This window comes from Haliotis cracherodii, unplaced genomic scaffold, assembly GCF_022045235.1.
Source record: "Haliotis cracherodii isolate W230 unplaced genomic scaffold, xgHalCrac1.p SCAF_12, whole genome shotgun sequence".
Taxonomy (NCBI): domain Eukaryota; kingdom Metazoa; phylum Mollusca; class Gastropoda; order Lepetellida; family Haliotidae; genus Haliotis; species Haliotis cracherodii.
Window position 1 is genome coordinate 37,714,221 of NW_027266267.1, and position 144,179 is coordinate 37,858,399.

Genomic DNA, 144,179 nt, shown 5'->3' on the forward strand with positions numbered 1-144,179 from the left:
CATACACCTTTTATTGTACATTAGAATGAGATGGAATGAGTAACAATGTGCCATATGAGGCAGTAGGTCGTTTGATGCTGGCTTCCTTAGACGCATGGGGCAAGCATGGATAGGATATATATAAAGACTATGGTCAGAATAGTGATCAGGCAGTAGGTCATTTGATGCTGGCTTCCTTAGACGCATGGGGCAAGCATGGATAGGATATATGTAAAGACTACGGTCAGATTAGTGATGAGGCAGTAGGTCGTTTGATGCTGGCTTCCTTAGATACATGGGGCAAGCATGGATAGGATATATGTAAAGACTACGGTCAGATTAGTGATCAGGCAGTAGGTCGTTTGATGCTGGCTTCCTTAGACACATGGGGCAAGCATGGATAGGATAAATGTGTAGACCAGGTCAGAATAGTGATGAGGCAGTAGGTCATTTGATGCTGGCTTCCTTAGACGCAGGGGGCAATCATGGATAGGATATATATGAAGACTACGGTCAGAATAGTGATGAGGCAGTAGGTCGTTTGATGCTGGCTTCCTTAGACGCATGGGGCAAGCATGGGTAGGATATATATGTAGACTACGGTCAGAATAGTGATGAGGCAGTAGGTCGTTTGATGCTGGCTTGCTTAGACGCATGGGACAATCATGGATAGGATATATATGAAGACTACGGTCAGAATAGTGATGAGGCAGTAGGTCGTTTGATGCTGGCTTCCTTAGACGCATGGGGCAAGCATGGGTAGGATATATATGTAGACTACGGTCAGAATAGTGATGAGGCAGTAGGTCGTTTGATGCTGGCTTGCTTAGACGCATGGGACAATCATGGATAGGATATATATGAAGACTACGGTCAGAATAGTGATGAGGCAGTAGGTCGTTTGATGCTGGCTTCCTTAGACACATGGGGCAAGCATGGGTAGGATATATATGTAGACTACGGTCAGAATAGTGATGAGGCAGTAGGTCGTTTGATGCTGGCTTCCTTAGGCGCATGGGACAATCATGGATAGGATATAAGTGAAGATTATTATCAGAATAGTGATGAGGCAGTAGGTCGTTTGATGCTGGCTTCCTTAGACACATGGGGCAAGCATGGGTAGGATATATATGTAGACTACGGTCAGAATAGTGATGAGGCAGTAGGTCGTTTGATGCTGGCTTCCTTAGACGCATGGGGCAGGCAAGCATGGGTAGGATATATATGTAGACTACGGTCAGAATAGTGATGAGGCAGTAGGTCGTTTGATGCTGGCTTCCTCAGACGCATGGGACAATCATGGATAGGATATAAGTGAAGATTATTATCAGAATAGTGATGAGGCAGTAGGTCGTTTGATGCTGGCTTCCTTAGATGCATGGGGCAATCATGTATGGGATATATGTGAAGACTATGGTCAGAATAGTGCTAAGCAAATAGGTCGTTTGATGCTGGCTTCCTTAGACACATGAGACAATCATGGATAGGATATAAATGAAGACTATTATCAGAATAGTGATGAGGCAGTAGGTCGTTTGATGCTGTCCTCAATAGACGCATGGGGCAAGCATGGATAGGATATATCCTAACATTACTTCAGTGATTCTTACAACTGAACGGATTGTATATTTGTGTTAAGTGTCGAGGTAAATAAAGAATCAACAATATGCTCAAAAGGCATTGTATGATGTCTCACCGAAGAGAAGTGTTATGGGATGTATGGTGCTTGAATTCATAGGAACAAACCAGCATGTGAATTGCAATGCTGGATCGTCAATACTTGACTATACTTGACTTATTTGCATCACAGTCATTATTCTCGAGCATAATAACGCCCAAACAGTAATAGCGGTCAACATTTTCAATTATAATAGGAGGGCGTGGTTTTATTAATGTGGAGTATCTTCGTGATAGAATTGTATGGTGCACTGTTGCACACATTTATTTGTCTGATCATCCTCTTGTGAAGCAAACAAAGTAGTTTTCTTAAACGGGCCAAGGGTGTGGGACACAATCTCAATGTCAGTGTTGATTGTAAAACATTTATCGCAACTGTTAATTCCATACAGACTTTCTTTTTCTATTCTCAAAGACGTGCCAGTTCTACTGTCAGTTACATCTAGCTACAATATAGCTTTGTTCTTTTCCTCTGTGTCAGTTGGTAAAACCAGTCAGACATGGTGTCACTCAGTACAAAGAAACAAACTAGTGAGTGAGTTGGGTTTAACGCCGCTTTTAACAGTATTACAGTTATATAACGGCGTGTCAGCTTAATGTAGAAGGAAAGTCCGAAATAATGCAGGTCTATGACGTTTACCACGTCGGTGAAACCCACGAGCACGGGTCTGGTGCTGGATAAACCTAGAAACATAAACGGTGTGAACCCACAATCATAGGTTTCTGGCGTGCCAGAGGGACGCAACTCTGCACAGCGAAGTCCGGCGCCACCCGTGCCCCCAGAAACAAACTAAGTAGCATATTTATCAAACAAGTCAGTTAAGAAGCACTGTTGTTATATACATATCTACATTTACTGATGGATAATAGGATGGTGACGTTGTTGCTTGGATCCAGAAGGGAAGCCCGAAGTGATGCAGGTCTCAGACGCATACCGCTTTGGTGAAACCCACAAGCATGGGTATTGTGCTGACGAATCTAGAAACCTAAGCAGGACGGGCTGGTATTCGAACCTACACCATAGGTTTCGGGAGTGTTCAAGGAACCCACTCTGTGTCTCCTTAGACGATTGGGCCACCCGTGCCAGCGATAGATATAAGTGCTCTGAGTAAAAGAAAACACTTAAAAAATTACCAGTGTCGGTGGTTAAAGTACATTATTGATTTTCGGAATTGATTAGCCAAAAAACCTACCGACTGAACCTTAAATGATGGTGTTTAAATGCTATTGATTATATTTACCATTAGTTATTCTGGGATTTGTTTGCATACTACCGATAAGAAGAAAATCTATTTTCTTCATGTGGAAGAACTCCGTGTAATCATTGTGTTATTGAAATCGTTGGTAAAAAGGTCTCACGAGTCCAGGAACCGATTATCATTCAATATTGAGTATGGTATTCCTGTCATGTCAATACAACACAATTTGTTGGTTCTCGGTGTTAGTCGAATATATACTCTTCAAATAAAGAAACGCATACATGTAGGTGGTGACGATTTCAATGGTAAATTTCTTTGCTGGAAAGTATCCGATTTTCTATTTTGCTGATAAAGTTACTATGGTTGACATTTGACAGTTACATAATTACTTTTATTGGACGTCTGTGAAACACATTTTACCTGCCAGATATGGAATTTGTGACGGGTTTGTAAAACATGTTATTTTCGCAAATGATTCATGCCCAAACGCAATAATAATAGCAAACATGAGTGGCCAGGTATTTTAATGTTGTGACACAATTTCCCGACTTCGGTCACAAGGCACCACCAGAGATTTCCAAGTTCAGAAAGACCCGTATCACCACATCCGCGAAGGGTTGCTACATCCGGGTCCTTTACCTTCGAAACAGAACGCTCACTGCAACGTGCTCTACACCAGAGACACCTCGTTTACACCCTATGTGTTCAGGAAGGCCCAGTTCGTCGGACACATAGCTTCCCTCGACGTAGGTGTGATAGAATGCACCCATGTCTGGGTGAACTGGAATGAATTTGTCAATGGACATCACTAGCTTAGAATGAACACAAAAGCTGTATTCGACTCCTGTGATCGGATGATCTGCCTATTTGCGAGGTGGTCCAGAAGTAAAGTCTTAGATAGATACTTACCCCTCTCTTGCGACCACAAACAGGTAAAAAATACATTACAATGGGTTATATTAGCGTTTACATTGTTATAAACATTAAAGCAATTTCTCTTTTCATGATGAACTGAATGTTGAAGTCTTTTGACTTGCTACGTTAAACTGATCTCCACAAATATGCCAGGAAATGAAAAAGGTAAATTATGTTCTTTGGTCAGCTGAACAGGTGCTCCTGCATGGAGGGAAAGGATTGTCTCCAACGATGCTCCCAGGACAATCTGTGTTACTACAATATGATGGTTCAGATTCATGTCTATTCGAATTGTCTCAACTTTTATTCATCCGAAACGGCAGCTCAGAAACAAAGTTCTTCATTAAAGAGACATCTCTTTTGATGGCTTGTACTGAACGTTGAAGTCCATCTTTTGATGTATTACGTTAAACTCATCGCCACAAATGTGTCAATAAAATATATACAAATATTGGTGAATGTTGTTCTTTATTCTGTATGGAAAAACAGGATCGTCTCCAAAGAGGACAACAACAAAGGTAAAAGTTAATGTGGAGGGTGAGTGAGTGAGTGACGTTTTACGCCGCTTTTAGCAATATTCCAGCAATATTACGGCGGGGGACACCAGAAATGGACTTCACACAGTGTACCCATGTCGGGAATCAAACCAGTGTCTTCGTCGAGACGAGCGAACGCTTTAACCACTAGGCTACCCGCCCGCCTCTAATGTGGAGTTACATACTACAGGAGGAAATATACGTGTGACCAAGATGCGTTATGTTTCCACATAACGTTTGACACCGCTACCGTGGTGGTACTATAAACATAGTTAACTTGACTGTCCCTTCCCTATAAATATAACGAATATAAACGTCGATTATATGCATGGTGGTTTAAAGGGCGGCCACTGGTAAACGCCAGGGTCAAAGCCTGCGTACATCGTCTTGCCCGCACTGTCTCTTCATGCAAACCAGTATTCAAATACATTCCATGAAATATCCCCATTTAGCATGGCAGTGTTAAGCGCGGTCGAAACTAAAGCTGTGGTAGATAGAAAATGTGAACTTTAGTGAGGCAGTTTAATTCACAAGCGTATTAAGGCTCTGGACGAGTACAAAACAAAGAATATATGGGTTTATCATATAATGGGTTGCTTTCTCGGCAGGATAAAGCCAACGGATAAAAACGATATCCGTTGAGGTCATATGCGGATAGAGATACAAATATCAAAGGTCAAGTAGGGACTACTTTCAGTGTTTATAAACAAACATGGCGTCGTCTTTGTCATTCGGCGATTGAGTCCATAGGGAATTTGGAGAAACTACTGGGATAATTGCTATCATTATCAAAAGAACAGTCTAATATACTGAAAATCAGTGTCTAATTGTGACATAGCTAAGGCAAATTGTGACATAGCTAAGTGGCAACTTTAGAGATTTAAATTGCGATACAATTTTGCGAGGACACTAGGCCCAGCCAAGCGCGATCAGTAGCCATATCTACGCTTGTTGACCTCTGTGGCTTGGACACTTTTCCACAAATAGAAATAGTTGGATTTGGTCAAAATATGTTCGAATTGTTGCCTTGTTTCTTTTTGTCGCTATGTGAAAATCTGACTGCACATCTTAACATTATGACAGGACAGACTGAAACGTCTGAAAGTGTCCATGACGTCTCATAGACTAGGGTTAGAGTAGCTTCACTTAGACAAAGGGCAGTTACTCTAGCGCATAGACCGGTTGATTGCCGCGAAAGGCAAGTAAAATTGTGAGCAATTTTTGTTTTGTGTATATGTTGTTTCGCACCGTATATGAAACAGATTTCAGTTGGAACTATATAGGCTACTGTCACTGTCCAACTGACACATCAATAACCGTGTGACGTAATATATATCAATGCGCACATTCCAGGAAAACTTGCAATGTTTCGGTAATGTTTGTGAGAGATGCAAAGGGATTTTCAGGCACAGAATTGAAGAATGGCATTATATGACAAAGAGGTTATCACGCTTGTGTGTTTGGGGATGGTAAATATCCTGCATTAGGAATAAACCTATGTATTTAGCTCGCCAAGGCTCGCTAAATACAATGTTTATTCCTAATACAGGATATTAAACATCCCCAAACACTATGTATTTATTCCTAATACAGGATATTTACCATCCCCAAACACACAAGCGTCATAACCTCTCTATATAGGGTGTATGATATTGTACTGAGTGATCCGATTGTAAGAATCAGCTCTTGTAATATGTGGAATACAATGTTATTCTGTGACGAGTCTAACACGTTTTCGTCCTGCACAGGGGGCACGGGTGGCCCAGTCGTCTAACGCGCCGCGATTCGCTGTGCAGAGTTGCGTTCCTTGGGCACGCCAGAAACCTAGGATTGTGGGTTCGAGTCCCGGTTCGCCCGGATTATGTTTCTAGGTTTGTCAGCACCATACCCGTGCTCGTGGGTTTCACCGGAGTGGTAAACGTCTGAGACCTGCATCACTTCGGGCTTTCCTCCCACATTAAGCTGACACGACCCGATATAACTGGAATATTGTTAAAAGTGGCGTAAAACCCAACTCACTCCATCACTCACTTGCCCGCACAAGAATTGCCATAGTCTACGGAAGATCACATTTCCATATACAAATCCATGATCAGGATAGACGTATTGACAGGATGAAACACATTGCAATGCAGCATTTTACTGTTTTATTCAACATAATATTATATTCCTGTGATCATGATAATCAACTTGTCATTCAACGTACATCTGTGTGAAACTAGTTTACCGTTACCATGCCATTGATACCGATTACATTTGATGAAAGTGGCATAAACAATAAAAAAATGACAATGACAATAGGACAATAAACAGAAACAGAAACGAAAAGAAACATTGTTCCCAAAGAGAGTCAAGTGCACTGAAATATTGACAGTCTGAGGGGTCCACCACACATCTGGCCAGTGTTGCCCATACACGGAGTGCTGCAGTCCGCTTCGCTCATGACAGTATACTTCACGTTGTCATAGGAGTTTCCACAGAAGCAATGCTTATAAAACTGGAAGAAAATGTGCATCTGTCACTGTGGTATGGTGTGGTGTGGTGTGGTGTGGTTGGGTGGGGTGTGTAAAACTATAGAATGATTTAGTCTTCGATAGGCATTGAGAAGTTGGAAGAACATAAATGCATGACACGTTTAATGCATGACACGTTTTTTATGATTTGTTTGTTTGTTGGTTAACGCCGCACTCAGCAAAACCAGCTATATGACGGCGGTCTGTAAAATAATCGAGTCTGGACCAGACAATCCAGTTATTAACATCATGAGCATCGATCCACGCAATTGGGATCGATGACATGTATCAACCAAGTCAGCGAGCCTGACCACCCGATCCCGTTAGTTGCCTTTTGCGGCAAGCATAGTCGCCTATTACGGCAAGTATGGGTTGCTGAAGACCTATTCTACCCCGGAATCTTCACGGGTCCTGAAAACTGAGTAAGTGTTAACATATATTCGTTGAAAATTAATATACAAGAGTTCTGTAAAATATCTTGCTCCGATGATTTTGTAATGAACTATTAACAATCCTGTAAATGTGCTAATTGTTACCCGTGGTTGCACACGTGTTAGAAACGACCATATTGTTGCCGCGCTAGCATTGCTGTTGACAAACAAAGAGGACCTACGTTACAATTTCCTTACCTCAAGGCCAGCAAGAAGGAAATTGCCCTGCCTACAGCGAGTCAAGCACCATTCATGCGTCATGGAGTCGTTCATCTCATGTAAGTCGTTGATCATTCTGTTCCAGTCATCCAGGTAGCATCCCCTATACACACAACCTGGAAGCAGTTCAGCTTCTTATGTCGTGTAGGACTTAATTCAAACAAACTATAATATGGATAATCTTTTTTCTGTTTTGAATACACAATGTCATTCAAATTGGTCAAGTGTAAAAGATGTTAAACTGGAATCTGTAACATTTGTTAAACCATTTGTTGTTGCTGTTGTTGTTGCTGTTGTTGTTGTTGTTGTTTAATGCCTCACATACTCAGTAATATTTCCGCTATATCGGATCTGCACCACGTAGCCCAATGACAAGGGCATTGAACCCATCTGTCGCCTCTAAAGACAAGTGGCTAAGCTCTAAAAGTCAGGAAGCGCGTCTTTGTGTTTTTGCAGTCTGTTTTCCAGTCAGTTTCAGAACTAGTGAGTCCTATCATTGTACACAGATGGAACAAGTAACCTTGTTTGGGATGTTCACATGGAATGCACGATCGTGTATGATTATAACCTTTGGCTAAATATTTGGTTCATTTGGCACAATTTGCATGAAACATATGTTGATATTTAAGTTTCAGTATTGAGATATTGGCATCCACCTACCAGATAAGTACGGCATGGCATCACATTAATAGAGGTTATCACGCGAGTGTGTTTGGGGATGGTTAATTACCGAGTAGAAAGATGATAGAGCGTGCAAAACGAACTATTATTATGTGCAGATTAAAATACAAAATGCAGCAAAGAAGGTTTGTGCGATCCCAAAAGAGTCAGTCTGGTCCAGGCTCATCATCAGCTCAGGGCCCTTGTCCCCTCCACGCGCACCCCATGAGACTTCTCCCAGGAAGCGCTGCCTAGTCGAACCCACCCAGAACTTTTCGGAGACTCGGGTACTCTCCGAGTCAACAGATTCGGAGATTACAAACCTAAGGCACCGAGAACAATGGGGAATCTGGTACTTGGGATGAAAGCACATTTCAAAACCGAATCCGCGCATTCGCCATGTTTTTCCTGTCAATCACATCAGTGTGAAAAGGGACAGAAAAATTGCATAATCTTCAGTTCATATTAACATTTAGACGCAAAATCACAGTTTGATGGTTTCAAGTGGGAAAAGCTTCCTGTTTCACTTTTCAGGCCAGCAGACTACATCCAAGCGAAGGACTTTGCAGGGTGGCTGATTTATGGTGTCGGCCATACATTTTACCATTTCTTCGCAGTACTTTTCTGCCCAAATCTCATTCTATCTGAACAAACCGTGGTGTTGCATCTGAACGCATCATCTAATAGGTGTACATTTACAATACCGTGGTGTTCCATCTGAACGCATCATCTATAATAGGTGTACGTTTACAATACCGTGGTGTTCCATCTGAACGCATCATCTATAATAGGTGTACATTTACAATACCGTGGTGTTCCATCTGAACGCATCATCTAATCACACTGAAACTTTACAGCACACATGGACAGCACGAACGTAGCCGAAGCGGCAAAACATAGGATGGGCCAGCAACACCAGGGACGGGCTATTCGCCAATGGCGTTACACCATGTTTAAAGAGGAGGTTTTGCCTCCGATTAACAGATGGCAGAGAACGTTTGTGGCAAGGCAGCGACGGGCGGTATGCCAGGGCACCGATTCGTGATCATTGTCGGTATGTAGCCGGCAGTATCATGGTGTGGTATGTATCAGGTGAACTGCTTTGGTAATCGTGAGAGGACATTTGACTGGCCAGCAATATGCTATCGACATTTTGCGTCCTATCGTTGTTTCATTCGCTAGAATTATCAGCAGAATTTTGAACTGCGACATGAAAATGCCAGACCACATAGTGCCCAGGTCGTCACCGACGGGAAGGCATATGGACATTGGACGGGCCTGCTAAGTCCTTTGTCCCCCTCACTTCGTGAAGACTTCATTTTTAATGCAATACCAGATGATCTAAGTCTACTTTGAATAAATAAGATACAATTCGATGTTTTTGCTTAGCACACTCCCATATCATATATAATGTGGTTATATATAGTTGAAATAGAAGTAAAGGACAGTTGTGATTGTTACCTGTTAGAGGGAGGCAGACATGGCTGGAAGCTGCTTCAGCTGGAGCACAGACATGGGTGTCAGGACAAGGACGTCCTGAACACGGGTGACTCGGGCCCTAAGAGAGAAGTATATAGAAACGCATTAGAATCATATTCTATGCCCAAATGATGTATTGTCGTCGTGTGAATTGATAAATCGACACATGCTATACACCTTACCAGGGTTGTGTTATAAAATAGTTTGAAGTCTAGTATATTTTGAAGGAAGCTACAAAGAATACTCCAAAGTTCACCTTACAATCTCCAGGTACCCTACAATGTCTATTTCTCCCTATCCTATCTACCTTCTTGTCTACCCTATCACCTTACAATCTCCAGGTAACCTACAATGTCTATCTCTATCATCCTATCTACCTTCTTGTCTACCATATCACCTTACAATCTCCAGGTAACCTACAATATCTATCTCTCCCATCCGATCTACCTTCTTGTCTACCATATCACCTTACAATCTCCAGGTAACCTACAATGTCTATCTCTCCCATCCTATCTACCTTCTTGTCTAGCATATCACCTTACAATCTCCAGGTACCCTACAATGTCAATCTTTCCCACCCTATCTACCTTCTTGTCTACCATATCACCTTACAATCTCCAGGTACCCTACAATGTCTATCTCTTCCATCCTATCTACCTTCTTGTCCACCATATCACCTTACAATCTCCAGGTACCCTACAATGTCTATCTCTCCCATCCTATCTACCTTCTTGTCTAGCATATCACCGAACAATCTCCAGGTAACCTACAATGTCTATCTCTCCCATCCTATCTACCTTCTTGTCTACCCTATCACCTTACAATCTTCAGGTACCCTACAATGTCAATCTTTCCCACCCTATCTACCTTCTTGTCTACCATATCACCTTACAATCTTCAGGTAACCTACAATGTCTATCTCTTCCATCCTATCTACCCCTTGTCTACCATATCACCTTACAATCTCCAGGTAACCTACAATGTCTATCTCTTCCATCCTATCTACCCCTTGTCTACCATATCACCTTACAATCTCCAGGTAACCTACAATGTCTATCTCTTCCATCCTATCTACCCCTTGTCTACCATATCACCTTACAATCTCCAGGTAACCTACAATGTCTATCTCTCCCATCCTATCTACCTTCTTGTCTACCCTATCACCTTACAATCTTCAGGTAACCTACAATGTCTATCTCTACCATCCTATCTACCTTCTTGTCTACCATATCACCTTACAATCTCCAGGTAACCTACAATGTCTGTCTCTCCCATCCTATCTACCCTCTTATCTACCATATCACCTTACAATCTTCAGGTACCCTACAATGTCTGTCTCTCCCATCCTACCTACCTTCTTGTCTACAACATCACCTTACAATCTTCAGGTACCCTACAATGTCTATCTCTCCCATCCTATCTACCTTCTTGTCTAGCATATCACCTTACAATCTCCAGGTAACCTACAATGTCTATCTCTCCCATCCTATCTACCCCTTGTCTACCATATCACCTTACAATCTCCAGGTAACCTACAATGTCTATCTCTCCCATCCTATCTACCTTCTTGTCTACCCTATCACCTTACAATCTTCAGGTAACCTACAATGTCTATCTCTACCATCCTATCTACCTTCTTGTCTACCATATCACCTTACAATCTCCAGGTAACCTACAATGTCTGTCTCTCCCATCCTATCTACCCTCTTATCTACCATATCACCTTACAATCTTCAGGTACCCTACAATGTCTGTCTCTCCCATCCTACCTACCTTCTTGTCTACAACATCACCTTACAATCTTCAGGTACCCTACAATGTCTATCTCTCCCATCCTATCTACCTTCTTGTCTAGCATATCACCTTACAATCTCCAGGTACCCTACAATGTCAATCTTTCCCACCCTATCTACCTTCTTGTCTACCATATCACCTTACAATCTCCAGGTACCCTACAATGTCTATCTCTTCCATCCTATCTACCTTCTTGTCTACCATATCACCGAACAATCTCCAGGTACCCTACAATGTCGGCCTCTCTGCCTTCCTCTACAAGTTATACATATCATTCTACCTTCATGTACCTTTCCATAATAACACCAAACTACCTACCATATGAGATGTGTGTACCTCTGTACTGATACATCGGGGGTCTGTCGTGGTCTGAGATGAGTCGGTGAGTGCTGAGTCATGGAGGCGACATTCTCCGGATTTACTGACCCAGTTAACAGTCTTACATCGTCTAGAGAACCAGCAGAAATTCACACAACTGATGAATGTATGTGTATATTTAACTGTGTAGAAGCCTCCATAGCACAAATATGCGGTGAGGTCGACAGGTGCTTGCAACGACAACACTACGGTAAGTAATGTGTATACAGAAGTCATCTTCTCAAGTGACAAGAAACTTCACTGATATTTCCTTGAAGTTGGTACTTGCCCACGGTGTTTTGCATTGATCTTTAACTTTGAATAGCTACACTATTGCATTGTTTTCATAGATTAGTATATATATGGATGGAGTCCCATTGATTTCTTATGCGTGAATAATTTATGTCTGCAACTGTAGCTGGTTCTCTTATGTAGACATAAACCGTCTGCTTCACAATTCTCATTTACAACTGAAAACAACCACAACTATTCAAACATATTTGCTTTTATGACCGTTCAACGGCGGTTGGTGGATGTGTTAAAAGAGTTAAAACTATAACACAAATTCTGACACTCGAAATTTCTGAAGTCGAAATTTAAGTCGCGAATAATGACAATAACATTTTTAACGAGTTCTATTCACAAGCTACAGTTCAATACATGTGCACTTGTTTGGGCATTAGCTTTGCGTTTTTTGTGTCTGTTTTTTATGTCTGTGTGTGAATTTAATATTTTGGATAGTTTGAAATGTGTATAGCATTTATTTCCAGAATGTTTGTGCAATTACATCTTTACGTGTAAGCGCAGATATTATTCAAAAATAACATATCATTTTTGGTTTCAATAAAATCAGGCTTGTTGGGTCAACTGTCATTTGATTGTCTGGTCCAGATTCGTTTGTTTACATGCCGCCGTCGTGTGGCAGGAACGGTGTTGCATATGCTGTTGTATGCTGGATGAGTGACGGGTCCTATTGTTGGAGCATGACAAGCTTACACTTTTCGCAAACACCAGTCCTAGTGTCATTGATTTTCAGCTATCCATTGAAATGATTTTCACCACTATTTTGCCTTTTTACGCTGAATGGAACCTGTTTTGGCAGATGATCGAGACTGATTATTATATTGACACCACCAATCATATCATTCATGACAATGGTGCCTGTGCATACAGCAATACACCATGGTCATATTTGTCAGATGAAATCAATGCCCAATTTCATTGAATATTGAAACATACGCAAATCCGGTCATAGCATACATTTCCCTCTGTGTTTGCTTTTGTTTCAATGTTGTAAAATACGGCTTTTTGTCCGATGATGTCGATATTTGAATTTGAGAGGATTAACAGCGCGGCTGTGGAAGGCCATCTACACGTTGACGGGCATTTCCGCAAACACAAGGGAGCACAAGGGTGTGTAGGCGAAGTAAAGTGATGTTATAATAATGGTTAATTATTTGATTTTATTAAGTGCAGTCGTGTGAACGTGAACAACCTGATGATTGTCTTCATACCGAACATATAGTTTGGGAACCAAGTATAAGTAACAATTATACATCTACTAAAAGTGAATCAGACCTTTTTATTCTTGTTAACTCATCACAATTAGAAGTCTGCACCAATTTTGTGTTCGCCACCAGATAACCACACATTGCCAGACGAGTCTGGTGTCACCAGAGCAACACAGAATATTCCAAATGTTTCTATAAAATCCATCCATGCTTTTCCGAAAATTTATAGATAATTCGGGCATCTCAATATAATAACTTTCTCAAAACTGCTCACATTAAATAGCATTACATTCCTGACGGCTAATCATTGTCCAAATTCAATGCAATGAACTTTTACTGAATCTCAAAAGGAAAATATGATACAGTTACGATCATTGTTTAACAATAAATTACAGTGCCATATACATAACAACATAAATGAACAATTATAGACATAGTGTAGTGTGGCATCGACGACAATAATATCCTAAGATTATATGGATTTATTGATATCAGACATTGGAAGACAGTTCAGTATTCTTACTCGACCAAAACTAAATTCTTCAGGGATAGGGATAGTGTCGCGCCTGTATTGGAAACCAGTTATTGACCAGTTACAAGTTATTCTACCATGGCGTTGAAGAATGCTCGATTCCAGTTGGTTAATTCTTTTTGGCTATGGAAACCTCTTTTAAATATATTAGGCTTTTTCACACAAAAACACGTGTTAAGGAAAACATCGACAGTCTACATATTGATCATGATCTATAAAAATATGGCCACTATGACTCCATAAGAACTGTATACCGTATCCGAAATTTTCTCTAATAGACGCTGGGTCTCTAATACACTCCGGGTCAACGACTTTCGCAAAATTAATAGACAACCGAGCCTCTTATCGAGGAAATATGGTACATTTTATATAAATTTGATAATACAATTTTGTAGTTTCAGGCCGTAACTCTGACTGCACCGATGGTGCGATTACAAGACTTAACGAAGTCAATGTCGTTTGCATACAAATGAAGGTTTATGAAACTGACAGGGACATGTTTTTAATGGGACTCCATTAAAATGTCAAAACACAGTAGTTTGTGTTTTGAATTATCAACCAATAATCAGGATACAATGTGAAGATATGCTATACATAGAATATGTATGCCCTTCTGAAATACTGTTTGTTACAGGAATTCGAATTATTATTTCATAAAATGTATCTTAAAATTAGGAAAAATATTGTTTTTCAAATTTCCATTTTTATCACAGCGTATCAGCTTGATGTGGGTGGAAAGCTCAAAGTGGTGCAGGTCTTGGAGGTTTACAAACGAGCACGTTGTTGGTAATGACAAAGCCATCAGACCTCGAAAACTAATCAGGGTAAATGTTGGATTCGTATCAGCGGTCACAGGTTTCTGGCAAATATCAGGGACGCAACTCTGGGTAGCGAATTGCAGCACCTTAGACGACGACACCATCCCCAAACGCTACCACCCATACCAAAACCTCTTCCCCAACCCCTAATACTGCCCACCGCCCACAACAATCCAACCTCTACCTGACTCCTACCTCTAGTCAATAAAAATAGAATTAACAGTGTGACTGTGTGTTCAGAGCTTATTTGAACGTTAAATATGGTACATTACAGATTTGAAAGACAATTGGACCACAACTGAGATTCAAAGACCTGTCTAAATTCTGTCGTTGACTTGGAGTCCCTTATTTACTAATTATTTCTACAGTCTGAGTGAAAAGCTATGTCGGGGTGTGTCAGCTCCATGTGAAAGGAAAGCCCAAAGTGACGCAGGCCCCTGACGTTTACCACTTTGGCTAGCACTATAAATCGCCACCAGTCCGGGTAGTACGAGCAGCCACACACAATCACACCTGCTGTATAAGCGCAATAACATTGGACGCGACGTTGAGCCCAATTTCATCTCACCTCATGCAAGCGCGCAGACCGACTTACTGATACTTCTGCATTGAAGTGAATTCTGAGATGCAAACACGAGTTACCTCCCTTATTCCACGAGAACGATAATAACTTGTATACATGTTTGCATATATACAGGAACTTGGTATGTTTCCCTAGTGATTGCAAACAAAGTATACAATGCATGCTACATATTTATGCAACAAGTCATCAGTAAGAAACTTAAATGCACGTTGTACATATATACTCTGATACAAATAGGCGTTGACGTGTCTGGTGATTTCAAAATGAACGTCAAGCCAATGTGAAAGCCGAGGAGCCAGGAGCTATTTTTACGTCATTCAAACAGTTTTTAAGTGGTGCGACTCAGTAGAAAAACACATTTGACTAGATTTAGAAATAGTGATTAATTACAATGCATATACATCCTGGCAACACGTCGCTGTGACAGGTGTTCAGTGTACACTGTACTGCACCCACTGTTTGAGTTCATGAATACAAACTGTAATGTGTGCGTCATCCCGCAGAAGTGTAGAAGTCTGTAGTTAATTGTAACACATTGTCCCTGGCCTAACAGGGGCTACAGAAACTGCAGATACAAATCGATTTAGAAATTAGCAATGAATATATAAACGAGTCTCCCCGATAGCTAGCGTTTTTTTATTACAAAGAGTGTATTTCTAAACGAGCAACAGCGACTTGTTAACGTCGGCTTCTCGACGTTGAATCTGGATGATGTGCAAAGTTTAAGTGGGTAAAAAATACACTATTACATTCTTCTCTGTTAGGTAGCGTTTTATTACAACGAGCGTATATTAACGAGCAAAAGCGAATTAGCACAATTCATGTATTACACATATACACTATCGAGATCTAACGTTAAAAAAGACGTTATAAACTGTTAAGGGTGGCGTATGAATATAACATTTGAAGATTCGACCAGACTATTCTCTCAAGCTGCAGTCTGGCAATAATGAGCCCAGATTTCTTCGAGATTATTATAAGAAACGATAGATCATCTAAAACCCATGGGGCGCTACTCTAATTTGAAACGGGGCGGTCCGGTAGCCTAGCAGTTTAAGCGTTAGCTCGTCACGCCGAAGACCCGGGTTCGATTCCCGACATTGGTACAATGTGTGAAGCCTATTTCTGGTGTCCCCCGCCGTGATATTGCTGGAATATTGCTAAAAGCGGCGTAAAACCATTCTCACTCACTAATTTGAAACACTTAGTTGATGGTCGTAAGTAGACGCAGAGATGAATGCATTCGACATAATACTTTTATGATGCCACGACCCTTGCACGAATACAATACATAAGTGAGAGTATGTATACTCTATTTCAACGTATTTGTTCCAAGTTATGTTATAAACCACAAACAACTGCACAAAACAGTTTCCTGCTGTGAATAAAGCAGCAAAACCATTTCCATATCCAATAGAAAGCGATAGGTCGATAAGAATGGCAAGGGTTTGTGTTACAATACTGTGCACGTGCTGAACGATGTCATTGATTTCGTCTTGTTATCTACATTTTTTCGTGAGTTAAATAAAGCAGCCTGTGATGTTATTTTTTTCGACGTATTTGATTATAAGAATTGATTTATTTGCGTTTATGGAGTCGATGTGCTCAATACCCTCAAACATACATCAAGGTCTTACTCCAAGAAAGAAAAGAGGTATAGCTAGATTGTCTATTCGCAGATAGTTCGATAGGCCTACAGTACACTTCACAGTGACGATTGATTAATAAACTATCTAAAAACAAAATGAAATGTATTCATCTTCTATCTATTTAAGTACGAGTAGCATCCATGATGTAAATATTGTAAAAATAGGTGTTGTCTCTGTCAACAATTACATTGCCTTATTGTCCCTTGGGCACGCCAGAAACCTATGATTGTGGGTTCGAATCCCGGTTCGCCCCGATTATGTTTCTAGGTTTGTCAGCACCATACCCGTGCTCGTGGGTTTCACCGAAGTGGTAAACGTCTAAAACCTGAAACACTTCGGGCTTTCCTCCCACATTAAGCTGACACGCCGTGATATAACTGTAATAGTGTTAACAGCGGCGTTAAACCCAACTCACTCACTCACTACATTGCTTTATTAATCAGTACTTAGAATGAGACCTTGTAATGTCAAGGCCTATCCGCCATTTGGATAGAAAACAGACTGTTGGGTACGAACCATGACCAGTGTTTTTAAAATTTAGTTCTCACTTTTTATAACCTCCAATCAGTGGCTTGAGGGAAATTCGAATATGTAATGAAAGAACATGTAATATCAATGACACTTATTTTGAGGTCAGATATGGATCTATGACACCATGTTATTGCAGAGTGTTTTGTTATATAAGGTACAATCCTTTTTCTATGGTAAACCATATGATTTGGTTGCTGTATTGATATAAAAAATAACTGAGCCAGATAATCAGAATATTGGCTTATTTTATCACATATCTCTTGGTGCTCTTCACAAATATCACAAGATAACTAACATAAGAAACTTAATTTGTCATCTTTACTATAAAGAATGTCACCAAATGGAAAAGCATAACAGGCCAGTTGTTACAGCTGATGTGGAAGAAACGCACGTACACGAGGATCGGGAGCCAGTCAAGTAGGATTCTACAGAAATCACAGTGACGGATTCCTCGAATTTCGGAACAACCTCGTATCAACTGGTGATTTCGTCAGTGCAATTTCTCGGGTATTTGAGACAAGTGGAATTAACGCCATTTGGATTCCTAATAGCTCAAATGATTTGCCTGACCTTTTACTATCTTAGAAACGAACCATGTTCGATTCGGTCAAAGCATTTGATTTGTCACAACTTTGTAACTGTCCCATATGACACACATGTGAAAAAAACTTCCCTGACCCCTTGGGATTTTCGTTACAAAACGTGGTGACCATAGATACAGTTTCATGTCTATCTTCAGAGGTTCAGGGCAATTTGACAAAGATGAAAGCAAATATCATTACAAGTACATGAAATGCTGGACTTGGGGGAAAGAAATTTTGGCAAGATGTAGGGTTCTCGAAAGGCACAAATTGTGCACTCCTTCAACAACAAGTTTCAAATCGTTTTTCAAATCCGTGTGCAGAATGGAAGGTGTGTTTCCCTCACCTGCCGTGGAACGGTACGTTTGCAAAATAAATGGTGCATATGTCCATATCTTACTTCCTGCATACCGTCGTGTCTTCGTCACTTTGTGCAATTTAGTTGTGTAAATATAACAAAAGATGAAGATGTTATGAAGATGTTACAACATGCCAGAAATCATCCACCTGTCTTAACATCATTTCGAGATAAATGTGACCTCAAGTGAAATTTTGCCTTGCCACAATGGTGAAATGATATCATCTACACTTTGTTCAATGAATTTATTCCCTTTGTCTAGTTTCGCAGCTGTGATGCAAGGAAACAAAGTGTCTGCCGCGTGTCATATAGTGGATGAAACACATGTGTGGTACCGAGCATATGTGTCTGATCCAGTAACATTAGAGACGTAAAATACATGAACTTTCTGTAGCTCCAGCATGAAGCTCAAAACAAGGAAAATGGTTAAATGTCTTGGAGTTGTATTGCTCGTATCCTGCATTGGGATCATTGTCTACCTTTACGAACCGGTGGAACCCCGTGTGCCACACCGACAACACATGTTAGAGTTATTCAAACACATGCAGAACCGATCTCGGAACTCCTCCCATCTCTGGGGATACCGCCGTGAAGAAGTAGAATTCCAGAGAACGGTATGGTATCTGGCACATGCTCGCCACAATATGACCTTGTGGCGCGACCTTGACCTCATGAAACTGGTAAGTAAATAGTATATTTCCTTCCAACCATGTGATACTTAAAAAACCGATAAGAGGAAACTGGACATTGAGATGGGGTATTTGGCATTGAGCTAAATCATTAAACACAACTCAAGATGGCAACAGGTTCCTGTACTTCAGTCCGTCTGACGAACCATTAATTGTGTCACACCCCCGCCTTACTGTGTTCTGTTTTGTCATATAAGATAAAAGCTACGTTATAAATCGCAAAGAACAATAAAGAACGAAGCGTGGTTTATTTCCCAATAAAACATCATGACGTCATTTCTGGAGATTTGCGCTCACCACTTGATGACGTGGGAAATTAGAGGATGATGAACGCAATGGCCTAACGATCGCACCCAAAGGTGGGAGCGATATGACAATCGGTTTTGGGAGAAAAGGCACAGTTAATTGACGTGACTATACGGGAAAGACAAAATTTAACCTACCTGTTCATAAATTAGGCTTGTCCGACATTGCCTCGGTCGGATTCTACTCAGGGAGTAATCATTATTTGAATACGGGTAAATATATTTTACAGCGTGTACCTAATGCTTTCATCGCATTTAAGAAATAAACGATTCGTGGTCGTTGTTTATCGTACAATAATACGATAAACAAAGACCACGAGTCGTTTATTTCTTAAATAACAGTCACTGACAGCTGCTATACCGTGCTACCTGTGGTCCGTGTTCGAGGTCTTCAATCATTGGCAAAGTAATGTAATGTAGGACCAACATATATGACCTTTCATGACATGTAATTTAAGAATCGACCATATGTTTCTGGAGCTATAAAAGCATATACCGGTGGACAAACTGTGGATTTACGCAAGATGCGCATTGCGATATGTACGTTCATAGCTCCATAGACGCAAACAAAAGTTGAAGTCAATTCTCATAAATAATTACGTCGACATAATTAACTTGAGTGCCTTCTTATTCAATCATTAACACACACAAATCTGCAGACATCCGTAAAAAATAAGTGACACCTTACAACACCATTATGCAACACAATCCCCGCCCATTCTGTTAACAGTCAATCAGGAAACAGTAGAGTGGTAGTGAGAAAGGCCTATTGGAAACATGAACGCAGAAAAATAAATGCCTGCTTAGCCAATCAAATTATACGGAATCGCTCGCAATTTGTTTATTGTCATGTAAGAAACCGTCCGAATTTCAACCCCTTTAACTTGCTATGTAATACAAATTAACTTACTGACAAACTAAGAGATAGGGGGAGTCCGTAACTTACTGACAAACTAAGAGATAGGGTGAGTCCGTAACTTACTGACACACTAAGAGATAGGGGGAGTCCGTAACTTACTGACACACTAAGAGATAGGGGGAGTCCGTAACTTACTGACAAACTAAGAGATAGGGGGAGTCCGTAACTTACTGACAAACTAAGAGATAGGGGGAGTCCGTAACTTACTGACAAACTAAGAGATAGGGGGAGTCCGTAACTTACTGACACACTAAGAGATAGGGGGAGTCCGTAACTTACTGACAAACTAAGAGATAGGGGGGAGTCCGTAACTTACTGACAAACTAAGAGATAGGGGGAGTCCGTAACTTACTGACAAACTAAGAGATAGGGGGAGTCCGTAACTTACTGACAAACTAAGAGATAGGGGGAGTCCGTAACTTACTGACAAATGGTGAATGTGTCGTCTACTTTCCGGTACCAGCAGAGGGGTTGGAATGGTCCTGTGGAGAGGGCTGATTCTTCGAAGGATGTCATTGATTTCAGTGATGAGTGATGAGCCCATAGGTAGTCTCACAAGCCAACATACAGCCCACCGTGATTTCATATATATGCCATTAAAAGAATAAGGTATGTTTGAGATGCAATTTCATTCAATGAAGCATCTCAGTAAACGAATGAATACGATGTTGAGTGAACTGCCCAATTTATCATACAGACTTATGTTTCTACGCCACATTGGGGGAGCCATGTCTAAGCATATAAGGGGCGTGATGCAACAACTTATTGAGAAAGAAGGCATCGCATTGACACATGGAGCTTAAAAGTAGCTCCTGTCAGACGATCTCATTTGCATATTTAGCAGATCGTGATACCAAATTTATCGGATTGGTTTATTGGATCGATAATACTAACTATTATATGAAACAATGTATTATCACTTGGTCTGAATACACAAAACGCCAACGCCTGCGAACAAACAGTCTCAACCATCTGCTGCAACAGATTCCACCGAGCGCAAAAGAAAAACTAGTGATGAATAGGGCATGAATCGTTCACTGAAAAGTAATGATGGCACCAGCTTTTCGCGGAAAGGGCAAGCATGTCATACTGCACAGGTAGCACCCGTGCACAATTAGCATTGAAGTAAGTGTGTGCTGCCCAAAGCCGCACAGCACCACCCCCTCTGCACGACTGGTCCAGCAAACAATCAAACCCCGACCACATAATCCAGCAAAAGCAGTCCAGACAATCCAGAGACAGCAGACAAGGCATTCAAATGATAACAGACAAGACAATCCAGTAGCAACAAACCAGGCAATACAGCGACAGCAGACAAGACAACCCAGTGGTAACAGGCTTGAGAATCCAGCGACAAAATACTAGAGAATCCAGTGATAATGGGGAAGACAATCTACCGGCAGCAGACAAGACATTCCAGTGATAACGGACAAGACAATCCAGCAACAACAGCCAGATAATCAAGCGACAGCTGACGAGACAATCCAGTGATAACAGGCTAGATAATCTAGCGACAGAAGACCAGACAATCCAACGACAGAAGACAAGACAATCTAGCGACAGAAGACCAGACAATCCAGCGACAGAAGACCAGACAATCCAGCGACAGAAGACCAGACAATCCAGCGACAGAAGACCAGACATTCCAGCGACTGAAGACCAGACAATCCAGCGACAGAAGACCAGACAATCCAGCGACAGAAGACCAGACAATCTAGCGACAGAAGACCAGACAATCTAGCGACAGCAGACCAGACAATCCAGCGACAGAAGACCAGACAATCCAGCGACAGCAGACCAGACAATCCAGCGACAGAAGACCAGACAATCCAGCGACAGAAGACCAGACATTCCAGCGACAGAAGACCAGACAATCCAGTGACAGAAGACCAGACAATCTAGCGACAGAAGACCAGACAATCTAGCGACTGAAGACCAGACAATCCAGCGACAGCAGACCAGACAATCCAGCGACTGAAGACCAGACAATCCAGCGACAGTAGACGGGACACTCATGGACAGCAGACGAGACAATTCAGTGACAGCAGGCCACAAAAGTCAACGACAGAACGCCAGACATCCGGCGACAAAACACCAGCGACAGCAGGCCAGACAATCCAACGACATCAGACCACACTTTTCAACGACGACAAAACACCAGACATTCCAGCGTCAGCAGACGAGACAATCTAGCGACAGCAGACCAGATAATCCAGCGACAGCAAACGAGACAATCTAGCGACAGAAGACCAGACAATCTAGCGACGGCAAACCAGATAATCCAGCGACAGCAGACGAGACAATCTAGCGACAGCAGACGAGACAATCAAGCGACAGCAGACGAGACAATCTAGCGACAGCAGACGAGATAATCCAGCGACAGCAGACGAGACAATCTAGCGACAGCAGACCACAATTGTCAACGACAGCAGACCAGGCAATCCAGCGATAGAAGACCAGATAATCCAAAGACAGCACACTTGACAATGTAGCTATGGCAGACCAGACAATCCAGCGACAGAAACCCAGACAATCTAGCGACAGAAGACCAGACAATCCAGCGACAGAAGACCAGACAATCCAGCGACAGAAGACGAGAAAATCTAGCGACAGCAGACCACAAAATTCAACGACAGCAGACTAGACAATCCAGCGACAGCAAGCCAGACAATCCAACGACAGCACACTTGGCAATGTAGCTATGGCAGACCAGACAATCCAGCGACGGCAGACCAGACAATCCAACGACAGCAAACACGACAATACAGCAACGCCAGGCCAGACAATCCAGCAACAGTTCTATCGGTCTCACCACGTGTCTCATCTTAACAGAAGACAACAACATAAGTTTGAAACACCTCGGTTATTTAACACACATATCCTTCAAAGTAAACAATGGTCATCTCTGGTTAGGGGGCACGGGTGGCCCAGTCGTCTAAGGCGCCGCGATTCGCTGTGCAGAGTTGCGTTCCTTGGGCACGCCAGAAACCTATAATTGTTGGTTCGAATCCTGGTTCACCCCGCTTATGTTTCTAGGTTTGTCAGCACCATACCCGTGCTCGTGGGTTTCACCGAAGTGGTAAAGGTCTGAGGCCTACATCACTTCGGACTTTCCTCCGACATGAAGCTGACACGCCGTGATATAACTGGAACACTGTTAAAAGCGGCGTTAAACCCAACTCACTCACTCATCTCTGGTTATATAAGCAACTTCGAGCATATATGGTTTAACGACACATTTGGAGCGAATGTCTCCATTAGTCAAAACTGTATAAAGACTGCGATTGTTGCCCAACCCCTCGGACGCGGACGTATATCTGATAGCGAGTGAGTTGGTGAGTAAGGTCAACACTGCAATATTCCGTGATATCACGATGACGTTATTTTCCACAGCAAGTACCACAGCCTCTGTTGGAGTTTACCAGCCACTGTTGGTGGGTGCACAACGTCACACCGAACCACTGCCCTTGGGCCATGGACCCAAGCAGGGGACCCATGGCGGAGATGGGGGAGACTGGGGTGCTGCGTTGCCTCCCCTCCTTTTACATCATAGGGCAGGGCGAGAGTGGGACCACCGACCTGTTCTACAAACTGACAAGACACCCCAACGTTGCCCCCCACACTATGACGGAGACAGAATGGTTGTCCCGAACACGACTAAGTACGTCTAAATATGTGTTGTCCAGAGCGAGTCGTCCCGTGTCCCCTTCATGTCGCGTCTGTTTATGCCTATGTGTGTATTGATTAGAGTGACAACCGACTGAAGATATTCCAGTCATATCGTATGTGGGAATATCCATATGTATTGACTTGCGCGAGTTTGGCGATGTTCCAGTTATATCACAGCTAGGTATGTCCGTGTGTGTATTAACTAGAGCGAGTATTGGTAAGGGAGTGAGTGAGTAAGTATGGTTCTACGCCGCTTTTAGCAATATTCCAGCAATATCACGGTGGGGGACACCAGAACTGGGCTTCACACATTGTACCCATGTCGGGATATTGATAAGGCGATCTTCCTACCATAATGGGGTATGTGTACAATATATTGACATCAGTGGTATGTATGTTGTGCCACCTTAAGCCATAATCCAACACTCCAATTCGTTTTAGAAATCCATTACTAGCGGACTCTGGCCAATAGCCTTCTGTTCTGCTAGTCTATACAACATGAGTGCCCACACACGCCAATCGCAATCAGATGTAGTGAAGATGTTACCTCTTCTGCTGCTACAATTGTAGGCCAAGGAATTGCGTCTTATTCTGAAACACCCTATATAAGAAAACTTTCCATATTTTATACAAGGGGTGCCGGAGACCTCTGGTCATGGGTTCAAGATTCAGATTCGCCCTGATTTTGTTTCAAGTTTTTTCATCAGTATACCCAAGTCTCAGAAATACCTCACTTCGAGCTTCCTACCACACTTATCCGTCTCTGATATGACTGGAATATCATTCAAAGCGGAGTCAAGCCAAACTAACTCACTAATTGTTTGGATGAAAATATCGTCTAAAAGACTGTACCCTTTGTATATTTATTTTAAAAATCTTACCCCGAAATATTCAAATATTTTGGTTTGGAAAAAAATATATGGTTGTACATAGTTTTAATGGTTGTTATATAAATGTTGCAGAGAATAATTTCAATATTAACTGTAACTCCAATAAAGGACTTATGGATCAGATTTCAATTCCTGTCGATTTTTATCTCAGTCGAATCCTGTTCCTCCTTCGAGACGCATCTGAATCTGCTGCAGATCAGCGCCAACTTCATACAGAGAAACTATAAACATAGTGTGGACCCTCACATCACCGGTAAGAGAAACGTGTGTCGCGATACACAAGCTTGTTTACAACAACCCACGTTTCGACAGGTGAGCTCTTGTATATGATGGTTTAAACAGCTCTCGTGTTGCTAGATGCAGTGTAAATCATAGGCAAGCTCGAAGGACAAACCGTTTACAACAAATCTGGTGCTGCTAGATGCATTGGACATCATGGGTAGGGCTCGTAGAAAAAACCGCTTAAAACAAATCTGTTGATTCAAATGCATTTTACATCATAGGCAAGCTCGTAGCACAAACCGTTTACAACAAATCTGGTGTTGCTAGACACTGTTTACATCAAAGGCAAGCTCGTAGCACAAACCGTTTACAAACATTCTTGTGTTGCTAGATACATTGGACATCATAGGCAAGCTCGTAGCACAAACTGTTTACAAACACTCTAGTGGTGCTGATACGTTGGAAATCATAGGCAAGCTCGCAGGACAAACCGTGAACAAACACACTGGTGTTGCTAGATACATTGGACATCATAGGCAAACTCGTAGCCCAAACCGTTTACAAACACCCATGTGTTGCTAGATACATTGTACATCACAGGTAAGCTCGTAGCACAAACCGTTTACAAACATTCTGGTGCTGCTAGATGCATTGTATATCACAGGTACGTTCGTGCTGCTAGAAGCATTGTACATCACAGGTAAGCTCGTAGCACAAACCGTTTACAAACATTCTGGTGCTGCTAGATGCATTGTATATCACAGGTAAGCTCGTAGCACAAACCGTTTACAGCAACTCTCGTGTTGCGAGATACATTGCACATCAGAGTCAAGCTCGTAGCACAAACCGTTTACAAACTTAACATTCTGGTGTTGCTAGATACATTGTACATCACAGGTAAGCTCGTAGCACAAACCGTTTACAGCAACTCTCGTGTTGCTAGACACATTGCACATCACAGGTAAGCTCGTAGCACAAACCGTTTACAAACTTAACATTCTGGTGTTGCTAGATACATTGTACATCACAGGTAAGCTCGTAGCACAAACCGTTTACAGCAACTCTCGTGTTGCTAGATACATTGCACATCAGAGTCAAGCTCGTAGCACAAACCGTTTACAAACTTAACATTCTGGTGTTGCTAGATACATTGTACATCACAGGTAAGCTCGTAGCACAAACCGTTTACAGCAACTCTCGTGTTGCTAGATACATTGCACATCACAGGTAAGCTCGTAGCACAAACCGTTTATGTTTATATGTTATGCATAACAACACTCGTATGGAGAGATACATAGTGCATAACAACTCTCCTATTCATATATACAACATGTGTATAACAACTCTCCTATTGTGAATACATAGTGCATAGCAATTGTCCTGTTGTTAGTACATACATGTAGTGCATAACAACTGTCCTAGTGTGTGTACATAGTGCATTACAACTGTTGTGGTGATCTCAGATGAGCATCCCGGTTTACTTCTTTAAAAATTTACTTCTTTAAAAATCATGTTGATATATGATACGTTGTATCTTTCATCAGTTTTAGCAACACTACGTTTGATAGGAATATCTTTGAAAAAAGTAACTATAAGTTATACATATTATTGTCCAGGAGATGCCACACCAGGATATTTCTCCTTTAACGACTTTTGGGATATGTTGCCTGGCAACGAAGGGTGTACCGAACCATGTGTGACCAATGCTGACATCATCCACCATCTGAACCCTGGGGCCAAGATCATCCTGTCACTCAGGAACCCCACAGACAGGTAGAGTCCAATAACACGGTGCACACACACAAACACACGCAAACACATACTATATCTCACACCGGTGTAACAGGCCAAAACATCTGCCTGGCCAGTTTCTTCCCCGGGAGGGTTCGGCGAAGCCAGTTCTTCCCCACCCCATGCCAGACATTCCCCCACAAATGTAGATGGAGACGGTACAATAAAGGGCAGATCTTCTCTTCTCTTGGCTCCAACCTAGGCAAGTTCTATCTCATCCTAAGCCAGTTCTTATCTACTGTGGTCATATCTTCTCAGATCTTCAAACAGTTACTGACATGGGGAAAGAGTTTTCGATACCTAGTCTCTCCCTGCATGCATTTCTTCAGGAACATCATATGTTATATATTTCACATGTTTTTGAAACGTTATATTTAAAAATAATAGCGAAAACTGATGGAATAGTTACTGGCAACGGGATGTGTGACGTAAAGTTGGGATTGAACCAAGAACTATTTGTTCTTCAGATGATTTCTTTAGCCAGCATCTGACACAGCTGATGACGTATCTGAATCTGTACTATCACCCAAAGGTAGGATAACTGAGATACCAAGGCTGATATCTACGCCGTCACGTTAACGGTACTGACGTTGTATTTCAAGAAAGTGATCTTTAGCCTTTTGCCATGCCTATGGGGTGATTCAGGCTAAGGCCGTGTTGATCAACCATTTGACATTTGTGGTGTTGCATATTTTACAATGTCTTGCAATGAACCCTTTTCAGTTGGCCAAGGTAAGGTTAAATGTGTTGATTTCACAATGTCTGACTGGAGTACGTACGACAACGGGTCTGTGTTGTGGCGCTGGGCACATGTCTTGTACTTTTCTGGTTCCTTATTCAGGTAAATTTTCTCGACGAATGAAACTTTCGTTTCAGATGGTCTGCAGGCGACTTTGCAAGATTTAAGATATTCCTGCACGGTCACTTTCAGACTACTCAGACCGCCTCAGTGGTCTAGTGGTAGAGCGTCCGCCAGGAGAGCGGAAGGTCCGGGGTTCGAACCCCGACCGCGTCATACCAAAAGACGTTAAAAGATGGTACTTGTTGTTACCCTGTCTGGCGCTCGTCCTTAAGGGGCTAAAACAAGGACTGGTCGCCTCGGAGTCAGTATACTGTGTCTGAGTGGGATATTCATGTTAAACTGCGGCATGGTATCTCAGTGAGCTAGCACTATAAATCGGCATCAGTCCAGACTAGTACAAGCAGCCACACAATCACACACACACGTACATACCCGTCGCTATATAAGTGCAATAATCTTGGACGCGACGTTAAACCCCATTTCACCTCACCTCACTTCAGATTACTCATGACTCCATTATGAAAACTGGCTTTTTCCAGGACAGTGACACTGAGGTTGTTTCGATTGGGCAGTAGCTGATGTTCAATCAATCTGTGAACACATCACCATTCATGTCCTTATGATAATCACCAGTTTTCTTCTTCGTCTCGAAAACGAGCTCACATCCAACAATAAACCCCAGATAACGGATCCGGCTTGCAAAACAATCACAAGATTACCTTTACCTGATGGTACTACGGGTGTTTTTCGTTCATCTGTATAGTCGTGTGTCATGATTATGTCTGTGTGTAATACAACATGCATTATTGGAGAAGTATTGACAAAATGAATGCAACGTCATTTTGTTATGTTCATCTAAAGGTATCTCCAATGTATTAGTTTTTGTGGATTAGATAGGTGTTTTATAACTACGCTATTCTTCTTCTTCTTCTTCTAATTATAATGATAATGATGTACAGATTAAAATAAAAAATGCAGCAAAGAGGGTTTGGGTGATCCTGGCACATTCAGGCTTGCTAGGCTCATCATCAGCTCAGGGCATTGCCCCCACTACACGCATCCGAGACAGCGAATGGGACTTCTCCCAGGAAGCGCTGTCTTGTCGAACCCACCCAGAATGTTTCGGAGAATGTGAAGACTCCCCAACACTGCAGCCTCCTGCATTACCCAGACTGTCAGAAGGGCTTTATTTTTGGTAGCAAGCCTGGGTACTACCCCAATGTCAGTCAACTGATTAGTAGGTACCAAACCTAAGGCACCGAGAACATTTGGGAGTCGGACAACTTGGTACTTAGGATGCAAGCGTGCCTTTTCGAAAGCGAGGTTCGCTTTGTTGACAAAATAAATGCAGCGTCAATTGTCATTTTCTTAGATGTCCATCTAAAGGTATCTCCAATGGATTATTTTTGTGTGGATTAGATAGGTGTTTTATAACTACGCTATTATTGTTATCATTATTATGTACAGATTAAAACAAAAAATGCAGCAAAGAGGGTTTGGGTGATCCTGGCACAGTCAGGCTTGTTAGGCTCATCATCAGCTTAGGGCCCTTGCCCCCTCTACACGCAGCCCAGACAGGGAATGTGACTTCTCCCAGGAAGCGCTGCCTTGTCGAACCCTGCCACAACTTTTTGGTGAATGTGAAGACTCCCCAACACGTGACATGTCAAAAGCGAGGTTCGCATATTTGCCGTGAATCTTGTCAATCACATAAGTGTCGAAAAGGGACAGAAAAATTCAATGATTTCATTGGTTTTATCAAAAAGGACAAGATCAGGTTTGTGAGCCTGGATAGGTCTGAGGCTGTATACGGGCCTATTCCAAAGAATTTTGTATTTATCATTTTCCATGACGCCCTCGACACGTTCCGGATCGTACCATGGATGGATCTGTGTCTAAACCACAACCATGGCAAAGACGGTCATAAAGTGATCGAGCTACATCATCATGTCGCTTAAGATACTGTGTTTGTGCCAAAGCTGGGCATCCAACGACAATGTGTTGGACAGTCTCATTCAATTCATTGCATGATCTACATTTCCTATTAACATTTTGAAGCAAAATCACACATTGACGGTTTCCAGTGGGAAGTGACTGGTCCTGAGCAGCAAACACAAAGCCTTCTGTTAATTATTATTATTATTATTATTATTATTATTAGTGCTTCAATAACAACCGTCTGTGAAATATTCTGGTTTCTTTTAACGGTTAAAAAACATTTGTTCCAGCAGATCCTACGGTATTTTAATAACATTGTTATAAACAGGAATTGTTTTTTTTATGCGGTATAAGTAGACAAAGGAGACCATGAGGAACACTGAGAGACACTGGGAGGCACAAAGAGACTATGAGAGATAAAATGGGAGAACCTTTGTTTCAGACTCTACTCCTACTACATCTCCAAGTCGGCTAAATTAGGAAGGGTGGCGTCACAACAAGACTTCCACGACCTGGTCAACAGAGAGATCGTTTCCTTCGTCGACTGTCTGGCGTCGCAGTCCCTCCGGGGATGTTGTTACAACTACACCATCGCTGATTCCCTGACAGAAGAGGTACGTGTTCCTGGTGTTTCCACCCAATCATTATTTTCCCGTCGAACGCTTGGGTTCGACTCCCCTCAAGGGTACAATGTGTAAAGCCCATTCCTGGTGTATCTGGTGATGTTCCTGGAATATTGCTAAAAGCGTCTGAAAGACATTCTCGCTCGCTAGCACATGATATTGACATACCACCACACACACACATGTACGCACGTACACACACACGTACGTAAATACAGACACAGACACACACTCAGTCACACACGCCACACAAACAGACACACAATACATACGCACATACAGAGAGACACACACAGACACAGACACAAACATACAAACAAACACACAGACACACAGACAATCTCTCTCTCTCTCTCTCTCTCTCTCTCTCTCTCTCACACACACACACATACACACATCCGCCCATATGTTTTCTTTCATAATTAAAACTTATCTTGTTTCGCCAGATCGATCTTCGGCGAGGAATCTACCACGTGTTCCTTTGGGACTGGAGGAAAGTGTTCCCTAGTAAACAGATCCACGTCCTTACGTTCGAAGACTACACGAGTAATAAAGCAAACCATCTAGCAGAAATCTTCAAATTCCTGGATTTACGTGAGTAAATTGTTTATCTTATTTCTTCACCGCTATTTAATATAGCAGAGTCTAGACCTGAGAGCTTTCCCACCGAGTGGGTGATCAGATAACAATGGGTCCCGAGCACTCCATGCCTCGATACAAACCTACTAAAGACGGACCCTTGGCCTTCCTGGTTAGAACACGCCCCTGGGACTCCATGCCTCGATACAGACTTACCAACAGGCGACCCGTGGGTCCCTGGTTAGAACACGCCCCTAGCACTACACGCCTAGATACAGACCTACTAAAGTCCGCCCCGTGAGGTCTCTGGCTAGAACACGCCCCTAGCACTCCATGCCTCGATACAGACCTACTAAAGGCCGACCCGTGAGGTCCCTGGTTAGACCATATCCCTAGCACTCCATGCCTCGATACAGACTTACCAACAGGCGACCCGTGGGTCCCTGGTTAGAACACGTTCCTAGCACTCCATGCCTCGATACAGACTTACCAACAGGCGACCCGTGGGTCCCTGGTTAGAACACGCCCCTAGCACTCCATGCCTCGATACAGACTTACCAACAGGCGACCCGTGGGTCCCTGGTTAGAACACGCCCCTAGCACTCCATGCCTCGATACAGACTTACCAACAGGCGACCCGTGTGTCCCTGGTTAGAACTCGTTCCTAGCACTCCATGCCTCGATACAGACTTACCAACAGGCGACGCGTTGGTCACTGGCTACAACACGCCCCTAGCACTCCATGCCTCGATACAGACTTACCAACAGGCGACTCGTGTGTCCCTGGTTAGAACACGCCCTTAGCACTCCATGCCTCGATACAGATTTACCAACAGGCGACCCGGTGGTCACTGGCTACAACACGCCCCTAGCACTCCATGCCTCGATACAGACTTACCAACAGGCGACCCGTTGGGAAAGGGGTATTCATATCAAGGAAGACTTTAAAACCGGTATACACGTACAATCAGCAACACAGAAACAATGCACGTTTCTCTGTAAGTGCTTTCCCCATGTTTATAAACCTATTTATTTGGATCGCTATTAAGTAAGAGACTTCTTTCTATAGGTATTAAAACCTATTGTGGGGTTTTACTTTCCAGTCGGGCTAAATCTCATAAACAGGGACGTTGTAATGTCCCTGGGATTTTATATAATGCCCTGGGTATTTTACTAATACAACTTCCGTTCAGATTGTAACATGTAATGAAATGTAAACTCAAATGAGAAATGTTTTCTTTATATTCCCGAGGATCGAACTCGCAACCTTCTTATCTGTAGCCCAGTGAGTGTACCACGAGGCTACAGAGGCGATTATAAGCCTCACTGGTTTTTAGAATGTCCTTTTCAAGATCCGTACGCCAGCAACAGATATTTTCCGCGCGTTTCCTAAGGTTCATGGAAAGTATGTTCGAAACATAAAAATGTTGATAAATGTTGTTTTATGTTTCTTTTTCGGTGTATAAGCATAGAAAAACACTTTCCCTCGGGAGAAACCGCGGGGACTTCGCCCCATTGGTTTTTCCCTCTCCCCAGGGCATGCCCTGTCTACCAAAACCTCGTGAGCGTGTTTTCTCCAATACAAATCACCTCACCACATGGAAAGATAGTACGATAAATTATTTCGGATTGTATATTGAGATATGAACGAAGCTCTGAAGCAGAACCATCTGCATTAGTCTCCATTAATCATTTCCTTTCAGATGCTATGTCGTATTCCGATCTGCACAGACTCACCGCAGCCAATCAGGAGCCGACTGACCAGACAGTTGGGGACATGATGCCTTGGACACGTTTCATCCTGGACAGATTCTACAAACCACATAACCAGAAACTTGCAGCATTGATGGGGAAAGATTATTGGTGATTGGTAAAACCAGGATGTTTTATGGAGAGGGGAATGCCCGAGAAACTCTCCTTTGAGTAACTGTCCAATAGAGAGTTACGAAGGTATGCCCACACGTAGAAAACACCCCTGTTTTTACCCTTCAACAAAACATTGAAATGTGTAAAATGTATCGTGTAACTGATTTAATTTGAATGGTCCACGTGATCTTGATAAAATACTAAGTATCCCGCCTTGGTGGGACATACATGTCTCAGCGGGAGAATGTATCCCTTACATCCCGCCACGAACAAGACAGGCTTCACGTGGATTTATGAGAGGCAGAAAATATCCTTTATAGCCCGCTTCGAAGCAAAAACACGCACGCTTTTTCGGACTTAACCTCAGTTCAATCGAACAGCGGTTTTCTATCATTTTTTAATTTGTTTGAATTATTTTACAATGTGATGTTAACACACCGAAGATAAATTCGTTGTAGCAGCTTATAGTAGCCTGTCCGTCGCGAGCTGATCTCAAGAGTGCATGATACACGACTTTCCAAAGTTACATGGGGTCTTAACCGAGTCTGTTATCAATCGCCTGGAAGTTCAATAAACATGCATAGGAAATAAAGAGTCCTGAAAAAGGATATACAAATAAGTTTTTTTTATTGTTTTTATCATTAAAGGTCCATCTGATTGATTTTAATATGAACATCGCAAAAGGTAACATTACAACAACATTATTCACATTTCCTGAACTTTTTAAGGAAACTGTTCTAAAATATTTAATAGTTATTTTCACACCGCTCAGTTATGTATCTCCGAAGCTGTGGTCGACGATTAGACGCATCTTTCATCTCGGACTTACCACTTCATCGATTAACCACCAGGCACTAGTGCTGTAACTATACATAGTCTGTAGGTTCCATAGCATTGGGGGCAGTCGGATAGCCTAGTGGTTAAAGCGTTCGCTCGTCACGCCGAAGACCCGGGTTCGATTCCCGACATGGTAACAATGTGTGAAGCCCCATTTCCTGTGTCCCCCGCCGTGATGTTGCTGGAATATTGCTAAAAGCGGCGTACTCACTCACTCACTCACTCCATAGCATTGCCTACGACTTCTGAAGCATGAATCATTAACTCCGTTTCATTAAGTCCATATCATAGAAAAAGTGAGTGAGTGAGTTTGGTTTTACACCGCTTTTAGTAATATTCCAGCAATATCACGGCTGGGGACACCAGAAATGGGCTTCACACATTGTACCCATGTCGGGAATCGAACCCGGGTCTTCGGCGTGACAAGCGAAGGTTTTAATCACAAGGCTACCCGACCGCCCCTCATAGAAATATACATTCGTTCACGTCCTGAAGTTATAGTATGTGACCATATGTATATTTTACACACATCTCCAGACAATCCGGTGATTGATAACGTTAACAACGATCCATAGGTTGCTAGGGACAAATGCTAACCTGGAATCCCAACAGGTGAGAATGGTCACTGGCCATATATTGTAGGTGCCACTGTCAAAGGGAGACAACTCATTTCTTGTCACTGTTGGTCAGTGTCAAGCAGGATTTAGAGATAAATTCTAGCACCCAGGCTCAGAGAAGAACTACGTTTTCAACTTACCATCGAATGTGTCTGTCAAAAACTGCAATTACATGAAAAAAAACTTGCATTATTTTTCTAGTAAATTCCCCGTTGGGGATTATCAAGATCATTTTATTTTAAGATGCCAAATATGTCAATCATTTTGAGTGAGCTCCTGCCAATTGTACGCCAAATCCTTATGGGGTATGGGTTGTAAAGTTCGATGTGGAGACCTGTGTCCAATAATTGTTCCAAAAACCTTACATCGTGAATTTTAGTCCCGGATTCGCCCTGGTTATGTTTATTAGTTTGTCCACCCGTGAAGATCCGGGGTAGAGAAGGTCTTCACAAACCCATTCTTGCCGAAAAGGGCAACTATGCTTGCCGTAAGAGGCGACTAACGGGATCGGGTAGTCAGGGTGATGCATGCCATCGTATCCCAATTGCGTAGAACGATGCTCATGATTTAAATCACGGGATTGTCTTGTCCAGACACGATTACTTACAGACCGCCGTCATATTGCTGGAATATTACTGACTGAGGCGTTAAACAACAAACATACAACAAACTTGTTTCTCGGAACAAACAGTCCCACCTGGACGAGAGGGAGCTCATGCTCCAAGAAGCTGTCACAAAAGACGAGCAAGCCATTAATTAATCGTGATCAGGGAGTACCCCCTCCACTGGACAGGGCATTTAATTGCAAGCTGCGTGTCACCTCACTTCATCTATTGTATAAACACATTACCTTGTACCCACTCACAAAATATTCACATCCAAAAATTAAAACAAGCTTTCATATATTTGTTGTGTATATAATTGTGGGAGCAAATTTGTTAGTAATAAATATACACCACATTGTGGTTTGTCATATATTTGGAATGACCAAATACCTGATGAATCTTGGCTACTTCACAGACTGACTGACCAATTTATCTCAAAGTGGAATAGTGATATGACTTTATCGTCAAAGGGAAGACGTATCATTTAATTGACGTATATTCGGATCTGAAATGTCTTTTGGCTACCTACTAAGATATCATTTATATTCAATTCGGTTTATTTTCGTAAGTGTAGGCCATAGTTACATTTGTATTAGAATGGACGCGATGTCCACAGCTGTTATTGTTGTGACAATAATGTACTACGAAATGACATCGCTTGATAGACATAGATAGCTAGACGTTCAATTAATTTACAATCAGTTGTAGATATACTGATATTAAATATTTGTTTGGTCGGATATTCACAAAATATTTATGGTAAGTGGTCCACGCGTAGCTTGATATAACCGGAGCAAACTAACAAGACATGATACTCGTCCTCCATGATATGATATCATATATATTTTATATCATATTAACGTTTTTCGTGCTAGTAATACCACACTCCCCGCAGAGGTAGGTCACTGGTATAACATCCCTTTTCATGGTGAGATTTTGTCAAATCTGCAACTCTGGAGCCGAGAATGACAAACTGCCTTGTATCTTTGTGTGTGCTCGTTTATCGCGTGAAAGATTGTTTCCACCTAGTTGTCATAGTCATTTCAACTTTTGTAATCTTCTTTATCTGTTGCAACCAGTACGAGTAAAACAAAGGTATTACGTCGCCTGACGAAATTCATCAAATGCTTTTTTGATAAGTTATAATGCTACTGCGCAATGTCGAATGATGATGTTGGTCCATAATGTGTCCACGTGCGTGCGGGCGTGCGTGCGTGCGTGTCATTCCTATGATGAGGGTGGATGTATATAATACCGGCGCTGTTATCTATAATAACACTAATTATCTTGGTATACTTAGTTTAAAAGTATTTTTCTGTTAAACAACAGTAAGTACTTCATCACGTACAACTTGCCTTCAGCATTACCAGGATGAAGTAAGATACTAATTCTCACACTGGTGAGCATGTCAACGTCAACCGGAAGGAGGCGTCGCGTGAACAGGAAGCAGCCATCTGTGGGCCGTCAGTGTCGAGGTCAACTTTCATCTGAAGTAAGCTAACACGGACGAGTCATGATCACCATATGTGACAACGACTGACTTGAAATAGATTGTCACTGTGTGCGTGTGGCACACTATAGCTATAAGCGAAAAGCGCAGTTGATTTCGGGGAATCAACCATTAAAAAGACGTAATGCGATTGTTGTTGCACTTGATTCTGAGTAACGCCTACATACATGTAGTATATGGAGTAACGCCTACATACATGTAGTATATGGAGTAACGTCTACATACATGTATATAGTATATGGAGTAACGCCTACCACGGGTGATGTTATAGTGACTACATACATTTAGTATTTGGAGTAACGCCTACATACATGTAGTATATGGAGTAACGCCTACATACATGTAGTATATGGAGTAACGCCTACATTCATGTAGTATATGGAGTAACGCCTACATACATGTAGTATATGGAGTAACGCCTACATACATGTAGTATATGGAGTAACGCCTACATACATGAAGCATATGGAGTAAGGCTTACATACATGTAGTATATGGAGTAACGCCTACATACATGTAGTATATGGAGTAACGCCTACATACATGTAGTATATGGAGTAACGCCTACATACATGTAGTATATGGAGTAACGCCTACATACATGTAGTATATGGAGTAACGCCTACAAACATGTAGTATATGGAGTAACGCCTACATACATGTAGTATATGGAGTAACGCCTATATACATGTAGTATATGGAGTAACGCCTATATACATGTAGTATATGGAGTAACGCCTACAAACATGTAGTATATGGAGTAACGCCTACACACATGTAGTATATGGAGTAAGGCTTACATACATGTAGTATATGGAGTAACGCCTACATACATGTAGTATATGGAGTAACGCCTACATACATGTAGTATATGGAGTAACGCCTACATACATGTAGTATATGGAGTAACGCCTACATACATGTAGTATATGGAGTAACGCCTACATTCATGTAGTATATGGAGTAACGCCTACATACATGTAGTATATGGAGTAACGCCTACAAACATGTAGTATATGGAGTAACGCCTACAAACATGTAGTATATGGAGTAAGGCTTACATACATGTAGTATATGGAGTAACGCCTACATACATGTAGTATATGGAGTAACGCCTATATACATGTAGTATATGGAGTAACGCCTACAAACATGTAGTATATGGAGTAACGCCTACATACATGTAATATATGGAGTAACGCCTACATACATGTAGTATATGGAGTAACGCCTACAAACATGTAGTATATGGAGTAACGCCTACATACATGAAGTATATGGAGTAAGGCTTACATACATGTAGTATATGGAGTAACGCCTACATACATGTAGTATATGGAGTAACGCCTACATACATGTAGTATATGGAGTAACGCCTACATACATGTAGTATATGGAGTAACGCCTACAAACATGTAGTATATGGAGTAACACCTACATACATGAAGCATATGGAGTAAGGCTTACATACATGTAGTATATGGAGTAACGCCTACATATATGTAGTATATGGAGTAACGCCTACATACATGTAGTATATGGAGTAACGCCGACAAACATGAAGCATATGGAGTAACGCTTGCATACATGTAGTATATGGAGTAACGCTTGCATACATGTAGTATATGGAGTTACGACTGCAAACATGTAGTATATGGAGTAACGACTGCATACATGTGGCATATGGAGTAACGCCTGCAATGGGTGTAGTTATAGTGACTACACACATGTAGCTATAGTCTATGGAATTACACCTCCACCTATTAATCCTATGATGTAAGAGGCAGTAATTGTTAGATAACAAATAGGGTAGTACCACTGCAATTTATTACATAAAAGACAAAGTTATTACCTGGCAAAATACTGCCATGACAAATGCAAGACATTCACAATGCATAAGCTATAAAATAGGCATGGTCATTTTATCATATACAGCCATGCATCTTTTCTGTCCTTTATTAAGAGAGGAATACAATATGCCCCATCAGACAAAAGACATTGCCATAAATGTGCCCCACATACGATGGTAGGTATTCGTGAAGCTGTGTCACTCGGCACATACGCCTGTAGGTAACTGCGCAGGTGTGTCACTCGGCACATACGCCAGTAGGTATTCGTGCCCGTGTGTCACTCGGCACACCTCGGGCGTCTCGCCCGACATGAGATGTCGATTTAATGTTTCTTCCATATGTTATGAAATCAGTAATTCAGATATTGATATCACAAATTCGACTTGGAAATAGCAACGTATTTTACTTTTTATATTAGTAATTCAACATAATGACATTTAAAAATCGAATTTGCTGTGCAAGAACACACACACACACACACACACACACACACACACACACACACACACACACACACACACACACACACACACACACACACACACACAAGAAGATATTCTTTGATACAAGTAAATAAGTAAAAAATATTGCTGTATGTCACGTCTTTCACACTTTCGACGTTATGGATATTTTTTAAATTGTTTTTTATGCGTTTTATTTTTGAATTATTGGTAATATCTTTCAAGACATATTGCCATTTAATGAACTAAACAAGACCTCAGATGGTACAAATTTCAAAATACAATAAAAAATGTATTTAAGTTATCCCAGGTTTATGAAAGATTTATATATCCTTATGTAGGTGGAAGATCTAGTCTTCAGCATAATGAAGAACCACGGCTACAGTTTAGGGTGGTTTCACCTGCTAGTGTGAGATGACGTCACCAAGACAGACAGGACGCCCCTGTGTGTCAACAGGAGCGTGTCATGCACGTCCACGTCAGTGGGTCCAAATATAAATGTACACCACGTGATCAGATGACTGTCTCTCATTGGACGAGATCTAGAGTGTTAGCTGTTAAAATCTTAATTCATATATCGGCGTAGTATGCCATCATCTCTACGATATGAAAGATTGTGGATGCCTGCAAAATGACGTGACTGGTTCATAAATATAAATCTTGAGCTAAGAGTATCCGTATCGTGAATATCACATATTATGAATGGAAATTATATCATGCTGGCCTTTGGCGACATGGAAACAGACGAGGGTAATATCAGCTTAATGATATAATGTCATTCTTACAATAATCGATGTTTAATTCGAAATTTCCCGCCATGATGTAACCTTAGGAACCGCGTATGAATACAATAGTTTAGTAAACAGTCCTGTTTATCATAAAGAGAGTGAGTGAGCATGGGCTACGCCGCTTTTAGCAATATTCCAGCAATATCACGGCGAGGGACACCAGAAATTGGCTTCACACATTGTACCCATGTCGGGAATCGAACCCGGGTCTTCGGCATGAAGAGCGAACGCTTTAACCACTAGGCTACCCGACCGCCCCGTTTATCATGTAGTGCCAAATGACTTACGACCATGTTTGTCTACATAATCGCCCACACTTACATAATAAATCCCTATCTGAACGTTTTGGGAAAAATAGCCAGTAGTGTATTGACAAACAGACATCGATGTATGGAGATTACAAGCAGTTATAGCTCGGCTACCTCTTTAAACATGTATTGGATCGTGATATTAATGTTATTGGATTGATTCATCACATCAGTTATACTATCCATCTTATGATAATACCACACGAGATATCACCGCAAGTTAAAAGTAGAAAAGGATAATTTTTGGCGGGTTTGAAATTTTATAGTTTTTGAAACTTTCAAAATATGATATGGTTTTGTGACTTCTAGTCCAGCTTCCTTCGTTCTCCTGCAGGTACTGGCACGACCCAAAATGAACACGCAAGTATAATACTGTCATACACACATTTGATAACACGGATAACCGTTTTTGTGGAGCAGCAGAGGTCTGGCCAAACTAGCATAAGCACATTATATAATGTATTCGTATCCACATACTATGTAACATTGCTAATTGTTTTTCCCAATCAAGAGGGGGCACACAAGAATATTTCCCTTGATCTTGGAAGAGCTATAAGCATTGTTGTATATCTCAAGATAATTGTGTAAAAGAAATTATGGAAATTTGCTTTTCTTTTTTGGAGACATTTTGTTTTGGAGACATGCGGGTGAGCTAATTCTTTTTGATGGGCAAACTGAATGTATCTAGATTGTATGGTGCAAATGAGTTTAGCCAAATTAGACATGTGTTCCTACGTTTTTCTTACTGTTCACCTTGTTTATTTATATCCAGCAGGTATCGCCTACATGGGATGTTAGCGAACCTTCTCACCACGTGTGAGTGTGGTCTTGTTTTTATTCTTTTTTTTCTTTTTGTTTAATGATATTCAATATTCCAGCTGTATGATGGCGGTCTGTAAATAATCAAATCTGGACGAGACAATCCAGTGATTGATGTCAAGAGCACCGATCAATGCTATTGGTATACGATGACATGCATCAACCAAGTCAGCGAACCTGACCACCCGATCCCGTTAGTCGCCTTTTACGGCAAGCATAGTGGCCTTTTACGGCAAGCATAGTCGCCTTTTACGACAAGCATGGGTTGCTGAATACCTATTCTATCCCGGATCTTCACGGTGTTTACAATGTTATAGCTGAAAAATGTTTGAAGGGGTAATGTACAACTGTACCATTGCAGCACTTCGATGTCTGTAGGACTAAACGCCGCTTTGAACAATATTTCAGTTATATCACGGCGTGTCAGTTTGATGTGAGAGGAAAGCCCGAGGGTGTTACACGTGTACCACGTCAAACCCACATGCATGGGTTTCGTGGTGACAAACCGAGGGTCATAATCGAAGTGTATTTGAGATTCGAGTTCATGTTCAGCTAATCCTGTCACGGATTAGGGAACGCCAAGCATAGAAAATTCGATGCGACCACTCATTGTTTCTATTCATCAGGGTTCCGTCCTGACGTCTCTAGTGTATGTCCTGGGCGTCAGGTTGGATGAAGGCAAGGTCGGCATACTGTGTAGGATCGTCGTCGCTTTTAGTCCTGTGTATGTCGACGGCGCTGTCAGGCGGGTCTTCAACATCCACACTGACGTAGAGCAGGCCATCTTCATCCACACCTGTCTTCCGACCCTTCAATAATGAGGAGACATGGCGCTCCAGTAATGTTTAATGTATGATTGTTTAAAGGACAGAATTTGTTTTTCATATATTAACATAAGTGAATACATTTATATTCAACCAATAATTAGTATATACATAGCATAATACAGCATGATAATGACATAAAAACTCTTTTATTCACTCATTCAATCTGATCATCCTCCGGGAAGATGGGGTTTGCCTGAGGGATGTTCTCGATAAAATAAACACACACACACGTTAAAACATTGACAAGGTATCTGAGTAGGCTTGCACCACAACTTCTGCATTAGTCCCAGTACTAGCAACCACACACACACACACACACACACACACACACACACACGCGCGCACGCGAATATTGCATGGTTGGTCCCAAGTGATTATATAATTACCTCGTCACGCATGGGACCAAAGATCGCTAACGGGTAAGTCTATGTTGTGTGTCCAACGCGTGAAATATAGATAAAAAAAGCGACGTCTCACTCAGTTTCACTCACTCACCCACCCAAACAGCCTTTCACTCACTCACTCAATTTACAATTACCTACTTGTTTGTAAGTCGAGTCTTCCTTCAGATTGGAATCTCCTCTACTTTCTTTACCTGTAAGAAAAATGTAAACGTATGTCAAAAGAACAACTAACAGACGCGGAAATAGCAAGGCATCACTCTGTGCATGGACCTAAGGACTAAACATTGAATAAGCATAGCTCCAAACACAGAACATCTTCAAAGTCATGATCATGACATTGTTATACAATGTGTAATAACTTCGTGGTTTGTTTACTTGGGCATACACATTTCCGTTTGTGTCTTCCCTGGCCGTGACAGACAAGAAGCTTGGTGACTTACTTACGTGGCTGAATTACTTTGGCAAACAAACAGATTTCCGTTTGTGTCGTTCTAGCTCGTGACAGAAAAGAAGCTTGGAAAATAACTTACGTGATTTGTGTACTTGGACATACAGATTTCCGTTCGTGTCTTCCTCGGCCGTGACAGACAAGAAGCTTGGTGTATTAATTACGTGGATTATTTACTTGAGCATACAGATTTCCGTTCGTGTCGTTCTAACCAGTGACAGACAAGAAGCTTGGTGAATTACTTACGGTGCTTAACTTCTTGGACATACAGATTTCCGTTCGTGTCGTTCTAGCCAGTTGTAGACAAGAAGCTTGGTGAATTACTTACGGTGCTTAATTACTTGGGGATACAGATTTCCGTTCGTGTCGTTCTAACCAGTGACAGACAAGAAGCTTGGTGAATTACTAAATTTGCTTAATTTCTTGGACATACAAATTTTCATTCGTGTCGTTCTAGCCAGTGACTGACAAGAAGCTTGGGGAATTACTTACGGTGCTTAATTTCTTGGACATACAGATTTCCGTTCGTGTCGTTCTAGCCAGTGACAGACAAGAAGCTTGGTGAATTACTTACGGTGCATAATTTCTTGGACATACAGATTTCCGTTTGTGTCGTTCTAGCCAGTGACAGACAAGACGCTTGGTGATTAACTTACGTGGCTTATTTACTTGGGCATACATATTTCCGTTCGTGTCATCTTCGGCAGTGCTGTTCATAATATCCATGTCTAAATCTAAAAAGACAAGAGTGTGTGAATAGATAAGTTTAACACCGATTAGAATAGTATTCCAGTAGTCTCATAGCGCTCATGTGTCGGTCGAGAAGAGAGCAAAGCGGCGCAAATAACGAAAGTTTACTACTTTCGTGAACCCGCGAGCTTTGTTATACTGCTGGCTTACTAGGGTGGGATCTGAAATTTCCTTGAAATGAAATTACACTCATGTGTGAGAGAAGGTCTGTGAGAGGTTTTTGAGGAGAGGACCGTATTCGTGGCGTAGTGGATAAAGTGTCTGTCTGGAGAGCGGAAGGTCGATGGTTCGATACCCTGGTCGCGTCATACCAAAGGACTTTTTAAAGATGGTACTAATAATTTCCCTGCTTGAAGCTCAGCATTATCAAAGCATGGACTCGAGTCAGTCAGTATACTATGTCTGAGTGGGGTATTCATGTTAAAATGCGGCATGGTAACCCAGTGGGCTAGGACTACAACACCGTCATTAATCTGGACTAGTACAAGCAGACGCACGCACGCACGCACGCACGCACGCACGCACGCACGCACGCACGCACACACACGTTGTCATATAAATGCAATAATTTTGGGAGCGACTTTAAACCCCATTTCACCCGACCTCACCTTCTGAACCCCTTTGGTGCAGTACTGTGATTTGAAGCTCCATTTGACGTCATGAATAAATATATTTTGTTGAATATACCCTGCCGGGCTAACGAAAGTATATATATACACTTGAAATAGGACCAAAAAATAACAAACGTTATGAAAACGTTACAAGGATGAAAACATTTGACGAAACACTTTAAACTGGAAGTCAAACACAACTGGATACCCTTATCAAAAGCATCACCATCGAATAACCATTTCGTGTTTGTTTCATTTCAGCCACGATCAATATGGAAGTCCGATTCGGCGACATAGTTTAAATTTGATTTGTTTAGACATTTTATTTTTTCTTCCTTGGTATATTTCCATGAAACCAGCATGCTGAATTTTGTAAATACCTTTGACCGAGACTGGTAGGGAGCTCCAGAATTTCTGGACAAGTGGGTTTCCAGAATTAAAATGGGACGTGTTCTTGTCGTCTAATAAATAGAAACTGAACAATGGCAAATTTGTCAAGCAGTAAAAGACGTGTTACCCTCTCATACTTGAGTGCTATAGCAAAACAGGTGGCGGTTGTGTCTCCCGTTCTGTCAGCCATTTTGTATGATGTCTAAGGATGCATTTTATGCGTTATATTTCGGGTACGGCCCTAGGTTATCCTTGAATATGCGATATATAAACGATAAAAATGAAAAACGAAATTGTTCTTCTATGACGTTATCTTTTGAGATTCCAACACACGCTCGCAACTTGATAACGTAGATTGGACGATGCTATTTATGAGAGGACAGTGGGTTGTTCCCCACAAATGTATTTGGGTAAACAGAAGAATGCAAAGCCCGTATGCTTGCGTCTAAAAGTGTGTGAGATATTTCAATCGGTTTGGGGTTAAAAGGAACAGTCAAAGGACTCATAAAACCCAATGAGTGATCCTGCTACAACGAATGTATCTTACCGAAATATTTTAATATGGCATTTTTAAAGAATTAAAACGATTCAAATTTGATAGAAAACAGCTGTTCGATTGAGCTGAGGTTAGCTTGTGCTATATTACATGATTATCATTAACTCGGAAAAAGCGTGGGGTCTTTTGCTTGAAAGCGGGGTGTAAGGGATTCAGCTCTCGCTGAGAAATCCACGTGCAGCCTGTTTTCTTCGTGGTGGGGTATAAGGCATTCATTCTCCAGCTGCAAATGTATTTCCCTCCAAGGCGAGATACATCGTATTTTATAAAGATCACGTGAACCAATCAGATCTCGTCATTCTGACATGGAGGTATGATACTAAGTGTTGTTGTCTGTCATATCACTGTTGATAGCAAAGAAGGGAAATAATTGTGGTCTGAAGTGAGTTATACAGGTCAAGGGTAATTATCATAACAGCATGAACACTTTATAGTTTGGATGCACGAGTACTCACCATTGTCGTCTTCCTTCCTCATCTTTCGGTTAATCATGACGACGGAAACAGCAACAATCACCAGAAATGCAATCCCGCCGATAACAAGCCCGGTCACCAAACCCCCACTTACGGGATCTGCAACAGACACCAACAGATCGTTTAATCGTTTCTCATTTATTGAATAATTATGATTTTACTCCGACTCTAACAATATTCCAGCGTTGCCATGGCGGGGCACTTTAGAAATGAGTTTCACCCTTTGTGCACATGTTGGGAATCGAACCCAGGTCTTTGGCGTAACGAGCGAACACTGTAAACCACCAGGAGTCGAACCATGACTAGTAGATTCTGGCAGCTGATGGAAAACATCATATATGCGCATGTATTCACCATATACTCAATTGACATAGAAACGCAATATTATCAAATCGATAACACTTACTCTTAAACATATCAGGAGGGTTTCATTGTCAAACAGTTAAAAGTTTTAAAATGACGTTGACGCTAAACGCTATATATATATATATATATATATCAACGGGAAATGACACTGACGCTGAACGCTATATACTAGTTTATATTAATGGAAAATGACGTTGATGCTCTACGAAGGTTCATACTCCAATGAACTCACACAAAGTGAAAGTCAATTCTTATAATTTTTTATCACAATTTCTTACCTCAAAGGATGTAGGCCAAGATCTAAACACAATTATATTTGGTACGTGTGACTTCATGTTTACACTGACAGCCATACAACAACCAGCTATATCGCGGAATAAAATAGTTCCTCAGAAAGAGAGGTGACATGAGAGTATGGATGCATAACTTGCTCTTCAGACACATCTTACACAACACATGTTTTCAAGTAATATTACGTACCATTGGATGAGAAAGGTCTGTCAAGAACTACTTCAGTAAGTCAGTCACAATGACAACGCGTCGTAATACAGTACAAGACGTCAAAATGGCCGACACGATAAACGTGACGGGAGAGATTTCCGAAGTTGTTAATGAACCTGTGGCGGTTACATGTGTTAGTCATCATTGATCAACTGGCCGATCATTGAAAGGTGATTAAAGATGCGTCAAACAGACACTCAGGTAAATTCGTAGATTGCTGGAGACGTTCACTGTCAGCATAGACACGGATCGAGTCAGTACTACGATATTTTGGATGTGCATTTCTTCGTTTGCTCATTAGGATAGGCCGTAGCGAAGATATTCGTAAACAATCATGCAGTCAAGCTCTCTTACTTTCCTCAATACATACTGAAACGCTGAGACCAAGATTAAAGGTTGTAAAAGAACGCTTATGCATGTTTTCAGGAATTTGGAAGTAGTCCGTCAGTGTTTACATCATTTCAAGAACACAGTCTCGTGAAAAACGTATGAACGTTAAATTGCGTCGTTCATACACTTATGAACGTCAATTTCGCGGTCATGTGACCGACCTCTCGTCAAATGGAAAAGCCTTATATCGTGTAAACCTCATATTAAATATATATATATATATATATATATATATATATATATATATATATATATATATATATATATATATATATATATATATGAACGCTATATATATATATATATATATATATACTAACGGGAAATGAGGTTGACGCTGAACGCTATATATAAACTAACGGGAAATGACGTTGACGCTGAACAATATATATATATATATATACTAACGTTGAATGACGTTAATGCTGAATACTATATATATATACTAACGTGAAATGACGTTGACGCTGAACACTATATATGTATATATACTAACGGGAAATGCCGTTGACGAAGAACACTATGTACATACTAACGCGAAATGACGTTGATTCTGAACGCCATATATATATACTAACGGGAAATGACGTTGACGCTGAACGCTATATATATATATATACACTAACGGGAAATGACGTTGACGCTGAACATTATATATATATATATACACTAACGGGAAATGACGTTGACGCTGAACGCTATATATATACTAACGGGTAATGACGTTGATTCTGAATGCTATATATATATATACTAACGGGTAATGACGTTGACGCTGAACGCTATATATATACTAACGGGAAATGACGTTGATTCTGAATGCTATATATATATATATACTAACGGGTAATGACGTTGACGCTGAACGCTATAAATGAATATATACTAACGGGAAATGACGTTGACGCTGAACAATATATATATACTAACGGGAAATGACGTTGACGCTGAACACTATATACATGTTAATGGGAAATGACGTTGATTCTGAATGCTATATATATATATACTAACGGGTAATGACGTTGACGCTGAACGCTATAAATGAATATATACTAACGGAAAATGACGTTGACGCTGAACAATATATATATACTAACGGGAAATGACGTTGACGCTGAACACTATATACATGTTAATGGGAAATGACGTTGACGTTGAACATTATGTATACATGTATACCAACGGGAAATGATAGTTATTGAGCTAAAGAACGTGAAGGTCAAAACATGTACAAACCTTCTCTGGCTAGTGCGATGGTAAAGTTTCGTGATCCAAGATTGTTTCTGACAATAACTGTGTATACTCCAAGGTCATCCTCAGTGACACCTTTAATAGTAATCCTGCTGATGACGTTTAGATTAGCGTCGAGAGAACCATTGTTTGCGTCTAACATGTTCCCAAGCGGGCCAAACCATGTGAAGGTAGGCAGAGGGTATGCCATTACTGACAGGGTCAGAGTTACGTCCCCTTCAAGGGAGGTTGTGGTTGTACCTTGGGTTGCACCTTGTGTTGGGGGACCTGTGGAGTGAGTGAGTGAGATTAGTTTAACGCAGCTTTAAACAGAGTGTATATCACCTAGTGCAGCTGAAGTAGAGCCCGAAAGTGCAGGTCTTAGACTTTTATTTCGGGGGTGAAAATAACGAGCACGGGAACCAATATGAAAACGGGGATGCGAACCCTCCATCATCCTGGCACCGTTAAGGCACGCAACTCTGCACACCGAATTACGACCTTAGACGACTGGGCCACCCATGACCCCAACCTGTGAACGATAGGTAGTGAGTGCTGTGAGAATATAGTGATAGTGTGGGGGTGCACCCCGCTGTGAGAAGGTGATGGCTTCGGGCCCTTGTAGTTAGCTTTGTTGTGGTTCGTTGCTCATAATATCAACCACTGGTTTACTAATCCTAGATTTCATGACTCAGTCGCAATGAAAGGTGTGGCATGAATGCATTAGAAAAGCGAAGAGAAATTTGAATAAGGAATCCACGTCGAAAATTAATTTTACATTCGTAATTTGATTTATACGGTGAATATTGGTCAATATTTTCATTCTGGTGTATGTTCTGTCTAATGGACAAACTACCAGAAACATGATATACATTTTATATACAAGTTATGGATCTGTACATTTATTTAAGAGCTACGAAGCTTATTTCCAAAATGTCGTGCGAAGATCTCTTTGACATAGAATAGACAGGTATTTCTCTGATACAAGTAGCGATTTATAAGAGAAATATACTTGTAAGAACTACAATGTGTTATATTACAGTGCAAGTTTTGAAGTTCAAATAGAGAGAAAAAAATCACCTTATGACATATACAACATCAGTGTTATTCATATATTATAATAAAATAAAAGTATTAAATTATTTTTGTTTTCTTATGTAAATAAACAGTTGCGTTCATACATAAGGCTAAATTCTGACAACATTTAAAACGTTCATGTATGTAAAATATTGCACGTTTTCCAGAACACGTTTCTTTTCCAGTTGTGTCAGCTGCAAGGTCATTCCGGGAAAATCTGCTCTATGTTTTAAGGCGTGTAACAAGTGGGACTTTAACGCACATCCGCCTCGTCTCCGTCTGATACGCAATGTGTGAAGCCAATTTCTGGTGTCCCCCGCCGTGATATTGCTGGAATATTGCTAAAAGCGGCGTAAAACCAAACTCACTCACTCACTCACTCCGTCTGATACGACCACCGCCAAAATTAGCAGGAATCCATAGTGTACACAGTTTTGTGCACTTGACGGTCCCATGACACCAACATCCTATCGTCACTGGTGAGCCTTACATAACTGTTCAACTTGTGCTATTTTGCCTTCAAATAGAAGTGTAAAACTAGGTTCTGTTTGTATGTTTGTTGTTTGAAGGCAGCACTCGGCAATATCCCAGCTATATAACGATGGTCTGTAATAATCGAGTCTGGATCTAACAATCAAGTGATTGATATCGTGAGAATCGATCTACGCAATTTGGATACGATGATATGATGCTTCAACCAAGTCAGCGAGCCTGACCACCCGATCCCGTTAACGGCAAGCATGGGTTGCTGAAGACCTATTATAGTAGGTATCCGGCACTGGCTGATTACGTCAGGATAACATTGTACTTACATCTGACTATTAGTTGAATATCTGATGAGACAGAGCCAAACTTATTCGAGGCCTGGCATACATAGGTCGCCATATCTAGACAACTCACTGTTGTCAGAGTGGAGCTCACAGCGACATCGTCGACTACAGTCTGCAGACTCCGACCTTGCTTTCTGATGATGACGTCGGCGGGTGGGTTACCTTCGTATTTACAAACCAGGGTGACAGTGTCGTTTATGTTGACCGCGATTCTGTTGGATTCATCGCTGGTCGTAAAACTTTTTATCGCCGGCGGGTCTGGAAACAGTACGGATGGTACGATATGTTTCATACAGCTGTGAAAATCAGTGCAGCTGAATATATTATTAGTCATAATTTAAGCATTATCTCATAGCTATAAAATCGACTTTGAAGCTGTTTAATACGATTTTAATGTTGCAACAGTCATAATTTTAAAATAAAAACATTTAAATTTAATAAAGTAAAAAAGATAAATAATCGTGTTCGAGAGAGATATATATCAAGAGAGAGATAAATATATATATCGAGAGAGAGAGATGTAGAGGGAGATATATATAGAGAGATATATAGAGAGATACAGAGAGAGAGAGAGAGAGAGAGAGAGAGAGAGAGAGAGAGAGAGAGAGAGAGAGAGAGAGAGAGAGAGAGAGTAGAATGTTGGGGTGGGGGGAGGAGGACCTTACTCACACCAGACATCTAGTTTTGCCATGTTGCTCTTGTTTAGACCAGCCTGACATGACCAGTCTGTACTTGAGTGGTTCCGATACGTGTGGGGTATTGTGAAATAAAACTTGGAGGACTCCCCTTCCACAACCCCACACTTCCGCTCCTCATTCGTTGCCATGCTACCCAACTGGCAATAGGTGGCAGTGCCCTCTTTAAAATAGACCAAATACTGTCCCTGCTGCGTGGTACTGCAAGTGAACGTGTAGCTATTCCCTTCCATCACTGAGCCGGTGGCAGGCCCCATTGTGGGTGTACCTTAAACAGAAGTGTCAATCTGTCTGTAGAGATGTAATATGTGAGAGGACATTAGGAGAGAGAGAGAGAGAGAGAGAGAGAGAGAGAGAGAGAGAGAGAGAGAGAGAGAAGAGAGAGAGAGAGGTAGAACAGGTAGAATGTGCAGGAGTGAGAATGTGTAGGGGAGAGAGAAAAGCAAGATAGAATGTAGAGAAGAGAAAATGTGCAGGAGAGAGAATGTGTAGGGGAGAGAATGTGCAGAGGAGAGAATGTGCAGGAGAGGGAATGTGCAGGAGAGAGAATGTGCAGGAGAGGGAATGTGTAGGGGGGGAAATGTGCGTGAGAAATAATATGCAGGAGAAATAATATGCAAGAGAGAAAATGTATAGGGAAGAGAATGCGCAGGAAAGAATGTGTAGGGGAGAGAATGTATAGGTGAGAGAATGTGCAAGAGAAATAATGTGCAGGAGAGAGAATGTGCAGGGAAAATAATATGCAGGAGAGAGAATGTGTAGGGGAGAGAATGTTCAAGGGAGAGAATGCGTAGGAGAGAGAATGTGTAGGGGAGAATGTGCAGGGGAGAAAATGTGTAGGGGAGAGAATGTGCAGGAGAGAGAATGTGCAGGAGAAATAATGTGCAGGAGAGAGAATGTGTAGGGGAGAGAATGTGTAGGGGAGAGAATGTTCAGGGGAGAGAATGAGCAGGAGAGAGAATGTTCAGGGGAGAAAATGTTCAAGGGAGAGAATGTGCAGGAAAAATAATGTGCAGGGGAGAGAATGTATAGGGGAGAGAATGTGTAGGGGAGAGAATGTGCAGGGGAGAGAATGTGCAGTAGAAAAAATGTGCAAGAGAAATAATGTGCAGGAGAGAGAATGTGTAGGGGAGAGAATGTGCAGGAGAGAGAATGTGCAGGAGATATAATGTTCAGAAGAGAGAATGTGCGGAAGAGAGAATGTGTAGGGGAGAGAATGTGTAGGAGAGAAAATGTATAGGGGAGAGGATGTGCAGGAGAAATAATGTGTAGGGGAGAGAAAGTTCAGGGGAGATAATGTGCAGGAGAGAGAATGTGTAGGGGAGAGAATGTTCAGGGGAGAGAATGTGCAAGGGAGAGAATGTGTAGGGGTGAGAATGTGTCGGGGAGAGAATGTGTAGGGGAGAGAATGTGCAGGAGATATAATGTTCAGGAGAGAGAATGTGTAGGGGAGAGAATGTGTAGGGGAGAGAATGTGCAGGAGAGAGAATGTGCAGGAGATATAATGTTCAGAAGAGAGAATGTGCGGAAGAGAGAATGTGTATGGGAGAGAATGTGTAGGAGAGAAAATGTATAGGGGAGAGGATGTGCAGGAGAAATAATGTTCAGGAGAGAGAATGTGTAGGGGAGAGAAAGTTCAGGGGAGATAATGTGCAGGAGAGAGAATGTGTAGGGGAGAGAATGTTCAGGAGAGAGAATGTGCAGGGGAGAGAATGTTGAGGGGAAAGAATGTGTAGGGGAGAGAATGTGTAGGGGTGAGAATGTGTAGGGGAGAGAATGTGTAGGGGAGAGAATGTGCAGGAGATATAATGTTCAGGAGAGAGAATGTGTAGGGGAGAGAATGTGTAGGGGAGAGAATGTGCAGGAGAGAGAATGTGCAGGAGATATAATGTTCAGAAGAGAGAATGTGCGGAAGAGAGAATGTGTATGGGAGAGAATGTTTAGGAGAGAAAATGTATAGGGGAGAGGATGTGCAGGAGAAATAATGTTCAGGAGAGAGAATGTGTAGGGGAGAGAAAGTTCAGGGGAGATAATGTGCAGGTGAGAGAATGTGTAGGGGAGAGAATATTCAGGGGAGAGAATGTGCAGGGGAGAGAATCTGTAGGGGAGAGAATGCGCAGGAGAAAGAATGTGTAGGGAAAGGAAATGTGCAGGAGAAATAATGTTCAGGAGAGAGAATGTGCAGGTGAGAGAATGTGTAGGAGAAATAATGTTCAGAAGAGAGAATGTGCAGAAGAGTGAATGTGTAGGAGAGAGAATGTGTAGGGGAGAGAATGTTCAAGGGAGAGAATGTGTAGGAGAGAGAATGTGTAGGAGAGAGAATGTGCAGGAGAAATAATGTTCACGAGAGAGAATGTGCAGGAGTGAGAATGTGTAGGAGTGAGAATGTGTAGGGGAGAGAATGTGTAGGGGAGAGAATGTGTAGGGGAGAGAATGTTCAGGGAGAGAATGTGTAGGAGAGAGAATGTGTAGGGGAGAGAATGTGCAGGAGAAATAATGTTCACGAGAGAGAATATGCAAGAGTGAGAATGTGTAGGGGAGAGAATGTGTAGGGGAGAGAATGTGTAGGGGAGAGAATGTTAAGGGGAGAGAATGCGCAGGAGAGAAATGTGTAGGAGAGAGAATGTGTAGGGGAGAGAATGTTCAAGGGAGAGAATGTGTAGGAGAGAGAATGTGTAGGGGAGAGAATGTGCAGGAGAAATAATGTGCACGAGAGAGAATGTGCAGGAGTGAGAATGTGTAGGAGAGAGAATGTGTAGGGGAGAGAATGTGTAGGGGAGAGAATGTTCAGGGGAGAGAATGCGCAGGAGAGAGAATGTGTAGGAGAGAGAATGTGCAGGAGAAATAATGTTCACGAGAGAGAATGTGCAGGAGTGAGAATGTGTAGGAGAGAGAATGTGCAGGAGAAATAATGCGCAGGAGAGATAATGTGTAGGGGAGAGAATGTGTAAGAGAAAGAATGTGTAGGGGAGAGAATGTGGAGGAAAGATAGGATGTGGAGTGAATGTGGAGGAGTCATATAATATTAGGAGAAAGGTAATGTGAAGGGGAGAGAGAATGTGTAAGGGAAAGAGACATTTGGTAATAGATAGAGCTTTTATAGGATAGAATGTGTGTGAGAGAGAGAATGTGTTGCAGATATAGAATGTGTACTAGAGAGATAAGATGTAGAGAGATGGTGTAGGGGAGGGAATGTGCAGGAGAGAATGTGCAGTAGAGAAAATGTGTAGGGGAAAGAATGTGTAGGGGAAAGAATGTGTAGGGGAGAGAATGTGTAGGGGAGAGAATGTTGAGGGGAGAGAATGTGTAGGGGAGAGAATGTGCAGGAGAGAGAATGTGCAGGAGAGAGAATGTGTAGGGGAGAGAATGTGTAGGGGAGAGAATGTGCAGGAGAGAGAATGTGCAGGAGAGAGAATGTGTAGGGGAGAGAATGTGTAGGGGAGAGAATGTGTAGGGGAGAGAATGTGCAGGAGAGAGAATGTGCAGGAGAGAGAATGTGTAGGGGAGAGAATGTGTATTGGAGAGAATGTGCAGGAGAGAGAATGTGTAGGGGAGAGAATGTGTAGGGGAGAGAATGTGCAGGAGAGAGAATGTGCAGGAGAGAGAATGTGTAGGGGAGAGAATGTGTAGGGGAGAGAATGTGCAGGAGAGAGAATGTGCAGGAGAGAGAATGTGTAGGGGAGAGAATGTGTAGGGGAGAGAATGTGTAGGGGAGAGAATGTGTAGGAGAGAGAATGTGCAGGAGAGAGAATGTGTAGGGGAGAGAATGTGTATTGGAGAGAATGTGCAGGAGAGAGAATGTGTAGGGGAGAGAATGTGTAGGGGAGAGAATGTGCAGGAGAGAGAATGTGCAGGAGAGAGAATGTGCAAGAGAGAGAATGTGTAGGGGAGAGAATGTGTATTGGAGAGAATGTGCAGGAGAGAGAATGTGCAGGAGAGAGAATGTGTAAGGGAGAGAATGTGCAGGAGAGAATGTGCGAGAGATAGAATGTGCCGGAGAGAGAATATGCAGGAGAGAGAATGTGCAGGAGAGAGAATGTGTAGGGGAGAGAATGTGTATTGGAGAGAATGTGCATGAGAGAGAATGTGTAGGGGAGAGAATGTGTAGGGGAGAGAATGTGCAGGAGAGAGAATGTGCAGGAGAGAGAATGTGCAGGAGAGAGAATGTGTAGGGGAAAGAATGTGTAGGGGAGAGAATGTGTAGGGGAGAGAATGTGCAAGAGAGAGAATGTGCAGGAGAGAGAATGTGTAGGGGAGAGAATGTGTAGGGGAGAGAATGTTCAGGGGAGAGAATGTGCAGGAGAGAGAATGTGTAGGAGAGAGAATGTGCAGGAGAAATAATGTTCACGAGAGAGAATGTGCAGGAGTGAGAATGTGTAGGGTAGAGAATGTGCAGGAGAAATAATGTGCAGGAAAGAGAATGTGTAGGGGAGAGAATGTGTAAGAGAAAGAATGTGTAGGGGAGAGAATGTGGAGGAAAGATAGGATGTGGAGTGAATGTGGAGGAGTCATATAATATTATGAGAAAGGTAATGTGAAGGGGAGAGAGAATGTGTAAGGGAAAGAGACATTTGGGAATAGATAGAGCTTTTATAGGATAGAATGTGTGTGAGAGAGAGAATGTGTTGCAGATATAGAATGTGTACTAGAGAGATAAGATGTAGAGAGATGGTGTAGGGGAGGGAATGTGCAGGAGAGAATGTGCAGGAGAGAAAATGTGTAGGGGAAAGAATGTGTAGGAGAGAGAATGTGTAGGGGAGAGAATGTTGAGGGGAAAGAATGTGTAGGGGAGAGAATGTGCAGGAGAGAGAATGTGCAGGAGAAAGAATGTGTAGGAGAGAGAATGTGTAGGGGAGAGAATGTGCAGGAGAGAGAATGTGCAGGAGAGAGAATGTGTAGGAGAGAGAATGTGTAGGGGAGAGAATGTGTAGGGGAGAGAATGTGCAGGAGAGAGAATGTGCAGGAGAGAGAATGTGTAGGGGAGAGAATGTGTAGGGGAGAGAATGTGTAGGGGAGAGAATGTGCAGGAGAGAGAATGTGCAGGAGAGAGAATGTGTAGGGGAGAGAATGTGTATTGGAGAGAATGTGCAGGAGAGAGAATGTGTAGGGGAGAGAATGTGTAGGGGAGAGAATGTGCAGGAGAGAAAATGTGCAGGAGAGAGAATGTGCAAGAGAGAGAATGTGTAGGGGAGAGAATGTGTATTGGAGAGAATGTGCAGGAGAGAGAATGTGCAGGAGAGAGAATGTGTAGGGGAGAGAATGTGTATTGGAGAGAATGTGCAGGAGAGAGAATGTGTAGGGGAGAGAATGTGTAGGGGAGAGAATGTGCAGGAGAGAGAATGTGCAGGAGAGAGAATGTGTAGGGGAGAATGTGTATTGGAGAGAATGTTCAGGAGAGAGAATGTGCAGGAGAGAATGTGTAGGGGAGAGAATGTGTAGGGGAGAGAATGTGCAGGAGAGAGAATATGCAGGAGAGAGAATGTGCAGGAGAGAGAATGTGTAGGGGAGAGAATGTGTATTGGAGAGAATGTGCAGGAGAGAGAATGTGTAGGGGAGAAAATGTGTAGGGGAGAGAATGTGCAGGAGAGAGAATGTGCAGGAGAGAGAATGTGCAGGAGAGAGAATGTGTAGGGGAGAGAATGTGTAGGGGAGAGAATGTGTAGGGGAGAGAATGTGCAGGAGAGAGAATGTGCAGGAGAGAGAATGTGTAGGGGAGAGAATGTGTATTGGAGAGAATGTGCAGGAGAGAGAATGTGTAGGGGAGAGAATGTGTAGGGGAGCGAATGTGCAGGAGAGAGAATGTGCAGGAGAGAGAATGTGCAGGAGAGAGAATGTGTAGGGGAGAGAATGTGTATTGGAGAGAATGTGCAGGAGAGAGAATGTGCAGGAGAGAGAATGTGTAGGGGAGAGAATGTGTAGGGGAGAGAATGTGTAGGGGAGAGAATGTGTAGGGGAGAGGATGTGCAGGAGAGAATGTGCAGGAGAGAATGTGCAGGAGAGAGAATGTGTAGGGGAGAGAATGTGCAGGAGAGAGAATGTGCAGGGGAGAGAATGTGTAGGGGAGAGAATGTGTAGGAGAAATAATGTGCAGGAGAGAGAATGTGTAGGGGAGAGAATGTGTAGGGGAGAAAGAATGCGTAGGAGAGAGAATGTGTAGGGGAGAAAATGTGTAGAGGAGAAAGAATGTGTAGGGGAGAGAATGTGTAGGGGACAGAATGTGTAGGGGAGAGAATGTGTAGGGGAGAGAATGTGCAGGAGAGAATGTGTAGGGGAGAGAATGTGTAGGGGAGAGAATGTGTAGGAGAAAGAATGTGTAGAGGAGAAAGAATGTGTAGGGGAGAGAATGTGTAGGGGACAGAATGTGTAGGGGAGAGAATGTGTAGGGGAGAGAATGTGTAGGGGAGAGAATGTGTAGGGGAGAGAATGTGTAGGAGAAAGAATGTGTAGGGGAGATGGAATGTGGAGGAAAGATAGGATGTGGAGTGAATGTGGAGGAGTCATTTAATATTAGGAGAAAGGTAATGGGAAGGGGAGAGAGAATGTGTAAGGGAAAGAGACATTTGGTAAAAGATAGAGCTTCTATAGGATAGAATGTGTGTGAGAGAGAGAATGTGTTGCAGATATAGAATGTGTACTAGAGAGATAAGGTGTAGAGAGATGGTGTAGGGGAGAGAGAGGTTGTAGGGGTGAACATTGAAGAGAGAGAGTGTGTGTAGGAGAGAGAGAGTGTAGAAGGGAGAGCAACAAAGGAGTTTAACTACTCTTCATGCCATTCATGTTATTTACCCGAACACGGTGTGCAAGGAGAGACCGCATTATATCAGCATGCGCTTCCGTCACGTGCACGTCTCTGACTCACAATTACTGTTATCGCTGACACGGATAGAATGACTATATTTTACGGTTTGTACATACAAGCCGGACATACTGTATATTGTACTGGGACTGTCCGCATCCTGTTGTGTGACAAGATAGATACTCAGCTAAATGACATGTGAAAATTTATATTCGCTTGGAACAACACCATAAGACATAGCCCTACATCTGAAGACATGCATTTACCTCGTAGAAAATGATATAGTACTACATAGTACTACATGAATATACTTACACTCACATAGTACTATATGATAATACTTACACTCACATAGTACTACATGAATATACATTCACTCACGTAGTACTACATGATAATACTTACACTCCCGTAGTACTAGATGATAATACTTACACTCACGTAGTACTACATGATAATACTTACACTCACGGAGGCGTAGTACTACATGATAATACTTACGCTCACGTAGTACTACATGAAAATACTTACACTCACGTAGTACTACATGATAATACTTACACTCACGTAGTACTACATGATAATACTTACACTCACATAGTACTACATGGAAATACTTACTCACATAGTACTACATGATAATACTTACACTCACGTAGTATTACATGATACTACTTACACTCACATAGTACTACATGAAAATACTTTCACTCACATAGTACTACATGATAATACTTACACTCACGTAGTACTACATGATAATACTTACACTCACGTAGTACTACATGATAATACTTTCACTCACGTAGTATTTCATGATAGTACTTACACTCACGTAGTACTACATGATAATACTTACACTCACGTAGTACTACATGATAATACTTACACTCACATAGTACTACATGAAAATACTTACACTCACGTAGTACTACATGAAAATACTTTCACTCACGTAGTACTACATGATAATACTTACACTCACGTAGTACTACATGATAATACTTACACTCACATAGTACTACATGATAATACTTGACTGTGTTGATTTTTCCATCACAAGGGACAATTATTTCAAGGTTTCATCTATGAAGGATCTTTTTAAGGTAAGTTCTCATTTAATTATTGCTTTTTTAAAAGAAATAGAATTGATTGATAAATTTTGATATGTATTGTATAAAGTATGTGCTTTTAATTTGGTAAAATGATTATATAACTGTGATTGTTAGTGGCTGTACCTTCAAAGGGGGTTGAAGTAGCGTAAAATAATTGTCCCCCTGAGAGGGTACATAAGTCCTATTTCATTCAAAGTATTTTTCATTTTCCATGTTTTTAATCGTATAATTCTTGTTGTTTTTAACTGATTTGGCTTAAACTTGCTGACAATCACCAGTAGCCAGAGCGATGGTGTAAATCCTGCTGGGTTACCATGTAGGTAGCAGAAGTATCGTAAGTCCCCATGGTACCTAGTATGGTGACCTACCTTTGGCTATTGGTGATCTATAGCCCATTTTTATTGTGTATTGTTATGAATTGTTACAAATTTTATTCTGTTATGCTAGTTTTACAATCTACATCTGTGATAATCTAGTGTTTTTACTGTCCTTTGTCAACAGATTTTAATGTCTATATTTATGTATTATTACTGTCCAACTTATTTTAGTCACGATATGGCTGAAATATTGCCGATGTGACTATAAATCTTAACTCACTCACTCACTCACATGATAATACTTACACTCATATAGTACTACATGATAATACTTACACTCAGGTAGTATTACATGATAATACTTACACTCACATAGTACTACATGATAATACTTACACTCACATAGTATTACATGATAATACTTACACTCACATAGTACTACATGAAAATACTTACACTCACGTAGTACTACATGCTAATACTTACACTCACATAGTATTACATGATAATACTTACACTCACATAGTACTACATGATAATACTTACACTCACGTAGTACTACATGATAATATTTTCATTCACGTAGTACTACATGATAATACTTACACTCACATAGTACTAAATGAGAAGACATATACTCACCTAGTATACTTGAGAATATATATTATACTTACCTAGTAATACATGAGAAGACCTATACTCACCTAGTACTGCATAAGGCATATACTCACCTGATATACACGAGAAGACATATACCCACCTAGTATTTCACGAGAAGACATATACTTACCTAGTATTTCACGAGAAGACATATACTCACCTAGTACTACATGAGAAGACAAATACTCACCTCCTACTTCATGAGAAGACATATACTCACTCACCTAGTACTACATGAGAAGACATATGTAGCATGACGCCGAACACCATCCACACAACTTTCTTCATGATATAATTCACAAATTAAGTCGGCTAAGTCCAAGCAACCACATGCGTTTCTCACGAACAGTTTAACTTCCGCGTTGTGGCGCTATGTATGTTATATGCATTCAGAGGATCTCGGAGAATTATTTTCAATGCCCGCTGCACACGTTCCGATTGTTTGGTGACCCAGGATGGAGCTTGTGAGTGATATACGAAACCCGGACCACAGGTTATGTTACCCTAAGCAGTGTCGACTATCAAATATGCGTATCTCTCTTGTTGTCATTGATAAAGAGAGGCTCGCGACAGAGGGACCCCTTTCCCAAAGCACTCGACTATAACACGTTGTGTTGAGTAGTAATCGAAACTCCTTGTATGTGTGTGTCATATTTCCTGTTTCCGTTTGACTACGTTGCGCACGAGCACACGAACTAGTATATACATACCATCAGGGGGACAGACGTATCCGCAGTTGTTTTAGTATTGACTTATGTGCAGTATTAATTCACAGGTGGTACTGTACTGCAAATCGATCGCGATACAATACACTTATGTGATGTCGATATTGCGGGTGAGACGTTGTTGTCTCGCGTGACTTGAATAACGTGCGAACTGCACTAGGGCATTGGAAGATGTTGTGTTATAAGTGTCAAACATTACAATTGAAAAAAAGATGGGAGTAGGGGTTAAGAGACCGACCGTTTGGTATTCGGGGGAGGGGAGTGGGCGTGCGAGCGGGGCTGGGATGATTTGGGGGGTACTGGGATTTTGTATGGAGATAACGTATTTTTGAGCTACAGCTGCAAAACCAGTTTTGTTTTTAATCATAACCATGGGCCTGACATGTTATAAAAAACAACACTTTGTAACAATGTATTTTTTGTGGTTGACAATTACATTTTTCGTTGAAACAGTCTGAAGCATAATCATTTCAAGAATTTTCTGGGAAAATTTGTTTTGTCCCTAAAGCCTCTTGTCAAACATCTTGGCCCTTTTTCAAAGTCAATGTAATAATCGTTACCCGGTATTAGAAGACCGACGGAATGAAGAAGATAGAGGGATTTGTCTAGCCCCGTTGTTAAAGCTGTATTCCCGGGTTCGACCCCCGCATGGATACAACGTGTGAATCTCAAATTTGTTGCTGGCTGTGATATTGCAGGAATAGCCAAGAGAGCGGCGTAAAACCTTACTCACTCACTGATACAATCCTGGTGCAAAAGCGCGCGTACAGCTCGCTATCTGCTGTTCTATATGAGGGGGTCACAGGGCCACCCCCTGACCAGGTTACACAGGAATAATTAGATCACATAATATTTATTTATTCGACTCTCACAACAAGCAATGGACTATTTTGAATGCTGTTATACGATAAAGCTACACGGAAAATTGCTCGATTTAAAGTTATCTAAGGTAGTAATAGTTCACAGATAGGGGTGGCCCAGTCGTCTAAGGCGCCGCGATTCGCTGCGCAGAGTTGCGTCCCTTGGGCACGCCAGAAACCTATGATTGTGGGTTCGAATCCCGGTTCGCCACGATTATGTTTCTAGGTTTGTCAGCACCGTACCCGTGCTCGTGGGTTTCACCGAAGTGGTAAACGTCTGAGACCTGCATCACTTCGGGCTTTCCTCCCACATTAAGCTGACACGCCGCGATATAACTGGAATACTGTTAAAAGCGGCGTTAAACCTTACTCACTCACTCACTCACTCACAGATAGACCCACTGTGTAGTCACATGAGATTTTATTTGATCTGATATATTCAGTGAATGTCAATGCGATTTTTTTAAGCAGACATGGGCAAGTCCAATGCCTTTTGGATAAGTTACCTCGGAGGTTTCACCGTCTCATACCTCGGTGAAATCAATGTCTCATGTTTGCATCTCGAAAGGTGTATTTTGTCACAATGTTAGTAATTGTTTCCACAACTGTGCGTCAAAATATTTTCCTCTATGTACGCTACAATTGTGCAATCTATTATTGACATTGTGAAAATACATTTCCCATGTGAAGAGCCCCTTGACATTGAACGACACAAGCTAGTGAAACCACACTTATATTGAAACGCCTTACATTAAGAAACTGTCATCATGTCATCTAAATATAGGGGCAGTCGGGTAGCCTAGTGGTTAAAGCGTTCGCTCGTCACGCCGAAGACCCGGGTTCGATTCCCGACATGGGTACAATGTGTGAAGCCCATTTCTGGTGTCCCCCGCCGTGATATTGCTGGAATATTGCTAAAAGCGGCGTAAAACCATACTCACTCACTCACTCATCTAAATATACTGCGGGGCAAAATACAGGATACATCCACGGTTTACTGTTAGAATTGTTTGTTTGTTTGTCGTAAGAGGCGACTAACGGGATCTTGTGGTCAGACTCGTTGAAGGCTGATGCATGTCATTGCATCCCAGTGCGTGGATCGATCTAATGGCGTCTATCACTGGATTGTCTGGTCCAGACTAGATTATTTACAGGCCGCCGTCATATAGCAGGAATATGTCCGAGTGCGGCGTTAAACAACAAATAAACAAACAACATGAGGAAATGATAAAGAGCCAGCAAGGACCTCAAGCTTGTTAGCACCTGTGTGTCGTGATAATGGCTATAAAGTTGCGTGATAGTAACTATAAAGTGGTGCGATAGTGGCTATAAAGTTGCCTGATAGTGATTATGAAGTGACGTGATAGTGGCTGTAAAGTGGCGTGATAGTGGCTATAAAGTGATTGTGGCTATAAAATGACGTGATAGCGGCTATAAAGGGGAGTGAAAGTGATTCTAAAGTAGAGTAAATAGTGGCTATAAAGTAGCGTGCTTGTGGCTATAAAGTGACATGATAGTGGCTATAAAGGGGCATGATAGTGGGTATAAAGTGGTGTGACTGTGGCTATAAAGTAGAGTAAATAGTGGCTATAAAAGGGCGAGCTTGTGGCTATAAAGGGGCATGATAGTGGCCCTAAAGTGGCGTGCTTGAGGCTATAAAGTGACGTGATAGTAGCTATAAAGGGGTGTGATAGTGGCTATAAAAAGGCGTGCTTGTGGTTATTAAGTGGTGTGACTGTGGCTTTAAAGGGGCGTGGTAGCGACAATAAAGTGACGTGATAGTGGCTATAAAGTGACGTGATAGTGGCTATAAAGGGGCGTGATAGTGACTATAAAGTGGCATGATAGTGGCTATAAAATGATGTAATAGTGGCTATAAAGGGGCATGATAGTGGCGATAAAGGGGAATGATAGTGGCCATAAAGTGGCGTGCTTGTGGCTAAAAAGAGTTGTGACTGTGGCTATAAAGGGGCGTGATAGTGGCCATAAAGTGGCGTGATAGTGGCTATAAAGGTGCGTGATAGTGGCGATAAAGGGGCGTGATAGTGGCCATAAAGTGGCGTGATAGTGGCCATAAAGTGGCGTGCTTGTGGCTATAAAGGGGCGTGATAGTGGCCATAAAGGGGCGTGATAGTGGCCTTAAAGGGGCGTGATAGTGGCCATAAAGGGGCGTGATAGTTGCCATAAAGTGGCTCTCCTGTGGCTATAAAGGGGCGTGAAAGTGGCGATAAAGGGGCGTGATAGTGGCTATAAAGGGACGTGATAGTGGCTATAAAGTGGCGTGTTTGTGGCTGTAAAGGGGCGTGATAGTGGCCATAAAGTGGCGTGATAGTGGCTATATAGGTGCGTGATAGTGGCCATAAAGTGGCGTGATAGTGGCTATAATGTTGCGTTATAGTGGCTATAAAGGGACGTGATAGTGGCTCTAAAGTGACGTGATAGTGGCTATAAAGTGGCGTGATAGTGGCCAAAGAGTGCAGTGATAGCGGCTATAATTTTGTGTGGTAGTGGCTATAAAGTGGCGCGATAGTCTCTATAAAGTGGCGTGATAGTGCCTCGAGGGTGGCGCGATAGTGGTTATACAGTGACGTGATAGTATCGTGAAAATGGAGCAATTATTTCGCGATAAAGACTCAAAAGTGGCGAGATAATGAATCGAAGTGTACAATCTGTATAGGCTGACTGATTCACGTCCGCCTTCTCCGGGACACGGCTCACTGATGTTGGGACTACTCAGTCAGTGCCCATATCTGGAATAGAGACCTGGTTGTCGATCATCCCAAGTTGCGGCGATGACAAACACAAAACAAATTGGGTTAAAATAGCAAGTGTGCAACGATTCCTAGTAGCGAGTATGTTGGGAAATACTTTCTCATTTAAAACCACGAATATATGCCAAATAAAGTCGACAAATGTTTCCACGTGGATTTTGTAGCTACCATGCAAATACGTCAGTTTTAATATTCTGTTAAAATCCGGACACTACGATCATCTTTTCAGTGAAAAGAAAATAATGTAGATCGCCTTAAGATCATTTAACTATAACGCCAGTGTTCACACAATGACGGCCCGCTTCTCAAAGCCATCTCAGTATCACGACTGTCGTGATTAGTAATCTTCTTACTACAGTCACGGCGCTAAGACAGCCTTGCGAAACAGCGCATAGGAGAGAATGAGCGAATGTTGGTTTACGCCGCAAGCAGTACGGTTCCAGCTACATCACGGTGGCCTGTAAATAGTCGCGTGTGGACGAGGGAACCAGTGATGGAAGACATGAGCCACTGCCCACGACATCGGGTTACAATGACGTCACACAATCAGGCCAATCGGAGAGCCTGACCAACCGAAGCCTGAGCGTATGATACCGTGAAAACACGCTGTGTGGCGTTACCATTGTACATTCAATTGAGCTGTAAAGTCAACACTAACGACTTTTTCCCAAGCAGATAACTTTCTTCCTTTCTTTGTTGTTTTAACAACACACCGCAATTTCCATCTTCATGACGGCGATCTGTAAATAATCGAGTCTGGATCAGACAATCCAGAGATTGACATCATGAGCTTCGATCTGCCCAAATGAGATACGATGACATGCATCAACCAGGTCATCGAGCCAGACCACCCGATCCCGTTAGTCGCCTCTTGCGACAAGCAATGTCGCCTTTTACGGTAGACCTATTCTATCCCGGATCTTTACGGGTATAATAGTAGTGGCAGTGGTAGTACTAGTAGTAGTAGACTGTGGTCTGTAATAAATCGCGTCTGGGCCAGACAATCCAGTGATTGATATCATGGTTGGTTGGTTTGTTGGTTGTTTAACGCCGCACTCAGCAATATTCCAGCTATATGACGGCGGTCTGTAAATGATCGAGTCTGGACCAGACAATCTAGTGATTGATATCATGAGCATTGATCCACGCAATTGGGATCGATGACATGCATCAACCAAGTCAGCGAGTCTGACCACCCGATCCCGTTTGTCGCCTTTAACGACAAGCATAGTTACCTGTTACGGCAAGGGTTGCTGAAGACCTATTCTACCCCGGAATCTTCACGGGTCGATTGATATCATGAGTCTCGATCCAAGTAATAAGGATACGAAGTCAGAAAGCCTGACAACCCGATCCCGTGAGTCACCTCTTACGACAAGCATGGGTTACTGAAGACCGATTCTTACCCGGATCTTCACGGGTCGAGTGAGTGAGTGAGTGAGACTACACCAGTATACCGTGAAGTATATATAGCAAAATACAGAAATCAATACAGCATACAGACAATATAGACTTAAGGCAGGTCCCTTTGTAATGGCACAACCATCTGATCATGTTCTTCTCATGACAGATGATATTTGTCGGCGCTCGTATTTTCTTCTGGCCGGGATTAGGAGACAAACACGCGGTAAATGTTAGTTATAGAAATAACACGTGGTCTTGCACCGAGACGGTCGTATATTAAAACCACATGACGCCAGGGTGTACTCGGTGCAGCGTGTAACGTTATGCAAACACAGGCGAGGCTGCTATTTGTCATAGGGATCATTTCCCACGTACCACCAGTATTGTTTTTTCATGGACATTGTGTGAGGTGTTTATATTACACTTATAGGTGTGTGTGTGAGAGAGAGAGAGAGAGAGAGAGAGAGAGAGAGAGAGAGAGAGAGAGAGAGAGAGAGTGAGTGAGTGAGTGAGTTAAGTTTTAAGTCACATGGGCAATATTTCAGCCATAACGTGACTATCAAAGGTTTAAAATTATAAATACTTTGAAAACGTATAAAAAACCTGCCAACGATGGGCAGTAAAATAACTAGACTTATCACAGAGAAATATTTAAAACTAGTATGGAGTCATAAAATTGATATTACTATACATAACAATACATTATAAAAACAGGCTATGATCTCCAACAACTGAAGGTAGATCACCACACTGGGGACCATGGGGACTTACAGTACTTTTGCTACCTGCATGGACCCCAGCTGGATTTACATCATCCCTTCAGGTGTTGGCGATTATTGACAAATGTAGCCAGAATAAAAGAACATATATACTACGATTAAAATTGTGGTGAAAAAACATTACTTTGAATGACGTGGTCTGACAAACCCTCTCTGGGGGACAATCATTTTACACTACTTCAACCCCCATCAAGGGTAAAGCCACGAACAATCTCAGTTAACAAGTTTTCCGCTACCAATACTAAAATATATATTATTTACAGAACATATCATCAAAATTTATGTAATAATTCTATTTCTTTTAAAAAACCAATAATTAAATGACTACTTACGTGATTAAAAAGATCCTTTAGCGATGAAACTGTGAAATAGTTATCCCTTGTGATGGAAAAATCAATACAGTCAAGCAGGACATGCTTGACCGTGATTCTTTCATCACAAGGGATACAGAATGGAGGATCCTCACCTTTAAGTAAATATTCATGAGTATAACGTGAGTGACCAATACGACATCGTCTTAATACAACCTCTTCAAATCTGGACGGACAGCCCAAGTAGGTGTAACCAGTATTTGGTTTTATTTCATGTAATTTATTTATACCTACTTGGGTGTCCCACTTCTTTTGCATCAGATCACGGATGTAAGATCTAATTATAGGTTTATAATCACTGTATGGTAAAAGAAGTGGTGTCACAGATTTGTTGAGTGCTGCTTTTGCGGCAGCGTCAGCCAGTGTGTTACCAACAATCCCAACATGGCTTGGTAACCAACAAAAGACGATGTCATATTGGCCAGTCGCAAGATCATTAAATAACTCAAGAATTTCAATTAAAAATGGATGTTTACATGACATATTTTTAATAGCCTGAAGGCACGAAAGTGAGTCTGAAAAAATAATGAATTCTTTATATTTAGATTTGTTCTTGATATATTTTAGTGCCGTTAAAATGGCGTGTGCTTCTGCTGTGAATATGGAACTATTATCGGGTAATCTTGAAGATACTGTTCTGGATCCAATGACAGTGGCACTAGCAACTGCGCCACCATCCTTGGATCCATCTGTAAATATAGATTTATAAGTGTCATAATTGTTTCGTAATTGATTGTATTCTTGTTGATAAATAAGTGGGTTTGTATCAGATTTCTTAAGACTAGTTAATGTGAGATCTACAGTTGGTCTTACCATTTGCCAAGGAGGTGTTGAAAAAAGTTGTGTGGGAGCTATATCTTGAAAGTTAATGCTCGCAGCAAAAACGACTGATTTTATTCTTATTCCAAGAGGTGGAACAAGAGATGATTTCTTATTGTAAAGATCTTCGTAGAGAGGATTAAATACGCAATTAAAAGCTGGATTTGACTGATTTGAATATAATTTAGTGATGTATTGTAATGATAATTTCAGACGGCGTTGTTTAAGAGAAGGCTCATCCGCTTCAACAGACAGACTTGGAATAGGAGAAGTGCGAAAGGCACCAAGGCAAAGCCTCAGACCTTGGTGATGGATAGTATCTAGTTTTTTTAGATTACTTTTACATGCTCCACCATAGACGATGGAGCCGTAATCAAGTTTAGAACGGATCAGTGATCGATATAAGTGTAAGAGGGTTGTCTGATCCCCTCCCCACTTTGAATTAGAAACAACTTTCAAGAGATCGAGTGCCTTCAGGCATTTAGATTTAAGGTATTTAATATGTGGGAGGAAAGTTAAGTGGCTATCAAAAATAAGTCCCAAGAACTTGGCCTCCTTAACAACTTTGATAGGAGTGCCATTCAGAAATAGTTCAGGGTCCTTATGTGGCTTATATTTTCTGCAGAAATGTATGCAATTAGTTTTTGATTTGGAAAATTTAAACCCGTTTTCTAGACACCACTTGTTAATTTTATTGAGACATAATTGTAATTGCCTTTCTATTGTGTGCATAGTTTTACCACGGCAAGATAGATTAAAATCATCCACAAAAAGTGATCCATCAACTGAATCATTTAAAACTTTTGACAAACTGTTAATTTTGATACTAAATAAAGTGACAGACAAAATACTGCCTTGTGGGACACCCTGATCCTGATTATAATGATCAGACAGGGTTGTACCCACTCGGACTTGAAATTGCCTGTCTGTTAAAAACTGGGATATAAAATGAGGCAGACGGCCTCTTAATCCAAAATCATGAAGATCTTTTAAAATACCATGTTTCCATGTTGTATCGTAAGCTTTTTCTAAATCGAAAAAGATCGATACAGCATGTTGTCTATTTACAATGGAATTTTTAATGAACGATTCTAAACGCACTTAATGATCGATAGTACTTCTGTTCTTCCGGAAACCTTATTGTATATTGGTAAGAAGATTATTTGTTTCCAAGTACCACACTAATCGATTATTTATCATGCGTTCCATCGTTTTACAAACACAGCTAGTTAGTGAGATAGGTCGGTAATTTGATGGATCAGAATGATCCCGCCCAGGTTTGGGTATTGGTATAACAATGGCATTATGCCATGAAGGTGGAAACGTCCCAGATGTCCAAATGTCATCAAATATAGTCAACAAAGTTGCAAGGCATGATTCGGGCAAGTGTTTCAGTAGCTGATAATGAATATTATCAGCGCCTGCTGCTGTATCATGAGCTTGCCCTAAGGCAGTATATAGCTCATGTAGTGAAAATACCTCATTGTAATCTTCACCATTATCAGATGTAAAATTTACTTTTTTCTTTTCCTGTTGGAGCTGATATTTTTGAAATTCAGGAACGTAATTTGATGAAGACGAATGTTGAGATAACGTTTTCCCAAGGCTATTGGCAATATCAGACTTATTCGTTAGCAAAGTATCGCCATCCTTTAGATGGTTTACTGTAGAATTTGATCCCTTGCCTTTGATCTTTTTGATCATGTTCCATACCTTGGACATGGGGGTACGAGAGTTAATTTTTGAGACATAATTCTGCCAGGATTGACGTTTATTTTGTTTGAATAGACGCCTCGCCTTAGCATTTGAAATTTTGACAGTGTTTAAATTATGGACAGTGGGATGTTTACGGAAGTATTTCTCCGCCTTCTTACGACATTTCCTAGCTTGTTTGCAAGAGTCATCAAACCACAGTTTACGAACATGTGGGTTGACGGAGGACTTAGGAATTGATTCATCAGCAATTTTATTCAGTTGATCTGAGAACAACTGAATCGGGTCATTAACATTCTGAAAGGACGTAGGTTGTAATTTATCTTTGCATAAAGATTGAAATAAAGGCCAATCAGCCTTCACAAAATTCCATCGAGGTGAAGGTGGATCATCAGCGGGATTAATGGGTTTAAGCACCGTGGGGAAATGGTCACTCCCACATAGGTCATCATGGACAAACCATGAAAATTCATTCAACAAAACTGAATCTGTCAATGACAGATCTAATGATGAATACGTACCAGTTGCAGGGTGTAAGTAGGTGTCCGAGTCATCGTTAAAGATGCAGAGGTCATTATCAGAAACAAAATCCTCAATGACTTTACCCTTTTGATTAATGATAGAGCCTCCCCATAAAGTATTATGCCCATTTAGATCACCCATGATGAGACAGGGCTTTGGGAGCTGGTCGTACAGTTTTTGGAGATCATTACGCTGAAGATTTGAGGATGGAGGAATGTATAAGGAGCAAAGTGTGAAGGCAATATGCAGTGTAAGTCTAACTGCAACTGCTTGCAAATTCGTGTCAAGCGGAACAGGACTGTGAACAACGCCCCGCCGCACCAAAATAGAAGCACCTCCAGTAGCTTTATCTCCCGGAGGAGAAAAAGAATGATAGGAACTATACTGCCTTAATTCAAATTTATCAGTATTTTTCAGGTACGTCTCTTGTAAACAAATTGCTGATGGAATAAAATCAGTTGTTAATAACTGTAGTTCGTTAAAATTGTGCCTAAGCCCTCTGCAATTCCATTGAAGTACATTTGAATGATTCATGGCGGTTCCACAGGAGATCGCTCACGTGAACGTGAAGAGGAGTCACAACTGTTGGTGTGATGTGAGGATGGAGTAACATCCATCTCTAAAGGTTCAAAGAAGTTGTGAACATCTACAGATGTTTCAGTAGGAGTCGGGATCTTTGTTGTAATTTTCCTGTTTTGTTTTTTCTTTTGTTTTCTTGACGTGTCAGCTGATGTTTGTACAGTAGCTGACATTTCTGGAGCTGCTAAAGATTGAGTCAAAGTTTCACTCATAATCTTAGATGGTGGAGAATTGTCACATGCTGTAGTAGCTAATTGAGGTGTCTGGCTTTCAGATGTTGTCGTAATAGGCATTGGATGGTCTGAATTTGTCCATGTCAAATCTGTTTGACATTCTATTGATCTAGTTGTGGAAGGGCGAGAGACAGCTGCAGCATAGGTTTGTGTTGATGGAGGAGACCGGCTGGCAACAAGTTTTTTAGCATCTAGATAAGACAAATTATTTTGACATTTGACAGTCAAAATATCCTTTTCCAGTTTCCACAGTGGACAGAATTTGGAAGAAGCAACATGTCGGCCATTACAATTAACACATTTGAGTTCAGCTGTACAATCAGAACCGTCATGATTGCTACCACAGCGGAAACAAACAGACGATCGATTGCATGTCTTGGACCCATGTCCAAACTTCTGACACTTATAACATCGGAGTGGATTGGGGACATACACCTCCACTCCGATGTTGAAATAGCCTGCCTTTATTGATTGGGGTATGGTTGAAAGGGAGAAGGTGAACAAATATGTGTTCGTAGGAACGAAGGTCTCACCGTCTTTTCTTGAGAAACGTTTCACTGACGTGACATGTTGTTCCTGTAATTCATCAAGTATCTCGTCCTCTGACATCTCAGCCAGACAACGGGCTCTGTCGCGGATGATACCTCGACTTGAATTTAGCGTTCTGTGCTCAGAGACAACTACTGCAGTGTTTGCAAACATTGTACACTTCAAAAGATTGATAGCTTGCTGTCTCCGTGCACACTCCACCAAAAGAGAGCCGCCCCGGAGCCGTGAAACATTTTTTACCTCTCCGCAAATACCTTCAATGGCTTTGCAAATTGCAAATGGATTCATTTTTAAAGGATGATCAGTTCCAGATTCAACTACAAGAAATCGTGACCAATTAAAATTTTGTTGAACAGAAGCAGCGTCAGATGAGAAAGTCTCAGCTTCTAAACGTCTTTTCTTTTCGTTGCGGTTTGAACCAGAGAGATTGTTTGCCATGGTGAAAGTAAATTATTCAGCACCTCTGCTCCCCACCCACCATGGAGTGCTACAAAGAGCGATGTTATATTGCACCGGATCTCCAACATGCAAACATCAGGGATACAGAGGTGGTATACTCCAGTAAGAACAACATGAATAGCTGTATTTGTCTATCAAATAAAATGCCAGGCTGGTTCGGCCCATGACAGGAAATTGAAGACATACAGAACTCAGAGGTCGAAAGTACCAGATTGGCCCATGAGCCACCGCCTTCTGGCGTAAGACTCTAGGCAATTTATTCAATCCAAAATTGATAATATACACAAGATATGCACGGCCAAGACCGAAATATACATTAGAATACAACACATGTGTGCATATACATTATTACGCACAGGGCCTGGCATGACCAGCCGATTGATAAGACCGGGCCCATCTTACCACCCGTCTAGGCGAAGTAAGGGTCGAAGTAGTGTGTTGGGCAAAGGAACACAGTTCCAGGAACCAGTGCCCTCAACTACCAGACTCCCGTCCTCCGCCGACACAGGGACGCAACCCACGGCAAACGGGCTGCCCACTTTGGTCGCCTCTTACGACCAGCAATGGGGTGCTGTGGAAATATTCTACCCCGGTTCCACATGGGGGAAGAGCTATTAGCGCTACCCAGCACTCACCACGAGGAGGTTGCTCTTCACGAGTGCCGAGAGAGAGAGAGAGAGAGAGAGAGAGAATAATTGTAGGACAGGTAGAATGTGTAGGAGGGGGAATGTTGAGGGGAGATAGAACAGTTTGTAATTTAGCTTAAAGGTCATGTTGGTCAGTTCAAATAAGGTATTTATTTAACTATTTTCGTCAGTGGCACCCTTGCAATTCCATCATGGTTAAAATACACAATTTGATTTAATTTCTATCATACATATTATAAGTATATACGAGCATATACATCGTTTTACTTAACTGTTAATTTAATTTCCATCATACATATTATAAGTATATACGAGCATATACATCGTTTTACTTAACTGTTCAACACAGGATATGTTCTATCTCTGCCAACTCCATAGACCCAACTTGGAAACGACTTTTTATCCCTAAATTACCATGTCTAGAGAGTGATCATGCATATTTCATAAATACATTTGTTTCTTTCATTTGAATATATTTAAGTGACCATAAGATTAATGACTCTTCACGTTATCACGTCATTTGGCTAGTTTACAATATCTCCCTCACATATTGCGTTAAACCATTAATCATCTATACACCTGTGTTCTGTATAAGTTTTCTGACGAAATACTAATTAATTGAGAACCCTTTGTGAATCATTCCAGCTGCATCCGCTGTTTCAGTACACCCTATGATGTGAACCAGCACCTGTGTCCATCCAGAGCAGAACATGCTTACCGTAAAAGGCGACTAACGGGATCGGGTGGTAAGGCTCGCTGACGTGGTTGATGCATGTCATCGTATCCCAATTACGTGGATCGATGCTCATGATGTCAATCACTGGATGGTCTGGTCCAGACTCGATTATTTACAGACCGCCGTCATATAGCTGGAATATTGCGGAGTGCGGCGTAAAACAACCAACCAACCAACTGAAGTACTGATTTAAAGTTGTAGGTATTACTTAAAGAGTGAGTGAGTGAGTTAAGTTTTAAGTCACATCGGCAATATTTCAGCCATATCGTGACTAGCAATGGTGAAGTATAATACATAGATTGAAGCTTATGTAAAAACCTGTCAACGAGGGACAGTAAAATAACTAGATATATCACAGAAATAAATGTAAAACTAGTATTTAATCATAAAATCAATAGCACTATACAAAACATGACAGTATAAAAACGGGCTATAGATCGCCAGCAACTGAAGGTAGACCACCATGCTAGGGTCCATGGGGACTTACAGTACTTTTGCTACCTACATGGACCCCAGCCGGATTTACATCATCCCTTCAGCTGTTGGCGATTATGACAAATTTAGCCAAAGGTAAACGAACAGATATACTACTATTAAAAATGTGGTCAAAATAAATATACTTTGAATGACGTGGTCTTACATATCCTCTCAGGGGGACAATAATTTTACACTACTTCAACCCCCTTCGAGGATACAGCCACTAACAATCTCAGTTATCAAATTTATTTTACCAATTATAAAAATTATACTATATACGAAACATATCAATCAAAATTTATGCAACAATTCAATTTCTTTTAAAAAGGCAATAATTAAATGAACACTGATATTAAAAAGATCCTTTAAGGTTGAAACATTGAAATATTTATCCCTTGTGATGGAAAAATCAACACAATCAAGCAGGACATGCTTGACGGTGATTCTCTCATCACAAGGGATGCAAAATGGAGGATCCTCACCTTTTAAAAGATATTCGTGTGTATACCTGCTATGGCCAATACGACATCGTCGCATAATGACCTCTTCAAATCTGGACTGACAGCCCAAGTAGGTGTAACCAATATTTGGTTTAATTGCATGTAATTTATTGATACCGACTTGGGAGTCCCACTTCTTTTGCATAAGATCACAAATATAAGATCTGATTACAGGTTTAAAATCAGTATATGGGATAAGAAGTGGTGTCACAGATTTGTTGAGTGCTGCTTTAGCAGCAGCATCAGCCATTGAGTTGCCTTTGATGCCCACATGACTGGGCAACCAACAAAAGACGATGTCATATTGGCCAGTAGCAAGTTCATTAAATAATTCAATGATTTTGATTAAAAGTGGATGTTGACATGATACGTTATGGATAGCCTGCAGGCAAGAAAGAGAATCGGAAAATATGATAAATTTCTTATATTTTGACTGATTACTGATATATTGTAAAGCTGTTAAAATGGCATTGGCCTCTGCTGTGAAAATGGAACTATTATCGGTTAATCTGGAGGAGATAATCCTGGATCCAATGACAGTGGCGCTGGCAACAGCGTCACTATCCTTGGATCCATCTGTAAATATAGATTTGTAAGTATTATATGTGTTTCTTAATTCATTATATTTTTGTTGATAAATAAGTGGATTAGTTTCCGATTTCTTTAAGTTAGTTAATGACAGATCCACCTCTGGCTTTACTAACTGCCAAGGTGGAGAAGACAAAAGCTGCGTGGGGGCTATATCGTCAAGATTAATTTGAGCAGCTGAAATATCAGATTGAAGTCTTATTCCAAGTGGGGGGAGAACCGATGATTTTTTTTTATAGAGATTTTCATAGAGGGGGTTAAAAACACAGTCATATGCTGGATTCGAATTATTAGAGCGTAATTTAGAGACATACTGTAAGGATAATTTAATGCGGCGTTGTTTAAGAGATGGCTCATCAGCTTCAACGTACAGACTGTGAATAGGAGAAGTTCGGAAAGATCCAAGACATAGTCTTAGACCTTGATGATGGATAGTATCCAAAAGTTTAAGGTTGCTTTTGCAGGCTCCACCATAGACAATGGAGCCATAATCCAGTTTAGAGCGAATTAGTGCTCTGTATAATTGGAGTAGGGTTTTCTGATCCCCTCCCCACTTGGAATTTGAAACAACTTTCAGTAGGTCAAGGGCCTTCAGGCATTTATTTTTCAAATATTTTATATGTGGTAAAAACGTTAAATGGTGGTCAAAAATAATACCCAGGAATTTAGCCTCTTTTACAACTTTAATCGGAGTGCTATCTAAAACTAACTCAGGGTCTTTATGAGGTTTGTATTTCCTACAAAAGTGTATACAATTTGTTTTGGATTTTGAAAATTTAAAACCATTTTCTAAACACCATTTATGTATCTTATGTAGACATAATTGTAATTGTCTTTCGATAGAATGCATGTTTTTACCACGACATGATATGTTAAAATCATCCACGAATAAAGATCCATCAATGGAGTCATTTAAAACCTTAGAGAGGCTATTTATTTTAATGCTGAACAATGTGACAGACAAAATACTGCCTTGTGGGACACCCTGATCCTGATTATAATGATCAGACAGGGTAGTACCCACACGGACTTGAAATTGTCTGTCAGATAAAAACTTGGATATAAATTGAGGCAAACGGCCTCGCAATCCAAAGTCATGTAAGTCTTTTAAAATGCCGTGCTTCCATGTAGTGTCGTATGCTTTTTCTAGATCGAAAAAGATAGACACTGCATGTTGCTTATTTACAATGGCATTCTTAACGAATGACTCCAATCGAACTAAGTGGTCAATGGTACTGCGATTTTTACGGAATCCACATTGGATATTTGTGATTAAGTTATTAGATTCTAAGTACCAGGTTAATCTGTTATTGACCATGCGTTCCATGGTTTTGCAAACGCAACTAGTCAATGAAATTGGTCGATAATTGGAAGGATCAGTATGATCACGACCAGGTTTAGGTATGGGAATTACAATAGCATCACGCCATGAAGAAGGAAATTCTCCTGACGTCCAGATTTTATCAAAAATCATCAAGAGGGTTTCTAAACAGGATTGCGGTAAATGTTTTAAGAGTTGATAATGTATATTATCAGACCCGGAAGCAGTGTCATGAGCTTGCCCAAGGGCAGTATTGAGTTCATGAATGGAAAAGATTTCATTGTAATCCTCCCCATTATCGGAATTAAAATTAATAGGTTTCTTTTCTTGTTGCTTTTGATATTTTTGGAATTGAGGGGCATAGTTCGAGGAGGAAGAATGTTGAGCCAGAGTTTCACCAAGTTTGTTAGCAATATCAGAAGTATCAGTTAATAATTCATTCCCATTTTTAAGGTGGTGGACACTAGATTTAGAACCCTTACCTTTTATTTTCTTAATCATGTTCCATACCTTAGACATCGGCGTACGTGAATTTATCTTGGAGACATAATTTTGCCAAGATTGACGCTTGTTTTGTTTAAAAGTACGCCGTGCTTTAGCGTTTAATATTTTAAATTTATTTAAATTGTGGACCATAGGATGGCGACGGAAATAGTGTTCAGCTTTTTTCCTTGCCTTTCTAGCTAGCTTGCAATCATTGCTGAACCATGGTTTACGTATGTGAGCATTTGAAGAGGACTTCGGAATACATTCATCAGCTATTTGAATTAGTTTATCGGAAAAAAGTTTTATAGGATCAGAAACATCAATAAAACCATCAGGTTTTAGATGATTAGTGCAAAGGGTTGCATATAAAGCCCAGTTTGCCTTGGTAAAATTCCATCGTGATGACGGAGAAACATCAGATGGTGTCACAGATTGTAAAATGGTAGGAAAATGGTCGCTTCCGCATAGGTCATTGTGGACTGACCATTCAAATTCCTGAAGTAAATTGGAATCTACAACTGACAGGTCTAAACAAGAGTAAGTGCCAGTTGCAGGATGTAGATAGGTGTGAGTACCATCATTGAAAATACACAAATCATTATTCAAGAGAAAATCCTCAAGTATCTTTCCTTTATTATTAGTGTCATTACTACCCCAAAGAGGGTTATGGCCATTCAAATCTCCCATGATAACACATGGCTTAGGGAGTTGGTCATATAGTGCTTGAATATCAGACTGTCGAAGAGAGAACGACGGTGGTACATACAATGAACATAATGTAAAAACAATATTTAATGTTACACGTACCGCAACAGCCTGAAGAGGGGTATTGAGAGGAACAGGACTGTGAATGACGTCCTGCCTCACTATAACAGAAGATCCCCCAGTTGCCCTATCCCCTGGAGGGGAAAAGCAATGGTATGAATCATACTGTCTTATATCAAATTTATCAGTAGTTTTAAGGAAAGTTTCTTGTAAACAAAATGCAGATGGTTTGAAATCCTGAATTAATAGCTGAAGATCAGTGAAATTGTGCCGAAGTCCTCTACAATTCCATTGGATTAGATTAGGAGAGCAACTCATGGAGGCTCAATTGGAGAACGTGAGCGTGGGGAAGGTCCTCTTCGCTGTAGTGGCAGCGATGGGGAGACCTCCATCTCAAGAGGTTCAAAGCTGTTGTGAACCTCTATAGGGGTTGGTAAAGACTCCTTAATATGCTTAAGGGCCTTAGCTTCTTTTCGTTTCTGCTGTTTTCTTTCTTTATTGGTTAAACGTTTCGTTGCAATGATTTGATCTGTGTTAATATCTGGCACAGGTTCAGCATTTTGCATAGAATCAGTATCTGGCTCAGGGCCTGGTTTAGGTAGGTCAGCTGGTTGAGACTGAGGGGGAGATGGTATAACAGTCTGTGTTATAACAGTCTGTGTTTCAGCGGATGTTGTCATCTCAGAAAGAGAGTAGAGCATTGTTTGCTGATCCGTGACCCAGCTAATTGCTGTCTGACATGAAGTATTCACCTTTTTGATGGCAGAAGAAACTGTGGCAGAGTATGACCTTGAGGAAGGAGTATTGGGAGCTTGGTCTGCTACCAATTTCTTGGCTTCAGAAAACGAAATGTTGTTTGTGTACTTTAATTTCACAATTTTAGATTCTCTGTCAAAGACAGGACATAACTTGGAGTAGGACATGTGCTCACCTTCGCAGTTTGCACACTTGATATCATTGGTGCAATCGATATTGTCATGTTTGCCACTGCAGCGGGAGCAAATTGGATCGTGAGTGCAAGATTTGGCCCCATGTCCAAAATGTTGACACTTAAAACAACGGAGTGGATTTGGAATATATATATCCACTCTGATGTTAAAATATCCAGCTTTGATGGATGTCGGAAGTTTTGACAGTGAAAAGGTCAAAAGATAAGTAGTGGTATTGATTATTCTGCCATTATCTTTCCGGGTGAATCGTTTTACGGAAGTCACCCCTTGAGATTTCAGTTCCACCTCTATCTCATCCTCTGACATGTCAGACAGACATTTAGCCCGATCACGAACAATGCCCCTACATGAATTAAGAGACTTGTGCACAGAGACAACTATCTCAGTATCCGCAAAATGATGTGCATTTAGCAGATTTAGAGACTGCTGTCTCCTTGCACACTCTATCAAAAGAGAACCAGACCGTAAACGAGTGACGTTCTTCACATCACCACATATTCCTTGTATAGATTTAGAAACAACAAAAGGATTGATCTTGAGTGGTTGGCCATGAACACCTTCCACAACCAGAAATCGAGGCCATGAATCTACATTAGTAACACAAGTTTCATCATCAGAAGATGAAACTGTATCTGTGTCAACGTGTCTTCTCTTATTTTTGAAACGAGAACCAGTGTTTTGTGGGGAAGCCATGATGAAAGAAAACAGATTCGACAACCCTGCTCCCCACCCGCCATGGAGTGTCAACAAGGACAGTGTTGCAGTGGAAGCCAACTACCTACACTAGGGTTACAGGGATGTTATACTCAAGCAATACCAACACAGGTAGCTAATAATGTCAAACAGAATAAGAGTAAGGTTGGTTCTGCCTAATACAAATATCTGATGACAATCAGAACCTGGAGGTCAATAATGCCAGATTGGCCCATGAGCCACCGCCTTCTGGCATAGGACTCTAGGCAAAGTTGTGATATGTGCAGAACGCGATAATATGCCATATATACTGCATGATATACTAATATAATCAAAATTGACATTTACCATGCACAGGGCACGGCATGACCAGCCGATTGATAGAACCGGGCCCATTCTACCACCCGTCTAGGTGAAGTAAGGGTCAAAGTGGTGTGTTGGGCAAAAGGAACACTTGTTCCTGGCTCCAATGCCCTCAACCACCAGAATCCCGTCCTCCACCGACACAGGGGCGCAACCCACGGCAAACAGGTTGCCCACTTTGGTCGCCTCTTACGACCAGCAATGGGGTGCTGTGGAAATATTCTACCCCGGTTCCACACGGGGGAAGAGCTATTAGCGCTACCCAGCACTCACCACGAGGAGGTTGCTCTTCACGAGTGCCTATTACTTAAAGAAACAGTTAAATGACGAGTAACAGTTTTTAGTTCAATTGTCAAACATATTCCACTACAAATGGTTAATCAGTTTTGTCTTGGCTGAGGAAGATAACCATTGTAAGCTTCTCTTTTCACTTCCTGAAACTGAGTGTAGTTAGCAACTTTTTTTTCAAGCTCCCGACCTTAAGTTTAATGAGGATTACTCCACCGGTGACCCAAGTAGATTCGAACCTTCACTAACCGTCGGGACCCGTGAAGATCCGGGGTAGAATAGGTCTTCAGCACCCCATGCTTGCCGTAAAAGGTGACTATGCTTGTCGTAAGAGGCGACTAACGGGATCGGGTGGTCAGGCTCGCTGACTTGGTTGATGCATGTCATCGATCCCAATTGCGTGGATCGATGCTCATGATATCAATCACTGGATTGTCTCCTTCAGACTCGATTATTTACAGACCGCCGTCATATATATAGCTGGACTATTGCTGAGTGCGGCATTAAGCAACAAACCAAACCAAACCAAAAACTAACCGTCGGGCGTGTCTGGCAATATCAGCCCTTGGTCTGGTCGGATCTTCTTTGATAAACGTTCTGGGCGTATTTGGGTCGCGTTTCACACGTTTTAGAGGTCTATCCTATCCTTAAAACTGCGTACATTTAGTTGAGCTATGTTCAGATCGGATAGTCTGTAAGGGCCTGGATTTGGGCGGATATCTCCACAGCAGAGTAACATAATCATTTGTAGGATAACGTGATAGAGAAGATGTTATCTATATAGAATACACGCATTATAAAAATGTAAACAATTATGGAATGCATGCGTGTTATTTGAGTACATCGCTGTTGCAGATATGCCCACCGACTGCCTGTAATGTACAATATCAACCCTCATCGTCGAAGTTCATTTCAGGCCAAGTATTATATATACTGACAGACAATCGGTGTTTGGAAGTGAAAATGTGAAGACGTCTTCAAAAATACATTTGGAAATAACAGTGATGATATACAAGGTAATATTTGCATAATAGGGACAGTAAAACAAGGATTTGCTGGGGAAAATGTAAGGGATAAATATTGGTAAATTGAACATTTTGAACAGATAGGGGGAAATAATATGGGACATGTTCTCATAACAGAATGTGTGAACAGAAATAATAGTTAAATATAATAAAATAATAATATGAAGATTATGTTGAAAGTCATAAAAAAACTGAGCTCACGCCTGGGGCAAGTCTTGGTACTGGCACACCTGGGTTAATTGCAAAGACTCGGCACGTGCACATGGACTGACGACTGTGTGTCGAACACCTGGCTAATTTGCACGGCACGTGCACATGAAATGAACAAGCCACATCAGCATGATCAAAATTAGCCTTCTAACAGGTTGGCAATACTCAACATAATTATATTGAAATTAGCTTAGACTAGCTGCTCCATACATGTCAGTAACATCCAAATGCAGACCACCCATACCACGTCCGCTCCTGCCTGGGCTGTTATGGCAACCGTTTGTGCTGATCTATCATTCACGTCGGCCGTACTTATTAATGCATGCGACATTATTCTTTGTTTTGATAAAATTTTATTTCGATGGAAAAAAGGAATAATTTTTACATTTCTGAATCTGTAACTTTATGACTGTGAAGATTAATATGGGTATATGTTAATATTGGCCCGTGAAGATCCGGCGGAGAACAGGTCTGGAACATAGAGCTGGAATATTGCTGAGTGCGGCGTTTAACAACAAACAAACAAACATATGCTGATATTAATTTTGTCGAAATCGTCACTGTCAAATCGTAGGAATACCTTCGGGATAACAATCTCTAAGATAAAGGCAGTTGATAAGATCCACCTTGATTATCTCCGGTAAGATTGATTTTTTAATATGTGTAAATACTAACGAATTTACTTTATAATAAGCAATACAATTAACCGAAAGTTTGTTTGTTTGTTGTTTAACGCCGCACTCAGCAATATTCCAGCTATATGACGGCGGTCTGTAAATAATCGAGTCTGGACCAGACAATCCAGCGATTGACATCATGAGCATCGATCCACGCAATTGGGATCGATGACATACACAACCAAAACATCAGCCTGACCACCCGATCCCGTAAGTCGCCTCTAACCACAAGCATAGTCGCCTTTTACGGCAAGTATGGGTTGCTGAAGACCTATTCTAGACCGGAATCTTCACGTGTCAATGGTATATAAACGAGTGTCACCACGGGTGGCACGAGAAGAATACTCAATCAGCATTTTGACGTGGCAAGAAGTAGAGCTTCTAACAACAGATCGACAGATACCCTGTAAGTATTGCATTGAAATTGTACCACTTAATACTTTAATAGTTACATAAAACATTAGTTTAGATGAATTATACATATGTATTTCATGTACTGTTATGCCCTTTTCGGGATAGCACAGTAACGACATTTGGGTCCCAAACGTTTGCAGTGAGCCAGTGAAATATATTAGTTTGAATTAACACTGAGTGTTATTAAATCTTTCATGTCCTTATAGAATATTAAATTGAAAAATTTCACTTCGGTTTGAAGCTTATTTTACCTTTACCTTACCAAATTCAAAACGTTATAATAACCGACTGCACGTAAAGTAACCATCAATAACTTTGCAGGAATTCCCCCTATTAGCTTTGTTAGTAATATTTGTAGTATCAATTATGCAAGGAATATATTCAGTTGCCACTCGTAATAAGAATATAGAAAATAGAAAATACAAATTGTTTTTGTTTGCGACATATACCTAAAATATCATACTGATTTTACTTGTATTACTGTATGTAATTGCAATGTGAAACGGTTTTATTACAAGATTAGGCAAACATACATTCGTTTAGTAATATAATTATTGAAATATGCAAAAAATAAAGTTTGGCCCCAAGCATAATGGTTAAAAGAAACCAATACCAAGATCAACAACATATTGCAATGATTGTATGTAAATGTTATAATATTGTACACTAATACTTGGCTTATGCAAGAGTGCAGTAGACGTTGTTTTGTTTTTAAGGTGAATGGCATTGTTCTCAATCCATTACATGTGGGCTTCTTGGAAATCTCATAAAATGTATTGAGTGAGTGGGTGAGTATGGTTTCACTCCTCTTTTAGCAATATTCCAGCAATATCACGGCGGGGGACACCAGAAATGGGCTTCACACATTTTCCCCATGTCGGGAATCGAACCCGGGTCTTCGGCGTGACGAGCCAACGCTTTAACCACTAGGCTACCCGACCGCCCCTAGAATGTATTGAAAAAAACGGTAAGGTGTTAACCGGCACACTAACATCTATGCTGCTAACACTTAAACCAAATTGGTCTGGTGTTTAACCTCCAGTGACAAACATAAAGAGCAAGATTAAATCTTTAAAAAATCACCCCAAAACAGTTGAATGGTTCTCTGAAGGTCAAGATCCTGACATCATCGGCATTACCTTTTTTGCTGGCCAAGGCATTGCATTTTCACATCTACATAAATTACAGAAGATTACAAGTACGAATTTAACCAATGAAATGGCCATGGAACTGTATGTGATCCCTCACATATGAAACAGTACACAATATGTAAATCTTTTTCGATCCGAGGGAAATGAAATGTCTTCACAGCTTTGTTTATACCATCTCAATAGTGTTCACAAAGTTCAAATTGAAAAAATAAGAAATCATAAAAGAGATATTGACAGTTTAAAAAATCTTTCTTTTGCATCATCGCCTGCCCCTTCTTTTTCAAAATGTCTTCCTCCCTCCTCCTCTTCTTCATTCATCGCAACAACTTGAAATACAAAACGAATGTCTCATCCTTGAAACTGAAAAAGTAACAAAAAGAATACCAGGAACTTCAGCTCAACTAAGATTTTATTTCATAGGCGGCCACATAAATTTAAGAAGAAAACAGCCAGCAAAAATTAACAATATCAAATCTGGAAAACCACATTTTACCACTTGACAATATATATTCTTGTTGTCAACAAAATATTGATTCACTAAATACAAGGCTTCGTACAAATGAGAAACAACTCAAATCTTTAAATCCCAAAAATGTACAGCGTACTCTTAAAAGGAAGGAATCCACAATCACTCAGATGATTTTATAAATAAGAAACTTTATTTCTGAAAAAACACACACTTGACAACGGCTCTGAACCATAAAGACGAAACTATTATTTCATTGAAAAAACAACAAGAGGTGGAAATTGCTGATCTAAATAAAAATGTAAAAAAAACCACCATTGTTCGGTTAAAAAGGAAAAGATCTTACTTCTTCGCGCTCAAGTTCAATCAGTTGCTGAAACCAATCAGGTCATGGAATAAAAAATGAAAGAACAAGACAAAACCATTACTCAACTGATGAATGAAGTTCACAGTGCCCTAAACGAAACGCATAATCTCACAAACTTCATCAATGATGGCATCTATAGTGATAATTTGAGAGCAGTTATCATGCACCTTGGTGCAAACGGGGTCAGTTCACACCACATGGCTGATACAATTAAAACCGTACTTGAAGGCCTGGCAAATATTGACACCCCAAAACTACCTTGTCATGCAACTATTTGCAATATTCTTAAAGAAGCCAACCTTGTTGGAAAAATGCAAGTTGCTGAGGTATTGATGAATCATCCCAACACCTGTTTGCATGTTGATGGCACGAGTGATCACAAGCGTCATTTCTATGGGTATAAGTGTCCACTTCATCGCTGTCTAGCATGGCCATGTGTATGGTTGAAAATGTATGTGGTGGCACAACAACACAAACTAACCAGCTGTACATGTCAACTCTCTTGGAGAATTTTTCAAAACTTGTTTCATCAAAGAATGATGACCCAAAAGAATTATATGAAGAAATGTTTCTCAACTTTAAAAATCTCATGACAGATCAACATATTGTTAACAAAGTTTTTAAAAAGAAATTACAAGAAATAAGACAGACCATCTTGTCAAAATCAGAAAATAGCTGGATTCTATTGACCGATACTGCAAAGGCTCAAACCGTCAATATCAATCAATGGTTTTGTCATTTACATGACCTTTTAGGCCTTACTGACCCAGCTTCTATTGTAGTTTCCCAATATGAAAACATTCTTACTGATGATGGAAATCTGAACTCTTTAAAAATATCTTGTAGCCTGGACAAGAAAAATGAAAATAGCCGTGCTGAGGAAGTCATACAATCAGTATCATCCCCTACCAACACCAAAGGCCATCCTGCTGCTGGACTCTCTGCAGACTTCATTTCTTATATGAAAACAAACAATCTGCCTATCCATTTTAAACAATTTCAGCATATTCGTTTCAACATCACTTTCCATAATGCCGCAGCAACAATCCACCACAAACATCACCTTACGCAGTTCCTGGCCAATATCACTCAGGAAAAACTCCTCATCAAAGCTGTCAAAGAAGATATTTCCAATAACATCCTGGCTGAAGTTCATGCCTTTGCCTTTTATTAATGAATATATATCAAACCCATTTTTCAATCTTATTTTAAGTCAGAACACAGCATATCATATCCTTGATTTGAATCCCCATTTTCTTCAAATGCAGCAATACCTTCAGCAAATTTCAGAAAATCCTGATTTCATCATGTGGCCATCCTATCAGAAACAAAATCCCTCTTTTCTTTCAGTATCCTCTTCCGAAAACAATCCCCTTATCTTCTCACTTAAGAATGTCTTGGACTCATCTGTACCTATGCTCTTATTGATTTCACTCGTCTTGTTGCCAATCAGTTGCCATCAGGATATCATGCAGATGATACTCTTCAACTCCGAACAGAGTCATCATCTGTACCAAAATCAAACATTTTGGAGAAAGCCAATTTGCTCTTCCCAAACATCTCAGGCGTGTGAAGCCAAATGCCAGCACTCCCCACCTGGAAGCCAACATCCTCTGGGCATACAACAAACAATACGCTTGGCTGCAGTCTCTCTCCTGAAGATCGCCACCTCAAGCTGGAACAAGCCCGACTGCAAATGTAGGATTTTCAACTCGTCTGGCAGCAACGTCGTCCGAACCTTTATAAGCAGAGGTCACATCATCTTCGGGGAAAAGAAAAAAAGCTGAGACAAACCGAGAATACCGCAATGCAGACAAGCGTTTGGAAGCCACGCAGTGTGTCGCCACCCAAGGAGGTCACTGCAGTATTCCAGAGGATGTTGATCATGCTGTCACTGGCAAGAACGAAAAGGAGCACGTAGCCTTTCGCTCTTCACAAATAATCTTCTATCGTGATGTCAAGTCTAAAAGGGGTTCCACGAAAAACGTACTTCCTCTCTGAAAAAAGGTTTATTTGATTCTGCTGCTCTGAAAAAAACAACTAAAACACGTTTTACAAGTCCATTCTGAATCTGACCACCCGATCCCGTTAGTCGCCTCTTACAACAAGCATGGGTTACTGAAGACCTATTCTACCCCGGATCTTCACGGGTATTCAGGCCAATACTCCAGGTGCACATTCGTCACCACTCGCCCCTTTCCGTAACCTGCAAGAAGACTCCCCCTATCGATGAATGTTATGTGCGAAAATACGACAAAGCAATCAGAATGCGCGTATGATTACAAGTTCTTCGTCAAAGAATCCCTTAGAAATAATAATTGATTTTGCATATGCCTTGCATCTAAAAATATACCCATGACAGTTAAATGTGTCCAATCATACTGTATATTTCCGCATGTCCAGCTGTGCTTTAAATTGCATCTGAAATATGTATAATATTTGGGGAAATATATGTGAATCAGTACGCAACGAGTTGACAGTTGCTTCAGGTCTGCCCGTTTGAGCTAAGACGGAATCCGGTCGCAAAAATGGCCATGAGAGGGGCACGAGTCGCTATTCAGCTTGTCCCGGAATAACACGAGATGGTAACGAATGTCAGGTGCAATGCCAATGAGCGCGGTGTTAAACAACTAACCGACTGTGCAGATGATGATGAATTTGATGCAAGGAATTACATGATCTTTGACATTAAATACGATGGGTATGAAGACATCAGGTCCATTCCCATAGAAACGGACTGACACCAGGGAGATGTGGTATTTGATTCTTAATAGGTAACACTCTTATGACATTAAACTTGCACCTCGTGCCATCATCCTGTTGTGAGGCGTTCGATTACACAAAGCATGCATATTGTTGGCAACGGTACTTTCCTTTCCTCTTCCCCAAACCAGATTCCCCTCATCAGCAAAACAATTATTCAATCTGATGTGAAATATTTGGTGAATGATATTCAATTATTACTTTGCACAATGTTGGTGAAGGACATCAATTACGTCATAGGACATGTTCAATGTAGCATCGGTTATGTTGGCTGAGGTGATTTATACCTTCACGATGAGTATTAAGGCTTTGCATATTCTATGTTATTATACACGCCATTTCTTTAAATTTCAGATATCACCATACTGCTTTAAGTCGCTGGTATTGTACAAGGTGAGTGCAATTAATTAAATGTGTATATAATCCATATTATTATAAAATGATAATAGCATTGATGAAGTTAAGATAACAGTATACTGGAAGGTTAAAAGTCTCTATTTTTTCCAGATCCAGTGCCATTGTATTATTATAAAAGATTAAGGTAAATACCATTATAGGAGGATCAGTATCTTAATTATCTCTTGAACGGATTAGAAACTATTTGTATAAATTTATTTTAAGAAACCATGAATCTTTTCCCAAGTGATTCCTCTGACATCATCAGATATCTTGGCTCCAATCTAGTCCGGCCATCCCAGGGGGAATGGTGTCACCAGTTTCCGTTATTGCTGTCTGACAGCAAGGGTTTCCGGTTGGAGAGGGTCCAGGATCCTGATGGTGTTCCAGTGGAATACCTGTGTAAGGCTTGTGGCATGACAGAGGCATTGTTTCAGCTTCTAAAAAGGGAGCTACCACAGCTCATACACAAGCATGGAAAGAATGTCACTATATATGTATGGAGTTGTACCCAAATGATAGGCATACACACTCCAGGCACTTCAGTTCCTCGTGAAGTCATAAGTACTTTCCAGGACATAAGGAGATGTGCCTTTAGCCAGGGCTGCCACATAAAATTTATTGGTGTACCATACTGTTCTGTCATGGAGTACAACTGGTACAAAGGATGTTCCATGCCAGGTAGTTATGAAGATCATGATCGTGAGGTTATAAGACAGGTAAACTCAGTTAATAATCACACTGCTTAATACGCAATTCAAGAAGAAATCTTTGAAGATTAACGCTGACTTGCTAAAAAACAGAGGCGCCCGCCGGCAAAGAAGTGTCAGTCAGCGTTTAACTGGGTCACATGGTCGACAGAAGATCATGTTGCACCTTCTGTATGATGAGTTGCATCCAGGTGGCTTCATCTGGATGTATTCGAGGAGTGCTAAAGAGACCCACAGCGCTTTGTCATCATGACGGAAGACGAACACAACAATGCCATGGGCTGACTGCAAACAGGCGAATAATCTTGAGCTGTAGCTAGGTTTTTCCCACGTGGCACCAAGCACCATTATAAGACTGTAGAACCGTTATCAGACACACGGGACAAGTGACCTTCCCACATGTTGTTGACTATGTAGACATCAGTTACGTGAAAGAACCACCACTGCAGCGTTAGAAATTGTCACTTGTCCTATAGTCCTTTGCAAACTAGCCGCATGTTGCCATTTTCAAGGCTTTTGTTATGATTATAAGGATTTATTTACAAAACCTGTTATCTTCTATCGCTACACAGCCACCCCTACAACAACGCAAATACCATGATGTCAGTCCAGACAGTGAGGGTTGGTGTACCTGCTGAAGGTATTCTCGCTAGACACGTTCGAGGTGTCATTTAGACGGATCTGCATCGTCTGGCGCGATATCAAAGACCACAAATGCGATGGGGACAAGTTGGGTTTAGTTATAGTCACTTTTATTCTTCTTTGTGCAGATGTTAGACATTGTGTTTACAGGCATCACAGGGAACCCTACACAGGTTGAACAGACTTGGTGCAAGCCCTTGGGGATTTAACAGCACAACATTACACGGATGAGATTGTTCGGCCAAACATCCTTCCTATTACGCAACAAGCGAACATCATTTTCCAACAAGACAACCTCACACGGCAAGACAGACAAGAGTCTTTATAACATTCGCGTACACAATATACATTGTAATATATAAACGTTGATGTTATGGGTCACCAGTTTCTTGTATGAGGTCATCCCGTCACATGCTAATTGTCACACAATATCACATTGTCATACCATGTCACACAATATAAGCCGATGGCCTACGTGTCTACAATACATAGGTTTCGTGAGTAACATGTAAAAATTTTATAAAAGAGGCACTCAACTAAGTCAGTTCCGATGAGTATTTAAACACCATGACATCCTGCCACGCATTTTAATATGTCAGAATCCATGTATCAGGAGTTCAAACAGTTACTTCCAATGACCAAAATAGTCATTGTTTATAATCACTCCATCTACATTAACCAATTTCAGTGATTATAATATCCGATATTTATACTTGAGAATGGAGCGAGTTTGATTTGACAACAAGCAATCACATCATAGCATCATCATTATCATTGTCGTCGTCATCATCGGTGTATTGTTCGGGTGATCCTGTGTTTCCCTGTGTGAGTTTGAAGCGCATTTTTGTAGTGGCGAGCGACCCCCTTAGCCAGCATGGATACGTTCAACAAAGCACCCATTGATTCTGAAGACGCTGATCTGGAGTCGTCTCCAAACGACAAAGATAAAGGTGATAATTTTTATTCTTTCAATCTGTTCAGGCAGTACTTTGACAATAAAGTTCTAACAATTAAACAAGATTTTCTTCATGAGTTGGAGCAGCTTACGGTCGAGGAACGATTCAAAACCAGAATAAAAATATAAAGGGTATTCTGTTCAATTTAATTTCAACTGGTCTTTTGGACACTGTAAGATTAGCAAATTCAAGTCTGAGAAGTGGAAACTGTTCTGTGATGGATGGTTTGGACAATGTATCTAGCAACATAGACAAGAGAAACAAGCTTAGTTGCCTCGCTGATAGGTATCTTGCCGGTTGGGGCACACTTCAAGAGTTGGAAGGGGACAACTTGGCTTCGAACTCTAAAGAGGAGAGAAACTTCGAGAGAGCAGAAAACAGGGCTATACACAAGCAGGCTAGTTGTAGGGGTCGTTTCGCTAGGAAACAGCTTGCTCCACTTACGATGGATGTAAATGATATAGTGTTGCTGCCTTCTTGTCCTCAGTCTTTTCGTGGGCAACCAGGTAGGAGTCCCCAACCACATCAACAGCGCTTTGCTAGCGGCGGTTACGGACACTGGCGAGGATATTGCCCAAAGGCCCTTCAGCGACGGAACCCACATGTACTCCGGCCTCAAAATCTGGGTAAGGGGAGCTTGACACTAACACTAAACTAAGACTCACAGAGGTGCGTGGTTGTGAACTTTGCCTTTAATTCGTGTGTTTCTGAATAATGAAAAGTATGGTTTTCATGAAATTCATATACAACTTATTTTAAGTGTTTAACAATATAGAATTATTACCTTGATGAAGTTGGATTTTTCTCCTCGCCCAGGTTTTCCAAGTTGTGGACTCGTGAAGAGCAACCTCCTCGTGGTGAGTGCTGGGTAACGCTAATCGCTCTTACACCGTGTGGACCCGGAGTAGAATTTGTCCACAGAACCCATTGCTTGTCGTAAGAGGTGACAAAATTGGGCAATCTGTTTGCCGTGGGTTGCACCCCTTTTTATCAGTGGAGGGAGGGAGTCTGGTGGTTGAGGGCACTGGAGCCAGGAACCGGTGTTCCTTTTGCCAAAAAAAACACTTTGACCCTAACTTCACCTAGATGGGTGGTAGAATGGGTCCGATTCTATCAATCGGCTGGTCACGACATGCCCTGAGATGGAAAGCACGAATACTGACAAATACACATCGTACCAAATGTGTTCTCGTACTGAACATTGATACAACTTATTATATCATCAATTGTTGCCTCGAGTCTTATGCCATAAGGCGGTGGCTCATGGGCCAATCTGGCTTTGTTAACCTCCTGGTTCTGTTAACCTTCAGTTTGTAGTCAAGGGCCGAGCCAGCCTGACTTTATATCTGTTTGACAGAAACAGCTACCTGCGTTGATATTGCTTGAGTATCACACCTCTGTAGCCCTGGTGTTGCAGGATGGCTTCCTCTGTGCACCTGCCTTGTTGACACTCGATGGTGGGTGGGGAGCAGAGGTGCCGAATAATATACTTACACCATGTCTCAACACATTAAGATGGCAGTCCACTTGAACTAAATCCTTTTGCCATCCCTAAGGGCATCCGAAAGTGCCTGTGAAGAGGTAAAGAATATCACTCGTCCTCGTTCTGGTTCCATCCTTGTGGAATGTGCACGGAGAGAAAAATCTGACAATCTGCTGGTCTGTAGATTTCAGCTACAACAGTTATTCGGTCACTGTGAGGTTTTGAAAAATCACTCAGAGAAGGAATGGGCCAACATTGTGAGGTCTGATCAATTTATAGAGTATGGTATTGAGAGTACACTATATCAAAAGCACATACACTAATCAGAATCCTGTGAATGTTAAGTACCAAGGAAACAGGCCATGGGTCTGATACCAATAGACAAGATATTAATACATACATGTACATATTACTTGTACTTAAACAAGAACTTAAGACATACATATTCTGCAAAAACAAGACCTGCAGTAAAAATGTTCAGGCACACATATTTGAAAGTGTTCATTCAGATGTGTGTACTAATTATCAAATTCATTAAATAATCTTTCAGTTAAATTAAATATATAGTGTGGAAATTACTGTAATGTGAATGTTACTTATACTTGTAGCAGCCATCAAGAGAGACGACTGTAACCGCAGCATCACCGGAAAGAAAGCAGACCACAGACGAGCAGCCAGGAGGAACAAGAGAAGAACAAGAGAAGAACAGCAGTAAGTGATAATTTGCTATGTAAATATCAGTAGGTTTCTATTGCTATTGGTAATGCAGGATAGGTACACAAATGTAAAAGAAACAGTTAGATTTTATTAAGATTCTTTGTTGAAACATATATCACCCGTCCCTATCAAGATTAGATAAGAATGTTTTGTGTAAATTATTGATAACTGCAAATTCAAGCAGAAAGAACATAAATCAATACTGGCTGATTTACCTTACATTACAGAATCGGTAACTCATAAGTGTAATATTTAAGTCGTCGCATACCGATGGCAACAATCAGTTTTCATTAATTCTTCAGAAACTGAAGTCCTGCCAGAAGTCGCAGTCTGGAAGTAACAAGTGCAGGATGTCCTCACCCGGGAGTGTACCTCTCCAGATGTCTGTGATGATGAGCAGCCTGGGATGAGATGGGAGTCCACACAGATGCTGGATTTCAAGAAGTATTTGGACGAACAAAGCGACGCTGCTCTGAAGCATTTGAAAAGACCACCCAAGGCCAAGCTGAAATACGACCCGACGAGGAGTTGTGAGGAGCCCATGGTGAAGTTGCGTCGTGGGCCATTCGATCCACGCATGGTTGAGATGGTAAATGTCACACACTCTTTTTCAGACTTGTCTGAAGTTTATGAATGTGGGACCAAAAACGTAAATTTTATAATTCACATTTGGATTAACAAAACGGTGACCTTTCATTTTGTGACCAACCATTTGATATTCTTGGGGTGGAGCTGGGATTTCATGTGATAACCAGGTATTTTTACAGCTGAAGCTGCAAAACCAGGTATTTTTAATTAACACTATAAGCCTGCATATTTCTTTTAGAAAAACTGTCGGAAACAATGTAAGTTTTGTGGCAGAACATTCCCTTTTTTAACAGTCTGGAGCATAATAAGTTTTTTTCATCAAATCCGACACCCAATAACAGCCGTTAGATCGATAGTTTTCTTTGCAAATGAAAGCCCATATGTAATTATGCATCTGTTGATGATTGAGAAATGTGGCTTTTACTCAGATATTGGCAATATGACAGATATCTTGAGAGGGGTACACCAGTAATCGATTTCTTGCATTGTACTTATATGAGCCCAGCTTATGTCTTCTTTGCATCGGAGTATCAAAATGAGCATTCAATGTGGAGGTTGTGTTATTTCCAGCTTCGCTTGAATCCAGCCCCAGTAAGCCTACACCAAACAGGACCAGCGAACAGTAGGTTGTAAGTACAGAAAATCAGGTAATTATTATTTTCAGGGTTTTATCTAGGGGTGGGGGGTGGGTGGGGCGATCTTGTTTAGGGTGTTCATGGCAAGAGTATGGATATACATGTATTCCTAAAATGGAAAATCAAAATATTATTAATTCAAGTTGTACACGTTAGTCTTGCTCGGAATGTTACAAATATTTAACATTAAAATGCTATCATTTCGTTCTTGCAAAAAGTTGCCAGCCACATGCACTTCCTGAGATATTCCCTGATTGTATTTATTATGCACTATTCGCATTTTCGTTTGTGGACTAACACCTCTTTAGAATCATTTGTTCTCACATCTCAATTGTCATGTTGATAATGCGTTGCCAACTGCAGTGTACAGTAAGAACACTAATGGGGATTCCATGTAAGAATATAGATCCTCTACAAGATGGCAGCACCCCATGGTTGCTGTAAGACTTGATTAAATGGATTGGGTGATCTGTGTCGGTGACTTGATTACATGTCATTATATGTGCCAATTGCATTGATTGATGCTCATGATGTCAATCATTTAATTTTCTGGTCTAGACTTGATTTCTTTACAAAACGCCATCATTTTTTTGATGGAATGTTGCTAACATCCAGCTAAAGCGAAGGTGGTGTGACGAGGCGACGAGACTACCCCACCGCCCACTCGTAAAATAGCTTACTTTGACAACTTGTCAACTGATGTAGTTTCAAAACAGGAACAGTTTCTATTGATAAGTATACTCAGAGAGATCTTACCCTCAGATGAAAATATTTTGTGATACAAATTAAGACTAAAGATTTTTTCTTTGTTGAAATAACTTTTTTCAGGTTTAATTCACAGACTAAGAATCTGAAAGATTGTCATCTATTGTATCATTATGTTATTTATCAATGATTTTGCTAATACATAATGATATTTGGGGGGATTGTGGGTTCGAATCCTGGTTCGCACCGATTATGTTTCTAGGTTTGTCAGCATCATACTCGTGGGTTTCACCGAGGTGGTAAACGTCTGAGATCTGCATCCCTTCACGGGTTTTATTTTTCATGAAATCTTTAACACTGACTGAATACATTAATGCCATACTAAGTCATACAAATCATTTTACTGCCTTTTGGTATAAAAATAATATCTCACAACCACACTTACCTTTGCTGATGATTAATATTCTTTGACTTCCTGACTGCACACTTTCTATGTGTATTTCAATTATTTGATACAGTCATTTCTGCATCTAGCACTACTTTGCCAACTTTACTGGCACCAGACTACTCTGGGTACACAGATGTTAGAATGTTGTAATAAGCATAAACCTCAATGGAAATAAGAGCTTACTTAAACTACATAAATATTACATACAATCCAGCAGTTCTCCCAGAGCAATATGTTAAGCAGCTTAAGTCTATTGAGGTTGTGTAAACATCACACGTCCGGAGAATATTTTTTGAGAACATTGCTGTCAAAACAATTACCTGTTCCAAGCTTGGCATCAAAGGTTTGGGTGATATTTAAGTGACTGTCATCTTTGAGATCAAAATGCAGAAAAAGCAGCAAAGTTGTCCCTTAAAATCCCAGAAATAAGCTTAAACTTACCCAGCTCAAAGTCAGAAATCAAACGTGTCACTAAACAAAAAATCAACCAAAAATGGCAAAATATATTCCAAAACTCAAATAGCCAAATCAGGAAAGTACTCAAAAAAAACCTAACTAAACCAAATATACTACACCATCCCAAAAATCGACAGAATAACTACAAACAGGCCACACCAAACTAAATAATCACCGTAAAATTGCTAATCTACTCACAACAGGAAACAGCCCACATTGCAAACAACAAGAAACACCAGAACACGTACTCATTCACTGCACACTACCAAACACACCGAACAACACTACAGACCACCCTAAATCTTAAAACCGCACTCACACTAAAACCAATCCTAATTCCACAAAATAAATTAGAAAAATTCACCCACTCCTAGCATTCATTCCAAATCTCAAAATTTCAAAATTACTATATAAGCAACCCCTAAAGCCCCCCTCCTGGGTTGCCCAAATTCACTTTTCCCCTTTTTCGGAAACACAAGTCGGGAAGCGCACGTTAAATCTCCAATATATGTAAGTAAGTTGAGACTAGTCAGTTACACAATATTCTACTTTCTTCCCGATATATTAACCATTTTCCCACTAACTTGGAAATATGAATAAGATAAATGTGTACGTCATGGGACCCAGTTGTCAAGAGGCTAAACACTCATGCTCATGGGGATTTAGATCTTAATGGGGTCACAGCACATTTTTGAGGTATAGCCTCTGATGAAGCCAGGATGATGGAAGTGAGTGAGTGAGTGAGTTAAGATTTAACGTCACATCGGCAGTATTTCAGCCATATCGTGACGAGTACATTAATAATACACATAATTATACGAAATAAAAACCTGTCAACGAAGGACAGTAAAATAACTAGATTTATCACAGATCATGTCTAAAACTAGTAGTTAGCAATAAAAATATAACAACATACGAAACAATACAAGATAAAAATGAGCTATAGATCGCCAGCCACTGAAGAGAGATCACCATGCTAGGGTCCATGGGGACTTACAGTACTTTTGCTACCTGCATGGACCCTAGCCGGATTTACATCATCCCTTCAGCTGTTGGCGATTATTGATAAATTTAGCTAACATTAAAATAACACATATGCTACGATTAAAACCATGGTACAAATAAATATACTTTGAAAGACGTGGTCCTACATACCCTCTTAGGGGGACAATAATTTTACACTACTTCAACCCCCTTCGAGGATATAGCCACTAACGATCTCAGTTATTAATTTTATTCGACCAATTATAAAAAAACTGATTATGTACAGAAAATAACATTCAAAATTTATGCAATAATTCAATTTCCTTTAAAAAAGCAATAATTAAATGAGAACTAATAGTATTAAAAAGATCCTTCATAGATGTAACCTTGAAATAGTTATCCCTTGTGATGGCAAAATCAATACAGTCAAGCAGGACATGCTTGACCGTGATTCTTTCATCGCAAGGGATGCAAAACGGAGGATCCTCACCTTTCAATAGATATTCATGTGTATATCTTGAATGGCCAATACGACATCGTCGCATAATGACCTCTTCAAACCTGGACTGACAACCCAAGTAGGTATAACCGATATTTGGTTTTATTGCATGTAATTTATTTATACCCACTTGGGTGTCCCACTTCTTCTGCATTAGATTTCTGATGTAAGAACGGATAACAGGTTTATAGTCACTGTAGGGAAGAAGAAGTGGTGTCACAGATTTGTTGAGTGCTGCTTTAGCTGCAGCATCAGCCATTGTGTTGCCTTTTATGCCCACATGACTGGGCAACCAACAAAAGACGATGTCGTATTGGCCAGTTGAAAGATCATTATAAAGTTCTAAAATGTTTAAAATAATTGGATGATTAGAGGAGACTTTTTTCAGTGCCTGAAGGCAAGACAAAGAATCAGAAAAGATGATAAATTGTTTATATGCAGACTGTCGTTGAATGTATTTTAAGGCTGTAAGAAGAGCATTGGCCTCAGCAGTGAAAATAGAGCTAGTGTCTGGTATTCTAGATGAGATATGTTTTGATCCAACGACAGTGGCACATGCCACCTTGCCACCATCCTTGGATCCATCAGTAAAGATTGAACGGTGGGTGTCATATTTATTTCTTAGTTGTACATATTCCTGTTGATATATAAGTTGATTGGTGTCAGATTTAATAAAACGGGTTAGAGAAACATCTACTTCTGGCCTCACCAGCTGCCAGGGAGGAGTAGACAAGAGACGATATGGTGAGATAATATCAAGATCTATATTTGCAGCAATAATATGTGATTTCATCCGAATTCCAAGTGGTGGAATCAGCTTTGTTTTTTTCAGAAACAGCTCTTCATATAGGGGTTGAAAAACGGAGTCATAAGCAGGATTAGAAGGATTAGAGTGTAATTTAGTGATATATTGAAGAGACAATTTAACACGGCGTTGTTTCAAAGGGAGTTCATCAGCCTCGACATAGAGGCTGTCAACAGGAGAAGTTCTAAAAGCACCAAGACACAGTCTGAGTCCTTGGTGGTGGATTGAATCTAGCTTTTTTAAATTGCTCTTGCAAGCTCCAGCATATACAATGGAGCCATAATCTAATTTAGAACGAATCAGTGATCTATAAAGGTGAAGGAGGGTTGTCTGATCCCCTCCCCACTTAGAATGCGAGACGACTTTTAACAGATCTAGGGCCTTCAGGCATTTAGTCTTTAGATATTTAATATGTGGCAAAAACGTCAAATGGTGGTCGAAAATTAATCCCAAAAATTTGGCTTCTTTAACAACCTTAATTGGAGTGCCATCTAAAGTGAGTTCTGGATCTTTATGGAGTTTATATTTCCGACAGAAATGAATACAATTTGTTTTGGTCTGTGAAAACTTAAATCCATTCTCAAGACACCATTTATTAATTTTATTAAGACACAACTGTAACTGTCTTTCAATGGTATGCATATTTTGACCACGACATGAAATATTAAAATCATCCACAAACAATGACCCATCTATTGAGTCATTTAATACTTTAGATAAACTATTTATTTTGATGCTAAACAAAGTGACAGACAAAATACTGCCCTGTGGAACCCCCTGATCCTGATTATAATGATCAGACAGGGTTGATCCAACACGAACTTGAAATTGTCTGTCAGTTAAAAACTGTGATACAAATTGAGGCAAGCGGCCCCTTAAACCAAAGTCATGTAAATCTTTTAAAATACCATGCTTCCAAGTGGTATCATAAGCTTTTTCAAGATCGAAAAAGATAGATACAGCATGCTGTTTATTTACAAAAGCATTTTTAACAAATGATTCTAAACGAACCAAATGGTCAATTGTACTTCGGTTTTTACGGAAACCACATTGGATGTTACTAATCAGATTATTGGTTTCTAAAAACCAAACTAATCGATTATTTACCATGCGCTCCATGGTTTTACAAACACAGCTAGTTAATGAAATAGGTCGATAATTTGATGGATCGGTATGATCCCTGCCAGGTTTTGGTATGGGTACAACTATCGCATTTCTCCATGAAGGAGGAAAATGTCCAGTTGTCCAAATATGATCAAAAATATTCAGTAGCGTTGTAAGACAAGAATCAGGCAAGTGTTTTAAGAGCTGATAATGAATATCATCAGCACCAGTCGCAGTATCATGAGCTTGCGCTAAAGCAGTGTGTAGTTCATTTAGTGAAAAAACTTCATTATAATCTTCGCCGTTGTCAGAATTAAAATTAACGTTTTTCTTCTCTTGTTGTTGTTGATACTTCTGAAACTTTGGATTATAATTTGACGAAGAAGAATGTTTAGCTAAAGTTTCGCCCAATTTATTGGCAATATCTGATTTTTCAGTCAATAAATTATTGTCATCTTTTAGATGACGAATACTAGGTTTGGAACCTTTGCCTTTGATTTTTTGGATCATATTCCATACCTTTGACATAGGCGTGCGAGAATTGATTTTAGAAACATAGTTCTTCCAAGACTGACGTTTATTGTGTTTAAATGTTCGTCGAGCCTTGGCAGAATTGATTTTCAAATTGTTTAAATTTTGTACAGTAGGATGGCGTCGAAAATATTTCTCTGCCTTCTTCCTACGCTTCCTAGCTTGTTTGCAGTCGTCAGTAAACCATGGTTTCCGAATATGTGGGTTCACAGAGGACTTAGGAATAGTTTCATCAGCTATGCTCTTCAGTTTGTCAGAGAACGATTGAATTGGATCAGGTACATCCATGAAAAGGTTTGGCTTCAATTTGTCAGTACATATGGTCTGAAATAATGGCCAATTGGCCTTGGAAAAATTCCATCGTGTGGACGATGGAACCTCAGTGGGATGTACAGTTGTAATTACAGTGGGAAAATGATCACTTCCACAAAGGTCATCATGGACTGACCATTCAAATTCATTATATATGTTAGAATCTGTGATTGACAGATCTAATGCAGAATAGGTACCAGTTGCAGGATGTAAATATGTGTTAGAGCCGTCATTGAATATGCATAGATTATTATTAGAAATAAAATCTTCAAGGATTTTCCCTTTATTGTTAGTATTGGAACTTCCCCATAGAGGGTTATGTCCATTAAGATCACCCATGATGATACAAGGCTGAGGGAGCTGGTCAAATAAATCCTGAAGATCGGACTGCTGAAGATTCGAGGATGGAGAAATATACAATGAACAAAGTGTGAAGGTTATGTGTAAGGTAAGACGGACAGCAACAGCCTGAAGATTACAGTTAATAGAAACAGGGCTGTGGATAATGCCCTGCCTCACCAAAATTGAAGCACCCCCAGTGGCTTTATCACCTGGTGGGGAAAAAGAATGATATGAATTGTACTGACGCATTTCAAATTTATCAGTATTCTTAAGATATGTTTCCTGCAAACTAAATGCTGATGGTTTATAATCTTGTGCTAATAATTGAACTTCAGTAAAATTATTCCTAAGTCCTCTGCAATTCCACTGAATTAATTTAGGTGAATTAGTCATGGAGGTTCTATGGGGGATCTCTCACGTCCACGTGAGGAGGATGGACTCCTATTTCTGAGTTCTGAAGATGGAGTCACTTCCATCTCCAGAGGGTCAAAGGAGTTATGAACCTCTACAGTAGAGGGGATTTGAGCTATTTGTCGTCGATTTAGACGCTTTTTTTGTTTGTTTGACAATTCAACATATTTATCTTCATCAACAGCTGGTTGGATAACTTCTGGTTGTGACAGACTCACTGTCTGAGATGAAGATGTTGCGACATTGGACTGACTGTTAGAAGTATGAGGCGGTACAACAGTTTGAACGGGTTTGTCTGACTTAGTCCAAGTCAGATCAGTTTGACAGGATACAGAAACAGTGTTTGATTTTTTTGAGACAGTAGCTGAGTAGGTGATAGTAGGAGAGTGTTTAGACGGAGTCTGGCTGAGAACACGCTTTTTTGCTTCAAAGAATGAAATATTGTTTTCGTATTTCAACCTGAGAATTTTTGATTGTAATTGCCACTCAGGGCATGACTTCGAAGATGATAGATGTGCACCATCGCAATTTGCGCATTTAGGATCGTTACTGCAGTCGGAGCTTTGGTGATCCTCACTACAACGATGACAACGTGGAGCATGATTGCAAGATTTGGAACCGTGTCCAAATTTTTGACAGGTATAACACCGGAGTGGATTGGGGACATACACCTCCACTCCGATATTAAAATAACCAGCTTTTATTGATTTGGGCATAGTACAGGAAGCAAAAGTAAACAAGTACGTATTGCTTGGTTCTATTCTACCATCGTTTTTCTTGAAAGTGAAGCGCTTGACAGAAGTTACATTTTGATCTGTAAGTTCACCAACTATCTCCTCCTCAGACATGTCAGTTAGACATCTGGCTCTATCTCTAACAATGCCTCTACTGGAGTTGAGTGTTTTGTGTGCCGAGACAGCAACACTAACGTTTGCAAACTGTTTTTGTTGTAATAAATTGAGTGATTGCTGTCTCCGCTCACACTCCACAAGGAGCGAGCCGCCTCGGAGACGTGAAACGTTCTTAACTTCTCCACAAATAGATTGTATTGTTTTTGACACTAGGAACGGATTGAGCTTGAGAGGACCACCATCGGATGATTCAATGACGATAAACCTTGCCCAAGTTTCTTGTTGCCTTAAAACTGAAACTTCTTCATTAGATGTAAGAAGATCAGCCTCTAGCCGCCTCTTTTTGTCATTTCTACTGGAACCAGAGTGTGTTTGAGCCATGATGTAAGTAATAGGATTCAGCACCCCCGCTCCCCACCCACCATGGAGTGTCTACAAGGACGGTGCTACAGTGGAAGCCATGCTGCAACACCAGGGCTACAGGGGTGGTATACTCCAGCAATTACAACACGAATAGCTACATTTGTCTACCAAAAGAAATGTCCAGCTGGTTCGGCCCATGACAGAACATTGGAGACATATAGAATTCGGAGGTTGACATCACCAGATTGGCCCATGAGCCACCGCCTTCTGGCATAGGACTCTAGGCAATATTAAGATTTGCATTGATAGATGTTCAGATTTCAACATCAAAAATGGTTTGATAGGATATATCAAAAGTGACACGTATCCATGCGCAGGGCATGGCGTGACCAGCCGATTGATAGAATCGGGCCAATTCTACCACCCGTCTAGGTGAAGTAAGGGTCGAAGTGGTGTGTTGGGCAAAAGGAACACCGGTTCCTGGCTCCATTGCCCTCAACCACCAGAATCCCGTCCTCCACCGACACAGGGGCGCAACCCACGGCAAACAGGTTGCCCAATTCGGTCGCCTCTTACGACCAGCAATGGGGTGCTGTGGAAATATTCTACCCCGGTTCCACACGGGGGAAGAGCTATTAGCGCTACCCAGCACTCACCACGAGGAGGTTGCTCTTCACGAGTGCCAGGATGATGGAAGAGGTGAGGCAACTCCCTCGAGGATTCTGTGGGAAAATTTTCATGCAGATTGGTAAGAACAATATGTATTGGCTTTTGTAAGTGATGATTTTGTTAGTAGGTTAGGCTCAGATACCTGGTCATTATTAACCCATGGTCGGAAAACTAACATTGGACTTAATCAAATTTAATCTTAAAGATCAAATTATTTAGGTTAACTGTTTGCTTATTTTGTTTATCATCCAACCCCATTGTCCAATCTTCTTACAACTATTGTATTTTTTCAGGCGAGAATGACATCAGTTCTGCAAGAGTCGCTGGGGAAATTGATAACGCGATGGAACGACTTGTTTCCCATGTCAGTGCTGCAATGCCAACATCATATCTGATTCTTGGATCTTTATTTGACAGACTGAAGCCCAGGGACATGAGCAGAAATGCTTATAGTAAGAAAATGAGGACAATTAACAATACTCCCCGGGAACAGTTGTGTGACAACCCTCATGTCACCATATGGGACCACAGCGGCCAGTTTAACATGCGAGATTCCTTATTTTCTACCTGATGGTGTCCACTTAGCGAAAAAAGGGAATCTTCAATTTTACCATTCAATAAGGAAGACAATAGTATGCAACATGCCCCATTGATTGACAGAAGATTGACCGAAGGCTGTAAAAAGAAGACTTTTAAATAAAAGATTTGCATGTTAGCACATGCAATTTTGTGCATCATTTTGTTTTGTCTTTATTAACCACTATAACCAGTTATATATGGGGTGAAAAAAGGTTCACTTAACAACAACAAATTTGCTTATAAATACCAGTTCTTTTGGGTCAGTCCATTGACAATAAGTGAATGGGAGTTGATTCTGGTTGAATTATTCAGGTTCGTAACATTTTGTGTTACAGTGTCGATGGCACGCTTAAGAAGTTCCTTGTGCCTGAATGAATAATAACATAAGTACAATGAAAGGAAATTTACGTGTGATGAAAATGACCATCGCGGAGGTCGAAGATGGATAAGAATTGCCAACATTCATCCTAGTCGAAGGAGGAAACCTACACTTTTTTTGCTGTGCCCAGGTTGTTTCGGGGCACAGGACACTGAATTCCAGCAGAGGCATTTTCCGTGACAGCGCTCGATATCTTTCTGATATGACAGAGATGAAATTGTTTCTGAATTACAGCACCAAGGAGTCACCCGAAAAATGAAGATAGCAAGATCATAAACACTAAAACGTATCTTTTCACTTTCTGCCTTGGAACAATTCCAACATCTATAAAAGCTGGTTACTTTAATATCGGACTGGAGGTTTATGTTCCAAATCCACTCCGGCGTTACCAGTGTCAAAACTTTGGACGCGGGGCCAAAACTTGCACTCGCAAGGCAAGGTGCTTCCGTTGCAGTGGAGCTCATGAGAGTTCTGAGTGCACAAATCAGAGCAAATGTGCCAACTGCAAAGGTGAGCATGTAGCCTCATCAAAATCCTGTCCCATGTTTATCCGTGAATCTCAAATCTTAAAGATAAAACATACCCAAAATATTTCTTACTTAGATGCCAAAAAGTTAGTTCAAATTCCATCACAAACCCCTTCCAATAAAACTTTTTCCGCTGCAGTCTCTGCCTTTCCACCAGTCACCAAAGTTACGACAGTGTCTACTTCGTGCCAATTGTACCCGTGAAGGTTCCGGTGTAGAATAGGTCTTCAGCAACCTATGCTCGCCGTAAAAGGCGATTATGCTTGTCGTAAAAGGCGACTAACGGGATCGGGTGGTCATGCTCGCTGACTTGGTTGATGCATGTCATCGATCCCAATTGCATGGATCGATGCTCATGATGTTAATCACTGGATTGTCGGTCCAGACTGGATTATTTACAGACCGCTGTCATATAGCTGGAATATTGCTGAGTGCGGCGTAAAACAACAAACAAACAAAAACAAATATTTGCAACATCTAAAGCAAAACGGCAAAAGTCCAGCTATATTGTATAACACAATTTCATTTAGTACGTGTGACTTCATGCTTACACTGACAGACATGCACGAACCAAATGTAACGTGGAATACAATACTTGTGTGATTCAGTTTTGGGTGAATAGTCGCGTTCTAGTCATGTATAAAACTGAATCACACACCTGTTACACCATTCTGTACGGTATTGATCCACGTTTTGTAGTAACAAGTACATTCAAGTGTTGCTTGTGGAGGATCGATTTGTCTCATAACTAGTCCCTTTATATAGACGGTATTTCAGTATACTGGTTGAAGTATTCTCTGGTCTGTATCCGGATCAATCCGCTACAGTAATGCAGTAATTTACTCCAGTTATGTCGTCACGCATCTCCGTCTGTTGTGAAGGAAATTATGTACTTTCTGTTCTATCTCTATGTATCTTCGATACATTTAAAACAGATTTCTGCTAATCATGTATGTAATAGGAGCTACCTTTCGTTCGAAGTAAATGTAATTAGTTATATAATTACTCAATAATAGACAGTTCTCCTTGTTTCTGCACATGTCAAGTAATACTAGAATAAGTTATATGAAATGCTCATTTCTGTATTTATTTTCCCTGGTCCCTGCTAGGCCAGGGAGAGTGTTGAACAATTCACCTCACACTTTTACACTTAAGCGTGATGAGAGGAATACTCATGGATCAAGCTTTTACTAACGTAAGTAAGACAAACGTAAGTTAAACACATCAATGTTTCACTGTGTATATTGGCTCCTGGGTGTTCTTCGGAAATCCACTGGTGGACCACAGCATTGTTTATGTGATCACGCTTCCAGGACCCGTGAAGAGTCCGGCGTAGAATAGGTCTTCAGCAACCCATACTTGCAGTAAAAGGCGACTATGCTTGTCATAAAAGGCAATTAACGGGATCGGGTGGTCAGGCTCGCTGACTTGGTTGAAACATATCATCGATCCCAATTGCGTAGATCGATGCTCATGATGTCAATCACTGGATTGTCTGGTCCAGACTCGATTATTTTACAGACTGCCGTCATATAGCTGGAATATTGATGAGTGCGGCGTTAAACAACAAACAATCAAATCACGCTCCTAGCTAGTGTGTATTTTAGTCTGCATTCAGTCGCTAAAGCTGGTATGAACCATTCTAACATGTTGAGAGATAAAAGCAACACCAACGTTATGTTATATGGCAGTGTAATTTATTGTTAAACGATGAGTTAATTGTATAACATTGTTCATGTTGAGATACAGTAAAACTTCATTGCACGGCGCCATGGGACGAGTAATATTTGGAACGATGTAAATAATTGCAAACTTTTAAAAGAAACTTTATCTTTATCTCGCACATGTACAGTTATATAAAAACTACGTTTTTTATGGCTTTCATTTAAAAAAAGATATCTGCATGTCTCCACCAAACCACTTCATTGTAATATAGCATTACATCAATGCATCTATTACTTTGAAAATATTCATTGTAAAAACATACTTTTCCACAGTTTCACTGCCAGATAGCTCATTCAATTCTAGACACCGCAACATATGTTGCTAACACAATATGATGTGCCAACCAACATTTTTATGCCATTTCATTCAGTTAAAAAGTTATACATTTCTCATGTATACCACCATTGATTGTGTCAACTCCATACCTCTGGTTCCTTGAAAATAATATACCCGTGAAGATTCCGGGTTAGAATAGGTCTTGAGCAACCCATACTTTCTGTAAAAAGCGACTATGCCGTAAAAAGCGATCGGGTGGTCAGGCTCGCTGACTTGGTTGATACATGTCATCGATCCCAATTGCGTGGATCGATGCTCATGATGTCAATCACTGGATTGTCTTGTCCAGACTCAATTATTTTACAGACCGCCGTCATATAGCAACAAAATTGAGAATAAGAAATGTTTCAGAAGTCATTGTGAACATATTACTAGTGTTGTTTTCATGAAGTGTTTATTTTCACATCCACATTACAATTTGGTTCACATTCTGGGTTACATATGTGCGCTTTATGAGTGCATAAATAGGTAGGTACGCCTCAAAATTTATCAAAGCTATCTTGTAGCATCGTGTTTTGACAATGATGAGTTAGTCAGGAATGTAGGACTAAATTATGTAAGCAGTGGTGTGGACGTTTCTATACTTAGATGCATTTTGGAGTCAAGTGTAATGAGTCTTCTGGAACAGCTGGACTTGACCATTACTGTATAACACCTATTTAGAAACTATATGAGTGAGTGAGTTGGGTTTAACGCCGCTTTTAACACTATTCCAGTTATATCGCGGCGTGTCAGCGTAATGTGAGAGGAGAGCCCGAAGTGATGCAGGTCTCAGACGTTTACCACTTCAGTGAAACCCACGAGCACGTGTATGGTGCTGAACCTAGAAACATAATTGGGGCGAACCGGGATTCGAACCCAAGAAACTATATGAGGGGGCATGGGGTGCCTCTATCACCTCACAATAATCTCACATTACCTCAAGACCAGCGGTTGTGTGAAGATCAGTATTGACAACCTTGATAGCTAGCCTAGGCCAATTTTGGAAGCTTGACACCTGTTGCTGCTAGGTGAAGACCAAATCATTAACAATGTTGCTATCACAACTGCTTTTATATGTTATACGGCCATTGTAATGGTATTGCCTTTGAATGTTGTACTGCCACTCTATTGTGTACTGCCATTGTACTTATTGTGCAGTAATATGTATTGATTTGTAAACCAAGTTTATGTTATAATACAATTGCTATTTACAAGCCATTTCTTTTTTGTTTACTGGTTTCACATTGGATTTTGTTTCTGGGTTAACATATTGTTTCAATATGGAAGAGGACACGTAAAAGTTATGGCTGAATGATGTGTTCAAATAATGATATCATTTCCACAAATTAAATCCTTTCTCTTTCCTGACCCCTATTCCAGGGTGTTCAAAGTTCAAAGTTGTCTCTGCTATCGTGACTAGTCTAGCTGTTCCAGAAGACTCGTTAAACTTTACTCCAAAATGCATCTAAATATAGAAACGTCCACACTACTGCTTACATTAGATGCCTACATTCCTGACTATATCATCCTTGTCAAAACACGATGCTACAAAATAACTTGATAAATATTCCAGGGTGTTCAAAGTTGTCTTGGCTATAGTGAAATAGGCTTGCTCTTATCGACAACCTTATAGGAGGAGTCAGTAGAACTCCGCGTTGGACGGTTCTCTATACAATGTAAAGCGTGTCTATTTCTATACAACATCACAATCGTGGTTACTATGACTATTAATATGACGATGAAAATGATTACAGGAATTGCAATGCCAGTTGAAGTATGACGTTCCCTTTTGCCAGGAGAGGTTGTGGTAGTAGTGTCTTTACTTGGAAGAATGTCAGTCAAAGTGTCTGAAACATATGGTGTCAATGATTTTTATAAGATATATAAGATCGACACATTTGACATTGCCCAATACAAACAGCAAAAGGTATATCCATTATGAGGACGATGCACGCCCGTAGGATCGAATCTGATCTTATTAACCTTTTTCAACTGCTCGGTTATTCCATGATCAGTCAAAAACATTGGTCAGTAATATGAGAAATGGTGCAACCATTCTTCTTTCATGTTTGTATTTGATAAAGTGATTGTACCAGATGAAGAATATGATTCTCCAACTCCTCCGACAAAGGTTGACATACAATGAGTAATGTTAATTATTTGTGTATCTTTTGTTTCTTCGGTGTGGTGAGTGGAAGGTTATAACACATGCATATCAAACAGTTTCATGAATTCTGCATTGACGAGAAAAAGTTGTTAGTGTGTCAGAAAACAACATGCATGGACAACATAGTGGTTCTAAAATGGTCCTGAAGTAGACGTAACTGTAATCATGAAAAGCTTTAAAACTTCTGCAATTAATTTAAAAAATTTGAATATCGTCTAGATATTGAAACTAATTGAATGAAAGGACACCCAAAGAGATACCACATTTACATACCCACTTGGTACAGCTGGAACCGGGTTTAGAAAAAAATGACAACACGGTTTTTGAAAGGTTTTTGAAATGCACTTTCCGCTATTGCGTTGGAAGTTAAAACAAACCTGCTTTACTGCTTGCATCTCACAGGCCATAAACCTATGAAGGTGTAGACCGACACCGTGATATAGTGGATAGAGCTTATGTCCGGATAACAGAGGGTCGTTTGTTCGATTCCCGGCTGCGTCATTCCAAAATATGTTAGTAGATTGTACTTGTTCTTTCCCGACTATGTGCTTGGCACTAATGCCGTTAAACAAGAACTAGTCGGTTCGGAGTCAGTATAATGTGTCTCAGGGGTCTTTCATGTTAAAGTGCATCAGTGATCCAGTGAGCTAGCAACAAGCAAATGTCTGGACTGGTACAAGCAGTACAACACTAACGTACATGCACCTGGCTATATGAGTGATATAATCTTGTGTGATGTCATCTGACCTCATCTGTAACAGGACCGCCTCCGTGGCCTAGTGGTAGAGCGTCCGCCCGGAGAGCGGAAGGTCCGGGGTTCCATCCCTGGCCGGGTCATACCAAAAGACGTTAAAATATGGTAATTGCTGTCACCGAGACTGGCGCTCGGCATTAAAGGGCTAAAACAAGGGCTGGCCGCCTCGGAGTCAGTATACTGTGTCTGAGTAGGGTTTTCATGTTAAACTGCGACATGGTATCTCATAGGTTAGCACTATAAAATGGGACTAGTACAAGCAGCCAGACACACACATGCATGGACCTCACTATAGAAGTGCAACAATCTTGAACGCTACGTTAATCCCCATTTCACCACACCTCATCTGTAACGACGGAGTAATATCAAATTGCGAAAAGAGAAAGAATTCTGAAGCGAAACGAAAAAGAGTATGTCTGTGCCTACAGAGGCCCTGTTCAATTCCAACACTAAACTATCAACTCACATTTGACTTCACACTTTACACTTCTAAGGACGGTGCCAAACCTGAATGTCACATTTGTCTCATCAGCCGAGGCACACTGTGTATTAACACAGATAAAGCTTCCATCTGTAATTTCTTTGACAGGCCCAGCAACACCTTCACATACAGAACTCTCCATCACCACCTGGATTTGTACTCTTTCAGGGAATAAGAAGCCTGTCAAGTTCACCCTTGTTGACTGATGATCTTCATCACTGATAACAAGGCATGAGGGGAGTTCTGTAAACAAAGAATGGACAGGAATGATTGAAACATATGCTAGGAGTTTGTCTCGAGATTTCATATATTTTAGTTACAGCTACAAAACCAGATCTATATATTTTTTTATTTAAAACAGTAAACGCCATAAAACAGTTGAATTAATTTAAAACAAGTTAAATTATATGTCGTGAAACTTGTAAGAACACCTTTATGTATTAGCGACACTAAAACACGAGTTTTGAGCAAAGGAAATTATTCTCGCCCATGGGCCAAACCTTTTCTCGCCCATGGGCGAAATATTTCAATATCGCAATGAAATCGTTGAATTAAGTTAAAATGAGTTAAATCTTGTGTCATGATGCTTGAAAGAAATATATTTATGTATTTGCTAAACAAAAAAATGAGTTTTGAGTAAAGGAAAATATTCTCGCCCATGGGCCTGCCCATTGGCCACTCTTCGCCCGTTGGCCTGCCCATTTGTCACACTTCGCCCATGGGCCTGCCCATGGGCGACATAGTGTAAATATTGAGTTTTTGAAAAAAAAATCATTGTTCCTTCCTTAGCATGTTCCCATGAAAACAGCATGTTTAATTTTGTAAATACCTTGAACCGAGACTGGGCAAAGGCCGTAGAGTATCAGGACTATTGGGTTTCCAGAATAAAAATTGGACGTGTTAACTACTTATTTCTAGAAGAATACCAGTCCCCGGAATATCATGTGTTTATGAATCGCTTCCAATAAGTGATGATACCAGGTGTTCGAGAAAAGGTAAAACAAACGGCAGATTGGATTGTGTATCTTACTTGTATAGCTGGTAGTGCGTTATTTATGAGTACTTACTGTAGACGACCATGTGACAAGTCAACATAGGTGAAGGTGAAACAGTACATCGCCAGTCTCCAGCGTCAGACAGTTTCACACTAGGAATGGTCAGAACGCTGCAGGTGTCATTGATAACAGCCGCTGAGTAGTCGCCGAGGGGTTGACATGATGAGAGGTTTGTTTGGCAGATAGCAGCAACTTCCTTATTTGGTGTAGAGTAGCCATGCTTATCTATAGTGTCAGGTGCAATACACGTGATGTCTGCTGTACAACCCACTTCACTCTGACTAGGGCAGATCAGTTCAGAAGTACCTGTAGAGATTATAACAAGATAACATTATTTGTACAATTTGAATTGACATAAATAAGCAATACAGCTTTGATATGCTGTCATTGCAAATCCCATGATGTTTGTGTGTTTACTGGCTGTTTGACGTCACATTTCAGCTATATGATGAATTTCTGCAAATATTCGAGTCTGGACCAGGCACTTCAGTAATTGACATCATAAGCATGGATCTACATTGATATACGATGGTATCCTTTATCCAAATTAGCGAGCCTGACCGCACGATCTCTGTAGCTGTCATTGGTTGCTGAACACCAATTCTAACACAGGTCTTCACGGGAGTCTCTGGGATTTTCCTTTTTACAGATAACACGACATTAAATAGAAGCTGACAGCCATCAAACCTATTTCTTGTATTTTTATGCACATTTTCATTACACATACTCCCATCATACCATGTCTATTTATCAGAATAGGTATCTACATACTGTTACGTCCAAGTTACAGAACATAACAAGACATTGTAGCAATATTTAGGGTAACGTTTGCAACAATCGCTTTTCCAGAAGAACATTACGTACCAAGTTCTGAGTTTGCCCACAGATATAGGACGAGGATAATCACCTTCAGATGCATGGTCGGGGCATTTAATACTGGAAAACAAACAAAACTAAGTTTCATTATACATCGCATTTACAGAACAAAGAGGTAAATTGAAAACGACTACGGCAGAGAATAATGAGTCTTGATTTTCCACCAAATCAGATTCGTAGAGAATAAAAGGCGATAGTAATGATTTGGTTGGTGGGTATGTTGTTTGACTCCCAACTCGGCAATATTCCAGCTATATGACGGCGGTCTGTAAATAATCGAGCCTGGACCAGACACTACAGGGATTAATATCATGAGCATCGATCCACGCAATTGGAACCGATGACATGCATCAACCAAGTCAGCGAGCCTGACCACCCGATCCCGTTAGTCGCCTTTTACGACAAGCATGGTTGCTGAAGACTTATTCTACGACGGTATCTTCACTGCTCCAGTAGTAATGAAGAAATATATGAACAGCAACAGGTGTTCTCAAAAAGGGTGAACATGTCCTGCTCTACTGTTTGCACCCATACATTTGGTTTTATTGCTTTATTCGGACTAATGCAGGTGTTATGGTGCAAGCCCACTGAAATACCTTGTCACAGTTTTAATGTGAATACCACACTAAGACACTGGACCAATGAGACGGTCTCACTTACTGTTTAATGCCTCTTTAAACAGTATATATATCATCACACTTTGAAAACAAATATTTGAAAGTTTGTAACATTTGTCAAATTGACAACTCAAATCAACGTTGTTCTGGGCGTCTAAGCATGGAATAACCAAACACAGACATACTGCTGTCCAGGGTCGAATCTCATTCGTTGTGTGTAGAGATGGACATAAGCCCAACAACATGATGCACGAAAACAGAGTGGTATTTCCCGAGTCTATTTGTTCGTGCATTCTTCAATGTGGACGCAATTTGAGAAGATCACACCAATCAACATGACGTCAGAGGAAAGGGCCAAGCTACTCGAAAAATACTGACTGGATCTCCACAAACAGCCATTGCACTAAAAGACCATTGGTCCACCCCAGAATAGGTCTTCAGCAACCCATGCTTGCAGTAAAAGGCGACTATGCTTGTCGTAAAAAGCGACTAACGGGATCGGGTGGTCAGGCTTGCTGACTTGGTTGATACATGTCCCAATCCCAATGTATTTATTTTCCCTGGTCCCTGTTAGGCCAGGGAGAGTGTTGAACAATTCACCTCACACTTTTACACTTAAGCGTGATGAGAGGAATACTCATGGATCAAGCTTTTACTAACGTAAGTAAGACAAACGTAAGTTAAACACATCTATGTTTCACTGTGTATATTGGCTCCTGGGTGTTCTTCGGGAATCCACTGGTGGATCACAGCATTGTTTATGTGATCACGCTCCCAGGACCCGTGAAGAGTCCGGCGTAGAATAGGTCTTCAGCAACCCATACTTGCAGTAAAAGGCGACTATGCTTGTCGTAAAAGGCGACTAACGGGATCGGGTGGTCAGGCTTGCTGACTTGGTTGATACATGTCATCGATCCCAATTGCTTGAATCGATGCTCATGATGTCAATCACTGGATTGTCGGGTCCAGACTCGATTATTTGACAGACCGCCGTCATAAAGCTGGAATATTGCTGAGTGCGGCGTTAAACAACAAACAAACGAACAAAAATAAACACTGTCATTAACGTTAACTTGACCGCTGGACGTTATATGGACACTGTTGTGCGATCAGTGCTGCACAATCGCCTACAGTTATTTTACTAGGTGGATAACATCCGCCCGCTCCTTCAACGTGTTAGCAGTCAGTTGTCCCTCAACTGAACCGGATAGAGCACATGTGGAATGGGCTAGAACGACGATTTGTACAGCTATCTATTAGCATAGAATATACATTCATTCATTCAATATTTATATAATTAATGCATCCAATAATGCGTCATTTTGTCTCAACGTAAGGGGAAACCCAAACCCAGACTAATCACTCACCTGCAAGATGGCGTGACACGTCACACATGTCACAGTGCGTGTGATCAATACACAACATATAATATACAACAAGGCACTCGTGAAGAGCAACCTCCTCGTGGTGAGTGCTGGGTAGCGCTAATAGCTCTTCCCCCGTGTGGAACCGGGGCAGAATATTTCCACAGCACCCCATTGCTGGTCGTAAGAGGCGACCAAAGTGGGCAGCCCGTTTGCCGTGGGTTGCGTCCCTGTGTCGGCGGAGGACGGGAGTCTGGTAGTTGAGGGCACTGGTTCCTGGAACTGTGTTCCTTTGCCCAACACACTACTTCGACCCTTACTTCGCCTAGACGGGTGGTAAGATGGGCCCGGTCTTATCAATCGGCTGGTCATGCCAGGCCCTGTGCGCAATATTGTATATACACACATGTGTTGTATTTTGATGTATATTTTGGCCTTGGCCATGCATAATTTGTGTGAATTAACTATTTTGGATTATATAAATTGCCTAGAGTCTTACGCCAGAAGGCGGTGGCTCATGGGCCAATCTGGTGATGTTGACCTCCGAATAATATATGTCTCCAACTTCTGTCATTGGCGGAACCAGTCTGGCATTGAGTTGGTAGATAAATGTAGCTATTCGCGTCATATTTGCTGGAGTATAGAACCCCTGTATCCCTGGTGTTTGCATCTTGGATATCCGTTGCAATGTGACACCGTCCTTGTTGACGCTCCATGGCGGGTGGGGAGCGGGAGTTCTGAACTACTTTCTGTCATCATGTCTCTCCCACAACTTGGTTCCAATAGAAATGAAAAAAAGAGAAGACTAGAAATTGACAATTCAACGGACAGTGTGTCTCAAAACATAGATTCGTGGTCTAGATTTCTGGTTATTGAGGCCCAGGATCAACTGCCCCTTAAACTCAACCCTTTTGCGATTTCAAAAGCCGTTTCTGGGATTTGTGGCGAGGTTAAGAATGTCACGCGTCTCCGTGGTGGTTCCCTCTTGGTGGAATGTTTGCGGAGGCAGCAATCTCTTAATCTTTTGTCCATTCATGTATTTGCAAATGTTGAGGTTGTTGTGTCCGCACACAGGACATTGAACTCTTGCAGAGGTATAGTTCGCGATAGAGCTCGTTGCCTGGCGGATATGTCAGAAGATGAAATCACTGCAGAGTTGGAGGATCAGGCTGTCACGGCTGTTAAACGCTTTACCGTGAGGAAAGAGAGTGGCATTCAAAATACAAATACATATATGCTGACTTTTGCACGCTCATCTATTCCCCAATCTATTAAAGCAGGTTATAACAACATCGGAGTGGAGGTGTATGTCCCCAATCCACTCCGATGTTTCACTTGTCAACACTTTGGACATGGTTCAAAATCATGTCGTAACTCAGTGGTTTGTTCTCGCTGTGGTGGCGATCATGATGGAACCAGTTGTACAAATGCCGCCAAATGTGCTAACTGTGGCAATGACCATGTCGCCTCATCCAAGTCCTGTCCTGTGTGGCAGACAGAATCTAAAATAATCAAAATTAAATGTGAACAAAACATTTCCTACAATGATGCAAAACAACTTGTAAAAAAACAGTCAACATCTCCCTCAACTTTGCATTATTCTGCAGCTGTTTCCCGTACTGTCGCTACTTCCTCTATTCATTGTCAGACTGATTTGTCTTGGATTATATCTGATCATCCAGTTCCAACCAAATCAGTTACTCCTCCAAAGTCAGTTGAACATCTGCCTAGTTACTCAATCACTTACTCTACAGCAGAAACTCAGACCAGTAATCAGAATGTGGGTCAATCTGACCCAGCTGTTCCAGCACCAGCCGTTGACATTGTACACTCTTCAAAAAAAGGAAAGAAAAAACTGAACAGAAAAGCTGCCAGGGTACCCTCTCCACCAGAGGTACCAGTTCACAACTCCTTTGAACTTCTGGACATGGAGGTAACTCCGTCTTTGGAGACCAGAAGGAGTTCCTCTCCCTCACGTTCACGTGGGAGATCACCAATTGAGCCACCATGACTCAATCATCATATTTAATTCAATGGAACTGTAGAGGACTTAGGAATAATTATAATGATTTACAACTCTTAATCCAGGATTTTAAACCATCTGCATTATGTTTACAAGAAACATATTATAAAGACACTGACAAATTTGATATTAGAGGTTATACCTCATACAATTTCTTTTCACCTCCAGGTGCTAAAGCCACTGGAGGTTCTTCAATTTTAATGAAAAACGACGTCATTCATAGCCCCGTTCAACTTACTACTCCGCTTCAAGCTGTTGCAGTCCGTGTAACTTTGCACATAGTTTTTACTTTGTGCTCGTTATATATTCCACCATCTACTTCTCTCCGACAGTCTGAACTTCAAGCTCTCTATGATCAACTCCCCAAGCCCTGTGTTATAATGGGTGATCTCAATGGACACAATCCACTTTGGGGTAGTGTTCAGACAAATAATAAGGGGAAGCTTTTGGAAGACTTCATTTCAAACAATGACTTATGTATTTTTAATGATGGTTCAAACACATATCTCCATCCCGGTACAGGTACTTACTCTGCACTGGATTTATCAGTTACAGGTTCTGCTTTATTAAACGAATTTGAATGGTCTGTCCATGAAGACCTATGTGGCAGTGATCATTTCCCTACCATTTTAAAACCTGTCTTACCTTCAGATGTTCCACCTTCAACAAGATGGAACTTCACTAAGGCCAACTGGCCTTTATTTGAAATGCTTGCATCCAAAAAATTGAAGCCTGACCTATTTATTGACGTGACTGATCCTGTGCAATTATTTTCTGATGAATTAAACAAAATCGCTGATGAATGTATTCCTAAGTCCTCTACAAATCCACACATCCGTAAACCATGGTTCAACAATGACTGCAAACAAGCTAGGAAGGCACGGAAAAAGGCTGAACACTATTTCCGTCGTCATCCAATGGTTCATAATTTGAATAAATATAAAATCTTAAATGCTAAAGCCAGGCGTACGTTTAAACAAAATAAACGGCAATCTTGGCAACATTATGTTTCCAAAATAAACTCACGAACGCCCATGTCCAAGGTATGGAACATGATACAGAAAATTAAAGGTAAGGGTTCTAAAAGTAGTATCCACCATCTTAAGTCTGGGGATGACCTTATAACAAATAAATCGGATATTGCAAATAAACTCGGTGAAACGTTAGCGAAACATTCTTCTTCCTCAAATTATGTCCCTCAATTCCAAAAATTTCAAAAACAGCAGGAAAAGAAAACTATAAATTTTAAATCCGATAATGGGGAAGACTATAATGAAATATTTTCGATCCATGAACTTCATACTGCTCTTGGACAAGCTCATGATACTGCTACAGGAGCTGATAATGTACACTACCAACTCCTGAAGCACTTGCCAGAATCGTGTTTAGAAACCCTTTTGTTGATTTTTGATGATATATGGACAACAGGTCAGTTTCCTTCTTCCTGGCGTGATGCCATAGTTATACCCATACCGAAACCTGGAAGGGATCACAGTGATCCCTCAAATTATAGACCCATTTCATTGACCAGTTGCGTTTGCAAAACCATGGAACGCATGGTCAACAATAGATTAACATGGTACTTGGAATCAAATAATTTAATTACAAATATTCAGTGTGGCTTTCGAAAGAATCGAAGTACCGTTGACCATTTAGTACGGTTAGAATCATTTGTGAAAAATGCAATCATTAATAACCAGCATGCAGTGTCTATCTTTTTCGATCTAGAAAAAGCGTATGACACAACGTGGAAACACGGGATTTTAAAGGATTTACATGATTTTGGATTGAGAGGCCGTTTGCCTGAATTTATATCCAAGTTTTTAACTGGCAGACAATTTCAGATCCGCGTGGGCTCTACCCTGTCTGATCATTATCATCAGGATCAGGGTGTCCCACAAGGCAGTATTTTGTCTGTTACTTTATTTAGTATAAAAATAAATAGTCTTTCAAAGGTTTTAAGTGATTCAGTAGATGGATAACTTTTCGTGGATGATTTCAATGTTTCTTGTCGAGGAAAAAATATGCATACAATAGAGAGGCAGTTACAAATCTGTCTCAATAAAATTCATAAATGGTCCCTCGAAAACGGGTTTAAATTTTCGAAATCAAAAACTAATTGTATACATTTCTGCAGAAAATATAAGCCGCATAAGGACCCTGACCTACATTTAGATGGTACCCCTATCAAAATTGTTAAAGAGGCCAAGTTCTTGGGCCTCATTTTTGATAGTCATTTAACTTTCCTTCCGCATATTAATTACCTTAAAGCTAAATGCCTGAAGGCACTCGATTTGTTGAAAGTAGTTTCTCATTCTAAGTGGGGAGGGGATCAAACAACTCTCTTACACTTGTACAGGTCATTGATCCGTTCCAAACTCGATTATGGCTCCATCGTCTACGGTGGAGCCTGCAAAAGTAACTTAAAAAAACTGGATACTGTCCATCATCAGGGCCTGAGGCTTTGCCTTGGAGCCTTTAGGACGTCTCCAATTCACAGTCTGTATGTAGAGGCAGATGAACCTTCTCTTAAACATCGCCGTCTGAAATTATCGTTACAATATGTTACTAAATTATATTCCAATCAGTCAAATCCAGCTTTTAATTGCGTCTTTAATCCTCTTTACCAAGATATTTATAATAAAAAATCGTCTGTTGTTCCACCACTTGGAATCAGAATCCAGTCTGACATGTCTGCCGCAAATATTAAGCTGCAAGATATAGCTCCCTTTCAACTGTTTACATCACCTCCTTGGCAAATGGTAAGGCCAGAGGTAGATCTGTCCTTAACAAAATTAAAGAAATCAGATACTAACCAATTAATTTATCAACAAGAATACAATCAATTAAGAACCACTTATGACACTTATAAATCTATATTTACAGATGGATCCAAGGATGGTGGCACAGTTGCTAGTGCCACCGTCATTGGATCCAGAACATTATCTTCACGATTACCTGATTGCAGTTCCATATTCACAGCAGAGGCAAACGCCATTTTTACAGCACTAAAATATATCAGTAATCAATCTAAACATACACAATTCATTATTTTCTCTGATTCACTTTCATGCCTTCAGGCAATTAAAAATATGTCATCCAAACATCCACTTTTAATCCAAATTCTCGAATTATTTAATGATCTTGCTACTGGCCAATATGACATCGTCTTTTGTTGGTTACCAAGCCATGTTGGCATCACTGGTAACACAATGGCCGATGCTGCTGCTAAAGCAGCACTCACCAAATCTGTGACACCACTTCTCATACCCTACACTGATTATAAACATGCAATTAGATCTTACATTCGTGATCTGATGCAAAAGAAGTGGGACACCCAAGTAGGTATCAATAAATTACATGAAATTAAACCAACTATTGGTTACACCTACTTGGGCTGTCAGTCCAGATTTGAGGAGGTCATTATGCGACGATGTCGTATTGGCCATAGCAGATATACAAATGAGTATATATTAAAAGGTGAGGATCCTCCGTTTTGTGTCCCTTGTGATGAGAGAATCACGGTCAAGCATGTCCTGCTTGACTGTATTGATTTTTCCATCACAAGGGATAAATATTTCCATGTCAAAACTATAAAGGATCTTTTTAATACTATAAGTCCTCATTTAGTTATTGTTTTTTTAAAAGAAATTGAACTGTATCATAAATTCTGTTAATCTGTTTTGTGTATAATAACTTTTTAAAAATTAGTAGAATGAATTTATATCTGAGATTGTTAGTGGCAGTATCCTTGAAGGGGGTTAAAGTACTGTAACATTATTGTCCCCCTGAGAGGATATCGTAAGTCCCTGTCATTCACAGAATATTTCCATTTACTACACTTTTAAACGTAGAATTTCTGTCATTTTAATTGTGGCTAAAATTATGTACAATCGCCAACGACTGAAGGGATGATGTAAATCCTGCTAGGGTCCATGCAGGTAGCAAAGGTACTGTAAGTCCCCATGGTCCCTAGTATGGTGATCTACCTTCAGTTGCTGGAGATCTATAGCCTGTTTTTAAAATGTAATGTATATGTATAGTGCTATTGATTTTATTATTACATACTAGTTTTAAATTTAATTGCTGTGATACGTCTAGTTGTTTTACTGTCCCTCGTTGGCAGGTTTTTACATACGTTTCATTATATGTATTATATTTAACTTTTGATAGTCACGATATGGCTGAAATATTGCCGATGTGACTTAAAATTTTAACTCACTCACTCACTCACTAATATACAACACAATGCGCGTCTGCACGATATGAATGAAATATTGCCAAAATGACCTTAAATTGATACGTTTCGAAATCACATATCAACAGACTCCACTTAACAGCCGCCTCCAAGATGTTCGATTTGCAAATTCTACTCGTAGTTTTGCAAAGAATGCAACGTTGAGTCGGATAAGTAAATAAAAATCATCCACGATTTATTTATGCCCATGTGTATTGGTGTTCCAAGAATGCGTTCCGGTAATTGGGATGTTAAAATGTGCTTAACACTGACCATGAATAACCAAGTAAGTAAGCGAGGGAGTGAGTTTGATTTCAGATCGCTGTTTTCAATATTCGACCAGCACAACAAATAATGAATTCAGTTGTTTTACCATCAGAGAACACACACTATCCTTATTGTCTCACCTAAGGCGCCGCGTTTCGCTGTGCAGAGAAGCGTCCCTACGAGCCGGACCACCCGATCGCGTTAGTCGCCTTTTACGAAAAGCATAGTCGCCTTTTAGGGCAAGCATGGCTTGCTGAAGACCTATTCTACCCTGGATCTTCACGGGTCACGAACAGGGAGAACTGACAGATAGTTCCACTTAATTGCTTGTACCGATACGTTAAGAGACCAGGTACGTGTTGAACATTATAACACACTTATTTGATAGGCATTACTTAGAAGTTGACGAATGACAAAGTAGAAACATTTTTGTATAAATAACTTCTGTATTTACTGTAAAGGCGATGCGTCGGTATATATACGTATACCGTTGTCAAGCAAGGCTGAATAATGAACATGGAACGTTAACAGAATATATATAGTAGGTGAAGGGATAACAGAAACAACAATTGCATACAAGAAAGAGATTAACACGAGTAGGTTAAGTAATGACAACCGAAGGATAATAACGTAACAACATGATGGACAGGGACCGCATGACGAGGAAGCCAAAAAGACAGGAAACCAATTAAACAGGATTAAGTGTACATAGTTGGGCTGATTACTGCTTAATGAGTTTATAGTCTTGATCTCTGTTGATTGGTGGCTTGTGGCGGCGAATGTGGACTGCTTCTGTTAGTTTTCTTTTACAGTTAATTAATAAATTGTCTCTACTTTGTAATAAAACACGACTAAAACTGATGGCTTAACCAAGTCACATTGTATTATGTGTTCAGTGTGTGATTATCCATGATCTCATGAAGCAATAGGAAGGATTTATATTTACGTTTCCATTTTCAAAACCTTCCACAAGTGAGTGAGTGAGTTTTAACAGTATTACAGTTATATCACGGCGTGTCAGCTTAATGTGGGAGGGAAGCCCGAAGTGATGCAGGTCTCAGACGTTTACCACTTCGGTGTAACCCACGAGCACGGGTATGGTGCTGACAAATTTAGAAACATAATTGGGGCGAGCTCGGATTCGAACCCACAATCATAGGATCTGAAATGTGATATATGACGTGAAAAGTCGGTAATTACTGCCAAGTGGGTATTGATGCAATTCTGTTGTGTTTCCAAATATATGACTGCGATCTGACGATCGAGCGAACGCTTTAACCACTGGACTATCCGACCGCTCCCTTAGATGAAATAATGTTGAAGACCAACCATAATTTGAATATGCTTATATTAACCCTGATATTAAACAAGTGTAATGTTCACCATGCTCAGAAACGTGGTACATTTTCATTACGCCTGTTTCAGGTACTTGAAACATTTATGTCGAGTCAACCCATGACATAATACCATACATGATGTGATTATTTCTCAAGCTATATCATGTAACCTCTCACCGTGCCGAGAAGAATTGTTTTGCCTAGTGTACATTGACCACTGACCTCCAAGTAGCGAAATAAAGTATCATAAAGTAATTTTCTTTGAAATACATACTGTTTCAGTGTTTTGTATCAGGTATTCATTGCTCCGTCACTTGTTACAGTCTGACAGTTATAGTTATATACCTTTACAGGGTCACATCAGTGTCCTGTATGTTAATATAGTGTAGCATCTGTAAAGATGTAAAAAGTGGAAAGAGGCTATACCGGTACTAAACTTCTAGCCTTATCTATTGGTGATGGGGTTTACAGTTTACGTTTGCTTGTGGTTGAAATAATCGTTCTTTATCTGTTCTTTTGTATACTTTGTTACACAGTGGTTTTTTACGTATTGGAGAAAATTTTGGTAGACAGAGCATGCCCTGGGGAGAGGGAAAAACCAAGGGGGCGAAACCCCCGCGGTTTTTCCCGACCCCAGGTCATGCTCTGTCTACCAAACCGAGGGAAAGTGTTTTTCTATACTTATAAACCGAAAAAAGAAACTTAAAACAACATTTATCAACATTGTTATGTTTCGAACATACTTTCCATGAACCTTAGGAAACGCGCGTAAAATATCTGGTGCTGGCGTACGGATCTTGAAAATGACATTCTAAAAACCAGTGAGGCTTATCAACAACTCTGTAGCCTCGTGGTACACTCACTGGGCTACAGATACGAAGGTTGCGAGTTCGATCGTCGGGAATGTAAAAAAAACATTTGTCATTTGATTTTACATTTCATTACATGTTACAATCTGAACGGAAGTTATATTAATTAAATACCCAGGACATTATATAACTCCCAGGGACATTACAACGTCCCTGTTTATGAGATTATCCCGACTGGGAAAGTAAAACCCCACAATAGGTTTTAATGCCTATAGAAAGAAGTCTCTTACTTAATAGCGATCCCAGTGAATAGGTTTATAATTAGTAAAATGATTTCCGTCATCTGTCTTCAAGATAAACTTTCAACAGCACTCTCTGTATAAGGACCTGCAAAGAGCCTGTAAATGGAATGCTATTTTCTGACGTGAAACTCCACAATCTCTGCTCCGATCCAAGCAAATTCTGACCACTGGAGGATATAGTCGATAGTGATTGTAGTTGGTGAGGCGAAAGTGGATTTAATATCACTTTCGGTATTATTGCACTTATATAGTGACGTGCATGCATGTGTGTGTGTGTGTGTGTGTGTGCCTCTGTGTGTGTGTGTGTGCCTCTGCGTGTGTATGTATGTGTGTGTGCACATGCGTATGCCTTTGTTGGTGTACTTCACAACCTCGACCCTCACGTCACCACCGCGACCCTCCATTCATCACAACAACTTTCACCTCACCAACGTGACCCTCACTTCATCAACTAGAATCTCTCTTCATCACCTCGTCCCTCACAATACTGGTTCAGACTAAACAGAATTCGATATGTCGATATCGATAAAGGAGGCTTGTCTTCCCCAGTCATACGCTCTATCCACTAGACCGTGGAGACAGGCAATGCGTAAGTCAGTTGGATTATTCCTCCTAACATTTTCAAAACGTTATCCGATTCCGTGTTGTTTAATGTATAGATGTGGTGAGGAGTTAGCTCCCCTTCACTAGATATCAGCTGAAGCTCCCGGCTGGTGTCACTGGCATGATTGTAGAAACGGCTGTGTACACTTACGGACATAGACCACACATACTTGGCTGTACCAATTGCAGTAATTGGGGCCCAGATTTATGTAATTTATACGTCCATTCACACTTCAGTTCGTCATAACCAATGTACAACGTAAGTGGAGGCCTACTGACAAACCACTCGCCTCCAAGGTGTCTGTACACGTTTACACTGTATTCACCATCACGACCTCATTCCACCAGCACAATCCTCACTTCATCACCTCGTCCCTCACGTCACCAACACGACCCTCCCTTCATCACCTCGTCCCTCACGTCACCAACACAATCCTCACTTCACCACCACGTCCCTCACGTCACCAACACAATCCTCACTTCACCACCACGTCCCTCACGTCACCAACACGACCCTCACTTCATCACCACGTCCCTCACGTCACCAACACGACCCTCACTTCACCACCACGTCCCTCACGTCACCAACACGACCCTCACTTCACCACCACGTCCCTCACGTCACCAACATGAGCCTCACTTCATCACCTCGACCCTCACGTCACCAACACGAGCCTCACTTCATCACCTCGTCCCTCACGTCACCAACACAATCGTCACTTCACCACCACGTCCCTCACGTCACCAACACGAGCCTCACTTCATCACCTCGACCCTCACGTCACCAACACAATCGTCACTTCACCACCACGTCCCTCACGTCACCAACACGACCCTCACTTCATCACCTCGTCCCTCACGTCACCAACACGTCCCTCACTTCACCACCACGACCCTCACGTCGCCAACACGATCCTCACTTCATCACCTCGTCCCTCACGTCACCAACACGATCCTCACTTCATCACCTCGTCCCTCACGTCACCAACACGACCCTCACTTCACCACCACGTCCCTCACGTCACCAACACGACCCTCCCTTTATCACCTCGTCCCTCACGTCACCAACACGATCCTCACTTCATCACCTCGTCCCTCACGTCACCAACACGACCCTCACTTCACCACCACGTCCCTCACGTCACCAACACGACCCTCCCTTTATCACCTCGTCCTTCACGTCACCAACACGATCCTCACTTCATCACCTCGTCCCTCACGTCACCAACACGATCCTCACTTCATCACCTCGACCCTCACGTCACCAACACGATCCTCACTTCATCACCTCGTCCCTCACGTCACCAACACGATCCTCACTTCATCACCTCGTCCCTCACGTCACCAACACGACCCTCACTTCACCACCACGTCCCTCACGTCACCAACACGACCCTCCCTTTATCACCTCGTCCCTTACGTCACCAACACGATCCTCACTTCATCACCCCGAGCCTGTCTTCAACAACTCGTCCCTCACAACACCAGCACAACAATCCCTTCAAGACCTCGACCCTAACCATCGCTATTTTGACCCTCAATTCACCACCTCGAAACTCACTTCATCACCTCGACTCTCCCTTCATCACCTCGTCCCTCACTTCACCGACACGACAATCCTTCACCATATCATCTTCTATTCACACTTCGACCCTCCCTTTACCAATTTTACCCTTACTTCACCACCTCGACCTTCCCTTCACAACCTCGATCCTCGCTTCACAACATAGACCCTCACTTCACCACCACGTCCCTCACGTCACCAACACAATCCTCACTTCACCACCACGTCCCTCACGTCACCAACACAATCCTCACTTCACCACCACGTCCCTCACGTCACCAACACGACCCTCACTTCATCACCACGTCCCTCACGTCACCAACACGACCCTCACTTCACCACCACGTCCCTCACGTCACCAACACGACCCTCACTTCACCACCACGTCCCTCACGTCACCAACATGAGCCTCACTTCATCACCTCGACCCTCACGTCACCAACACGAGCCTCACTTCATCACCTCGTCCCTCACGTCACCAACACAATCGTCACTTCACCACCACGTCCCTCACGTCACCAACACGAGCCTCACTTCATCACCTCGACCCTCACGTCACCAACACAATCGTCACTTCACCACCACGTCCCTCACGTCACCAACACGACCCTCACTTCATCACCTCGTCCCTCACGTCACCAACACGTCCCTCACTTCACCACCACGACCCTCACGTCGCCAACACGATCCTCACTTCATCACCTCGTCCCTCACGTCACCAACACGATCCTCACTTCATCACCTCGTCCCTCACGTCACCAACACGACCCTCACTTCACCACCACGTCCCTCACGTCACCAACACGACCCTCCCTTTATCACCTCGTCCCTCACGTCACCAACACGATCCTCACTTCATCACCTCGTCCCTCACGTCACCAACACGACCCTCACTTCACCACCACGTCCCTCACGTCACCAACACGACCCTCCCTTTATCACCTCGTCCTTCACGTCACCAACACGATCCTCACTTCATCACCTCGTCCCTCACGTCACCAACACGATCCTCACTTCATCACCTCGACCCTCACGTCACCAACACGATCCTCACTTCATCACCTCGTCCCTCACGTCACCAACACGATCCTCACTTCATCACCTCGTCCCTCACGTCACCAACACGACCCTCACTTCACCACCACGTCCCTCACGTCACCAACACGACCCTCCCTTTATCACCTCGTCCCTTACGTCACCAACACGATCCTCACTTCATCACCCCGAGCCTGTCTTCAACAACTCGTCCCTCACAACACCAGCACAACAATCCCTTCAAGACCTCGACCCTAACCATCGCTATTTTGACCCTCAATTCACCACCTCGAAACTCACTTCATCACCTCGACTCTCCCTTCATCACCTCGTCCCTCACTTCACCGACACGACAATCCTTCACCATATCATCTTCTATTCACACTTCGACCCTCCCTTTACCAATTTTACCCTTACTTCACCACCTCGACCTTCCCTTCACAACCTCGATCCTCGCTTCACAACATAGACCCTCACTTCACCACATAGACCATCACTTCACCAAATAGACCATCACTTCACCACCTCGACCTTCCCTTCACCACCTCGATCCTCGCTTCACAACATAGACCCTCACTTCACCAGAAAGACCCTTACTTCACATAGACAATCACTTCACCACATAGACCATCACTTCACCACCTCGACCTTCCCTTCACCACATAGACCATCACTTCACCACCTCAAACCTCGCTTCACAACATAGACCCTCACTTCACCACATAGACCATCACTTCACCACATAGACAATCACTTCACCACATAGACCATCACTTCACCACCTCAAACCTCGCTTTACCACACATACCCTCACTTCACCACATAGACCTTCGCTTCACCACATAGACCCTCAATTCACCAAATAGACAATCACTTCACCACATAGACCCTCACTTCACCATATAGACCCTCACTTCACCACAAAGACCCTTACTTCACCACATAGACCCTCCCTTCACAACCTCGACCCTCGCTTCACCACCTCGACCCTCACTTCGCCACCTGGACCCTCCCACCACCACCTCGACCCTCCCTCCATCACCTGGACCCTCCCTCCACCACCTCGACCCTCCCACCACCACCTGGACACTCCCTCCACCACCTCGACCCTCCCTTCGCCACCTCGACCCTCCCTTCACCACCTCGACCCTCCCTCCACCACCTCGACCCTCCCACCACCACCTCGACCCTCAATTCGCCACCTCGACCCTCCCTCCACCACCTCGACCCTCCCTCCACCACCTCGACCCTCCCACCACCACCTCGACCCTCCCTCCACCACCTCGACCCTCCCTCCACCACCTCGACCCTCCCTCCACCATCTCGACCCTCCCTTCGCCACCTCGACCCTCCCTCCGCCACCTCGACCCTCCCTCCACCACCTCGACCCTCCCTCCACCACCTCGACCCTCCCTCCACCATCTCGACCCTCCCTTCGCCACCTCGACCCTCCCTCCGCCACCTCGACCCTCCCTCCACCACCTCGACCCTCCCTTCACCACCTCGACCCTCCCTTCACCACCTCGACCCCCCCTTCGCCACCTCGACCCCACCTTCGACATAAGATAATTAACCAATAGTTTTGCGCAGATATCAGTCACTCTACTCATGAACTGATGTCGTTTGGTATTTAAGACTGTTTGAAATGTTTGTTTTTTGGGTGTTATTCAAGCATTTTGGCATTTCAGTGATAAGTTAAGCTACAGGGGAGTTTGTATGATTTATTTCGTATGCAGTAAGAATGTGTTTACCCACACTTGCAGTGACATAATCACAACTAAAAGTACAATTCACTTGTTTTTAGTACCTGAACATTAGAGTATGTTTTCCAAAACTGGAAGCTGTTTATTAAGGCTAAATGTCCTTCCTAAATTCCTTCAAAAATTAGTGCTTTTGTTGACTGTATCGGCAAATGATAGACTACCCAAATTGACAAAGGAAACACAATTTATGGATAACAACTTCTTTAATTACTGTGAAGACGACGTTTCAGTATAGATCCTTATACCGTTGTCACGTAAGACTGACATGCATGTCAAACTGGACGCGTCTCAGTACCACATGGAGACAGACGTTGCTGCTTGCAGCTATGTGTACACGTCAGTCTGTTAATACTGCCTTTCATTATTACTTCAAGACATTAATTCCAGACATTAGACTCTTGATACTGTCATAAACAATATTAGTATATAAATGAATGGTTTGATAGGCATTACTTAGAAGTTGACGGATGACAAAGTGGACACAATTAATGGACAACAACTTCTTTAATTACTGTAAAGGCGACGTTCAGTATAGATCCATATACCGTTGTCACGTAAGACTGACGTGCATGTCAAACTGGACGCGTCTCAGTACCACATGGAGACAGACGTTGCTGCTTGCAGCTATGTGTACACGTCAGTCTGTTAATACTCCCTTTCATTATTACTTCAAGACATTAATTCCAGACATTAGACTCTTGATACTGTCATAAACAATATTAGTATATAAATGAATGGTTTGATAGGCATTACTTAGAAGTTGACGGATGACAAAGTGGACACAATTAATGGACAACAACTTCTTTAATACTGTAAAGGCGCCGTTTCGGTACAGATCCTTTTACCGTTGTCAAGCAAGACTGAATGAGGAACATTGTACAGAATATATATAGTAGGTGGGTGATTAACAGTAGAGGACAATTGCATACATGAGTAGGATAACATGAGTAAGCGATGACAACAGAAGGATACTCCTCTACTGTTAATCCTCTACCTACTAGAAATATTCTGTACACTGTTCCTCAGTCAGTCTTGCTTGACAACGGTATAGTGAGTGAGTGAGTTGGGTTTAACGCCGCTTTTAACAGTATTCCAGTTATATCACGGCGTGTCAGCTTAATTTGGGAGGAAAGCCCGAAGTGATGCAGGTCTCAGACGTTTACCACTTCGGTGAAACCCACGAGTACGGGTATGGTGCTGACAAACCTAGAAACATAATCGGGGCGAACCGGGATTCGAACCCACAATCATAGGTTTCTGGCGTGTCCAAGGGACGCAACACAGCAAATCGCGGTGCCTTAGACGACTGGGCCCCCTGTGCCCCCTGACAACGGTATAAGGATCCATACCGAACGTCGCCTTTACAATATTAAAGAAGTTGTTAACCATACATTGTGTCTACTTTATATAAATGAAGGTATAAAGTGGCACATTGACACTTACCTGTGTATCGAAATTAGCATGTGCCCTGAGACAATAATGAACGTTATCTTCAGCTTGGAGTATCTGAGTCTCAGCCTTTTCAACTTCTCGGGATGCGCTCGCGTGACAAAAAATAAGTCATTATTGTAATTGTTCAAACATGTGTTTTTGTGAAACTAATCAAGGCTGTGTGTTGATGCAGATGCCCGGTAAAGTAGAGTATGGGGGATTGTGTAGACTAAAAACAGAACGTAATGCCATTACATCAACTCCATGACTGAACATCTGATTATTTTGTCTCATGCAACACCGTCATGCAAATGCAAGATTATCTTTATACAATGTCAAATTAATTAATGAGAAACCAGCTTGAAATTCAACATGCGGTATCGCAGTATGGCTGGTGTGAAATGACATATAACAACCTAGAGGAACTATCCAAACTAAAGAATGGCATCTTCCAGGTGCCCTGTGTATGTTAAAATGCCCAATTATCGCTTTTGAAAAGATACATGTGTCATTATTTATCATTAATTAGCATCAATATTCTGTAATCGATAAAATGGTTAATGAGATGGCTTCTGACTATATTCTCCGTGGTACCAATAACGTCACTGTTTAAATGAGGTCCGAACACGTGTAGTGAGTGAGTGGTTTAACGCCGCTTTTAACAGTATTACAGTTATATCACGGCGTGTCACCATAATGTGGGAGGAAAGCCCGAAGTGATGCAGGTCTCAGACGTTTACCACTTCGGTGACACCCACGAGCACGGGTATGGTGCTGACCTAGAAACATAATCAGGGCGAACCGGGATTCGAACCCACAATTATAGGTTTCTGGCGTGCCTAATGGACGCAACTCTGCACAGCGAATCGCGGTGCCTTAGACGACTGGGCCACCTGTGCCCCCCCCTCCCCCCCCTCCTCAACACTTGTAAATTACATAGGATGTGTGTATAATACTATTAGTTACATGTATGGTGTCTTCAGTTGTCGTATACGGTGTCATATTAGGTCAGTAGGAAAATATTACACTATTTGGTATCTTTGTCGCACATGTCATGTCAAAATGAAAACCTGACACTTACAACCGGTATAACCGACAGGATCGGTACATATGTTTCCGATACAACGCTTTAATGTAAGCATGAACGTTAACAATGGAATACATAATGCACTAAATGTGAACGTTTAAAGTACTATAGCTAAAATGGATAGAATTATCATAAAAATGCCCGCATGTTTACAGAAATCTGCGGGCCACTGTAACTTGATAGCAGTCCGCTTTCCCCTAACGACGGGCTGCTATCTATTCTATTGCTATGTGACGTCATTGGCGTCACGTTTCTTGTTTGTGACGTCATCCTATAGTATGTTTTATGACGTTGCTATTGACGTTTCGGTGACCTCTGTTGTAAGCTTTTTTTCTCAATACTTTTTATAAACAAAGTCACGAACGTGGTTTCTTTAATAAATAATGACTTATCACAATTAATGATATTAAAACACAAAACAGTGTCGATTAGCGACTTTCTGTACTAGAATTTTCATGTGAAATATGTGAGGTGGATGTTGAAAAATTCAAGATGGCTGTTACTGACAGTATACGGTCTCATATTAGGTCAGTAACGGCCATCTCGGATTTTTACTGACGGTATACAGGCTCATGTGGGGTCAGTAGTTCTGCTCTCTGATTGGTCATTCTCACTTTGAGGCACAATAACAAGACATATGTATATCCTACTGATGCACAAATTCGACGTTCATCAGTATGACGCACACAGTTATGTAATATTCTCTAGCTCTGTACATTGGTCGATATATGTTAGAATAGGCTAGAAAAGGTCCCCGATAAATCACGTTGTCACAAGACGCAAGTAAATGAATAGGACTATATGGATGCCCTTCCGACTTGACCAACACAACACCTTACTACTACTACTACTACTACTACTACTACTACTACTGCTGCTGCTGCTGCTGCTACTGCTACTACGAATACTACTACCACCACCACCACTACTGCTACTACTACTACTACTACCACCACTACTACTACTACTACTACTACTACTACCACCACCACCACCACCACCACCACCACCTATACTACTACTACTACTACTACTACTACTACCACCACCACCACCACCACCACCACCACTACTACTACTACTACCACCACCACCACCACCACCACCACCTATACTACTACTACTACTACTACTACTACTACCACCACCACCACCACCACCACTACTACTACTACTACTACTACTACTACTACTACTACTACTACTGCTGCTGCTGCTACTACTACTAATACTACTACCACCACCACCACTACTGCTACTACTACTACTACTACTACTACTACTACTACTACTGCTGCAGGACGGTATAGAAATGAGTGTCAACCAAGCGAAATGCTATATCAAATCGGCCCAGATTAAGAAAAAACATGGCAAACATGCGGACCTTGCTTTCGAAATGTCACGCTTGCATCCCAAGTACTAAGTTGCCGACCCCCCATCGTTCTCGGTGCCTTAGGCTTGGTACCTCCCAATCTGATACTGACATTGGGAGAGTACCCGGGTTTGCTGCCAGGAATACAGCCCTTCTGACAATGCAGAAGGCTGTAGTTTTGTGCAACTACTACTACTACTACTACTACTAGATACCCGTGAAGATCGGGGTGCGGGTGGGGTGGGGGGTGGGGTGGTAGAATAGGTCTCTAGCAACTCATGCTTGTCGTAAGAGGCGACTAACGGGATGAGGTGGTCAGGCCCGCTGACTTTGTTGATGCATGTCATCGTGTTCCAAATGCGTGGATCGATGCTCATGATATCAATCACTGGATTGTCTTGTCCAGACTCGATTATTTACAGACCGCCGTCATATAGCTGGAATACTGCTGAGTGCGGCGTTAAACAACAAACTACCCATTTAAAGTGCGCATATTTCAACACCGCACAGGGGCAAGCTCAAGACACTATTATTACTCCAGGTAACTGGATCATTGTGCACTCAACAATCATTCCCAGCTCCATGGGGAGTATACAACTCAAGCTGCCTATAAGGCGCTTGAAGGTTAACAACCACTTTGTCATCTCATTCTACCGGGTACCCATTCACTGCTGGGTGAGCAGAGTCACATTTCGCACAAGGAAACACCACATGTGTTACGTGGTCTTCAGTGCGGGGCAGGAGCAAAGGACAAGGAACTCTCAGGGGCCAAACTGCCGAAACACGGTCCCCCATCCAAGGGATCTCTGGGACCGACGTTGTTCATCTTCCCCTGATTTGTGACCTGCGTTGTGAATAGGACCACTGACAGCGATCAGGTTACTGGATTATGTGCAACATTTTAACTCTCCGGTCTGTGCGTGTGGTGCTGCCGGAAAGGTGATGCTACAGTGATAGAATAATAGTGAGTGAGTTGGATATAATGCAGCCTTTAACATTATTCCAGTTATATCACGGCGTGTCACCTTAATGTGGGAGGAAAGCCCGATGTTATGCAGGTCTTAGACGTTTACCACTTCGGTGAAACCCACGAGCATGGGTATGGTGCTGACAAACCTAGAAAAATAATCGGGGCGAACCGGGATTCGAACCCACAATCATAGGTTCCTGGCGTGCCCAAAGAACGCAAGTCTGCACAGCGCATCGCGGCGCCTAAGACGACTGGGCCACCCATGCCCCCACAAGTTGATTGGAGAGACAGAAACAGGATGGTCAAATGTTAAATAGCGTGGTGTTTATATGTTACTAAACAAGTTATTGACAGTATTCTACATACATATAATCAACGTTGACTCTGAAATCCTTTTTGTTTCCTTAGTTGTATATTCAGATATTTGTAACGAGGAAAAAGAAATGACTGTAAAATATATTCATCCTTTTTATAATTGACCTCAGATTTAACTTTCTGTTTCATTTCAAATCACTATAATTTGATGGGTGACTGGACACGTGAGACAGGTATGTAACACGCTGCCTTACTTGTATGAAGTAATCCCTTAACACTGACCAATTGTACATTCGACATATGTGTGTTCACTTGTGACACATGGATCAATACTTTGGTTTGAGCAACGCTGTGTTTCAGATAAGACAATGACTGTATCAGTTTGAGAGATATTCTTGATTCATATCCGATCGCACAATTTACAACTGTATGTACCGACTTATCAGTGCGTAAGCTATATGGCGACGGTCTGTAATTCATCGAGTCTGGTCAAGGCTATTCACTGACTGACGCCATGAACATGGATCTTCGTGGTGGCCACGCAATAATATCATGCCTATGTGTATTCGTGTTCAAAGAATGCGTTCCGGTAATTGAGACGTTAAATTGTGCTTAACTCTGCCCATGAATAAGCAAGGAAGTAAGCGAGGGAGTGAGTATGGTTTCACATCGCTGTTTTCAATATTCGACCAGTACAACAAATAATGAATTCAGTTGTTTTACACCGTCAGAGAACACACTCAATCCTTATTGTCTCACCTGGGGACACGATTGGCCGCGCTCGCTGTGCAGAGTTGCGTCCCTTGAGCACGCCAGAAACCTGTGATTGTGGGTTCGAATCACGCTTGTGGGTTTCTCCGGAGTGGAAAACGTCTGAGACCCGAATCACTTCGGGCTTTCCTCCCACATTAAGCTGACACTCCGTGATATAACTGGAATAATGTTAAAGGCGGCGTTAAATCCAACTCACTCACTAACTCTTTGAAATTGGGTTACGAGGACAGGCAATAACCAAGGCAGCGAAAGTGACCATCCGATCCCGTTAGTCTCTTCTACAACAAACATGTGTTATATCCTTTAAGGACTATTATCGCTGAGTGAAAACACTATTTTGCAGCTATCGAATCCACAGCATAGGAACTGCGTCAGCTACGGATTGCTCAAGGAACATTCATGATGGCGCTGTACACATTCATTCATATGTGTCAGACAGTGGACACCGCCCCCTTGTGTGTTGTGTGCGTGCTGGTGCTGATGCTTCTGATACCAGAATCACACGGTATGTTTCCCCAAATTAAAAATACTTATTTTTTATACGTATGTATCACCTACACCATATAAAAATTGTTTCTTATTATATGACTCGTAACAAATGTAACATTTGGGATAACACTTTCTTAGTAAAGTACAGATTCTCGTACTCTTTGGGGGTTGAGTCTGCCGCAGAGGCTTCCACAAAAACGTGATCTAGACTACCAGTTGTCGGACTTTCCTTTTTGTGGAAGCCTCGGTGGCTGAGTTGGTTAGATCGCTGACTTTGTGTGCTTGCGATTAGGTGCCTCAGTCTGGCAAGTCTGGATTCGAATCCCGGACGGGAATCAACCCCCTAAAAGTACGAGAATCTGGACTTTAGTAAGAAAGTGTGATCTCAAATATAACATTTGTTACATTTTAAAACTTTCTAAATGGCATTGTGTATTCATTATATGACACATACAAATCAGCTCAAAGCATCCATATCCATGTAACGTCCAATCGGCGACATTTCATGAAGAGAAGACTGAGTGAGTGAGTGAGTGAGTATGGTTTTACGCCGCTTTTAGCAATATTCCAGCAATATCACGGCGGGGGACACCAGAAATGGGCTTCACACATTGTACCCATGTCTTCGGCATGACGAGCTAACGCTTTAACCACTAGGCTACCCGACCGCCCCTGAAGAGAAGACTGACTGAGAGATGGACAGTACTATAACTAGATTATCACAGATTCAAATTAAAACTAGTTGAGAACATGTAAAAAAAAATACATTAGTCAATAACACAGTATCAAAAATAGGCTATAGATGACCAACAACTGAAGGTATATTAAATACAGATATGTAAACTTAGGGGTATATACATTAACTATATATTTATAAAGGTATGTCGGAGCTCGTCTGTCCAGATGTCGGATATCTTGGTTCGCCTGCTCATCTGACGTGCATCCCGCCAAGTAATACAACTTCACATGGCTATGTGTCATCGCAAGGTGAAGTTGCCGCCATCTGCAATGTATCAAGCTCATCATGTACACCACTGGGCAACTACATGGCATCTACCATCAACCAGACACACAGTAGCCTCACCATACCTGCAGTACAGCAAGCACATGCTGGGCAGTGGACGTGTACTGTCCTTCCTTGGTCTCCACTCTCCTGCAACTTTACTGTTGTGAGTAAGTACCCCAAGATAAGACACATGAATGTGAAGTCAACACCCGCAACAAAACATCATATATCATCACTAAAGCTGCTTGTGCCCTATTCAACCATGGGAAACTCCATCCCCTATCTTGTTGCTGGTTAGTCTTGAAACATCAAAAGTAATGTTATTCACAGGATCATATTGCAACGGACAGTCAAGACGTATTATTGTATTATTCTATCGGGGGACATGGGTGGCCCAGTCGTCAAAGGCAACGCGATTTGCTGTGTAGAGTTGCGTCCCTTGGACACGCCAGAAACCTATGATTGTGGGTTCGAATCCCAGTTCGCCCCTATCATGTTTCTAGATTTGTCAGCACCATACCCGTGCTCGTGGGTTTTACTGAAGTGGTAAACGTCTGAGACCTGCATCACTTAGGGTTGGCTTTCCTCCCACATTATGCTGACACGCCGTGAATTAACTGTTAAAAGCGGCGTTAAACCCAACTTACTCAAACATTCAGTATTAGTCTATCACAGTAGCTTCACCATTCCAGCAGTACCACAAGCACAGGCCGGAAAGTTGAAATGTTGCGCACCATCCTGTAACCTGATCGCTGTCAGTAACATGATACATCACACGAAACATAATGGCCACGGATCCACTGTCACTTGTTTTTATGTCACAGTCAATTACACTATGTACTTATAGCTTATATATAAAGTATGCCTTGAGGGCGGTAGGGTTGCCTAGTGGTTATAGCGTTGGCTCGTCAGACTGAAGGCCCGGGTTCGATTCCCGACATGGTTACAATGTGAGAAACCCAATTTCCGGTGTCCCCCGCCGTGATATTGCTGGAATATTGCTAAAAGCGGCGTGAAATCAAACTTACTCACTCAATATGCCTTGACTATCTCATTCCAGAAGAGCCATCATGCCTCCTAACGTGTGCTACAAATTCGTCTCCTCCCTGTGATGGGGGAGATCGTGCTGTCCATGTCATCGGATATTACTGTTCGGAACAGGTTCATGTGAAGCTGGTGTCTGAAGGATCTGACATTAACGTAATCACAGAGACAGTCACTGAGACGAAAAATAAAACAGTTCAAATCCCTGTCAATGATACTACTTTCAACTTGGTCTTCACTTGTGGCACATACAATAAAACTCTTCCATGTCAAGCAGCTGAGAGTGAGTGATAACACTATCCTTTTCACCTAATTCTAAATGTTTACATGATACTCAGGAATGATTAAGAATTGTTTTATTTTTAATATGTTAGTGGTAAATAGCTCGTACCTGCATCGCTTCTGTCTTTCCTGGCGCATAAAGTTCACATAATACTCTAAAACAAATAAACCAGATGACATCAAGAGATTGTTTCCTTCAACAACAGTTATGCTGAACACATTCGTCAGTTTCATCCAATTACTTCCCCAATGAAAGTATGATTATGTTTTCCAACCACACATGGAAATATCACTATCACTTGCATTTTACAAATATATTTCCTCGTTGAGTAGTGACGTACTTGTGGCCCACTACCGCATGGTTGTGTCTTTTCGAAGCGTAAGGATCCGCTTAACTTGGGTTTTCATCACCAGAACGACCCTCGAAATCTTTCTCTCAAAAGCTCATGTTAGTAAGGGTGTTGATAAACAAAGCATATGTCATCACTGTATTTCCGTGTCTATTGTAGGGAGTACCCAATTAGATGAACAAGGCGGTATCCTTAATCAACGTACATTTCTCGTTGCGGGGATCCTTGTGTCAGGATTTGTCTTCATGCTCATTGCCATAACCACCGTGCTGATGAAAAGGAGAAATTCACAAGCAGTTCCTCAAATGCTGTTTGACGACCCACCTGATGTATCTGACCACTCGTCCAATGCATCTGACAACCCGCCTGATGCATCCATGTGGGGAGCAGAGGATTGTGGCCTTGGTGTCTCAGATGCTTCACCTACTGTGGCAGACGCAGAACAACACGCACCTACCGAGAACATGGAGTTGAGCACGTTTGAAGTAGACTATGACATACCTCTATCAGATAGTGACTTTGATGATGGTAATATGAGTAGTGATTTTGATGAGTAATGGGAGCTCTATGATGAGTAATGACGCAAATAAATAAAATCAACTTCAGCTGCGAATCTATTATTTTGGGACAGAACTGACAGGACACACGACTTCACCCCTTCATCCCTGTAATGCCACATGTTTATACAAATTAGAAATGATGCATCATGACACAGCTACAAAGTGTATATTTTTAATTACATAAAGTGTTTGATAAACATACGGACTTGTTCTTGTCTTCACGCACATCTCTCGGTAAAGTTCTCTGGGTACTCTCGTTATTCCAAAATCACCATTTATTCTTTCCTTGATGATGATTCATCTTATAAATCATTACTCGAACCAGAAAAAAGATATCTGTCTACTTTAGCATGTGAAAGAGATCTTCTCAATGCTTTATGTAAAATTATGTAAAAATGCCATAATCTGAATGTACAAAAAGCTCGATTTAATACAACCACAGAGTCATCGTTTAGTTTACTTACGAAATGTAACCGCTATGAAATAGAAAATGAATACCATTTTTTGTTAATGTGTCCTTTTTATAAAAGTAGAAGAGAAATTTTAATTCCAAAATGTCACCATGTGCAACCATCTGTTGCAAAAAAATTCAGTCTTCTATCTGCCAGAAATGATTCTGTTATTAAAAGCCTGTCCATATATGTAAAAATACATTTACCTATGTAAATACAAATGTAAACAAATATGTACATTTGTTGTAAGAAAATATGTGCACGTGCATAACATATATTATTCATGTGGCCTTCATTCAAAATACTTCTTCTTCTTCTGGGTACACTTGCTATCCATCGGCCCACGGAGACATCCTGGAAATCGAACATATGAGAATAAACCCGATCTGTACTTAAATGATCGTAAGTACAGGTCGAAAATGATCCTATAAACACAACTATTGCCGACGGAAACAATCTGATTTTAGATGCAGAGGACGAGACGCGAGAGACTGGTCATATTTTGACCGATGATGATGTGGCCTTGATACAGTGTTTAGTAAGGGTGTGTTCTCAAATCAATTTCTTTGTCTGATAAACATTTTTCTGACATCGAATGTCTGCAATATTGTAATGTGTGATCGGCAGCAATTTATATATGGATCGATGCAAGGGGCATCGAAAGATCGCGATTTGGTTTAAAAGGGTTCATTTACAAGAGGTACCAATTGAAAGAAATTGCCTTTTTTTTACCAAATAGAATCAAGCATTTTTTATTGTTATCGTAGAATACCTGGCATAGTGTCCCGTGTCTCGATTGTCTGGTGCGGTTATTTACAGGCCGTCGTCGTATTGCTGGAATAATGCATGTTGTGGCATTTAAGAACAATCACAATTATTTATAATAAGATTACAAGTAAATACATTAATATTGCATCTTAACATTAATGTCTCATCTAGGGGCACGGGTGGCCCAGTCGTCTAAGGCACCGCGATTTGCTGTACAGAGTTGCGTCCCTTGGGCACGCCAGAAACCTTTGATTGTGGGTTCGAATCCCGGTTCGCTCCGATTATATTTCTAGGTTTGTTAGCTCCAAACCCGTTTCACCGAAGTTGTAAATGTCCGAGACCTGCATCACTTGGGCTTGCCTCCCACATGAAGCTGACACGCCGTGATATCACTGGAATACTGTTAAAAGGGGCGCTAAACCCAACTCACTCACTCACTCACTCACTCACGCACTCACTGGTGTCTTATCTTGTTATTATATTCGTGTGTTGCTGCATGGATAGTGTAATTCAGCTGCCGAACACAAGCAAGTGTTGACAGGTCATTTGAACATTAAGCATTCATCAGCAACAAATATTTGTTCAAGTGACATTGGAAGCCGGCCTTTTGAATCTAAATGTCTGGATAATACATCACTTGCATGTGTTTGTGACGGGGCCAAGTGACTGTTGGGACAGGATGCGCTCATTTCGTGAACATTTGATATGTTTACTATTTGAAAGTGATTTGTAACCATGTTCTTATGATTTAGACGGAATCGTACATTGGACTCTGCTTTTAGTGGATTTATTATGGTTGTAGAAAGGGTTATAAAATATTGTTTTTATTTCCTGTTAAGTAATACTACATTTCCAAAATGAATCATGTCATAGGCATAAATATATCCATGACCCCAATTTCACGTCAAAACACGAAACTGACAATGAGGAAAGGGCTTATGAAACAACATTCGGTGAACATACATTGAACTACTTTTTGTGTGAATGTTAAGTGATTATTTGAAATGTGACAGGAAGCAGATCTCCCACGTCCGAAGTTTCTGGGGTTTTTTCTATTTGTCCTTCCTTGTCGGGCAGCTCGGAATTTATAAAATATAATGTGATGCAGACGACGAATGGCAGTACAGTGGCTCCTCGTTGTTTCGATGGTCACCTCCGACTCTACATTATTACTGTCAGACAACAGAAAGCAAGCGTAACACATACATCATTCATAATATGCGAAGTACACAGTTTCATGTGTATAGGCCATACTTGATACAAACTAAAACAGGTGTGGACAAGTGCTTTTCAAACAACTTCATTTAAAGGCTTAGCTCATGTAAGAGCCACGACACCAAGCCATCAGACACACAATAGTCTAACCATACCTGCAGTACAACATCTACCATCAACCAGACAGTAGCCTCACTATACCTGCAGTACAACATCTACCATTATCCACAAACACAGTAGCCTCACCACACTTGCAGTACAACACCTGCCATCCACCGAGCACACAGCAGTCTCACCATACCTGCTGTACAACACCTGCCATCCAGGCTCACAGTACCGTCACCATACCTGCAGTCCAACACCTGCCATCCACCAGACACACAGTAGCCTCACCATACCTGCAATAGAACTTCTACTATCATCCAGAGACACAGCAGTCTCAACATTCCTGCAGTACAACACCTACCATCCACCGAGCACACAGCAGCCTCACCATACCTACAGTACAACTCCTGCCATCCACCAGACACACAGCAGTCTCACCATACCTGTAGCACAACATCTACAATTAACCAGACACACAGCAGTCTCAACATACCTGCAGTACAACATCTACCATCAACCAGACACACAGCAGTCTCATGATACCTGTAGTACAAGATCCATCATCATTCAGACACACAGCAGTGTCGCCATACCTGCAGTGCAACACCTGTCATCCACCAGACACACAGTAGCATCACCATACCTGCAGTAAAACATCTAATATCATCCAGGCACACAGCAGTCCCAACATGCCTGAAGTACAACACCTACCATCCACCAGACACACAGCAGTCTCACCATACCTGCAGTACAGCATCTACCATCAACCAGACACACAACGGTCTCACCATACCTGCAGTACAGCATCTACCATCAAACAGACACACAGCAGTCTCACCATACCTGCAGTACAACATCTACCATCAACCAGACACATAGTAGCCTCACTATACCTGCAGTACAGCATCTACCATCAAACAGACACACAGCAGTCTCACCATACCTGCAGTACAACATCTACCATCAACCAGACGCATAGTAGCCTCACCATACCTGCAGTACAACACCTGCCATCCATCAGACACACAGTAGCCTCACCATACCTGCAGTACAACATCTACCATCAACCAGATACATAGTAGCTACATCATACCTGCAGTACAACATCTACCATCAACCAGACGCATAGTAGCCTAACCATACCTGCAGTCCAACACCTGCCATCCACCAGACACACAGCAGTCTCATGATACCTGTAGTACAAGATCTACCATCATCCCGACACACAGCAGTGTCGCCATACCTGCAGTACAACACCGTCATCCACCAGACACACAGTAGCCTCATCATACCTGCAGTACAACACCTGACATCTCCCCCACACAGTACCATCACCATACCTGCAGTACAACACCTACCATCCACCGAGCACACAGCAGTCTCACCATCCCTACAGTACAACGCCTGCCATCCATCAGACACACATCAGTCTCATGATACCTGTAGTACAAGATCTACCATCATCCAGACACACAGCAGTGTCGCCATACCTGCAGTACAACATCTACAATCAACAAGATATACAGCAGTCTCACCATGTCTGCAGTACAACCCCTGCCATCTACCAGACACACAGTACCATCACCATACCTGCATTCAAAGACCTGCCATCCATCAGACACAGGGCTGTCTCACCATACCTGCAGTACAACACCTGCCATCCACCAGACATACAGTATCCTCACCATACCTGCAGTACAACATCTACCATCAACCAGACGCATAGTAGCCTCACCATACCTGCAGTCCAACACCTGCCATCCACCAGACACACAGCAGTCTCATGATACCTGTAGTACAAGATCTACCATCATCTAGACACACAGCAGTGTCGCCATACCTGCAGTACAACACCTGTCATCCACCAGACACACAGTAGCCTCATCATACCTGCAGTACAACATCTGCCATCTCCCCCACACAGTACCATCACCATACCTGCAGTACAACACCTACCATCCACCGAGCACACAGCAGTCTCACCATCCCTACAGTACAACACCTCCCATCGATAAGACACACATCAGTCTCATGATACCCGTAGTACAAGATCTACCATCATCCAGACACACAGCAGTGTCGCCATACCTGCAGTGCAACACCTGTCATATACCAGACACACAGTAGCCTCATCATACCTGCAGTACAACACCTGCCATCCACCAGACACACAGTACCATCACCATACCTGCAGTACAACATCTACCATCAACCAGAGACACTGTAGCCTCGCTATACCTGCAGTACAACACCTGCCATCAACGGAACACACAGCAGTCTCACCATACCTGCAGTACAACATCTACCATCAACAAGACATACAGCAGTCTCACCATGTCTGCGGTACAACCCCTGCCATCTACCAGACATACAGTACCATCACCATACCTGCAGTCAAACACCTGCCATCCACCAGACACAGAGCTGTCTCACCATACCTGCAGTACAACACCTGCCATCCACCAGACATACAGTATCCTCACCATACCTGCAGTACAACATCTACCATCAACCAGACACACAGTACCGTCACCATACCTGCAGTCAAACACCTGCCATCCACCAGACATACAGTATCCTCACCATACCTGCAGTACAATACCTGCCATCCACCAGACACACAGTATCCTCACCATACCTGCAGTACAACATCTGCCATCAACCAGACACACAGCTGTCTCACCATACCTGCAGTACAACATCTACCATCAACCAGACACACAGTACCATCACCATACCTGCAGTACAATATCTACCATCATCCAGACACACAGCAGTCTCAACATAACTGCAGAACAACACCTCCCATCCACCAGACGCACAGTAGCCTCACCATACCTGCAGTCACTGATGCGAGAGTAGTATAGGTAATAGGGGTTCTGGACCACTTCCACTGTATTCAGATTTATATACCTACACTGCTACTACACATGGATTTCTTATGCATAAACGATGATGCGATTCAACCACCGTCATGAGTCGTATTAAAAGAAACATCAATATTGATTAATAATGAATAAGATTTACTATAGCTTACGAGGATATTGTAAAGGTATAGGAGCAATACAAAAATTAGCCACCGCGGCAAAGGAATCTAAAGATGTGGCCAAGGACTGGTTAAAGAAACAAGCGATGTGGCAAATATACTTACCAACACCGCGTTTTATACCGAGGAAGAAGTTTGATATTTTTACAACGATTGAAGTTCATCAGGCTGATCTCTTGTTTCTTCCCCATGATAAGGTAAGACGCAAAACGTATAAATACGCTTGGATGTGGCTAGTCGATACAAGGAGGCTGAGCCATTAACCTCGAAAGATTCAGCAGAAGTAGCCAATGCACTCAGTAGCATATATAAACGCAGACAACTAAGCTATTTCAAGTAGATCCTGGTCGCGAGTTTATGGGATCAGTAACTAAACTATTAACAAAGCACGATGTCGAAATAAGTCGTGGTAAAAAAGAGGCCCACTGTAGTCAAGCTATCGTTGAAAGATTTAACCGAACATTAGCGGAACGTTTGTTTGGCTATCAGTATGGGATCGAAATGAAATCGGAAGGATTAAGATCAACCGAATTGGTGACACGATTATCAGCTGTTGTATCAGCGCTGAATAATGAAGTTAAGAGATTAATCGGGAAGAAACCATCAGATGCGATTAAAATGAAATCCGTGACTTCCGAATCTTCAGCACCGAGGAGAGGCAAACAAAAAAAACTTCCGGATAGAGTAAATGTAAGATATTTATACCAGCCCGGTGAACTCAAAGGAGGCCTACGTCGCGAAACAGATCCGATTTGGTCCCTTAAGACATATAACATAAGTCGATTGGTTATGGACTGGGCAGGTCATTTGTACAAGAAGAGTTGCTCATAGTTCCCAACGATACAGTATCACCACCATAACCATAAGCATAGGTAGTTACACCATCCTTATATGCTTTTTGACCACATACTTCTTAACACCCTTAGCTTTTCTTATCTCTCCATTATCAGACTTGTTTATAGAATATATCTTACACTGTAGGTCTTAATGCGACATACTCCGCTATAGGGGTCCCAGCACTTTCATACTTCATCTTACCTAACGCCTTTTTATTTACTAGGCTGTTCAGTGGAATATTTTTTGGGTAATCGCTCGTGTCGTACATACTGTAAATCTTGAAATGAATGTGAGTGTGAAATAAATGCGAAAAATGCGAAAGGCCTTCGCGCACATTATTAGACATTGCATTTATATAAAAATAAGACATTTTGGATAGCAGGAATACCAACTTAGACATATGCTGAAAACAAACAACTATGTATTCAACACCACTGTTTATTGAGCAGCACTTGTAACAATGTATTAATGTAAGATTAGAATCAGGTGAGGATTCTCCTGTTAACCTGACAGAGGACGTTTTCTTTAGATAGAAATCTACTGACGCTTGAGAGGAGGGGGGACTTCGCATTCATATTGAGTCGCATTTTTGGCTAGGGGCCAGTGGTCGCATTTTTGGGAGACGATTTTCAATATCTAGTTTTTCTGCCATATCTTTATACACATCCTCGGTTTGCATTTCCATCAACAAAGAATCTGTGTCTGTATATAACACCTCGCATGTATCGCCGTATCGTTGTCATAAAAGTCATACATTAAGTGTTTTGACAAGTCAATAATACTCATACCAACGTACACAGGTGTGTTGAATTTTATATTACTTTTCTGCATATGTAGTGCATCTAAGTCATTATCATATATCATTCTTCTGTTAAAAGCAGGACTGGCTATAAGTCTTTCTTCCTCATTAGACCTGACTAATTTAACATTTACACACTTCCTTAGATTCTCCATAGCTTTACCAAATACTGAGTTATACATGAGCTTATATAGATTATTTTCAAAATCGCTGGAAGCTATCTTTCTTAAATCTGTGTTCAGCCTTACATAGGGCTCCATCCAAGGGCTTTGATCAAACTTCAGAACTCTGTGTATTTTCTTTAGTTTCATACCTAACTATAGATATAACTGGAGATTTGTGGAGTGAACTATATATTTGGCCTTATCTATCAAATTTGGTGCGACTTTTTCTACGTTAGGTAACCTAGTATTACCCATCAAGGAGTGTTGATATTCCGACATCCAATCTTTATTCACCATTAAACTTTAAGGAGCTAGTGGAAGTCAACTTCTAGTATGTACCCTTTATCGGAATCTGAGGGGATATCATTTACATCAATATTTTTCACATCGACCCACTCAAAACTAGCTGTGGGTAAAGGTTAAATCATAGCCAATCCGTACAAATTGTTTGGCGTCGAGATATAATATGTGCGTGTCGGGTTTACTAAGATCATATCCTTCCTCTAATTTATTACTAGACTTACAATAGCTTTTCGCAACCATCGATATACCACCTCTTAATCCTTTCTCAAGAAACAAGTGCATATAGTAATCTGTGAGTAATTTTAGTTCTTCACAGGTCTTCTTCAACAATGCATCCCACGATAGTCCGGGACTGGAAAAGTACCATGCCGGGTCCAAGCCGTCTTGTTTTAAACATGTCTTTCTAAATATCTCAATATATCAGCGAGTAACAGCACATCGGTTTTTAAGTACAGATCGTGTTAATCGCCTAAATTCTAACAACCCAATTTATCCCACACCGTCAGAGCATGTTCATAATCGGCATCGGTTATTTTAGATTCTGTTAAGTTACTATAGAATGTTTCAAGCTGTGGTAATTTAGTTTTGTTGAATCTAGGCCAATCATCCATATATTCTTAAAGATACACGTCTTTTCTCTGCAACAAATGACGTGTTATCCGATCGATATATTGATTTGTTATTGCAAAGTCATCTGGATTGTTCGCATTAGCTAAATTGTCCAGGGAAGATAACAGAAACTGTACAGAGTCTATAAATCTAAGCCCATTACTTTGCTTTATTCTGGCTTTCCCATCCTTGTCCGTATAATGTATAGTTTTAGTCAAGGAGAATGATTATATTTATTTTTCCATATTGTTAGGAATACACATTAAGCTGCTATCGGTCTTTGAGATAGCTTGCATAATGAGATGAGATACACTCATTATGCGCGGCTCCCCGATAATTTCCCGTGACGTGGCAATGATCTCTTACAGAATCCCCATTCAGGGGTTTATTACAAACATGACAACTCGTTGACTTCTTATAGGCCCTCCAATTATTCCTCGTCATACACACGGGTTTCTTACATGATAACTTTTCCCTAATTGTTCTCTCTTCGTTTTGTAGATATTCTAGGAACTTTCCCGCTGCTTCGGGACCTCTGTAAATCACGGGCGGTTTTGTTTTCCCATCATACCTTACAACTATATATCCAAACCCACAAGGAATATGTTCTTGAGTATTGTTCGTAAAACTATCTTGATGGCTTCAGACTGTATTTTCTATAGGTTTGATAAGTGCTTTGAAGTCAGCATAAATTAAGTACGGTACTGGCATTTGATTACAATAATGTTCAAATTTTAATACATTTTTCCGCTCTTTAGGCATATCAATCCTGATAGCAGTCTGTCCAACAACTCTGCAGTCTTCTTTATGTGCTTCTAATAGATCTTGTCGGTGTACCCATGTAGGCATCTTTCACAGAAATATTTCTTTCCCTTATATTTTGTTTGATCATGTAATAGTCTGCTTAAACCGTTTATCAACGTATATTGATATTTGTCTATACCATCAAGGTTGAGTCCGTCGTTTTGGGGATAGCCAAAAGGTCTATACGGATGTTTGTCTAAGGGATTTTGTCATCATTCTGAATCTATATAAGATCCGTCTTTCAAAGGCATATAATTTGCTGTATCTAAATATAAACTATTGATTTTATCCACATCCCAACCAGAACCTCTATTAGTCCAGCGTTTTGGGGATAGCCAAAAGGTCTATACGGATGTTTGTCTAAGGGATTTTGTCATCATTCTGAATCTATATAAGATCCGTTTTTGAAAGGCATATAATTTGCTGTATCTAAATATAAACTATTGATTTTATCCACATCCCAACCAGAACCTCTATTAGTCCAGCGT

General features: G+C 41.4%; 3 protein-coding genes and 1 pseudogene across 3 annotated transcripts; 2 read left to right on the forward strand and 2 right to left on the reverse strand.

Moving 5' to 3' along the window:
- Positions 1–18,723: 18,723 nt before the first annotated feature.
- On the forward strand, positions 18,724–33,159 carry LOC139457857 (carbohydrate sulfotransferase 15-like). Its single transcript, XM_071239206.1, has 8 exons — positions 18,724–19,002; positions 23,629–23,896; positions 24,946–25,047; positions 26,633–26,789; positions 29,990–30,161; positions 30,617–30,764; positions 32,453–32,845; positions 32,916–33,159. Exons 1-7 carry the CDS (start codon positions 18,724–18,726, stop codon positions 32,614–32,616), a joined length of 1,290 nt encoding a protein of 429 aa, XP_071095307.1. The 3' UTR covers positions 32,617–32,845; positions 32,916–33,159.
- A 4,835-nt stretch (positions 33,160–37,994) lies between these two features.
- On the reverse strand, positions 37,995–59,347 carry LOC139458403 (protein CEPU-1-like). Its single transcript, XM_071239827.1, has 8 exons — positions 59,074–59,347; positions 49,936–50,229; positions 49,249–49,524; positions 47,366–47,647; positions 44,852–44,968; positions 42,746–42,823; positions 41,780–41,832; positions 37,995–41,219 (listed from the first exon to the last, which is right to left on the reverse strand). Exons 1-8 carry the CDS (start codon positions 59,135–59,137, stop codon positions 41,055–41,057), a joined length of 1,329 nt encoding a protein of 442 aa, XP_071095928.1. The 5' UTR covers positions 59,138–59,347; the 3' UTR covers positions 37,995–41,054.
- A 45,819-nt stretch (positions 59,348–105,166) lies between these two features.
- LOC139457865 (uncharacterized) lies at positions 105,167–110,979 on the reverse strand. Its single transcript, XM_071239213.1, has 5 exons — positions 110,973–110,979; positions 108,977–109,048; positions 108,125–108,418; positions 107,043–107,300; positions 105,167–105,502 (listed from the first exon to the last, which is right to left on the reverse strand). The coding sequence occupies exons 2-5, from the start codon at positions 109,029–109,031 to the stop codon at positions 105,249–105,251; spliced, it is 861 nt and encodes a 286-aa protein (XP_071095314.1). The 5' UTR covers positions 109,032–109,048; positions 110,973–110,979; the 3' UTR covers positions 105,167–105,248.
- A 9,478-nt stretch (positions 110,980–120,457) lies between these two features.
- On the forward strand, positions 120,458–134,624 carry LOC139457864 (uncharacterized; annotated as a pseudogene).
- The last annotated feature ends 9,555 nt before the right edge of the window (positions 134,625–144,179 follow it).

Excerpts from the sequence above, each read along its gene's own strand:
- LOC139457857 (XM_071239206.1), top strand. The coding sequence starts at position 18,724 with ATGAAGCTCAAAACAAGGAAAATGGTTAAATGTCTTGGAGTTGTATTG. Across the intron at positions 19,003-23,628 it reads ACCTTGACCTCATGAAACTG|CAAGTACCACAGCCTCTGTT; the intron begins GTAAGTAAATAG and ends TATTTTCCACAG. Across the intron at positions 23,897-24,945 it reads GTTGTCCCGAACACGACTAA|TCGAATCCTGTTCCTCCTTC; the intron begins GTACGTCTAAAT and ends TTTTTATCTCAG.
- LOC139458403 (XM_071239827.1), bottom strand. The coding sequence starts at position 59,137 with ATGAAGAAAGTTGTGTGGATGGTGTTCGGCGTCATGCTACATATGTCT. Across the intron at positions 44,969-47,365 it reads CATCGCACTAGCCAGAGAAG|ATCCCGTAAGTGGGGGTTTG; the intron begins GTTTGTACATGT and ends TGTCTGTTGCAG. Across the intron at positions 41,220-41,779 it reads AAGACTCGACTTACAAACAA|GGTCGGAAGACAGGTGTGGA; the intron begins GTAGGTAATTGT and ends TCATTATTGAAG.
- LOC139457865 (XM_071239213.1), bottom strand. The coding sequence starts at position 109,031 with ATGCATCTGAAGGTGATTATCCTCGTCCTATATCTGTGGGCAAACTCA. Across the intron at positions 108,419-108,976 it reads GTGGGCAAACTCAGAACTTG|GTACTTCTGAACTGATCTGC; the intron begins GTACGTAATGTT and ends TAATCTCTACAG. Across the intron at positions 107,301-108,124 it reads TTGTCACATGGTCGTCTACA|AACTCCCCTCATGCCTTGTT; the intron begins GTAAGTACTCAT and ends CTTTGTTTACAG.